The sequence below is a fragment of the Hypanus sabinus genome, chromosome 5 (assembly GCF_030144855.1).
Source record: "Hypanus sabinus isolate sHypSab1 chromosome 5, sHypSab1.hap1, whole genome shotgun sequence".
In the NCBI taxonomy this organism is placed as follows: domain Eukaryota; kingdom Metazoa; phylum Chordata; class Chondrichthyes; order Myliobatiformes; family Dasyatidae; genus Hypanus; species Hypanus sabinus.
The window spans coordinates 160,330,643-160,474,821 of NC_082710.1; the positions used below are offsets into that span (position 1 = coordinate 160,330,643).

General features: G+C 41.0%; 1 protein-coding gene across 5 annotated transcripts; it reads left to right on the forward strand.

Annotated features, from left to right (window-relative positions):
- Nucleotides 1-1,342: 1,342 nt before the first annotated feature.
- LOC132394509 (hemicentin-1-like) lies at nt 1,343-114,126 on the forward strand. Of its 5 annotated transcripts, XM_059970766.1 has the most exons (11): nt 63,227-63,340; nt 67,118-67,206; nt 71,071-71,181; nt 83,210-83,314; nt 86,009-86,122; nt 87,860-87,949; nt 88,916-89,023; nt 91,845-91,937; nt 105,356-105,454; nt 112,603-112,649; nt 113,413-114,126. In XM_059970766.1, exons 2-11 carry the CDS (start codon nt 67,173-67,175, stop codon nt 113,473-113,475), a joined length of 864 nt encoding a protein of 287 aa, XP_059826749.1. In that variant the 5' UTR covers nt 63,227-63,340; nt 67,118-67,172; the 3' UTR covers nt 113,476-114,126. The 5 variants fall into 5 exon arrangements, with proteins under 5 accessions (XP_059826746.1, XP_059826747.1, XP_059826748.1 ...); XM_059970763.1 differs by lacking the exons at nt 83,210-83,314; nt 86,009-86,122; nt 87,860-87,949; ... (3 more) ...; nt 112,603-112,649; nt 113,413-114,126 and adding exons at nt 1,343-1,540; nt 23,718-24,023; nt 26,748-27,038; ... (1 more) ...; nt 34,633-34,746; nt 52,525-52,626; XM_059970764.1 differs by lacking the exons at nt 83,210-83,314; nt 86,009-86,122; nt 87,860-87,949; ... (3 more) ...; nt 112,603-112,649; nt 113,413-114,126 and adding exons at nt 1,365-1,616; nt 23,718-24,023; nt 26,748-27,038; ... (1 more) ...; nt 34,678-34,746; nt 52,525-52,626.
- The last annotated feature ends 30,053 nt before the right edge of the window (nt 114,127-144,179 follow it).

Below are 144,179 nucleotides of genomic sequence, written 5' to 3' on the forward strand. Positions count from 1 at the left end.
TGGAGTATGTCTCTTTATGGCACATATAAAGTACAGAAATGCCCAACCTCGAAAGTATAAGCATCATCTTCAAAATATTACATATTGCAGAAAGGCTCCTGCAGATCGGATGGAAACAAACATGACCGATTTACGTGAGACAGAAGGTAAGGAAATCCTGACTTGTCAACTTGACATCAGCATTTGGGAAAATGTTAGGATATATCAAGTACGCAATATTATTCTGGTGGAAAATAAGCAGAACTGGAAAGGGTCATCAGGAAAGGGAAATCAGATGTTTCCAGCAGACAATGTACCATAAAGATGGCTGTTTGCCCATCTTTGTTTCTCATTGATTCTATTGTGTTTCTTTGTATCTGCTGTGAATACTGTCCAGGAAATGAATTTCAAGGTAGTACAATATGACATAGAACATAGAAATTTACAGGACATTACAGGCCCTTCGGCCCACAATGCTGTGCCAACCATGTAACCTACTCTGGAAACTACCTAGAATTTCCCTAGTGCATAGCCCTCTATTTTTCTAAGCACCATATACTTATCTAAGAGTCTCTTAAAAGACTGTTGTATCCGCTTCCACTACCGCCGCCGGCAGTGCATTCCACACACCCACCACTCTGTGTGAAAAACTGACCCCTGACATCCCCTCAGTACCTATTTCCAAATACCTTAAAACTAAGTCCCCTCATGTTAGCTATTTCAGGCCTGGGAAAAAGCCTCTGGTTATCCACATGATCAATGACCCTCATCATCTTATACACCTCTATCAAGTCACCTCTCATCCTCCGTCACTCCAAGGAGAAAAGGCCAAGTACACTCAAAATCTATTCTATTAATGCACACCCTCCAATCCAGGCAACATCCTTGTACGTATATGCACTTTGATAATATATTTACTTTCAACTTGGAAATTGAACTTACCATTGGATGTGGTGTTTAAAGTCTCAGACAGGCTTGTGAACAAGTTTACAGCTCATTGGAATTGTGGGGAACCTGATGAATGAGGATTCACAAATGATATTCAGAATCATCTTTGACTTCTGTTAACCAACTCTTAATCTACTCAAAATAAATCTAAAACAAAGGAAACCCCAGGGGATTGCAAATATTTGGAATTCGCTGTTTCTTACATTAAAAATTGTGAATTTTCTCGATACTAGAGGGAACCAAGCGATTTGTGGGCCACGGGTACAACAGGCATGGTCTAACGGAATGACAGAGAAGCATCGAAATATTGTTTATCGAGAATATACTGTATATTGTCCCAATTAGAGTGAAAGCAGTAACTTTCAGTTTCACATTTAACGTGAACCACACCCCGTGTTTGATATTCACCATTTCCTGTTGCTGTTAGTTCCTTCCTCCGGGGTCCAGTCCGCTCGGTGCTCGCCAGTCGGTGACCCGGTCCGGGCGGGTTGAGGATCCCGGCGAGTCCGAGGGGCCGGTCGGAGGAACCTGAGACTCCGGGACCATCCCTCAATACACTCGGACATGTTGTCACTCGTTCTCCAGTTCGTGCTTGCTGTGGCTCACTCGGAAGGTGATGGGCCGGGGTGGTTCACAGAGACCTGGGAAGCCGGGACTCGGCGGCGATTCCTTGGTACCCCACTCGGAAGGTGAGTGTGAGGGGCCGGGGTGGTTCACAGAGACCTGGGAAGCCGGGACTCGGCGGCGATTCCTTGGTACCCCACTCGGAAGGTGAGTGTGAGGGGCCGGGGTGGTTCACAGAGACCTGGGAAGCCGGGACTCGGCGGCGATTCCTTGGTACCCCACTCGGAAGGTGAGTGTGAGGGGCCGGGGTGGTTCACAGTGTAGACCTGGGAAGCCGGGACTCGGCGGCGATTCCTTGATCCCCCACTCGGAAGGTGAGTGTGAGGGGCCGGGGTGGTTCACAGTGTAGACCTGGGAAGCCGGGACTCGGCGGCGATTCCTTGGTACCCCACTCGGAAGGTGAGTGTGAGGGGCCGGGGTGGTTCACAGAGACCTGGGAAGCCGGGACTCGGCGGCGATTCCTTGATCCCCCACTCGGAAGGTGAGGGGCCGGGGTGGTTCACAGAGACCTGGGAAGCCGGGACTCGGCGGCGATTCCTTGGTACCGCGCTCCCCTCTCCCGCGGCAAATTTAAATCGGCAATCGCCGGCGCCGTGCGCATGCTCCAGGTCGCGCAGGTTGAATGCCGGGGCGGGGGTGGGTGGGGGTGGAATTGTCACGTGACCCCGGGAATGTTCTCGGCTTTCCCGGAGTCTCCGTCGTGGTGTCTGGACGCGCCCCCTGCTGACTGCCCCTGTGGCTCCTCCCGCTGACCCCGGTATAAAGGCGATTGAGGCCTGAGCCACAGGCCTGTCAGAGCAGTAAACGAGGCCTCTCTGCCCTTCATCAGGGTTTATTACTTTAGAGTGTGGGTGTCACTAGATTTATTGGGGTGCCCCTTTGGGACTGTGGAATTGACAGTATTGGCTGTTGCCTCTTAAAGTATAAGTTGTGAATGGAAGGCATGCCTGTGAGAAGTGCTCTTGTACCAGGAGGAGAACTGTACACACTTCACTCATCTACAGAAGCAGCCTCAAGCAGGTTGATGTCCAAATTTTACAGCTGGAGTCATGGCGAGAGAACTCTGATGTTTCAGTGAGGTCGGGGGAGCTGTGGCAGCAGTTTTGTGGAGGTTACCCAACTGTAGGCTGAGACTGAGCTCAAGCCCCTCCACTCCATCTGCCAAAAGCCAAATTTCCCAATGATCAAACATTTTAATTCTGATCATCATTCCCGATCTGACATGCTGGTCTTTGGCCTCCTCTTTTGCCAAAATAAGGCCATTCAGGGTGGAGGAATAAACCTCTTGTTCTGTCTGGATAGTCGCCTGCTTCTCCCCTTTCTCCCATGGTCCACTCTCCTTTCCTATCAGTTTCCTTCTTCTTCAGCACTTTACCTTTTTCACACACCTGGTTTCACCTGTCACCTTCTAGGTAGCCCTCCTTCCCCTCCCCCCTTATAATTCTGGTACGTTTCCCCTTCCTTTCCAGCCCTGAAGAAGAGTCTCAGCCTGAGACGGTGACTCTTTATTCATTTCCATGGCTGTGGCATTCCTCCAGCATTTCGTTTGTGTTGCTCTGGATTTCCAGTCTCTGCAGAATCTCGTGTGTATAGATTGAGAGTGTGTCTGCAGAGGAGGAATGGGTGGGAACTGAGTGTCTGGATGAAGATAAGAAACCACAAAAGCTGAAAACATTCACGAGGACATGAAAAGTAAAGGCAGTTGGAATTGGCCACTCAGCCCTTCAGACTTGCCCTGTTATTCAGTATACACAGGAAGTGCTGGAGGAACTCAGCATCTCAGCCCTCTATGGCAGGAATAGACAGCTGACATTTCAGGTCAAGATCCTTAATCAGGACTGGAAAGGAAGGGGAAAGAAGCCAGAATAAGAAGGTGGGGCGAGGGGAAAGAGTAGAAGCTGGCAGGTGATTTGTGAAGCCACGTGAACAGGAAGGGGAATGGAGGGTGGGTAAAGGGGGATCAAGTGAGGTGCTGGGAGGCGATAGGTGAAGCAGGTGAGCGGGGAAGATGAATGGATGTAGGGGGATGAAGTGAGAAGCTGGGAGGTGATAGGTGGAAGTGGTAAAGGACTGAAGAAGAAGGAATGTGAGAGGACAGTGGGCCATAGGAGAAAGAGAATGAGGAAGAGCACCAGAGGGAGGTAATGGGCAGGTGAGGAGCAGATAAGGGGTAAGAGGGAGCCAGAATGAGGAATGGAAAAATGGGGAAGGGGGCAAAACTACTGTAAGTTGGAGAAATTGATGTCCATCCTGTTGGGTTGGAGGCTACACAGGTGGAATGGCAGGTGCTGCTCCTACAACCTGACCTTGGTCTCATCATGGCAGTAGAGGAAGGTATTGACCATTCATTTCAATTCCATTTTCCATTCTCATTCCGACATGTCAGTCCATGGACTCTCCTGCTGCAATGAGGTCAAACTCAAGTTGGAAGATCAACACTTTATATTCTGTCTGGATAGCCTCCAACGTGATGGCATGAACGTTGATTTCTTGAACTACCAGTAATGCCCCCCCCCCCCACCATCTCCATTCCCATTTTCCTCTTTGACCTCATCTCCGCACCTGTCCTTCATCTCCCTCTGGTGTTCTTCTGCCCTCCCCTTCTTCAATGGCCTTCTGTCCTCTCCAATCAGATTTTGCCTTCTCCATCCACTCCTTTAAGCCTTTCATCGATTGACTTTACTTCACTAGCTCTTTACTTCACCCCTTCCCCCACCCCAGTGTCATCTCTCACCTACCACCTTGTAGTTCTTCCTCCCCTCACCCAACTTTATTACTCTGACTTCTCATCTCTTTTTCCAGTGCTGATGAAGGGTTTTGGGCTGAAATGATGACTGTTTACCCTTTTCCACAGATGTTGCCTGGCCTGCTGAGCTCCATAGCATTTTGTGTGTATTAAGTAAAAATTACTGACCTCCATCTGCTGTGAGTTATGGTCAGGAATGTGTTGTGTGAATGTTCTGTTTGATCTACACATGCCCTTAATATTAAGTTGGTAGAGTTGAAGAGCTGGACTGATTAATGATCTCAGAAGGGACCCTTGATTGGCATTTACAGTAGAGGTACACCATTTCTGGGTGTTCTTTCTTATGACTAGCTGAGAAGTTCTCAGTGAAACAGTACATGCAGGCAAACCAGGTGGGCCATGGCCGGCTCTCAATTGCCACATCTTTTTTAATGATGCATTAGCTCATACTGAACCTCCATCTTGTACAGTGTGATCCTTTTCAGTGCTTGAAAACGATTCTGAGCTGACTTAGCTGGTTTGAGGAGAAGCTTTGTTAAGAAATCACTCCAGGAAAATCCTGATAAATATAGGCAAAGAGATGTGAGTAAATTAAGGCTGAGGGTTGAAGACTGTTAAGTGCCTTGAGTATTCAATCAAGCTGACAGCCATTTTCTGAGAACTCAAATATAATCACTATAAAATATCCCTCTTCTGTACATTTTCTTTCTTACATTTATTTCTTAGCTATCAGCTCTCTTATCTCAGTCATTATACTTGTAATAGTATCTAGAATAAGGTTTAATGTCACCAGCATGTCGTGAAATTTGTTAATTTTGCGGCAGCAGTACAATGCAATACATGATAAGTATAGAAAGAATCTGTAAAGTACTGTAAGTATAAGTATGTCTATTAAAGTTAAAATAAGTAGTGCAAAAACCAAAATATAAAAGTAGTGAGGTGGTGTTCATTGGTTCAATGTCCATTGAGAAATTGGATCACAGAGGAGAAGAAGCTGTTCCTGAATTGTTGAGTGTGTGCCTTCATGGTTCTGTAGTTCTGTCCTGATGGTAACAATGAGAAGAGGGCATGTCCTGGGTGGCGGGGATCCTTAATGATGGACACCACCTTTTTGAGGCTCTGCTCCTTGACGATGTCTTGGGTACTACCGAGGCTCGACCCATGAAGGAGCTGAGTAATTTTACAATTTTCTGCAACTTACTGTGATCTCATGCAGTAGCACTCCCCCCCCCCCCCCCCCAACATACTAGATGGTGATGCAGCCTGTCAAAATGCTCTCCAGGATACATCTGCAGTAGTTGTTGAATGTTTTAGGTGACAAACCAAATGTCCTCAACCTCCTAATGAAATGCAGTCACTGTCTTGCCTTTTTTATAGCTGCATCAAAAAAACAGGTTAGGTCCTCACCCAGGAACTTGAAATTGCTCACTCTCTCCACTTCTGACCCTTCTATGAGGATTGATTTGTGTTTCCTCATTTTACCCTTCATGAAGTCCAAATCAGCTCTTTAGTCTTGCTAACATTGAGTGCAAGGTTGCTGCTATGACACCACTCAATCATCTGCTATGTCTCGCTACTGTACACCTTTTCTTGACCATCTGGGATTCTGCCAACAGTGGCTGTATCATCAGCAAATGTACAGATAGCACTTGAGCAATGCCGAGCCACACTGTCATGGGTGTAGAGAGAATAGAGCGGTGAGCTAAGCACACATCCCTAAGGTGTACCAGTGTTGATTGTCTGTGAGGTGGAGATGTTATTTCCAATCTGCCACAGATTGTGGTCTTCCAATTAGGAAGTGGAGGGTCCAATTTCAGAGGGACTAACAGAGGGGCCTAGGTTCTGTAGCTTTTCCATCCAGACTATAGGAATGATAGTGTTAAGCCCTGAGCTGTAATCAATAAACAACATCCAGACAAAGGTACTTTATTTGTCCAGGTGATCCAAGGCCACATGGAGAGCCATTGAGATCACGTCCCACCACAGACCTACTGTAGTGATAGGAAAATTGCAGTGTGTCTAGGTCCTTCCTGAGATAGGTATTGATTCTACCCGTGACCATCTTCTGAAATATTTAATCACTGTAGATGTGAGTGCTACTGGATGATCGTCATTAAGGCAGTTCATACTGTTCTTCTTTGGCCCTGGTATAATTGTTGCCCTTTTGAAGCAAGTGTGATCTTCCAACTGTAGCAATGAGGGATTAAGAATGTCTTTGAATACCCCCACCAGTTGGTTGGCACAGCTTTTCAGAACCTTACCAGGTACTTCATCGGGCCCTGCTGCCTTGCGAGAGGGTTCACCCTCTTGAAAGAGAGCCTGACGTCAGCCTCCGAGACAGAGATCACAGGGTCACCGGATGCTGCAGCGATCCTCATTGCTTTAGTTTTATTCTCTCTTTCAATGCAAGCATAAAAGCCATTGAGCTCATTTAGTAATCACGAAGCATCACGACCATTGGGTTTTTGCTTTGTAGAAGTTAATATCCAGCAAACCCTGCCAGAGTTGGTGTGCAGCCAATGTTGCCGCCATCTCTTTCAGAATTGTTTCTTAGCTCTTGAAAAAGCCCTCCGCAAGTCATACCTGCACAGACCTGGGTCACCAGATTTAAATGCCACTGATCTAGCCCTCAGGTGACTACGAAACTCTTGGTTCATCCACAGCTTTTGGTTTGGGAACATACAGTAAATTTTTGTAGGCCCACAATCATCAACACCCGTTTTAAAGAAGTTGGTGACAACCGTAGCATATTCATTGGGACTCGAAGATGACTCCCTGAATGCTGTTCAGACCACAGATTCAAAACAGTCCTGTAAGCGCTCCTCTGCCTGCCTACTTCATACTTTCTTGGTCTTCACTACTGGTGCTGAAGTCTTCAGTGGCTGCCAATACTCAGGGGGCAGAAGTACAGCCAGGTGATCTGACTTACCGAAGTGTGGGTGTGCAATATCACAGCAGGCATTCTTGATGGTGGTGTAATAGTGGTCTGGTGTTATTTCCTCAGGTCCAGCAAGTGAATTGTTGATAATAATTTTTTAGTGACTTTATCAAACTGGCCTTGTTAAAATCTCCCAAAATGATAGGGAAGATACCAGGATGTGCTGCTCATGCATGTTGATTACATCACTAAGTTCGTCAATGTCTGTTTGACATTGGCCTGAGGTGGAAACTATATCGCTACCAAAATGATCGCTGAAATCTCCGTGCATGTAAAATGGACGACACTTCATTGCAAAGTATTCCAGGTCTGGTGAACAGAATTAGGTCATCACTAACACATTTGTACACGACGGGGAGTTGATCATTCCTCCTCTGCTTCAGGCCTATCCTGATGGTGTATCGAGACCCGCTTAAACGAATCGCTGTGTCCAGTACGGAAGGAGTTAACCAAGATTATGTGAACCGAAAGACGAAAATTACCCTACTGACCCTCAAATACGGCACCCTAAGTCTGAGATCTTAAATTTTCTTTGCCAGCAGAATCATTGGTATCTGAAGCCGAAAACCTCATTTTTAAAAAAAGCACACTATTAAGACTGCGTGGCGATCCTGTTTCCGTCGGCATCTTAAAAGGACAGTCCACTGGCCACAGTTCGATCTAGTGCTGTCGGGTTTGAGCAGTGATAGATTGTTCAGTTGCATTAAAACATCTTTACTAACTGTACACATCTTGGATCAGTGTTGTTATTGCTTCCAGTCGTACTCTTTCAGCTGGGGTGTAAGGGCTCAGTAGATGGAAATAGAGGTGCTGCAAAGGCAAGTTGTGATAGTGGGATTTTGGTCCTCGTACATGTTGAACCAGGAATATATTTGATTCTGTACTTTTTAAAATTGTGCCATGTGTACAATGTCTACAGTCAGAAACCAACCTCTTAATTTTTATTGAGGGGAAATGACACGATCCTGTCAAACTACATCACGCTCCAATATATCTATCATTCATATCCTGAAAAACCAGTGGGTTTTCTGCCTTTGAGACTGATGCACCATCAATAACTCACTTTGAGACGCAAAGGCGAGATATCGGCTTTTATTGACTGGAAGAAGGAACCAGCAGTGAGTGACAACCATACTACATCCTGGAGACTGAGAGGCCTGGCCCAGGCTAAGATCGCCTTTATACAGGGGTCTGTGGGAGGAGCCACAGGAGCAGTCAGCAGGGGGGCGTGTCCAGACAGGTATATGTAGTTCACCACAGAGACAGCCCGTTTTTCATCAGGGTTTCGGCCTGAAACTTTGACTGTTTCCTCTTTTCCATAGATACTGTCTGGCCTGCTGAGTTCCTCCAGCATTTTGTGTGTGTTACTTAGATAATTTTATTTAGTTTTGTTGGTCTATTCCTGCAAATTGTCAGAGTGTCCTTTTAAACCGCACATGAGAACTTTATTATCTGACCCGACATTCCAACACTTCGCTCCATAGCCATTGTTTATCTTTAAAAAAATGTTTGATTACTTTTCTTTTGCATCTTGACAATGGGTGAAATTATTGCGTATAGCTAGTATCAAAGTTCAAAATAAATTTATTAATAAAGTACACGTATGTCACCATATACCTGTTACAACCCTGAGACTCAATTCCCTGTGAGCATATCCAGTAAATCCAAGAACCATAATAGAATCAATGCAAGACCATACCCAACAGGACAGCCAAGTAACCAATGTGTGAAAAAAATGCCTATAAAAATTATTCACCCCACTTAGAAAAATTCATGTTTTATTGTTTTTTTCAATCTTAGGGATAAATACAAATCAGAGGAGAAGTTATCTCAAATACATATTTCAATAATAGTACAAACAAAGAAAGGAATATATATATAGTCAGAATCATATATAGTATTAAGCTAATATAAAGGAAAAAAAAGAACCACATCTCCTCTTAACAGTTCGAAAAGAAAAAAAACTCAAAATTTCTGTTATTGAGAAAGAAAACTGAACTAACCTAAAACAAAAAAAAAGGGGACTGGGCAGTCCATTTTGAGGATACAGTTAAATAAAGAGAAGATCCTTACGTTTAAATTGAAAACTTAGTAGAGAAGAAAAAAAATTAACTGAAAAAGTAAAAAGAATTAGATGATATGAAAATATTGAATAAAAGGTCGCCAAGTTTGCTCAAATTTAAAGGATGTATCAAACATATGACTCCTAATTTCCTCCAAACTTAAACATGACATAATGGAGGAGAGCCAAAAAAAAAACAGTAGGTGGATTGGAATCCTTCCAGTACAATAGAACAGCTCTCCTAGCCAATAAAGTTGAGAAAGCTATCATGCATTGAGCGGAAGCAGGAACATTTCCTGCTTATGTTGGAATAATCTCAAAGGTTGCTGTAAGTGAATTGGATTGTAGGTCCAAACCTATGACTGTTAATAACGTTCTAAAAACATCTCTCCAAAAATTATTTAACTTTATATGCAAGACCAAAACATATGAGTTAAGGTAGCCACTTCGGTGTTGTATCTATCACAGGTGGGATTTACATTAGAAAAAATATGCGCTAGTTTATCTTTTGACATATACGCCCTGTGCACTACGTTCAACTGAATCAAGGAGTGACGGGTGCAGATAGATGAGTTGTTAACTAAATGACAAATTTTATTCCATTGATTAAATCTGAAAGTGACACTTGAAGTTCCAATTCCCGAGCACGTTTAACCTTATCATTAGGCATCATTTGTAAATTCAATATCTGTTTATATATAATAGCTATCAATCCTTTTTGAAATGGTTTAAGCTGAAAGATAACATTTATCATATTTGGTAAATGGGTAATCCAATATCAAATTGCGTAAAGAATTCCTGACTTGTAAACATCTAAAAAATTGTGTATTAGATTAATCATATTTGTCCACTAGCTGTGAAAAAGACATTAAACAATCCTCTAAAAACAATTCTAGCAAAGTTTTTATTCCCTTAGTTTTCCATGTTATGTCTAGTCAAGTCATTTTTATTGTCTTTTCGACCATAACTGCTGGTACAGTGCATAGTAAAAATGAGACAATGTTTTTTTCAGGACCATGGTGTTATATGACACAGTACAAAATGAGACTAAACTAAACAACACAAAAAAAAAACACAGAAAAAAAGCCTACACTAGACTACAGACCTACCCAGGATGGCATAAAGTGCACAAAACAGTGCAGGCATTACAATAAATAATAAATAAGACAATAGGGCAGATAGGTGTCAATCCAAGTGCTGGATACTGAGGAGTCTGATAGCTTGGGGGAAAAAACTGTTACATAGTCTGGTTGTGAGAGCCTGAATGCTTCGGAGCCTTTTCCCAGATGGCAGGAGGGAGAAGATTTTGTATGAGGGGTGCATGGGGTCCTTCAAAATGCTGTTTGCTTTGCGGATGCAGCGTGTATTGTAAGTGTCCGTAATGGTGAGAAGACAAACCCTGATGATCTTCTCAGCTGACCTCATTATCCGCTGCAGGGTCTTGCGATCTGAGATGGTGCAATTCCCAAACCAGGAAGTGATGCAGCTGCTCAGGATGCTCTCAATACAACCCCTGTGGAATGTGATGAGGATGGGGGTGGAAGTTGGACTTTCCTCAGCCTTCGCAGAAAGTAGAGATGCTGCTGGGCTTTCTTTGCTATGGAGCTGGTGTTGAGAGACCAGCTGAGATTCTCCACCAGGTGAACACCAAGAAATTTGGTGCTCTTAGCGATCTCTAATGAGGAGCCATCGATGTTCAGCAGGGAGTGGTCGCTCTGTGCCCTCCTGAAGTCAACAACCATCTGTTTTGTTCACATTCAGAGACAGGTTGTTAGCTCTGCACCAGTCCGTTAGCTGCTGCACCTCCTCTCTGTAAGCTGATTCATTGTTCTTGCTGATGAGAGCCACTACGGTCGTGTCATCAAACTCGATGATGTAGTTTGAGCTGTGTGTTGCAGCACAGTCATGGGTCAGCAGAGTGAACAGCAGTGGACTGAGCACACAGACCTGGGGGCCCCCGTGCTCAGTGTGATGGTGTTGGAGATGCTGCCTCTGATCCGGACTGACTGAGGTCTCCCAGTCAGGAAGTCTAGGATCCAGTTGCAGAGAGAGGTGTTCAGCCCCAGTAGGCTCAGCTTTCCAATCAATTTCTGAGGGATGATTGTGTTGAATGCTGAACTGAAGTCTATGAACAGCATTCGAACGTATGTGTCCTTTTTGTCCAGGTGGGTTAGGGCCAGGTGGAGGGTAGTGGCAATGGCATCACCTGTTGAGCAGTGGGGATGGTACGCAAACTGCAGGGGGTCCAGTGAGGGGGGGCAGCAGTGTCTTAATATGCTTCATGACGAGCCTCTCGAAACACTTCATGATGATGGATGTAAGTGCAACGGGACGGTAGTCCTTGAGGCAGGTCACTGAAGACTTCTTCGGCATGGGGACGATGGTGGTGGGCTTGAAGCATGTAGGAATGGTGGTGCTTCTCAGGGAGATGTTGAAGATGTCAGTGAGAACATCTGCTAGCTGGTCTGCACATCCTCTGAGCACTCTACTAGGGATGTCGTCTGGTCCAGCAGCCTTCCGTGGGTTGATGGTGCACAGGGTTCTTCTCACATTGGCTATGGTGAGACACAGCACTTTTGTAGGAGGGGTGGACTTCCTCGCTGCCACATCATTTTCCACCTCAAAAAGGGTGTAGAAGTCATCTGGGAGGGAGGCATCACCTGCACAGTCAGGTGATGTTGTCCTGTAAAAAGGCCTTATCTAAAATTGATGGTTTAAAAATAGTTCCGATGGATATTACAAGAATGAGCAAAGTTATTTAAGTCAAAAAACTGTGAAACTGAAACCAAATTTTTAATGAATGTCTAACAATGGAACTAAAATCTTGTCTACCAATCCTAGAAAACAAAAAGGGAAGAGGAACCTCCAGTAAAGAAGCCAAAGAGAACCCCTTTACCGAGTTCTCCTCCAAGTCCAACCATGAAGGACTGTCCTGGTTATCTATACAGTGAATCCGAAAAGTAATATAATGAATAGTATTTGCACAGTAATAGAATCTAAAGTTTGGTAAAGCTAAGCCTCTATCTTTTAAAAATTTTTGCAGTAAAGGTTACTCACTCTTGAACTCTTATTATTCCAGATATATGACAAGATCATAGAATCTATTCTATCAAAAAATGTTTTTGGGACAAAGGATGGAACAGATTGAAACGTGTATAAAAATTTTGGTAAAATTCTCATTTTTATAACATTTATTCGACTAATTAACGACATTGTCATAGGCGACCATTTGGAAAGCGTTATGTATATTCAATTAAAGGAAGAAAGTTATATTTATATAAATCTTTAAAATTTTTAGTAATTTTAATACCAAGATAGGTAAAATAATTTTTAGCAGTATTAAAAGCTATCTGATCATACTGATCAGAATAATTATTAATGGGAAATACTTCACTTTTATGTAATTTTAACATATCCAGAGAATGTACTAAATTCAGTAAATATGGATAACATAGAAGGAATAGATTTCCTAGGGTCTGAAATGTAAACTAATAAATCATCTGCATATGTACTCTATCCCCTCTCTTAATACCCTGAACAGAGTTGGAATCCCTATGAACGATAGCAAGTGGTTCTAAAACCAATTTAAGTAATAAAGGACTAAGAGGACAACCCTGACGGGTTCCTCTATATAGTCTAAAATAAGGAGATTTTTGATTGTTAGTTATAACGGCAGCCATCGGGGTTTGATAGATCAGTTTGATCCAGGAAATAAATCCCTGACCAAAATTAAATCTCTCCAAAACCTGAAATAAATAAGGCCATTCCACCCTATCAAAAGTTTTCTCTGCATCGAGAAATACAATACATTCAGATTCTTTAACTGAGGGAGAATAAATAATATTTAACAATCTTCGAATATTAAAATGTGAATATATATTTTTAATAAATCCAGTTTGATCATTTGAAATAACAGTAGGCCAAATATTCTCAAGACTCTTAGAGAGAATTTTAAAGTCCACGTTCAATAAGGAAATTGGTCTATAGAAGGCACGTACGGGTAGATCCTTTCCTTTTATAGGAATCAATGAAATTGAAGCCTCATAAAAAGTTTTCGGAAGATTCCCAGAGGTTGCAGAATCAGTGAAAGTTTGACAAAGATGTGATGTAAGCATTTCAGTATAAGTCTTATAAAATTCCATTGTATGTCCATCTGGTCCTGGAACTTTCCCTAGTTGCATAGAGGATATAGCCCTAGCTATTTCCTCTTGTTTAATAGGTGCATATACTGTATTAATAACTTGAATGGAAATTTTAGGTATATTTAATTTTTGCAAAAATCTATTCATGAAGATAGTATTATCAGAAAATTCAGATTTATAAAGGTTAGAATAGAAATCCATAAATATCTTATTAATTTCATGAGGATCTAATGTTTCAGTTCTATCTGGTCTATGTATTTTCAAAATCTGTCTTCTGACCATATTTGCCTTCAACTAACCAGCCGGCAATTTATCTGATTTATCACCATGTCTATAAAATTGACTTTTGGACTTGAAAAGTTGCTGCTCAATGGGGAAGGTCAAAAGGAGATCATGCTGTGTTTGGAGTTCAACCCTTTCCTTGTATAGATCTTCACTAGCTCATACTGAATACGCTTTATCTATCTCTTTAATTTTATTAGTAATCACTAAAAGTTCCACTTTGGTTTTCCTTCTTAAGCTTGCTAAATATGAAATTATCTGTCCCCTAAGAAAGGACTTCATTGTATCCCTTATAACCAAATGTGACATACCTTCAGTTGTATTAAGTTCAAAAAATAAAGAAATTTGCTCCTTGATAAAACTAGCAAAAGTTGGATTTTGTAACAATATGGGATTCAATCTCCACATTTTCAAAATATTATCAGAGACCCTCAAAGTTAATTTCACAGTTGTGTGATCCGACAACACAATGACATCATATGCACAATCGGCGACAGAATACAAGTCCTGATGAAGACTTTGACACACTGTTAAATGTAAGACTTTATTCTTGTTCTTCAAGCAGCATAAACATGTGGACTTCTTTTTAACCCAAGAGTCACACTCTGTGATTGAAGACATTAAACTATGGAAATCCCAGTGAGGGAATGATGTTTGGTTTTCACGTGGTTCTGAACATTCTGCAGGTGTTCTTATTCTGATGTTTAACTTTAAAGGAGATGTTTTGCACTCTCAGGCAGATATGAATGGACATTTTGTGGTTCTTATTGTTCAATATTGTTGTAAAATGTTTCTTATTGCTAATATTATTATATTAGAAATGATAATAATAGATTACTTGAGATTTTGGAAAAACATTTTTGACTATTGACTCTTTCTAAATTTCCTGATGTATTTATTGTTATGGGAGGAGAATTTAATATGGTATTAGATGAAAATGTTGATTGATGGCCACCAAAGCAACACTCTACTTATAATAACATTACTAGCTTTATTCAGAAGTTTAATATCATAGATATTTGGAGAGAGCACTTTCCTGGAGTTAGAAATTATACTTGGACTAATAAATCTATTACATGCATGTCTAGATTAGATTACTGGTTACTATCCAATACCTTAAGAAATAATAATGTCACTTTTAATTTTTTCCCTCAACTTTAACAGATCATAAAGCTATCCATATGCAAATTGAGTTATCTTCAGCTGAATCCAATTTTAAATCTTACTGGAAATTAAATAATTCCATTTTGGGGCATGAAGTTGTTTCTTTGCACATTAAAAAGCTGGCAACCTACTTTTTACATAAAGTGATGGTAGAGAATAATTTCTCTACAAATTGGGAACTTTTAAAATTTGAATCTGCCAAATTCTTCAGAGATACAGTAGTGATTTAGTAAAGAAAAGAAAATTGGAAGAACGATCATTGATCTCAGAGATTGCAAATTTATGTGAATTGTTTCCAGATAACCTTCCAGGGAAAGATAAAGAGGAGCTGGCTTTGTTAAAGGATAAGTTAAACTATCTTTATCTTATAAAGGCATACGTGAGATCTAGAAAAAAATGGTTGGAAGAGGGTGAATAGAGTACAGCTTATTTAGAAAAGCAGCTTGCCCAATTCAATTCCATTCATCAGCTTAATATTGATGGTGTGATTACAGAGGACTCCAAAAAATAGCAAAATATTGTTCTGCTTTTTAAAGTAAACTGTATATCTCAAAATATTGTGAAGCATCTACACTGCATTTCATGAATGACATTAATATTCTTAGCAACCTGTCCAATGATCAGAAAGACCTGTGTGATGCTCTTATTACCTTGGGAGAGGTTAACGCTGCCATTTCGAATTTTAAAAATAATACATCGCCAGGTGTGGATGGTCGGACTGCAGAATTTTATAAGAAATTTTTGGACACCCTAGCTCCCTTTTTACTAAAATTGTTTTTAGAATGGATTGATAAAGAATTTCTTCCCACTTCTTTAACACAGGGCCTTATTACATTATTTCCTAAACCAAGAAAAGATAAATTATTTATCGATAATTGGTGTCCTATTTGCCTTCTCAATCGTGATTATAAAATTCTGGCCCAAATCTTTGCTAACAGAATGAAAGTAGTTTTACCATTTATTAATGATGAAACACAGTCAGGTTTCATGAAGGGTCGTTATATCTCTAATAATGTCAGATTAGTTTTAGATCTTATTGATTATTCTCATCTTGTTCAAAATGATAGATTTATACTGTTTTTAGGTTTCTACAAAGCTTTGGATACTATTGAGCATCAGTTTGTCTTCTCTGCTCTTGATAAATTTGGATTTAGTCCATTATTTTGTAAGGCTGTTAAGGCTTTGTACACAAACACTCATAGTTCTATAAAATTGAAGTTGGGGACTTCACCAAGGTTTGATGTGAATAGGGGGGTGAGACAAGGTTGTCCTATCTCACCTTATTTATTCCTTTTATGTGCTCAGCTGCTCACCTATTCCATCAAGTCTAGTCATTTCCTGTGCAAATTCCAATTTTCTGATTAGTCAGGTTGCAGATGATAGGACTTTTCTTAAATGATGTTTTGGAAATCTCATTTGCTTTTAACTGTAGTTCTGTTTTTTCCAAATCCTCAGGCCTCTGTTTAAATATTCACAAATGTGAATTGTTTCCTCTTAAAGGTTGCACTCAATCTATAATTAATAATATTCCAGTAAAAGACAAAGTTGCATAGTTGGTGATAACTATTGTTAAAAATGAATACTTAAGGTGTGGATAATTTTCAACATCTGATAGACAAAACCAAAAAAAAGATTAAACCAGTGGCTTCAAAGGGACATATCTTTGCAAGGCCAGGTTTTGTTTTGTAAAGCAGAAGGTCTTTCCAGGATTATATATATAGCTCTCCCCTTCTACATCTTTTTTTAAAAAAATCTGTAAATTGATAAACACCATGTTGTTTAACTTTTTATGGAAAAGCAAAGATCATTATATAAAAAAAATCTGCTGTCATGAATAGTTAGGACAAGGGGGTCTAAATTTTCTTGATTTTGACAGTCTTAATAATACTTTTAAAATTAATTGGATTAAACAATTTTTACATAATCCTACTTCTATATGGAACTGTATTCCTTCTTTTGTCTTTTCCCAGGTTGCTGGATTGAATTTTTTTCTTTTTTGTAATTACAAAATAGACAATGTTCCTCTCCATTTATCTCAGTTTCATAAACAGATGCTTTTATCTTGGTATTTGATTTACAAACACAATTTTTCTGCACGTAGTTACTTTATCTGGAATAACCACAACATAACTTATAAGAATGAATCTCTGTTTTATAAAGATTGGTTTGATAATAATATTTTGCTAGCTAAACAGTTATTTAATTCAAGAGGTACTTTATTGAGTTATACTGAGTTTTTATCCACTTTTGAATTTCCTGTGACTCCAAAAGAATTTACTGTTGTTATGGATGCAGTTCCCCCTGGTGTAATTATGTTGTTCAGAAATACGTCATATTTGATAGTTAAATTACCCAACTTGGATCCATCCAGTACAGCTGTGGGAAAGATTTGCTTTCCTCCATCTTTTAGAAAAAATAATAGAGGTATTAGAAGTTTGTTTCAAAAAGACGTTACTTCTATTCCTAAGGCTCTTAGTTTTTGGAATAGTCGCTTGGGGAATCTGAGGTGGAGGAGTATTTGGGGCTTATTTAATGATTTTTTATTGAGGAATAAAATTAAAGAAATTTCATTTAAAATTAGACATAGATATTATCCAACCAATGTTTATTTGACAAGGTTTAATTCTGATATTGAAACTAACTTTTTTTTGTGGTTTATATCCAGAGGATCTATTTCAGCTGTTTTGAGATTGTGAATATGTTAAAGCAGATTTTACTTTTTGTTTTGAAAATGTCTTATTTGTGTTTACTAATAATACCAAATCTCATAGGGATCATTTCTTTATCATAAATCTTTTGTTAATTTACAGCAAATTTTATATCCATAAATGCAAATACAGAAATATGAAACCTTCATTTATATTCTTTACGTCTGACTTCAAACTATACGTTAATACTCTGAAAACTTCCCATAACCAGAAAGCTGTAAAGACTGTACAAATCTGTCAACGTTTCGGGTTATCTCTGTAAATGTTTCTGTTTTGTGACTCAGTTTAGATATAGTTCCTTCTGTCCAATAGTATTTAGAGTGGATTTTCTTGTTTATCTCTATATTTAAAGTTAATAGTTATATATTTGTTGCTGCTTATGTGTGATTTCCTGGTTTTGTTAGCATATGTTTAGTGTTTCTGTTTTTGTTTGTGTTCAATAAAAATAAAGGTAAGTGAAAAACAGCAAGTCCTGACGTAGGGTCTCGGCCCGAACATCGACAGTGCCTCCTCCTATAGATGCTGCCTGGCCTGTTGCATTCCACTGGTATTTTGTGTGTGTTGACGGAATATAACAATCGTGTATCTACAAACGTAGAAAAAGATAATCAATTCTTGAATATTTATCATGTACGTGTGGAAAAAAAAGAAAAGTCTTTGTCATTAGTGTGCTTATATCTCCAGATATTGACAAAGCCATATTCTAATAGGAAAGAATTAATACAAGTCACTGCTTTATTAGGAAGCAACGGATTGGTTGATGACCTGTCAATCGACGGGTTACGAGAACAGTTAAAGGCACCACCCATAATCAACTTATAGATTCAGGAGCGCAAAAAATAGCTTCTTAAAAAAATTCAGGACTGTCTAAATTAACTGCATAAACACACACCAAAGCTACCTTTTGACCACATAACAAACCAGAGACAATTAAATATCTTCCAATTAAATCAGTAACAGTATTAAAATGTACAAAAGGGATTTTAGAGTTAACAAAAATAGATACCCCTCTAACTTTATTTCTTGATAAGGAATAATATAAAGGTTTCTTCCACAATTTTAAAAAGCCAGCTTCATCCTGTCTCCATATATGAGTTTCTTGCACAAAAATAATATTGGCATGAAGTTTTTTTAATTTCTTAAAAATATTTTTATGCTTAATAGAATAATTTGTGTCATTCAAATTCCAAGAAATTATATTAATTTTATTAGCATCCATGTTTAAGATTTAATTTAAATTTTTATAAATAAAGCTGTTGTGCAAGCACAAACTAGATCCAAAGGGAAAAAAAGACCACTGACTTGACCAGAAGTGACGACATGATTGATAGAAAATATATCCTCTCAGAACTGCCGTCCAGAAATACAACTATTCTAATAGCGAGCCAATAGAAAGATCGCATGCTAACCTATGACCCTAACCCCAATCTCAATTTTGCAGCTGTATTAACAAAGTTTTACACTTACCCCACCAATTTTAGACATTATAAAAGAAATGAACACATTTCAAATATTGTAATGTTATGTCTAACAATAGTTAAAAAGTAACTGACGACGGCCATCTTAAATTCATCTAAAGTATATTAATCATGTATTCAGAAAAGGATAAATCCAAGCAAATCATATATTATGACTGAAGTTTTTTTTAAAAAACTTACAAATCATACAAAAATAAGTGTGTGTGTATATATATCAAACCCAAAGCTATATTAATATTAAGGCAAGCGAGAAGAAAAAATTATCAACCAGGTCCTGTGTGGACATCCATAAAATGTGGAACAGATTTTCTTCAAAGCAACTGTAAATATACACTAATTATTAAAAAATATTTTATTGTTTTACAACATTGAATCACAGTGATTTTAATTTAGCTTTTTTGACACTGATCAACAGAAAAAGACTCTTTCATGTCAAAGTGATCTAAACTAATTACAATATAAAATACAAAATAATTGATTGCATAAGTATTCATCCCCTTTAATATGACACACCAAATCATCACTGGTGCAGCCAATTAGTTTTAGAAGTCACATAAATAGTTAAATGGTGATCTGTTTTTGGAGACCTGTGTGCAGTCAAGGTGTTTCAATTGATTGTAGTAAAAATACTCCTGTATCTGGAAGGTCCATCTGCTGGTGAGTCAGTATCCTGGCAAAGCATACACCATGAAGACAAAAAAAAAACACTCCTAGCAACTCTGTGAAAAGGTTATTGAAAAGCATGTGACAGGAGATGGATAGTAGAAACTTTCCAAGTCACTGAATCTCAGAATGGCGGTGCAGACTTGTGGGGCCGAATGGTCTACTTCTGCACCTATTGTCTATTTCACTGAGTATTCCTTGGAGTAAAGTTTGTCCATTGTCAACGATGAAGACTTCGACACCATTAGTACTTTCTACGAGGTTGAGTTGCTAGTTTGACCCTCAACCCAGCACGGATGAAGAGCATACAAGGGAGCTGGTTCGATTCGGACTTAGGACTACTCACTGTCACCCCATACACCCCTCCTTGGAGTACAGTTTAATCAATCATCAAGAAATGGAAAGAATAGGGATCAGCTGTAAATCTGCCTGGAGCAGGATATCCTCAAAAACTGAGTGGCTGTGCAAGAAAGGGGACTAGTGAGGGAGGTCACCAAGAGACCTATGACAACTTTGGGAAGTTACAATCTTCAGTGGCTGAGATGGGAGAATCTGTGCATACAACAACCATTGCCCTGGTTCTTCGGGTTTCCTGCTTTGTGGCTGCCTATAAGCAAACAAATCTCAAAGTATATAATTTATGCAATGGTTTATATTAAAATTACTCGAATCTTGAGTTACTTGTCATTACTGATTGTTTTATTTATCATGTCCACAATTTGGGTAATTTTCATTACACTCTCAATCTTTCTGATTAAAAACCACCTCTTATTGTGGTTATTATTGATTCCACATACTGATCTCACTTTTAGCATCTATGAGTGTGTATTGCTATTAACACAGTCTTGTGGTAACATTATTCACTTGGGTACATCCCAGTGAATCAAACTTCAAATTTGCAGGATCTCATTTAGCTTTGGATCACAATCACAGTGATTCTTCAACATATCCAACAATTCATTATTTTATTACAGAGTTTCTCCAGCCTCAGTGATCTCTCATTAATATATAATGGAAGAATTTCAACTACGACCGAATTAAGATCTCTGTTTGTTTTCATCATTGAAGTTGTTCATAGCAAAGAAATGCAACAGTTCATCTCAATATTCCTGCTCTGTATGAAACGAGATTTGAAGGTTGCATTTGGGTCTGTTGTTGTGTCTGTTTTCCTTTCCCACTTACTTAATGCAGAAAATTGTTAGGTTTTCTTTTTCTCCCTTGTTTTCTTCTTGGAAAAAAGCTTTGTCTTTAGTCCTGTCTAATTTTGGGCACAGTTTGTCTTTTGATAGCATATTATATCTTAAAACACTGAGTGGATACTGAGTTAGGAGATTTTATTTTCACACAGAGAACAGGTAATATCAGAAATGAGCTGCCAGACAAGGTGGTGGAGGCAGAAGCAGTAATAATTTCTAAGGCACCTTGACAGGTACTCATATGAGCAAGGGGTATGAAATTAATACAGCAAAGTCAAATTAAATATAATAGTATCAATAGGTCTGATATTTGACAAAGATTCAGTAGGCTCAAAGGCCTGTTTCTATTGTCATGGACCCCTGACTGGGTTACCAAACCAGCAGAAATGGAAAACATGTTGGAGTCTGGTATTACTGTAACTAATAGTGTTTATTAGTAAACTAAGCAATACAGTACTTTAAAGTGCAAATATATGAAACAGGTTAGCAATGATATATACAGAAATGTGGAAATAGGAACCAAAACCAGGCTCTTTCAGAGCTAGGAGTAAATGGATACAGTCTTACGATAAGATGCAGAGTTCAGTTCAGTTCAGGTCGAGATAGTTGTTTAAGTATCGTTGGAGAGAGTGAGAGAGGTGATGCCGTTGCTGTCGATCTTCCCGTTGTCTTTCTGTTGTGGTCACCGACTATGCCCATACCACGTAAGACTGTTCTTCAGTGGTGAACCTGTCCCCCAGGCAAGGGTGGACACACAAACAGTTGCCTACTGGTCACACCTTTACACACTGTGAGCCACTGATTGATTCCCTGAATCGATCCTTCAAAACCCCCACCTTCATGTGGGTGCACAAAGCTCGTTCAGTGTCCCGTGGTGTGTCTCCCTGTGTCTTAGCAGACCTGCTTTTTATCTCCACATGCTGGACACTGGCTGTCCATCAATTAGCTCCTCCCTGCTGTTCTGCCGGAATCTTAACAAGCAGGCAAGTGTCCTTGGAGCAAAGGTAAATAACCAGCTGAGGAGTCATAATATTAAATCTTGTCTCTCTCTCTCATCTGCACTGGACGCTTCCAACCCCCCTCTCTCTCATTAGCAGCTTAGTTCATGGGGGGGGGGAGTCAATTCTGGACCCCATCTCAAGCTTGGTTTGCTCATCACACTATGCTTTCACAACCCTGACTCTAAATGTTGCAGTTTCAGAAATAATATGCATTTGGAGGTCTAGTGGTAGAAAGGTGGTAAAATGGGCTAACAAACCTATTTTTGGATGTTTGGAAGATCCTGGGTTTTATATATAAAATACAAAACCAATGAAGTTATGTTAAGCCAAAGTAAAATTTCAGGCCAGCTGGAGTATTATGTCCAATTGTGAGTTCAATTGAAAGGATGTGAAGGCTTTGGAGAGGGATACAGAGGAGATTTATCAGAATAGTTCCACGGATGAGGATTACTAATCCACATTCAGAGAGAAGAAAATGAGCTTTGTAATTTGGCACAGAGATGTTCACCTAAATTACTGTTGGAGGTTGTTAGGGAATTGTCAGCCATAGAATATTTTTTTGGATTTACTGAGTAGGATTGGTGGGGAATAATACAGACATGAACCAACCAGTCTAACCAAACAAAACACATTTGAATGTAAATTAAAAGCAGTAATCAGCTTTGAGTTAAGAGATTTCTGCAAAGCTTGAGCTGCTGTCCCATAGCAGGGAGCTGGCTATTCAAGATTGATTCTATTATGGTTATTATTCTGTTATGGATTTATTGAGTATATCCTCTAGAAAATTCATCTCAGGGTTGTACTTTGCTAATAAATTTACTTTAATCTTTTAATTTTGAAGATATAGTTTGTAAAGTGATGTGGCTATGAGACAATCTTGTCTGCAACAGCCAAGCATAAGATAATTGGTCTTTGTCAAGCAAGGCAGCTATGGCTTGTTATTTTCCACCCTTCTTGTAGGATCAAGGAGGACTACCAGATCAGACTAAATTTTATCACTGAGCTTATAACCATGGTCATATGGTTATTTCCATCAGCAATAATGAGGATATTTGTGCACCGAGAGCCAGTCCTCAAAACACTAATCTTGGGCATCTGGTTCTCTGTCCACAGAAGCTTTGAGGCAATTTTGTGAATTAGTTTGAATTTTCAGAGGTGTCTTATCAATATGTATTCCACTGCCAAAGGGAACCATTTATCAGAAACAAAATAATGAAGTAAACAATGCTATTGTAACAATTTGGAAATTTTATTAAATCATCCGCTGTTACCTTTGATCTTAAGGGTAGAAGAATGTGATATACTTTGAGTTTGGGAGACTCCACCTAGAGGCTTTCCAAGAGAACGCCCATTTGTCATCATCAGTAATGACTTTTATATCCAACAGCTTCATCTGGTTTAGCCACAGTCACAACAGAGGTGTTTACTTTTAGCAGAAACTGATTGGGGAAAACAGAATCTTGATCCATGTGTAGCGTGAATGAAAGCAGGAAGAAGGGTAGTTCTTGCTGTTACTCATTTGTATTTAAACTCCCCTGTCCTTTTTGCACTTGCCCACATAATTTTCTGAATGAAATGGATAGGATCAATTACTGAGCAAGTAGTTGGTCTTACCCATTTCATTTAGAGAAAACATGTTGTAGCCATGTGCCTGAGTTCCAGTAAGTAATCCCATAATATGTAATGGACAGCATGCTTATGTCCTGTAATTGTCTCATTTCTTGCTCTGGTTTTGTGTTTTTCTACCTCTATAGTTTAAATGATTGCTTTCTTTTTTTCTAATCAGCTGAAAGAGAAGAAGTGGTTGGTGTCCTTGGCTCATCAGTTTTACTGGATCCTGAAATCACCATTGAGTCCAGCAAGAATGAAATCCTTTGGACTTTCAAAGCCAGCAACAAAAGCCCTGATAATATTTTGGATCACATCCCAGGTGTCACCACATTTGAACCAAGTGAACAGTTCAAGGACCGTTTACAATTCAATGCAACTAATGGTGCGCTGATGATAAATCGATTGGAAGCCAGTGATGAAGGAAATTACACTTATTTTGTGGATGGCAAAGAGTTGAAAATAATACAACTGCTTGTCATTGGTAAGAAACTTTGCTTATTTATGATGAAGCATGTGAAATGCTTCAGAATGTGCCAGAATCTGTATTTGTTGTTTCCACTGAAGGTTAAGTGGAAACCTCAGCTGGTAAAATGAACTCTGCAATATTAGGTATTGAATGCAGCATCTCATCAATCTCCATGGTACTCATCTTTCTACCATCTTATGGAGGAATCCACAGGATTTGACTGAACGCCCATAGCTACACATGTGAGATAGAGATTGTTGAAGAGATAGTGGAGAGGGAGGGGTTGGACAGAGGGAATTTCTGAAAGAGTAAGGCCAGAGTTGCCTTTGTGATAAAATGCTGATGATGCCATTTGATGAAAGGTTCAAGAGGGTAGTTGAGAGAGAGAAACAAGCAAAGGAATAGAAAATCTGTGAAATACTTGGGAAAGAAAGTTTCCAGTGTGTTAGGCCATGTTGGTATATAAAGAATTATTGAGCCTATATTTTGGATAGAAATTCTACAGTGGATGTAGCTCACCTACATTTGAACTGTCATAGTTAGCTTGTATACTTCCTTCACTGAGTGCAAAAGTTAATCAGAGAAATAGTTATGGAACTCCAGTACTTTCTTTGCCACCATTCCTGGTATTACCTGAAAAGATTTATTTGTCGTGTGTAATGAAAATCTACAGAGAATTGAGTCATTTGTGTCAAAACAAATCAGCAAGTATTGTACTGGCGGCCAACAAATGTCAGCATACTTCTGGCACTAATATACTTGCCCACAACTCACTGTCCTTTGTCATATATCTTCAGAATATGAGAAGAAACACATGCAGTCACAGGGAGATTGTACAAACTCCTTATGGACAGCATGGGAATTGAACCCCATTCTTGCAGCGTAGACTGTGTTACGCTAACCACTATGCTACTGCGCCACACTGCACAAAGAGTCCCAAGTCCCTCTACACCTCAGATTCCTGTACTTTCTCCCCATTTAGAAAATAGTCCGCACATTTCTACTACCAAAGTGCATCACCATGCATTTCCAACATTGTATTTCATTTGCCATTTTCTTGCCTATTCTCCTAACATTAGAATACGCTGACTTAATTAGAATACGCTAATATAATTATTGTATTACCTGTATATGTTTTCTCAAATTATGTTTATTTTTAGAAAAAATAACTCAGAGTTCTCAGCAAACATTCTGAAGTTGAGTTATCAGAGAGTGATCAAAAGATTTTTGGGAGGGACAGCAGAGTTCAGATATGGGATTTTAAAGGCCAAGAGCACAGAGAAAAACTGGAAAGGAAATAAAGTTTAGGAATGCCTAGGAAGCCAGAATGGAAGAAATTGGAGTTCATGGGTTTCTGAGTGCAGAAAAAGGGAGAAATGAAAATGAGATGATGAATTGAATTTTTTGAAGCCAATACGCATCCAAACTAGGAACCAATGTAGTGTAATAAGCATTGAGACCTGGCCAGTTCATGTATAACATTAGAGTCTTGGGTCAGCTTAAGTTGATGAAGGGTTTGAGGTAGAGGTTAAGGAGCAATGCATTTTAACAGAAACAGAAGCAGGGAAGTTGCATAAATCCAATAAGTCCTCAACTGGAGTATTGTCCAGTACTAGGCATTGTACTCTGAGAGCAACACACACAAAATGCTGGAGGATCTCAGCAAGTCAGGCAGCATCTATGGAAATGAATAGATGGTCTGTTTCGGGCTAAGACCCTTCTATAGGTGTTCCTGCTGAGTTACTCCAGCATTCTGTGTGTGTTGCTTTGAATTTCCAGCATCTGCAGAATTTCTTGTGTTTATATGTTGTACTCTGGAAGCTGTGTTCATGCCTTTGAGAAGGTCCAATGGATTTACCAGAATTTGGTCCAGTTTTGTCTGAATTTAGCAGAGAACATGAAAAGGATAATTAATAGAGAGTTTCTGAATTTATGTGATATTCATTACTTAAGGGAAAACTGCTTCCACAGGTAGGGAATTTAACTTTCAGTAAGCTTGGAGACTTTTCTTGGACGTTCCTTGTGTTTTAAGTGTTACCTCAGTGGGCTGCGTAAGGAATAGGAGACATGGTGGCTCAAAAGAGTAAGGTTATGAGATGAGTTCACAGAAGAAAGAGTTGCTTGCTATGGAATCTGTCGTTGTTTCCGTTAACGACGAGATGAGAAGGCACGCCTTGTCTACTAAGTGCTGCAACATTCAATGTTGAATGCAGTCATTCAGTCAGTTGGTAAGACTATGATGCATATATCATCTCATAGAGGAGTTCATTAGGATTGTGATGAAAGATTTTGTGAGATGGAAGAAGTTACAAAGAGAGTTGGGAGGGAGGAATAGAACAGACACAAAACCTTTAGTATGGTGAGATCAGTTCATGATGTGGTCAGTTTCATGGCTTAGTGAGGGAATTTATAGAGGGAGCACAAAGGAACATGAAAGTAGAACTGTAGGAATTTCCAGCACATCAGCACGTGCTTAGAAGAAAAATAAAGTCTGAACCAGTGAGTAGCTTTGGCTGGACCTCAACTAGATTTCCTTAAGCCTTTGTGCTTTTTCTGGCAATTTCACTTGTACTGAGTTGATTATACAAATCTAGTTATGTGGAGTTCAGTCCTAAATGGTTTCACAATATCTATCATGCAGAATATGTTCATTCATGTAGTTTTCACATGGTACTCCATTTCAGTGTTCAGCTGCCACCATGGGCTAAATGAGTGCACTTTTTTTTATTTGGTTAACAGAAAAAATGAAAGAAGTGATTGGTATCCTTAACTCATCAGTTTTACTGGATCCCGAGCTCAAAGTTGATCCCAGCAAGAATGAAATTGTTTGGACTTTCATCGGCAACAGCATTTTACATCATGTCCCACATCAGAAGACAACAGAATATACTGAACAGTTTGAATCCCGTTTAAAATTTAATACTTCCAATGGGGTTTTGACTGTAAATGGATTAACACCTGGTGATCAAGGAAATTACAGCTTTATTGTGAATGAACAAGAGATGAAAATATTACAACTGCTGATCTTTGGTAGGTAATCATTACATTGTGTGATATGATTGGTGAAACAGTGAGCATCAAATCTGCCATAGTATTGTTGGTGGTCATTTCTTTTGAAGGTTAAGTAGAGCACACGATGTGATAATTAGTAAAATTCTTGACATTCAATTACAAGAGTTCAGTTAACACCCATCCCATGGAGATGGGTGGGAGAATTCAGTGTCTGTCAAACCCAAGAGTTGGAATTTCCTGTTGTGGAGGGTGGTGTGGTGGGAACCATCAGCAGCAGTCTCTGAAGTTAGCCAATAATCAAAAACGCGGACTGTTCTTGGCCCTCTCATTTCCCTTTACATCTGCAGGCTACTCTTTTTCTATTCTGCATGATCTTGGCCTTATCACAATTAATGTGAAAGTTGATTATAAGATCATAAGACATACATTAGGAGCAGAATTAGGCAATTCAGCCCATCAGGTTTGCTTTGTCATTCCATCATGCCTCATTTATTATCCCTGTCAAATTAATTTTCCTTCCTTCACACTCCCTGATTAATCAAGAACCTTTTAACCTCTGATTTAAATATACTCAATGACTTGGCCTCCAAAGCCACCTGTGATAATGGATTCCTTAAATTCACTACCCACTGGCTATAGAAATTCCTCCTCTTCTCTGTTCTAAATGGACATCTGTCTATTCTGAGGCTGTGCTTTTTGGTCCTAGAAAACATCTTCCTCACATCCACTCTTCAATATTCAGTATTCAATAGTCTTCAATGAGATCCCCCCTCATTCTTCCAAACTCCATTGAGAACAGGCCCAGAGCCATCAAACACAACTCTATACCCCTTCATTCCTGGAATAAAAGTTCAATGTAAATTTATTATCAAAGCACATTCATGTACAAACTTGAGATTCATTTTCTTGTGGGCATATGTAGCAATCCAAGAACCATAATAGAATCAATGAAAGACTGCACCCAACAGGACGGTCTAACAACCAATGATGAAAAAACAACTAACTGTGCAAAAAGAAAAGAAAAAATATATAATAATAATAATAATAAATAAATAAGCAATAAACATGATATGTAGAGTCCTTGAAAGTTAGTCCATAGGTTGTAGAAAAAGGTCAGTGATGGGGCAAGTGATGCTAGGTGAAATTGTTCCTAATGACTCAAGTAGATGCTACCTGGCCTGCTGCATTCACCAGCATTTTTAGTGTGTGTTGCTTGAATTTCCAGCATCTGCAGATTTCTTTGTCTTTGCTGATTCAAGAGCCTAATGGTTGAGGTTTAGTAATGGTTCCTGAATTTGGTGGTGAGAGTCCTCAGGCTCCTGTACCACCTTTTTGATGGCACAGCAGCAATAGGAGAGCATGACGTGGGGTCCTTGATGTTGGATGCTGCTTCCCTTGGACTGTACTCTATGTAGATGTCCTCAATGGTAAGGAGGTCTTTACCTGTGATAGCTGGGTCATATCCACTACTTTTGGCAGACTTTCTGTTCAAGGGCATTGGTGTTTCCATATCAGGCTGCGATGCAACCGGTCAATATACTCCCCATCTCAGAAGGATTGTTGTAGATGGTTGGTATTCTGCATGGAGGACAGTGACCATTGGTGTTCCATAAGCATCTGTTCTGGGGCCCCTCCTCTTTGTGATTTTTGTAAATGACCTCGATGAGGAAATAGAAGGGTGAGTTAGTAAGTTTGATGATGACACAAAGGTTAGGGGTGTTGTGGTGGATAGTCTGGAGGGTTGTTAGAGGTTACAGCGGGACATTGATAGGATGCAGAACCGGGCTGAGAAGTGGCGGATGGGGTTCAACCCAGATCAGTGTGAAGTGGTTCATTTCAGTAGGTCAAATTTGAAGACAGAATATAATATTAAAGGTAAGACTCTTGACAGTGTGAAGGATCAGCAAGGTCTTGGGGTTTACATCCATAGGACACTCAAAGATGCTGTGCAGGTGAAGGTGTATGATGTGATGGCTTTCATCAACCGTGGGATTGAGTTCAAGTGCTATGAAGTAATGTTAAAGCTACATAAGACCTTTCTTGGAGTACTGTGTTCATTTCTGGTCACCTCATTACAGGAAGGATGTGAATATTATAGAGAGGGTGCAGAGGAGACTTACAAGGATGTTGGAGATCATTCCTTATGAGAATAGGTGAAGCCATTAGTGTAAAGCGAGTAGCATAGGGGTCTAAATGCACATCATGAGATGCAGCTGTGCTGACAGAGATTGTGTAGGAGATGTTGTTGTCAATCCAAACTGACTGGGGTCTGTAAATGAGGAAATTGAGAATCCTATTCCACAAGGAACTATTGATGCCATGATCTTGAAGCTTATTGATTAGTTTTGAAGGGATTAAATGCTGAACCGTAGTGGATAATGAGTATCCTGATGTATGCATCATTGTAGTGTAGATGTTCCCAGTTGAGTGATGAGCCAACTACTCAGTGCTCCAGGTGCAATCTGAACAATGCCTTATGAAGCCTCAGCTTTGCATCCTTGTTCTTATATTCGGATCTCTCAAAATGAATGCCAACATTGCAGTTGTCTTCCTTACCACTGACTCAACCTGAGGGTTAATCTTTAGCGAATCATGCACAAGGACTCCCAAGCTCCTTTGCATCTCTGGTTTCTGAATTTCCTTTCCCATTTAGAAAGCAGTCTACACCTTTATTCCTTCTATCAAAGTACATGAACATACACTTCCCTGCACTATATTTCATTTGCCACTTTACTCATTCTCCCTTTCTGTGTAAGTCCTTCCACAGACTCCCTGCTGCCACAACGCTACTTGCCTCTCCCCCTGTCTTCGTATCATCTGCAGTCTTCACCACAGAGCCATCAATTCCATCTCCAAATCATTCACGTATAAAGTAAAAAGAAGCAGTCTTAAAACTGATCCCTGTGGAACACTTCTAGTCACTGGCAGGCAACCAGAAAAGGCCTCTTTACTTCCTGCCTGTCAGTGAAGTATCCGTGCTCCATGATCTTCTATCCATGCTCGTATCTTTCCTGCAATACCATGGGCTCTTGTCTTGTTAAGCAGCCTCATGTGTGGCACCTTGTTACAGGCCTTCTGGAAATCCAAGTAAATAATGTCCACTGACTCTCCATTGTCTATCATGCATGTTATTACCTCAAAAAAATTCCAACAAATTTTCAGGTAAGATTTTTCTTTAAGGAAGCTATGCTGACTTTGACCTATTTTATCACGTGTCTTAAAATACCCCAAAGCTTCATTTGTAATAATGGACTCCAACATAGATCCAACCATAGAAATCAGGATATCTGGAGTATAATTGTCTTTCTTCTGCCTCCCTCCCTTCATAAAGGGTAAAGTGACATTTACAAATTTCTAGTCCTCCAGAATCACTCTAGGATCTAGTGATTCTTGAACAATCATTACTAATGCCTCCACAATCTCTTCAGCTATCTCTTTCAGAACCCTGAGGTGTAGTCCATCTGTTCCAGCCGATTTATCTACCTTCAGACCTTTAATAGCAGCAAGACAGACGTCTGCCCCATGACATTCCTGAATTCCTGGCATACTGCTTGTGTTTTCCACAGTGAAGACTGACATAAAATACTGATTTAGTTCCTCTGCCATTTCTTTGTCCTCCATTACTACCTCTCCAGCATTATTTTTCAGTGGTCAGACAACCACTATCAGCCCTCTTTTACTCTTTATATATTTTTGAAAACTTATGGTATCCTCTTTTATACATATTATTGGCAAGCTTACCTTCACATTTAATCTTTTCTCACTTTATGGCTTTTTAGTTACCTTCTTTTGGTCTTCAAAAGCTTCCCAATCATCTATTTTTCCACTAATTTTTGTTATATTGAAAAACTTTGCCCTCTCTTTTACTTTTATCCTGACTTTGACTTCCTATGTCAGCTGCATTTGCTTCATTCTCCCCTTAGAATACTTCCTCTTCTTTGGGATGAACCTAACCTGCGGCTTCTGAATTGCTTCCAAAACATCCAGCCATTGCTGCTCTGTCATTATTCCTACAAAAGTCCTCTTGCAATCAACTTTAGCTATCTTCTCTCTCATGCCTCTATAATTCCTTTTACTCAACAGTAAAACTGCTACGTCAGTCTTTCTCTTACCCCTCTCAAATTCTAACATATTATGATCACTGCTTCCTAAGTGTTCCTTTTCCTTAAGATCCTTAATCAAATTTTGTTTGTTATACAAAACCCAATCCAGCATTGCCTTTCCCCTCATGAGCTCAACCACAAGCTACTCTAAAGAGCCATCTGTAGACTGTCTACAATTTCCTTCTCTTAGGATTCAGCACCAACCTGATTTTCCCAATCTACTTGCATTTGGAAATCCCCCAGTGCTATTGTAACATTGTCCTTTTCACATGCCTTTTCATTTTTCTGTTGAAATTTGGCTACTATTTGGAAGTCTGTATATAACTCCCATCAGGGTCTTTTAACCCTTGCAATTTCTGAACTCAACCCATAAGGATTCTCCATCTTCCGATCCTATGTCAGCTCTTTTCTAAAGATTTAATTTCTTTTTTTTAACGAGCACAGTCACCCCACTGCTACTGCCTGCCTGCCTGTCCCTTTGATACAATGTGTATCCTTGGATGTTAAGCTGCATATTATGTTCTTCTCTCAGCCATGACGCAGTGATTCCGACAATGTTGTACCTGCTCATCTCTAATCGCCGTACAACATCATCTATCTTATTCCATATACCACGTGTATTCAAATATAACATTTTCAGTCCTGTATTCATAACCCTTTTTGTTTTTGCATCCATGTTACAATATAATTTAAGAATATGGTCAAACGTTCGGATTGTTGGCTTCCTAAGTCATCTTAAGAGTTATATGAGTAAGGTTGTTCAGGGAGTAAATTCCAGAGCTTGTAAGTGGAACTAACAATATTAGATCCAATAATTGGAAATATGCAAGATGCCAGAATGGAGGAAGCTGAAGTTTTGAGTGTTGTGTGTCCTGAGTACAATGCAGCAAAAGGGAGAAATAAAGCCTTGTGGTAGTTTAAGAAAAAAATGTAGAATTGAGAACTGTTAAGGCAGTGCTGGAGCCATTGTTGGTGACTGGAACCCAACCTGTTTGGATATTCAATTAGATCTGCTCAAATTGATGCAAGGTGTGAGGTGGGAGGAGAGCAAGGAAAAAAACTTTAATAGCAAACAGAAGCAAGTGTTCCAGAAAACTATTAGTTGCAATACACCTTATGCTGGAGAACTTATTTGAGGCAAAAAATAAATTTCTTAACATATGCCGGTGATTTTAAAACTGATTCTAACTCTGACATTGCAATCTTAGGAAGTTTTTGAAGCTTTTAGGAGGGTGCAGAAGGGGTTGGCCAGAATTAGAACAATTATTCAGGGCTTGTCATGCCACCTGGGTCTCTAGTTGTGTGGCCTCACTCACAGTGCTGTTTAAAAATGAGAATTAATTATTCATATCATAATTTTTAAAGCTGGAAGCAGATTGGATTCTAATAATCAACAAGGAACTGGAGAAAAATGTCTAATTGATGGTTAGGGAAATAAGAAGGGTGTGTTAGAGCCTTAATGGCAGGTTGAACTGAATGACTTTTGCTCGTGATGTGTGATTCCTTTATCAGTTGTCTTGTCATCTTCAGACTTAGATATTTATCTCCTCAGCTGGACTCTCACTTCTTCCCACATGCTGTCCATCTTTCATGATTATTAGCTCCATGAGTTTCTTTAAGTCCCTATCAGTGAATCTTGAAGTTCACTCATCTCCCTTTTCTGGAATGGCTGCAGCCATATTGACCCTATTAAAGTTGTGGAAGGTTCTAGAATGAGGGGTCACCATTTAAAAATAAATACCCATTTAGGATAGACATAGAAACATAGAAAACCTACAGCACAATACAGGCCCTTCAGCCCACAAAGCTGTGCTGAGCATGTCCTTACCTTAGAACTACCTGGGCTTACCCATAGCCCTCTATTTTTCTAAGCTCCATGTACCCATCCAAGAGTCTCTTAAAAGACCCTATTGTTTCCACCTCCACCACCGCTGCTGACAGCCCATTGTGGCAAACGTTTTTCTTAGGTGGTTTTCATTGCCTTTTTGAAGGAAATTTGGAGTAATTGAATATTCTTAAGGTAATGAATAAGCAAGGGGGCAAAGAGCTACCTGGGGGTCAATATGTATGTGGAGATTGGGCTCCAGTAAACCATAATCTTGTCAAATGGGCAAGGAGGGTTGAGTGGTTTGGTTTTGCTCTTAATTCCTAAGTTTGTCTGTAGCTTTGGTTTGTATGAACTTACTGTATAATGCAAGTCCTTTCAAACACATTTGATTCAATATCATGCAGCAGGATTTCATTGAGTATTGTTCTAGTCCAGTAACAATGTTTTCCCCTTTAGAAAAGCTGTCAAACGCCTCGATATTCATAGACTCATACAGATCCCTGGGATTCACTGTCCAGCTAACCTGTGATGTTGATGGAGATGCTAATGAATTTCAATGGCAAAAAGATGGAGGGGAAATCTCCCAGCGACACCGACTAATAGATGGGAACATGACACTTGTTATTCAATACGCTTTAGTTAGTGACTGTGGAAGCTATACCTGTGTCGCCAAAAATCCCATCAGCTCCATCAGGGGAAATCGCAGCATAATTCTCATTGGTAAGCTTTGTTTCTGAATATTTTGAGGGTAGTCTTTGGGAACAAATGCAATTGGTGGGCTTTTGAATGTAAACTATGTAAATCAGCACCACAACAGAGATGGGAAAAGCTGAATTCATAAAGTTCATTTAATTTAGCACAGAATTCATTCAGCTCATCAGGAATGTACTATTCAATATAAAAAGCAATTCATCTAGTTTCACTCTTTATCCTCTCCCCACAATACTGCTTTTTTTTTTCAGGTTCTTGTCCTGCCATCTATCAACATTACATTTTAATCTACTTTCATTACCTCCATCGGTGAATTCTAAATCAGATCCACAAGCTGTGTACAGTATATTTTAAAAATGGCCTCATGTTCCTTTTATTGTTCTTTGCTGGTCATCTTCATTGCTGACCCCTCTACCAATGGAATAATTCTCTGTCTATCGAATGTATATGTATCCTTTGTTATTTTAAATATCTCTGTCAGGCTTTCTGATAACTTCTTCTGGAAAAGAACTCCAGGTTTATCCATTTCTGGCCAGCACAACAATTCAGTGGCTTTTTACAAGGGCAAGTTGAGCCATTTGGTGCTGCTCTGAAGTCACAGATTGGCAAAACTGGCCATGGGTTAGTACATTCCTTTTCCTGCAGCAACAAAGCATTTGCTGGAGGAACTCAATGGGTTGAGGATGTATGTTTGGGCAGAGAGGAGAACGGTAAATGGTAGGGAAGATATTGTTGACATTTGTGTTGAAATGCTGTACCTGTTTCAACCTGAAACATCAGCAGTTCCTTTCTCCACATAGATGCTGTCTAACTTGCTGAGTTCCTCCAGCAGATTCTAGCATTGCCAGTCTCTTGTGTCTACCTTTCCTGTAGTAGCTGACCAGGACAGTTTAGCTGCTGCAACACCTGGCAATTTTTATGGTCTTGTATTGTTACATTTTTATTTATTTGAATTTATTTTTAATTACAGGCCTTTCCAATAATGATGCAATAGTTGTATTTGTGTTGACTGCAGGACTGGTGATATGTTCAGCATCCCTTCATCCAGCCATGTTGCTGGACGACTGGAAATTGAAAACACAAGGTATTTGCTATTATACCATTGATTAAATTAGTAATATGGTTTATTATTGCCACATACATCAATATACATTGAAAATCTTGGTTTTTCATGCCATCTGTACAGATCATTTCATCACATATGTACCTCAAAGTAGTTAGTCCAAAGGAAAATAAATAACAGAGTGCATAATACTGTGTTACAGTTACTGAAAAGTGCAGGCAGGCAGTCAATGCAAGGCCATGATGAGGTAGATAATGAGGTAGATTGTGAGGTGGGTTGAGGTCAAGATCCATTTTATCCAACAAGAAATCTGTTCAATATTCTCAGAGCAGTGGAATTGAAGCTGTCCTTCAGAATGGTGGTATGTGTTTTCAGGCTTTTGAAAGAAGAGAGAAAGGAGAAGAGAAAATGTCCAGGGTGGGAGGGGTCTTTGATTATGTTGGCTGTTTTGTTGACGCAACAAAAAGTGAAAATAGAGTCTATGAAAGGGAGGTTTGTTTCTGTGATATGCTGAGCAAAGCAGCTGACATACCAAGCCTTAATAAACCCAGATAAGATGTTTCCAATGATGCATTGATAAAAATTGTTGAGAGTCAAAGAGAATGCCAAATTTCTTTGGACTCTTGAGGAAGTAAAGGTATTGATGAGGTTTCTTGGCCTTGATGTCAATGTGGTCTGATCAGGGCAAGCAAGAGATGATGTCTACACCTGGGAGCTTGGAGTTCTTAACCCTCTCGATGCTAACACTATTGATGTACATACCCCCTCCACCCTCATTCCTGAAGTAAATGACCATCTCTTTTGTTTGCTGATGGTGAAGGAAAGATTGTTGTCATGACAGCATGCCACTTAGCTATCTCCTTCTTGTACTCCAGCTCACTTGAGATTTATCCCACTACAGTTGTATCATCTCAAGTTTGTGAGAGCAAAGCCTGGCCATGCAATCTCGTGTATAATTTTCTCCTCTGAGTGAAGTTTTGAATTCTAACATTGAATTTTGAATTCTTGAGAAAAAGGAGGTGATGGGTGCTACGGGGAAGCAGGTCCAGCTAAGCTGCAGGAGGTAGGTAGCTGGGTGACTGTCAGGAGAAGGAAGGAAAATAGCCAGATAGTGTAGAGTACCCTTGTGGCCCGATAGACAGTGAATATGGCAGAAACATAGTCCATTGGATGGATTGAAATGTGTTTAATTTAATACAAGAAGTATCAGGAACAAGGGCAATGAACTGACAGCATTGGTCACTGTATGAAACTACAACATTGTAGCCATTACAGAGACTTGGTTGTCACAAGGAAAGGTATGTCTGCTGGATGTTCCAGGTTTAGATATTTCAAACGAGACAAGGAAGAAGGTAAAAGAAGTGGGATTGTGCTAATCAAGGATATTATTACAGCTGCAGAAAAAGTCATAGGAAGATCTTCTATTAATGCAGTGTGGGTGGAAGTTAGAAAAAGGAAGGTAACAATCATTCTAGTGGGAGTATTCTGCAGACCCTCCAATAGCATTAAGGGCACAGAGGAGTTGATTTTGGAAAGATACAAAAATAACAGGGTTGTTTCATGGAAGACTTCATTTTCTTTATATTGATTGGCATGTTCTTAGTGCAGGGAAACTAGATGGGCTAGAACTTGTTAGGTGAGTCCAGGAAGGATTCCTGACACAATACACTCAGTGGCCACTTTATTAGGTACACCTGTACACCTCCTTGTTAATGCAAATATCTAATTAGCCAATCATGCAATAGCAACTCAATGCATAAAAGCAGGCAAATATGGTCAAGAGGTTCAGTAGCAGTTCAGACAAAACATGAGAACGAGGAAGAAATATGATCTAAGTAAATTTGACTGATTGTTGGTGCCAGCTACGATGGTCTGATTATGTCAGAAACCGCTGAACTCTTGGGATTTTCATGCACGATAGGCTCTAGAATTTATAGATAGATAGATAGATACTTTATTCATCCCCAAGGGGAAATTCAACATTTTTCCAGTGTCACATGCACTTATTGTAGCAAACCTAATTACATACAGTATTTAACTCAGTATAAATATGATATGCATCTAAAATCACCCTCCCAAAAAGCATTAATAAATAGCTTTTAAAAAGTTCTTAAATAGTTTACTAAAGTGCATTGAGTGGTAACTTAAGCTCAGTTCTAACCCCAGCACTTTAACATGTCTTGCCCCTGGTGGTTGAATTGTAGAGCCGAATGGTGTTGGGGAGTAATGATCTCTTCATCCTGTCTGAGGAGCATTGCATTGACAGCAACCTGCCACTGAAGCTGCTTCTCTGTCTCTGGATGGTGCTGTGCAGAGGATGTTCAGGGTTTTCCATGATTGACCGTAGCCTACTCAGCGCCCTCCGCTCTGCCACCGATGTCTCCAGTTCTGTGCCCACGGCAGAGCCCGCCCTCCTGACCAGCTTATTAAGACGTGAGGCGTCCCTCTTCTTAATGCTGCCTCCCCAGCACGCCACCACAAGGAAGAGGGCGCTCTCCACAACTGACCAATAGAACATCTTCAGAATCTCACTACAAACATTGAATGACGCCAGCCTTCTGAGGAAGTACAGTCGACTCTGTGCTTTTCTGCACAGGGCATCTGTGTTGGCAGTCCAGTCTAGCTTCTTGTCTAACTGCACTCCCAGATACTTGTAGGTCTTAACCTGCTCCACACATTCTCCATTAATGATGACTGGCTCCATATGAGGCCTAGATCTCCTAAAGTCCACCACCATCTCCTTGGTCTTGGTGATATTGAGACGCAGGTAGTTTGATTTGCACCGTATCACAAAGTCCTGTATCAGTTTCCTATACTCTTCCTCCTGACCATTCCTGACACAGCCCACTATGGCCGTGTCATCAGCAAACTTCTGCACATGGCAGGACTCCGAGTTATATTGGAAGTCTGATGTGTACAGGGTGAACAGGACCAGAGAGAGCACGGTCCTCTGCGGCGCTCCTGTGCTGCTGACCACCGTGTCAGACCTACAGTCTCCCAACCGCACATACTGAGGTCTGTCTGTCAAGTAGTCCGTTATCCAAGCCACCATGTGAGAGTCTACTCCCATCTCCGTTAGTTTGTGCCTTAAGATCCTGGGCTGGATGGTGTTAAAGGCACTAGAGAAGTCCAGGAATGTAATCCTCACAGCACCACTGACCCTGTCCAGGTGAGAGAGGGATTTGTGCAGCAAGTACGTGATAGCATCCTCCACTCCCACCTTCTCCTGATACGCAAACTGAAGAGGATCCCGGGCGTGCCTGGTTTGTGGCCTCAGATTCTGTATTATCAGCCGCTCCATGGTCTTCATCACGTGCGACGTCAAAGCAACAGGTCTGAAGTCATTCATCTCCCTTGATTGTGGTTTCTTTGGTACCGGGACAATACAGGATGTTTTCCACTGTCTGGGTACCCTTCTCTGCTCCAGGCTCAAGTTGAAGATGTGCTGAAGGGGTTCTCCCAGCTCAGATGCACAGGCCCTCAGTAATCGTGGGGATACTCCATCCGGTCCAGCCGCCTTGCTGGTACAGATCTTCCTCAGTTGACCTTTCACCTGTGCAGCCGTAATCTTGGGCATGGGTAAGGTCTCCTGTGAGTGGCTATTTTCCTGTGAGGGAAGTGAGAGGGAGGACAAGTAGAGAGACAAGCCTGGTGTGGAGTTCTGCGGTGAGGATGAGATCGTGCTATCGAACCTATTGAAGAAGTTATTCAGCTGGTTCGCTTTCTCCACATCTCCACTTATATTTGCCCCCTGCTTTGCACCGCATCCAGTGATGATCTTCATCCCATCCCACACCTCCTTCATGCTTTTGTTCTAGCTTCCTCCTATACTGCTCCTTTGCCCCCCTGATCTGTACTCTGAGTTCCTTCTGAACTCTTTTAAGCTCCAACTGATCGCCATCTTTAAAGGCCCTCTCTTCTGGTTTAGGAGGCCTTTGATGTGGGGCTTATTATTGGGATAGCAGCGAACAGTTCTAACAGGAACAACGGCGTCCACGCAAAAGTTAATATAGTCCGTTGTGCAGTCAGTGACCTCCTCAACGCCCCCACAGAGCCCCCCATGCAGTATATCCCAGTTGGTAGTACCGAAGCAGTCTCTCAGGGCCTGTTCAGCTTCAGGAGTCCACTTTCTAAAAGAGCATGTGGTAGTGGGATGCCTCATCACAATTTATTTATATCTGGGCTGTAACAAAACCAGGTTGAGATCTGCTTTCCCCAGAGCAGGCAGCGGCGAGGCACTGTATGCGTCCTCTACGTTTGCATACAGTAGGTCAATAGTCCTATTTCCCCTGGTGTAACAGTCCACATACTGGGAGAAAGCAGGTAGTGTCGTGTCCAAAGCCACATGATTGAAGTCCCCTATGATTAACACCAGTGCCTCAGGGTGCTGTGTCTGAAGCCTAGCAACAGTGGAGTTGATGACGTCACACGCTACCGTTGCGTCAGCACGCGGCGGGACGTACACGTTCACCACAATGACGTTTGCGAATTCTCGCGGCAGATAATATGGCCTCATACTCATGGCGATCAGCTCAATATCTCTTTCACAAACGAATATCTTTGTACTCACATGCCTGGGGTTACACCATCTTGCGTTAATGTAGACAGCGAGTCCCCCTCCTTTCTTCTTCATAGATAGAGAATGTTCTTCATTTATAGAGAATGGTGAAAAAAAACATTGAAAATACATCCAGTGAGTGGGGCAGCTTTGTGGCCTAAAATGACTTGTTGAAGTGAGAGGTTAGAAGAGAATGTCCAGACTGGTTCAGACTGACAGCAAGGCCACAGAGTTTCAATAACCACAGTTGTGTGTAGAAGAGTGCACAACAATTCAAACCTTGAAGTGGGTGGTCTACAGCAGCAGAAGACTATGGGCATACCCTCTGTGGCCACTTTGTTAGGTACAGGAGGCACTTAATAAAGTGGCCATTAAGTGTATGTGCAGAAACCAACCATACTGGATCTGGTAATCGACAGTGAACCTGGTGAGCTGACAGATCCTTTGGTGGAGATAGTGACCACAACTTTGTGGCTTTTAACATAGACTTGCAAAAGGATAGAAGCAGATGGTGTGGGAGTGTATTAAATCAGGGATGGGCTATTTATGATGAGCTAGGAGCTTAAGAATGTAAATTGGGAAGAGATGTTGTCAGGGAAATGTACAACAGAAATATGGAGGTTATTTAGTGAAAACTTGCATGTATTTCTAGGTAGGTTTGTCCCATTGAGGCAGGGAAAGGATGGTAGGGAGAAGGAAGCACGACTGAAAAGACAGGTAGAACATTTGGTCAAAAGGATCATACTTAAGGTTTACGAAGGCGAGATCCATCAGGGGACTTGAGAGTTATAACGTAGCCTGGAAAGAACTGAACAATGGTCTTACAAGAGCTAGAAGAGGACACAAGAAGGCCTTTACGAGTAGGGCTAAGGAAACCCCAAGGCATTCTACATGTACATGAAGAACAGGAAGATGACTAGAGGGCAGGACCAATCATGGATAAAAGAGGAAATATGTACCTGGAGTTGGAGGAGGTAGGGGAAAAGTATTTATTGTCAGTATTCACCAGTGAGAGGGACCTTGATGAAAGTGCAGTCAGCATAGAATAGGCTAATATGCTGGAACACGTCGATGTTAAGAAAGAGTTTTCGAACAAACATTAGGATAGATGAAACCCAGTAGCCAGACAGGATCTATCCCAGTTTAGTACAAGAAGTGAGGGAAAAGTTTGCTGCACCTTTGTGATGATCTTTGCATCCTCACTGACTTTTGGAGTGGTATCAGAAATTGGAGGATGGCAAATGTTATTTCCTTGTTCAAGAAAAGTAATAGGGATACATAGACCAGCGAATCTTACTTCAGTGGCAGGCAAACTATCGGAGAGGATTTTTAGAGACGGGCTTTGTGAGGGGCAGATCATGCCTCACATTTTTGAGGAAATAACAAACGAATTGATGAAGATAGAGCACTGGATGAGAGTATGGACTTTTCTAAGGTGTTCCCAATGCTGGTCTTCCGTAGAAAACCAGGAGGCATGGGAGTCAGGGAAATTCATCTGCATGGATTTGGAGGTGGCTTGCCCACAGAAAGCAGAAAGAGAGATGGCAGATGGAGTTCAATCTGGAAATGTGAACTCTTTGTAAGGTTGAACTTGAAGGCAGAATACAGGTTATTGGCAAGATTCTTAGCAATATAGAAGAACAGGGATACAGTATCTTGCATGACAGTCAGAAAGGGAAAAGGGGTTAAACAGCTTTGGAGAGTACCCCTGTGGTCATCTCCCTCAACAACAGGTATACTGTTGGATACTGTTCAGGAGAGATGACCTAGCAGAAGAAAGTTGCAACGGTCAGGTCTCTGGCACTGTTTGGCTCTGTGACTCAGAATAAATGGGAGGAGAAGAGGTGAGTTGTGATGATGTGGGGTTTGCTAGTTTGTTAGGAGGTTCTGTGGAGGAGATTCTTAGATGCTATGTTGCTTCCCAAGTGCCAGGGTCTTGGACATCTCGGATCGAGTCCTTGGTGTTCTTAAGTGGGTGGGTGAGCAGCCAGAGGTTGTGATCCATGTAAGAACCAATGACAGACTGAAGATAGGAAGACTGACGAGATTCTGCAAAGTGAGTTCAGGGATTTAGGTTAAGTTAAAGCACAGGACCTCCAGTGCTGATCACAGGATTACTACCTGTGCCATGCGCTAAGGTCAAAAACTGGAAGAATATATAATTTAACACAAGGCTAAGGAGAAAGGGTATCAGATTTTAGGTTCTTTGGGCTCTCTTCCAGGGAGGGTGGGACCTGTACAGAAGAGATAATTTGCACCTGAATTGGAAGGGGATTAATATCCCAGCGGGAAGATTTGCCTGTGCTGCATAAGGGGTGTGAAGGAGGGTTGGTGGGTTTAGAGTTGCAGGGAAATGGGAATCACAGTGCCAAAACAGATATAGGGGAGAATGTGGAGACAGTTGTTAAGACCTCAGACAATGTCAGGAATCAAAAGACTGAGTATGTTGTGACTTGTGTCTTGAACTGTGTATATTTCAATGCAATAAGTATCGTAGAAAAGCCAGATGAGCTCAGGGCATAGATCAACAAATGGGTTATGATATTGTAGCCATTAGTGAGATTTAGTTGCATTTAGCACAGAGCATCTCTGTGGCCATTCCCCTCAGTAATAAATATATTGTTTTGGATATTGTTGCGGCGGATGACTTTCAGGGGAATACCACAGAGACTGTAGAAGGGAAAGAGGGAGAATTGAATTGACTTCATTTCTTACATCCTTTACATACATGAGGAGTAAAAATCTTTACATTACGTCTCCATCTAAATGTGCAATGTGCAATCATAGTAATTTATAATAAATAGAACAGTCAATGTAATATAATTGTAATATAATGAAGCGGCATGAGTTGATCAGTCTGATGGCCTGGTGGAAGAAGCTGTCCTGGGGCCTGTTAGTCCTGGCTTTTGTACTGCGGTACTGCTTCCTGGATGGTAGCAGCTGGATTAGATTGTGTTTGGGATGGCTTGGGTCCCCAATGATCCTACGGGCCCTTTTTACACACCTTTTTACATTTCCCTTGTAAATGTCCTGAATCATGGGAAGTTCACAACTACAGATGCGCTGGGCTGTCCGCACCACACTCTGCAGTGTCCTGCAATTAAGGGAGGGAGGTACAGTTCCCATACCAGACAGTAATGCAGCCAGTCAGGCTGCTCTCAATTGAGCCCTTGTAGAAAGTTCTTAGGATTTTGGGGGCTTATAGCAAACTTCATCAACTGTCTAAGGTGAAAGAGGCATTGTTGTTCCTTTTTCATCAGACACCTGGTGTATACACACCACATGAGGTCCTCGGTGATGTGGATGCTGAGGATCTTAAATTTGTTTATCCTCTCAATCCCTGATCCATTGATGTCGATAGGGGTGAGCCCATCTCCATTCCTCCTGTAATCCACAACCAGTTCCTTTGTTTTTGTGACATTGAGGAAGAGGTTGTTTTCTTGACACCATTGTGTCATAGAGATGACTTCTTCCCTGTAGGCCACCTCTTTATTGTTTGAGAAAAAGCCAATCAATGTAGTGTCGTCAGCAAATTTAATTAGCAGATTGGAGCTCTGGGTGGTGATACAGTCATGGTAAATAAGGAATAAATGAGGGGACTCAGTACACAGCCCTGAGGGTCTCCTGTATTGAGAGTCAGAGGGTTGGAGGTGGCAGAGACCACTCTTATAACCTGCTGGCGATCTGACAGGAAGTCCAGGATCCCGCTGCACAAGGCAGGGTCAGGGCTGAGGTCTCTGAGCTTCTTGTCGAACCCGGATGGAACTGTGGTGTTGAATACTGAACTGCAGTCCAAGAACAGCGTTCTCACATCAGCATCCCTCTTCTCCAGATGTGTAAGGACAGTATGTAGAGCAGTGGCTATTGTGTCATCGATCAATTGGTTGTGTTGTTAGGTGAATTGTAGGGGGTCCAGTTTGCATGGTAGCAAGCTGCAGATGTAATCCTAGACCAGCCTCTCAAAGCATATGCTTATTCTTGAGGTGAGTGCGACAGGACGCCAGTCATTCAGCCATGTTACCTTGGTCTTTTTTGGTACAGGGACAATGGTGGATAATTTGAAGCAGGAGGGCACTCTACTCTGGGAGAGGGAGAGATTAAAAATATCAGTAAACACCTGCCAGTTGTGCTGTGCACATCCTGAGTACTTGCCCTGGAATGCCATCTGGTCCTACAGCTTTGCAACTATCCACTCATTGGAAATATCTGCATACCACAGCCTCAGAGATGACCAGGTTGCAGGTTGTAGCGATGGCTTTCCTCAGAGGCTCAGAGTTAGCAACATCGAACCGAGCGTAAAAGCGATTGAGCTCAACTGGGAGAGAGGCCGCGATGTTGACGGCAGCACAACGTTTGGCTTTGACGTCTGCGATGGTATGCAGCCCTCCCCAAAAGCCATGTGTGTTATTCGTTGTGAATCTTGACTCAGTCTTCTCCCTATATCATTGTTTTGCAGCCTTGATAGCTTTCCACTGATCGTAACTGCTTTTCTTGAGCTCTAGTTGATTGTCAACGGTGTACGCTCGATGTAGCGCTGTAAGTGCTGCTCTCGCAGAACTATTGATCGAGGGTTTTTGGTTCAGGAAGACGTTGACTGTCTTCTGGGGGACAACATTGTTGATGCAGGGGAGTGGTAGTGATAGGGGACTCCATATTCAGAAGAACAGATTCAGCGGATGTGAATGGAACACCCGCCTGGTATGTTGCCCTCTGGGTGCCAGGGTCAGATGTCTTAGATCGTGTCCACAGTATTTTGGAGAGGAGGGAGAGCAGCCAAGATATCTTGGTTCAGATCGATACCAATGATATTGGAAAGAAAAGCTTGACCTGAAGAGAGAATTTAGAGAGCTAGGCAGAACGTTGAGAAGCAGGGTAGTAATTTCTAGATTGCTACCTGTGCCATGTGCCGGTGAGGGTAGAAAGAAGATAATTTAGTAGATGAACACATGGCTGAAGGAGCAGGGCTTCAGTTTCTTGGATCATTGGGATCTCTTCTGCAGGAGGTATGGCCGATACAAAAGGGATGAACCCAAGGGGGACCAATACACATGTGGGCAGGTTTGTTAGAGCTGTTGGGGAGGTTTTAAACTCATTTAGCAGGATGATGGGAGCTGTAGTGAAGGGACTCAGGTCAGGACAGTTGGTAGAAAATCAAAGATAGCATGCAGTCAGATTCTCAGGAAAGGGAGGCAGATGACAGGACAAAATTGCAGCCAGCAAAATGAGAATCAGTGCATTAGGGATTCATAACCAAACTGAGTAGCAAACACAGTTCTGAAAGTGTAATATCTTAATACATGGGACAGAAGAAATAAGGTGGTTGATCTTGACACATTATTACAGATTATCGGCCATGATGTTGTGGCCATCACTGAATTGTGGCTGCAGGGTGGTTGTAGTTAAGAGCTGAATGTCTAAGGGTACATATTGTATCAGAGGGACAGGAAGGTAGGCAGAAAGGTTGGCGTGGCTCTGCTTGTGAAGAATGGTATTAAATCAGCAGAAAGATGTGACATAGGATCAAAGATGTTGAATCCTTGTGGGTTGAGTTAAGAAACTGCAAGGGTAAAAGGACCCTGATAGCAGGCCTCCCAACAGTAGCTGGGATGTGGACCACAGATTACAATGGGAAATAGAAAAAGCGTGTTAAAAGGGCAATGTTATGATAGTCATGGGAGATTTTTATCATGCAGGTCAATTGGGAAAATCAGGTTGGTAATGGATCTCAAGAGAGGGAATTTGTTGAATACCTACAAAATGGCTTTTTAGAGCAGCTTGTCATTGAGCCTACTGGGGATCATCTATACAGTACTGGATTGGTTGTAATGTAATGAACTGGAGGTGATTAGGGAACTTAAGGTAAAGGAACCCTTTGGAGACAGTGATCACAATATGATTGAGTTCAACTTAAAATTTGTTCGGGAGAAAGTAAAGTCTGACATAGAAGTATTTCAGTGGAGTAAAGGGAATTGCAGTAGTATGAGAGAGGAGCTGGCCAACGTAAATTGGAAGGAGATGCTGGCAGGGATGAGAGTAGAACAGCAATGGCTTGGATGTCTGGGAAAAATGAGGAAGGTGCAGGATAGTTGTATTCCAAAAACAAAAATGCTCAAATGGCAGAACAGTAAAACTCTGGCTGACAAGGGAAGTCAAAGCTCATGTAAAAGCAAAAGAGAGTGCATACAACAAAGCAAAAATTAGCTGGAAGATGAAGTATTGTGAAGCTTTTATAAACCTACAGAAAGCAACTAAAAAAATCATTATGAGGGAAAAGATGAAATTGGAAAGCAAGCTAAAAAACAAGACGTACAACAAAGCTGGATGAACTCAGCAGGTTGGGCAGCATCCACTGAAAGGAGCAGTCAACGTTTCGGGGCGAGACCCTTTGTCAGGACTCAGCAAGAAAACAAGATCAAAGTGGATAGTAAAAGCTTTTTCAAGTATATGAAAAATAAAAGAGAGATGAGAATGGATATATGAACACTAGAAAATTAGGCCGGAGAAATAACAAGGGACAAGGAGATGGCAGATGAACTAAATGAGTATTTTGCATCAGTCTTCACTCTGGAAGACACTAGCTGTGTGCTAGATGTTGTAGTGGGTGTGAAGGAAGAGAAGTGGGTGCAGTTCCTATTACAAGAGGGAAGGTGCTCAAAATGCTGAAACATGTAAAGGTAAAAAAATCACCCGGACCATATGAACTGCACCCTAGAGTTCTGAATGAGGTTGCGGAAGAGATTGTGGAGGCATTAGTAATGATCATTCAAATATTAATGGACTCTGGCATTTTTCCAGAGGACTGGAAAATTGTAAATGTCGCTCCACTCTTTAAGAAAGGAGGGAGGCAGCAAAAAGGAAACGATAGACCAGTTAGCCTGATCTCAGTGGTTGGGAAGATGTTGGAGTCAGTTGTTCAGGATGAGGTTTTGGAGGGCTCGATGACACAGGCCAAGATAGGACAAAGTCAGTATGGTTTCCTTCAGGGAAAATCTTGCCTGATGAACGTGTTAGAATCCTTCAAAATTCTGTTGGAATTCAATTGGAATTACAAGTAGGATAGATAAAGGGGATGCCATGGATGTTGTATATTTGGATTTTCTGAAGGCCTTTGACCAGGTACCAGACATGAGGCTGCTTACCAAGTTAAGAGCCCATGGTATTACAGGGAAGTTATTAATATGGTTAGAGCATTGGCTGATTCATAGGAGCAACGAGTAGGAATAAAGTGATCCCTTTCTGGTTGGCTGCCAGTGACTAGTGGTGTTCCACAGGGTCAGTGTTGGGACTGCTTTTTATGCTGCATATCAATGAGTTAGATGCTGAAATAGATGGCTTTGTTGCCAAGTTTACAGATGATACCAAGATAGATGGAGGGGCTGGTGGAGGGGCAGGTGGTGTTGAGGAAACAGGATGCTGCCGAAAGACATCAACAGGTTAGGAGAAAGGGCAATAAAGTGACAAATGAAAAACAATGAAGAAATAAATGATCAGATTATTTTTAAACGGAGAGAAAATCCAAAAATCTGATATGCAAAGGGACTTGAGAATCTGTGTGCAGAACGCCCTAAAGGTTAACTTGCAGTCTGAGTCAGTGGTGAGGATTGGAAATGCAATGTTAGGATTCATTTCAAGAGGTCCAGAATACACAAACGGAGATGTGATGCTGAGCCTTTACAAGGCACTGGTGAGGCCACACCCTGAGTATTGTGAACAGTTTTGGGCTCCTCATCTCAGAGAAGATGTGTTGGTGTTGAAGAGGGTTCAGAGGAAGTTCACAAGGATGATTCTGGGAATGAAAGGGTTATCAAATGAGTAACATTTGATAGCTCTGGGCCTGTGCTCGCTGGAAGGATGAGGGAGGATCTCATAGAAACCTTTCAATGTTGAAATGTTGAGAGACCTAGACAGTATAGATGTGGAAGGGTGAATCCCATGGTGGGGGAGTTTAGGACAAGAGGGCACATTCTCGGGATAGAGGGGTGTCCATTTAAAACATAGATGTGGAGAATTTTCTTTAGCCAAAGGGTGGTGAATTTGTGGAATTTATTACCATAGGCAGCCATGATCCCAGCTCTCTTCTAATGTCGGACACATACTTCAGATAAGTCTTCGGTGATAAGTCACCCTGGTCAGTCCCAAAACAAAGGTCAATGGGCAACCTTGCCACGCATGCAAACATAAGGTAATATGGCGAGTACACAGTAGCTTAATTCTGAGTACAGTTGTAACTGTGAACCAGGTGTCCAATATGTTGACTCCACTTGCTCTTCTTGATGACCTCCAGGGTCCCAACATGTCTAGCAAGGTCCAATTAAACCTCTTGGGCTGGGGATCACCCTGTGGATGATAGGGCATGGTCCTCGACTCTCAACTCCAAGCATGCCCAGTAACTCAAGGGTGAGTCTGCTCGTGAACTCCTGTCCCTGGTCAGTATTTATCCACCTGGGGGGCTGTAATAAATGAAATACTTCTCCCATAACACTTTGGCCACTGTGGACACCCTCTGGTACTTGGTAGGAAAAGCCTACACGTATATGGTGTCGCGGTCTTTGATGATTAAGGCATTTGCCAAGTTGCTGGCATCGGGTTCTATTGACAGGAAATCCATACACACCAAGTCCAGGGGCCCCACATTCTGCAAGTGGGACAAGGGAGTGCCAGTGTAGGCAGCGTCTCTGGGTTTGGTATCATTACACAGGCTGTCTGTGTCCTTTAGGAACAATTTTAAAATACTCTTATTTGAATGTAAGGTTCTGTATAATCTAGCTTCTCCAAAATTTTAGAGAGCCTATCCCCTTACATCCCTAATCATAATCTTAGATCTGTGAATATTGGTGTGCTTAGTGTTCCAAGAGCCAAGCACACAGCATAAGAACAGGTGATACGGCCTTTTGCTCTTATGCACCAAAAATCTGAATACTCTACTGACTGAAATGCACCAGGCTAGTGGAACATTTCAAAATAACTGTAGAAACCTACTTTCTGAATTTGGCCCACTTATGGGATTTCTTAATGCTGATGTTGATGTTGATCATATTTATATAATAAGGTATATTTGATTACAACTTGTACTATATAATGTTTGTCTTTACTAATGATTTTTAATTCTGTCTCATATTTGTATAACTATATTGATTTATCTTTACATATTGAGCCTGCATCTTAATGTATAAAAGGTGCGATATAAATAAAGTTAATATTATTATATTAGTAATTTCTCCAGATAGAAACATGCCAACTTCTGATAGGAACCTGCCTTTTCAAATAAACATAAATCCTCTCCCTCAGAATCTTCTCACTTTTCACTCCCACTGACGTAAGGCTCACCATCCTGTTGTTTCCAGGCTATCTGTACTGCCCTTTTCGAACAGGGCCTCAATGTCAGCTATCGTCTAAACTTCTGGTACTTCACACATGGTTAGTGAAGATGCAAAAATCTTTATTAGAACCCAAGAATCTCCTCCTTTGTTTTCTTTTGTATGCAGGGATAGATCCCATCCAGCCCTGGGGACTTACTCAATTTGATGTGCTCCAATAGTCTTTGCACTTCCTATTTCTTGATACAGATATACTCCAGAATAGCTGAAAACCTCTTCCTGAACTGTCCAGTCTCCCTGTCCTTCTCCCTGGTGAACACAAATGAGAAATATTCTATTAGTATTACATTCATAAACCCTCACTCCACATATATGTATATTACTTCTCTGGTCCCTGAGCTGACATAGCCATTCCTTAATTATGTTAGTGTCTAACATAACAAAAGGTTATAGGTTTCTCCTTGACCCTAGTTGCTAAGGTCAATTCATCTCTCCTTTTTGCCCTCCCAATTTCTTAAAGTTTTACCCTGCACACCCTATAAACTGGTGAATTCTAATAACAGTTTCCAATATGTTTCTTCTTTTCACCGATCAAACCATCAATATCCTTCATTAAACAAAGTTTGGTGAACTTACCATTTTTTGTTTCTTACCCTCATGGATGTGCTAACTCTAAATTCTGACTGTTGTGCTTTTAAATGCATTGCAAGCAGCTGCTGTCAATCTTCCTCTAACAGTCCTATCACAGTAGGCATCTGACTTCTCCAGGTGAGGGATTTTTTTTTATTGGAGGTGGAATGGGGATACGAAGCTGCTAACTCACAGAGGATCAGAGGTGGAGAGGGTTGGTAACTTTAAATTCCTGGGTGTCGCTATGTGAGAGCCTGTTTTGGGACCATCAAATGAGCACAATTGAAAAGGAAAAGCAGTAGGGCCTCTGCTTCCTCAGGATTCTGCAGAGATTTGGAACGTCGTCAAAAACCTTGGCAAACTTCAATAGATGTATGGCAGAAAGTGTACTGACTGGCTGCATTATGGCCTGGTATGTGAGCACCAATGCCTTTGAGTTGAAAATCCTACAAGAGGCCCAGTGTGTCATGGATAAAACCTTCCCAATCACTGAGCACATCTACATGAAACGTTGTGGTAGAAAAGGAGCATCCATCATCAAAGATCCTCACCATCCAGGCCATGCTCTTTGCTTGCTGCTGCCATCAGGTTGAAGGTACAAGAGCCTCAGGACTTGCACCACCAGGTTCAAGAACAGTTACTACGATTCAACTATCAGACTCTTGAACAAAAAGGGATAACTACACTCATTCTATTTCTGGTGTTCCCACAACTGAAGGTCTCACTTTAAGGAATCTTTATCTTGTTATTTCATGCTCATTATTTATTGTTATTTATTTATATTTGTGTTTGTACAGTTTGTTGTTCATTGATCCTGTTTACTAAGTATGTCCACAGGAGAAAGAATCTCAGAGTTGTAAGTGGTGACATGTATGTACTCTGACAATAAATTTTACTTTGACTTTACTTACACTCTGAGGAATAAAGTCTTAGCCTGTTCAACTTCTCCATGTAACTGAACCCTCAAGATCTGGCATCATACATGCTTTCCAGTTCAATAAAATCTTTCCTCTGGTAGTGCAACCAAAACTGAATGTAATACCCTAAGTGTGGTTTCACTTGCATTCTGTACATCTGCACTATGACCTTACAACATTTATATTTAGGCCAACATGCCAGATCCTCTTCACAACTTACTCTGTACTGTGGTAGGATTGGAAACCAAGAGATTCAAGCATCAAATTGAGGTCAAGTTGGTGCCAGCCATCTACGGCGACATCCTGCAGACAGCTCAAAAAATTACTTCTTCTTTTGAGCATGCATCCTCTCCCGAACTGCATGTGATTTCAGCCTGTAATTTCCATAATTGATTATGCGTTTTGGGACAATTGAGTGATCTGGCTCTTTTGCTGTATCCAGAGGAGTTCAGTGAGATTGAGAGCGGAGTGGCAGAACGTGAACCCATGGCCAGCCCCATTACTCCTTGGTGATTAAAGCGTTGAGCAAGATTGAAATTAACGAAGGCAAGAGCAAATGGCGAGCAGGTTTTCAGTATCATCTGCCCGTGTTTGACCAATCTCCCTCTCCCTCTTGGTGTTGCTCAAGGAAGCTGCAGGATTCTTGGGTCCAGCGTTGCAAGGTTTGATCAACACAGCTCATGACTGTGGGTCTCTTTCAGGGGTTACCACAGTTTGATGTTCAGTATCAGCAACTGCAGACTTGTTTTTGCAGGACTCTGCTGTTCCAGTTACATGTTTTGCTAGCCTCTGGTTACTCCTTTTTTGCTGTTTGGTTGAATTGTCCAGGGCGCTCCGGTGTGGACTGGCTCTGTGGCCTGCAGTCAGTGACTCAGTGCTGAACTGAACTGAGCTGAACTGATCTAAACTGAACACTCCTAAACTGTTTTGAAGGTGCTGCAGTTTGATGTTTAATATTCTGTGAGTTAATCACCAAACTTTTTTATTGTTTACATGATTTGTTATTTTATTCACACATTGAGAGTTTGATGTTTTCTTTGAACAGGCTCCAAGGTTTCTTTGTTTCGTGGCCTCCTGAATCTCAGGGTTGTATACTGTATACATACTTTGATAATAAATGTACTTGGAATCTTAAATCTTTGAAGATTGGCTGATGATTTAGGAGATGCGTTGTGCTTAAGGATTTTGGACAGGAACGAGAGACTGAGCAGGCAGTGCTTTGCAAGGAGAGTGATATTTTGTTATTTTATGTGTGCAGATGTGATCATGAGAGATTTGAAAACAGGATGAACAATGGCAGAGGAGGGGTTAATATTAACATTATGTTTTAGAAGTGTGCGATGGACACACAGTTGATAATAAATGGGATCACAGGTGGGGTGGAGATAGAGAATAAGTTTTGTGAATAATTTGAACAGAGACAAGTTGGGATACACAGAGAGAAGCAGTTTAAACTCCAGGGCAGCAATTGTAGGGGATGTTGGTCCACTGGTCAGAAGGAAGCCAGATGGACAGCCACATCAAGCTGTGTTTCCTGGGCATTTTATAAGGTTGATTTAGAGAGCCAGCAGGGAATTAAGGGTTATCTCGGCATTCCTGGACAATCTTTGGAGTAGGACTGATGATGATAAATGGGTACAACTGTATTTTTAACCCAGGATATTCCTCACCAAGGATGTTTCCTTCACTTTACATGGTTAAATATTTAACAACTGTAGGGGTTTAGAAGGAGGGTCAGCCATTGGGAGCAATTGGGATGAGAGAGTAAGTTATAATAGGAGAAGGCATTCAGTAATATTGAAGAGGGTGCGACTACACTTCAGAATTTGAGTTCTCTGAACGTCCTTCAGTCCAATACTCTGGAGTCCAGTCCTTTTCGAACTGTTTTGGTTGCCTCATGTTTAGGACATAATATCGCCGGCACCCTAACTTTAGTTCTATTTCCATTATCTTGGTTAAGAAATGCATTTGATAAATGTGTTAAATCATTTGTAGCTGTTGTAATGAATGCCACAAAGTAGTATGGTAGTACAGCAGATGGTACTTCTGCTAACCCCTCCAACAGTCTGGGTTTAACCTTACCCTTTGGTCCTGTCTGTGTGAAGTTTACACATTTCCTTGTGACCCTGTGGGTTTTCCCTAGGTGTGCCAGTTTCCTTTATCATACCAAAGATATTCAACAAACTTAACTAGCTTGCATTCAGTTACTGTAAATGTTGAGAAGTGGCAAAAACAATCTAAAAAGAGAGGGAATAAACCATAGGATAAATAGGGAGCTTGTGGGGCCATGGAATTGCTTTCTGATGAGCAGAACAATCTCCTGGTTATAATAAATTTCAATGAACTTTGAATAGCTTTTCTGTTCTTCTCTCCACAGGGGTTCTCGGAATTGCATTTTATTTTCTGAGCATTGCTGTCTGTCACACTGTGGCTGATGTGGCTTTCTTAGCTGTTGTATTATACTGGTCAAATGCTCAAGGTAAGTGCATATGTTTTCCTGCCCATTGTGAAGATGATCACTGTGGCATTCTTCAGTGTGGTTATATTGGAATGAGTATCTAAGTCAGTACATTGTAAACTGCTTTGCCCTATTGTCCTGTTTATTATTTATTGTAATGCCTGCACTGTTTTGTGCACTTTATGCAGTCCTGGGTAGGTCTGAAGTTTAGTGTGGTTTTTTTCCTGTGTTTTTTTTTAATGTAGTTTAGTCTAGTTTTTGTACTGTGTCGTGTAACATCGTGGTCCTGAGAAAACGTCTCATTTTTACTATGTACTGTACCAGCAGTTTTGGTTGAAATGACAATAAAAGTGACTTGACTTGCTAATATCTTCAATGGCTTCAATTACTTTAATGGCTGAATGTCAGGAATTCGGTTCCTGTCACATTCAGCACTTTTCAAACCAGAATAGAAAGATTAGGGACAACTTCATAATTGTGCATGGACTCCAGAAGGCATTTAATAAAGTTGTTCATCATTTGCAACTTTCAGAATTGAAAGCGTAAAAGTGGTGTGGAACTACTCCTGAAATTGCCTTTTGTGAGAGCTCTGCATAGAACCTAAAATGTAAAGCAGTAAACAATAGACTCTTGAGCCAACAAGATATATGCCAATCTAATCTAATGCCATCTGTATGTAGATGGTCTCTGTAGCTCCATTCCCTGCTTGTTCATGTGTTTGTCTAAGTATCTCTTAAATGAGTGTCTTGCTTGCACTACTTCCCTTGGATATGCATTCCAGGTATCTGCCACTCAGTGTAAATCAAAAACTTACCTCATTAATATCCTTTGAACTTTCCCCTTCTCACCTTCAATCTATGCTCTCTAGTATTTGACATTTCCACCCTGGGGAGAAATGGCCTGACTGTATATCCTATGTATTTCTCTGATTTCAATCAGCCTCCCACACTTCAGAGAAAACAATCCCACTTTGTCCAATAACTTCTTATGGCCAGTGTTATCTAATTTTGGCAACCTCCTGTCAGTCTCTTCTGCACACTTTCCGAAACTTCCACATCTTTCCTAAAATGCAGTGACCACAATACTCCAAATGATGCCTAACTAAAGTTTTATACAGCTGCAAGGTGTCTTCCTGACTTTAGAGAACAACACTGCAATTGATGAAGACAAGTGTGCTGTATGCCTTTGTTACCACCCTGATACTTGTATTGTCCCTTTTGGGAGCTGTGGATTTGCACCTCCAAGATGCTTCATGGCGACTCCTGGCTTGGCCTCCTTTACTGCCATGATGAGGCAACTCTCAGGTTGTACAAACAACACCTTATTTTCTTTCTGGGTAGCCTCCAATCTGATGGCAAGAACATCCATTTTTCCAACCTGGTTACTTTCTCCCTCCCCCTTCTCTCTTTTTCAATCCCCCATTTTGGTCCCTCCCTTACCTCTCCTCTTCGCAGCTGCTCATCACATGCCCCCAGTGGCCCTCCTCCTTCTCTTTCTTCCATGGTACACTCTCATCTCCTATCAAATTCCTTCTCCTCCAATCCTTATTCATTTGTCACCTATTATCTCCCAGCTTCTTACTTCATTGCCTCCCTCACCCACCTGTCTTCATCAATCACATTCTATCTTGTACTTCCTGATGAAGGGTCTCGGCCCGAAACGTCGACAGTGCTTCTCCTTATAGATGCTGCCTGGCCTGCTGTGTTCCACCAGCATTTTGTGTGTGTTGTTTGAATTTCTAGCATCTTCAGATTTCCTCGTGTTTACTCCTTCCCCTCCCTGGATTTCCAGCATCTGCAAAATCTCTTGGGTCTATACATCAGTGCTCCATTTGCTGCTTACTTTCCTCATACATTACATTTGATCTCCCAAATGAAATACCTCACATTTGCCTGGTGATTAAATGTCATTCTGCCATATTTCCAACTAGTCTATATCTTGCCAGATCCTTTGAGAATTTTCCTCACTTTCCACAAATCCACCAACTTTTGTGTCATCTGCAAACTTGCTAATGAGCCTGCATGTATTTTGTCTAAATTATTTGCATATACCAAAAACACTGATTCCTGTGGAACACCTCTGGTCACAGACTTCCAGAGTAACACCCATCTACCACTAACCCTTGGCTTCTATTTTTAATTCAGTCTACCAAATTATTGTGATAGAGTAATACAGCATGGAAGTGAGTCTTTTGGTCCCACTTGTCCATGCCAACCCTGGTACCCGCCAACCTAGTCTCATTTGCCTGTAGATAGCCTATATTCTTCTAAAGCCCTCCTATCCATGTACTTATCACAATCTATTTTAAAAGTTGATATTTTATCTGCCTCAGGCACTTTCTATGGTGACACATTCTGTATACTCACCACCTCTGCATGAAGATATTTGCTCCTCTGGTCTAGAAACATAGAAAATCTCCAGCACAACACAGGCCCTTTGGCCCACAAAGTTGTGCCAAACATCTCCCTACCTAGGCTTTACCCATAGTCCTCTATTTTTGTGCTCCATGTAGCCATCCAGGAGTCTCTTAAAAGACCCAATCATTTCTGCTTCCACCACCATCACTAGCAGTCCATTCCACGCACTTACAACTCTCTGCGTAAAAAACGTTCTCCTGACATCTCCTCTGTACTTACTTCCAAGCACGTTAAAACTATGTCCTCTCGTGCTAGCCATTTCAATCCTGAGGAAAAGCCTCTGACTTTCCACATGCTCAATGCCTCTCATTATCTTCTACACCTCTATCAGGTCATCTCCTATCCTCCGTCACTTCAAGGAGAAAGGGCTGATTTCACTCAACCTATTCTCATAAGGCATGCTCCCCAATCCAGGCAACATCCTTGTAAATCTCCTCTGCACCCTTTCTATTGTTTCCACATCCTTCCTGTAGTGAGGTGACCAGAATTGAGCACAGTACTCCAAGTTTGGTCTGACCAGGGTCCTATATAGCTGCAACATTACTTCTCGGCTTTTAAACTCAATTCCACGATTGATGAAGGCCAATGCACCATATGCCTGGGTTGATCTCCATCTGCCACTTCTCAGCCCAGTTTTGCATCATATCAATGACCCGTGTAGCCTCTGACAGTCCTCCACACTATCCACAACACCCCAACCTTAGTGTCATCAGCAGATTTACTAACCCACTTCCTCATCCAGGTCATTTATAAAAATCACAAAGAGTAGGTATCCCAGCACAGATCCCTGAGTCACACCACTGCTCACCATCCTCCACACAGAATCTGACCCGTCTACAACCACTTCTGTGGGCAAGCCAGTTCTGGATCCACAAATCAATGTCCCCTTGGATCCCATGCCTCCTTATTTTCTCAGTAAGCCTTTCATGGGGTACCTTGTCAAATTCCTTGCTGAAATCCAAGAACATTATATCTACTGCTCTTCCTTCATCAATATGTTTAGTCACACCCTCAAAAAATTCAATCAGGCTTGTAAGGCAGGACCTGCTTTGACAAAGCCATGCTGACTATTCGTATTCATATTATACCTCTCCAAATGTTCATAAATCCTGCCTCTCAGGATTTTCTCCATTAACTTGCCAACCACTGAAGTAAGACTCACTGGCCTATAATTTCCTGGGCTATTACTACTCCCTTTCATGAATAAGGGAACAACACCTGCAACCCTCCAATCTTCTGGAACCTTGCCCGTCCTCATTGATGATGCAAATATCATTGCCAGATGCTCAGCAATCTCCTCCCTCGCTTCCCACAGTAGCCTGGGGTACATCCTGTCTAGTCCCGGTGACTTATCCAACTTGATGTTTTCCAAAAGCTCCAGCACATCCTCTTCCTTAATATCTACATGATCAAGCTTGGATCTTTTTTAAATCTTTCATCTCCCATTTTAAACATGTTTTAAACCCTTAAATCTTTATTCTGCTCTAACTCCATATATATTATTTTGCAGACGTGACCACTGTAATGGGCTGTATCTCAAATAACAAAGAGCCAGTGTACAGGAACATTTGCAATATGGTGTCAGAAAGCAACTTTGCCCTCAATGTCAGCAAAGCAAAAGATCTGTTCATTTTCTGCAGGAAGGGTAGTGTTGCACATGTTCCTATCTACATCAACTGTGTTGAGGTTGAGAGAACTGAGAGTTTCAAATTTCTAGAACAGAACATCACCAGTCTGTCCTGGTCCAGCCACATGGACACGATGGCTAAGAAATCTTACCAACCCCAAATTCCTCAGGACGCTAATGAACTTTTGCATCTCCCCATTGAATTTAATAACCATAGAAAACATCCTATCTGGATAGATCACAGCTTGGTATGGCAGCTATTCTGATTGCAAGAGACTGCAGAGTTGTGGACACAGCTCGGCACATCACAGAAATCAGCTTCCCCTCCATAGAGTCTCTACACTTATCACTGCCTCGGTAAGGCAGTTCACATAAAATAAAAAACCCACCCAGCTTCCCTCCACACAGGCTTAATAGTGCAACATGCTGCATGTATAATAATAGTCATGGTGCCAGCTCACATACATAACAGAATGAAGTTCAGGTGCTCACCAGAAGGGAAGTCAGCCTTCCCATTCAGACACAACTATCTCCTCTGCAGCATATCACTGACTCATGGAATTCAGCCAACGCTACCCTCTGCCATAAAAATGGGGAAGATTAGGTGACAAAGTAATTAAATTGAGCCAACAAGGAATTAACAATAGACAATAGACAATAGGTGCAGAAGTAGACCATTTGGCCCTTCAAGCCTCTGAGATCATGGCTGATCATCTACTATCAATACCCGGTTCCTGCCTTGTACCCATATCCCCTGATTCCCCTATCTATGCAAAGAGATCTTTAATTCAAAATAGACTTATTCCTTTCACAATGGACAACCAGCTTTTATATAATTGGATTCAAAATGGGATTAGATATATAGGGAATTGTTTTGAAGGAGGTATATTAATGTCATTTGAACAATTAAAGAATAAGATACCTACCTAGCTCCTTCTTGAAAACATCCAGAGAATTGGCCTTCACTGCCTTCCGGGGCAGTACATTCCAGACCCCCACAACTCTCTGGGAGTAGAAGTTTTTCCTTAACTCTGTCCTAAATGACCTACCCCTTATTTTCAAACCATGCCCTCTGGTACTGGACTCTCCCAGCATCTGGAACATATTTCCTGCCTCTATCTTGTACAATCCCTTAATAATCTTGTTGCAATCATATCCCCTCCCAATCTCCTTAATTCCAACGTGTACAAGCCCAGTCTCTCTAACCTCTCTGCGTAAGACAGTCTGGACATCCCAGGAATTAACCTTGTGAATCTACGCTGCACTTCCTCTACAGCCAGGATGTGCTTCCTTAACCTTGGAGACCAAAACTGTACACAATACTCCAGGTGTGGTCTCACCAGGGCCCTGTACAAATGCAAAAGGATTTCCTTGCTCTTGTACTCAATTCCCTTAGTAATAAAGGCCAACATTCCATTAGCCTTCTTCACTGCCTGCTGCATTTACTCATTCACCTTCAGTGACTGATGAACAAGGACTCCTAGATCTCTTTGTATTTCTCCCTTACCTAACTCTACAGCGTTCAGATAATAATCTGCCTTCCTGTTCTTACTCCCAAAGTGGATAACCTCACACTTATTCACATTAAACGTCATCTGCCAAGTACCTGCCCACTCACTCAGCCTGTCCAAGTCACCCTGAATTCTCCTAACATCCTCATCACATGTCACACTGCCACCCAGCTTAGTATCATCAACAAACTTGCTGATGTTACTCTCAATGCCTTCAACTAAATCGTTGATGTAAATCGTAAACAGCTGTGGCCCCAATACCAAGCCCTGTGGCACCCCACTAGTCACCACCTGCCATTCCGAGAAACACCCATTCGCTGTTACTCTTTGCTTTCTATCTGCCAACCAGTTTTCTATCCATGTCAATATCTTCCCCCCAATGCCATGAGCTCTGATTTTACCCACCAATCTCCAATGTGGGACCTTATCAAATGCCTTCTGAAAATCGAGGTACACCACATCCACTGGATCTCCCTTGTCTAACTTCCTGGTTACATCCTCGAAAAACTCCAATAGATTAGTCAAGCATGATTTGCCCTTGGTAAATCCATGTTGGCTTGGCCCAATCGTATCACTGCTATCTAGGTATGCCACAATTTCACCTTTAATAATGGACTCTAGCATTTTCCCCACTACCGATGTGAGGCTGGCAGGACGATAGTTCTGTTTTCTCCCTCCCTCCTTTCTTAAAAAGTGGGATAACATTAGTGAAGACAACCCCAGTGAAGAGCTGACAGCTAGCTCCAGTTATGAATAACAGACATGATAGAGCCTGATGAGATTGAGGGTGTGAGATTCAACAACTTTCTTGTGAAGTTTGAAGGGTTTCTCTGAAAATGATGGTGTGGATGTTGGGAAAAGCAACCTGTGGATCAACTTCTGTATCATTGGCAGCTGTGTAATGCATTCCCCAAGATCTGGCTTTTTCCATTTCAGAAGAAGCAACCAGTGCAGAATATAATTTGTGGATGATATAGAAACATAGAAAACCTACAGCACAATACAGGCCCTTTGGCCCACAAGGTTGTGATGAACCTGTCCCTACCTTAGAAATTACCAGGTCTACACACAGCTCTCTATTTTTCAAAGCTCCGTGTACCGATCCAAAAGTGTCTTCAATGATCGTATCCGCCTCCACCATCATTGCTGGCAGCCCATTCCACGCGCTCAACACTCTCTGTAAAAAAACTTACCCTGACATCTCCTCTGTACCTACTCCCAAGTATCTTAGATCTGTGCCCTCTTGTGGCAGCCATCTCTGCCCTGGGAAAAAGCCTCTGACTATCCACACAATCAATGCCTCCCATCATCTTATACACTTCTATCAGGTCATCTCTCATCCTCCATCACTCCAAGGAGAAAAAGCCGAGTTCACTCAACCTGTTTTCATAAGGCATTCTCCCCAATCCAGGCAACATCCTTGTAAATCTCCTCTGCACCCTTTCTATGGTTTCCACATCCTTCCTGTAGTGAGGCGACCAGAACTGAGCACAATACTCCAAGTGGGGTCTGACCAGGGTCCTGCAACATTCCCTCTTGGCTCCTAAATTCAATTCCACGATTGGTGAAGGCCAATACACCATATGTCTTCTTAACCACAGCATCAACCTGTGCAGCTGCTTTTAGTTTCCTTTGGACTCGGAACCCAAGATCCCTCTGACCCTCCACACTGCCAAGAGTCTTACCATTAATACTATATTCTGCCATCATATTTGACCAACCAAAATGAACCACTTCACACTTATCTGGGTTGAACTCCATCTGCTATTTCTCAACCCAGTTTTGCATCCTATCAATGTCCTGCTGTAATCTCTGACAGTCCTCCACACTATCCACAACACCTCCAACCTTTGTGCCATCAGCAAACTTACTAACCCATCCCTCCACTTCCTCATCCAGGTCATTTATAAAAATCACAAACAGTAAGGGTCCCTGAGGCACACCACTGGTCACCGACCTCCATGCAGAATATGTCCATCTACTACCACTCTTTGCCTTCTGTGGGCAAACCAGTTCTGGATCCACAAATCAATGCCCCCTTGGATCCCATGCCTCCTTACTTTCTCAACAAGCCTTGTGTGGGGTACCTTATCAAATTCCTTGCTGAAATCCAAAAACGCTACATCTACTGCTCTTCCTTCATCTACGTGTTTAGTCACATCCTCAAAAATTTAAATCAGGCTCGTAAGGCATGACCTGCCATTGACAAAGCCATGCTGACTATTCCTAATCATATTATAGCTCATCAAATGTTCTTAAATCCTGCTCCCAGGATCTTCTCCATCAAATTAACCAACCACTGAAGTAAGGCTTGCTGGTCTATAATTTCCTGGGCTGTCTCTACTCCCTTTCTTGAATAGGAATTCGCAACCCTCCAATCTTCCGGAACCTCTCCGGTCCTCATCGATGATGCAAAGATCATTGTCAGAGGCTCAGCAATCTGTTCCCACGCCTCCTGCAGTAGCCTGGGGTACATCTCATTCGGTCCTGACGACTGATCCAACTTGATGCTTTTCAAAAGCTCCAGCACATCCTCTTTCTTAATATCTACATGTTCAAGCTTTTCAATCCGCTGCAAGTCATTACTACAATCACGAGATCCTTTTCCATAGTGAATACTGAAGTGAAGTATTCATTAAGTACCTGTGCTATTTTCTCCGGTTCCATACACACTTTCCCATTGTCACACTTGATATGTCCTATTCTTTCACATTTTATCCTCTTGCTCTTCACATACTTGTAGGAAAACCTTGGGGTTTTCCTTAATCCTGCCCTCCAAGGCCTTCTCATGGCCCCTTCCAGCTCTCCTAATTTCCTTCTTACATTCCTTCTTGTTAGCTTTATAATCCTCTAGATCTCTAACATTACCTAGCTCTTTGAACCTTTTGCAAGCTTTTCTTTTCTTCTTGACTAGGTTTACTACAGCCTTTGTACTCCACGGTTCCTGTACCCTATCATAACTTCCCTGTCTCATTGGAATGTACCTATGCAGAACTCCTCACAAAAATGTTCCACCCTGAACATTTGCCACATTTCCTCCATACCTTTCCCTGAGATCACCTGTTCCCAATTTAAGCTTCCAAATTCCTGCCTGATACCCTCATAATTCCCCTTACTCCAATTAATTGCTTTTCTAACTTATCTGTTCCTATCTCTCTCTAATGCTATTGTAAAGGAGATAGAATTATGATCACTATCTCCAAAATGCTCTGCCACTGAGAGATCTGACACCTGAATAGGTTCATTTCTGAATACCAAATCAAGTACAGTCTCTCCTCTTGTAGGCTTACCTACATATTGTGTCAAGAAACCTTTGTGAACACACCTAACAAACTCCACCCCATCTAAACCCCTTGCTCTAGGGAGATGCCAATCGGTATTTGGGAAATTAAAGTCTCCCACCATGACAACTCTGTTATTATTACATCTTCCTAGAATCTGTTACCCTATCTGCTCCTCGATATCCCTATTACTATCGGGCAGCCTATAAAAAACACCCAGTAGTGTTATTGACCCATTCCTGTTCCTAACTTCCACCCACAGAGACTCTGTAACCAATCCCTCCATGATGTCCACCTCTTCTGTAGCTGTGACACTATCTTTGATCAACAGTGCCACGCCACCACTTCTTTTGTCTCCCTCCCTGTCCTTTCTGAAACATCTAAAACCTGGCACTTGAAGTAAACATTCCTGTCCCTGAACCATCCAAGTCTCTGTAATGACCACCACATCATATCTCCAGGTACTGATCCACGCTCTAAGCTCATCCGTTTTGATCCCAATACTCCTTGCATTAAAATAGACACATCTCAAACCGTCGGTCTGTGCACGTACCTTCTCTATCACCTGCCTATCCTCCTTCACACACTGTCTCCAAGCTTTCTCTTCTCCAGTCTCTTCATTTTGGTTCCCACCTCCCAACAATTCTAGTATAAACTCTCCCCAGTAGCCTTAGCAAACTTCCTGCCAGGATATTGGTCCCCCTGGGATTCAAGTGCAACCCGTCCTTTTTGTACAGGTCACACCTACCCCCAAAGAGGTCCCAATGATCCAGGAATCTGAATCCCTGCCCCCTGCTCCAATCCCTCAGCCATGCATTTATCCTCCACCTGATCCTATTCCTATTCTCACTTTCACGTGGCACAGGCAGTAATTCCGAAATTACTACCTTTGTGGTAGGAACTTCCTTCCTAGCTCTCTGTAGTCTGTTTTCAGGACCTCTTCCCTTTTCCTACCTGTTTTTGGTACCAATACCTCTACCTCTGGCTCTTCTTCCTCCCACCGCAGGATATCGTGGACGCGACCTGTCACCTGTCAGCTATCACCTACCATTCGAGTTTCTTTCCTGCATCCACAGAATCGCCTGTCTGACCCCCTCACTATATAGTCCCCTATCACTACTGCCTTTCTCTTCCTTTAACTTCCCTTCTGAGCAACAGGGCCGGACTCTGTGCCAGAGGCACGGCCACTTTTGCTTCCCTTAGGTTGGCTGTCCCCCCCCAACAATACCCAAACAGGAGTACTTATTGTTAAGGGGGACAGCCACAAGGGTACTCTCTAGTACCTGACTCTTCGCCTTCCCTCTCCTGACTGTGACCCACTTGTCTGTCTCCCGTGGCCCCGGTGTGACCACCTGCCTGTAACTCCTCTCTATCACCTCCTCGCTCTCTCTGACCAGACGAAGGTCGTCAAACTGCAACTCCTGTTCCCTAACATGGTCCCTTAGGAGCTGCAGCTCAACACTCTGGGTGCAGACGTGGCCGTCTGGGATGCCGGGAGACTCCAGGACTTCCCACATCTGACAGCAAGCACAGAACACTGGCACCGCCGATATGGTAAGATTGGATTTGGGATCTGTGGTGAAGATGGAATAGAACCCATGAATCTATTCTTGGGCAGCATATCAATTCAGTGCTCTGTTAACCCACCTCAAAAGGCATGTAGTTGATGCAGGAATGATGTGATAGGTTGCCACGTTCCCCTCCCTGCAGGAGATAAGTGGAGCTCTTTTCTTGCAACAATTATAGTTTCCATGATTAGTTCTCTGGATTTATTTCTTGTTGCAGGCCTTTCACCACTGGTTGTTGTCACGAGCAGTACATTAATCACAGGACTGCTGCTCTCTTCACTGAACATTAATACATTTGTTTATCTGCCCTGGACCAGGACATCAAACCAAGGTATCTGTTATTGATTATTTTACACGGTATAAAATCAGTATATTTGTGACTACTTCCTATATGGACAGATAAACTATTTGAATTATCAGCCCCACACCTACCATCTCAGTTCTGGCTCCCCCAGTCCTTGTGACCTGGTGGGTGCTCTCGTCCTACAGTATTGTCCAATAGTGAAGTGGTGCTTTGTATCAACACAAAACATATGGAGTGATTTTGCAGTTGACTCAGACCTGACTTCAAAGGAATCTTTGGGAAAAGAGACCTTGCGAATGACTGTCTCAGTTCATATGTGTTTGACATGTTGTGTTGAGCTTCACAGTATTACCAAATCAGTTCAGAACTGAGGACCGAGGGGAAGCTTCCCCTTGATCCTGATGTCAGCAAGATGGGCGAGGGTTAGTTGGTTTCCTTCGTGCCTGATTGGGATGGTTGCAGTTTCCATTGGATATTTGCAATAGCTTTATTTCTGTTGTAGCAACTTTAAATCCCATAGCTTTTACCACTCCCATTCCCATTCTGATATGTTTATCCATGCCTCCTCTACTGTCAAGATGAAGCCACACTCAGATTGGAGGAACAACACCTTATATACCGGCTGGGTAGCCTCCAACCTGATGGCATGAACATTGACTTCTCTAACTTCCGTTAATGCCCCTCCTCCCCTTCTTACCCTATCCCTGATATATTTAGTTTTCCCCCCCTCCTTTTTTTTCTCTCTCTTTCTGCCCATCACTCTGCCTGTTCTCCATCTCCCTCTGGTGCTGCCTTCCCTCTTTCTTTCTCTGTAGGCCTCCCGTCCCATGATCCTTTCCCTTCTCCAGCTCTGGATTACTTTTGCCAATCACCTTTCCAGCTCTCAGCTTCACCCCACCCCCTCCGGTCTTCTCCTATCATTTCACATTTTCCCCTCCCCCTCCTACTTTCAAATCTCTTACCATTTTTCCTTTCGGTTAGTCCTGACGAAGGGTCTCAGCCCAAAATGTTGACAGTGCTTCTCCTTATAGATGCTGCCTGGCCTACTATGTTCCACCAGCATTTTGTGTGTTGCTTGAATTTTCAACATCTGCAGATTTCCTCATGTTAGCTTTTACCACACCTAAGTTCCTTCCTATATTATAAACCATTCTCAATTTGAAATATTGTTATTTCCTTATATCCTACTTCAGAGACTACTGATTAAGTCCGCTTTGAGAATAACTTCACCACACAGCTCTGGGGCATTTGAGTTTAGAGTTCAATCCCAGCTCCTTCTGTAAGGAGTCATACGTACTACCAATGAAATGCATGGGTTTTCTCTGGATGCACCAGTTTCCTCCCACAGATCAAAGATGTACCGTTTAGTAAGTTAATTGGTCATTGTAAATTGTCCCGTGATTGGGTTAGGGTTAAATCGAGGGTTGTCAGGGTTTGCTGAGCGGTGTAGCTCGAAGGGCTGGAAGGGCCTACTTCTGCTCTGTCTCTCTAAATTAATTAAAACAATAAACATTGGCCTCACAGAAGAATGCCTGGTAGCCAAGAAAAAGACAGGAGGCATAAATGTGTCTTTTTTCAGTTTGGTAAGCTATAACAAGTAAAACAGAAAATGCTGGAAATATTCAGAGGTTGGGCTGTATCTATGGTAAGAGAAACAGAGTACAAGGCTCTGTAAGAGGTATCTGAAGTGTTTGTGGAGGCAATAATAGTGACCTATTAAGAATCATTTGATTCTGGGGTGGTTTTTGAGAACCTGAAAATTGCAAATGCCACTCTGCTTTTTGGAAGGAAATAAGGCAGAAGAAAGGAAGTTATAGGCCAGTTAGCTTGACGAGTGGTCAGGAAGATGTTGCAGTCTATTATTGAGGTTTTGGGCAACTTGGAGGCACCTGAAAGTCAGTTGACATCTTGCCTGACAAGTCTGTTGGAATGCTGTGAGGAAATAGAAGGCAGGATAGACAGAGGACGTCAGTGGATTTACTTGGATTTTCAGAAGGCCTTTGACAAGGTGCCACACATGAATGGTATTAAAGGAAAATTTCTGGCATAGATAGAAGATTGGCTGACTGGCAGGAGGCAACGAGTAGGAATAAAGGGAGCTTTTCTGGTTGGCTTCTGGTGACTAATGGTGTTCCAGAGGGGTTCATGTACTGACTACTTCTTTTCAGATTATATGTCAATTGATTTTGATAGCGGAATTGATGGATTTGTGGCCAACACGACGAAATCTGCAGATGCTGGAAATTCAAGCAACACGCACAAAATGCTGGTGGAAAGCAGCAGGCAAGGCAATGTCTACAAGGAGAAGCATTGTTGACATTTCAGGCTGAGACCCTTCGTCAGGACTAACTGAAAGGAAAGATAGTAAGAGATTTGAAAGTAGGAGGGGGAGGGAAAAATGCGAAAAAACGCATTTGAGGCCAGGTAGTTTTGAGGAATAAGTGAATCTGCATAAAGATTTAGATTGAATATGAGAATGGGCAAAGATGTGGCAGATGGAATATAGTGTATGGTCGTGCACTTTGGTAGAAGGAATGAAGGTGTAGACTACTTGCAAAACAGGAAGAAAATTTAAAAATCTGAGGTGCAAAGTGACTTGGGAGTTCTTATGCTGGACTCTGTAAAGGTTATCATACAGGTTGAGTCTGCGGTAAGGCAGGCAAATGCAATGTTAGCATTCATTTTGAGAGGACTAGAATATAAATGCTGAGGCTTTATAAGGCATTGGTCAGATTGCACTTGGAAATTTTTGAGTATTTTTGGCCTCCTTATCCAAGAAAAGATGTGCTGGGATTGGAGTGGGTCCAGATAATGTTCACGAGAATTATTCCAGGAATGAAAGTTTTAATATTTATTAGCTCTGAGCCTGTGCTGACTGGAGTTTAGAAGAATGAGGGGGCATCGTATTGAAACCTATCAAATATTGGAAGGCCTTGAAAGTGTGGATGTGGAGAAGATGTTTTCTACGGTTAGGAAGTCCAGGACTAGAGGGCACAACTCAGAAAAGAGGGATGGCCATTTGGTTCAGAGATGAGGAGGTGGGGAATTCATTCCTACAGATGACTGTGAAGGCCAAGTCATTGGGTATATTTAAAGCAGACATTGATAGGTTCTTGATTAGTTATGGCATCAAAAGGTACAGGGAGTAGACAAGAGAATTTGATTGAGAGAGTTTATACTAAATCAGCCGTGGTGGAATGGCAGAGAAGATTCAATGGGCTGAATGGCCTAATTCTGCTCCTTTATCTTATGGTTACAGTCAGAACACTGCCTGATGCCTGTAAGCTTCTGGGTGCAATGATATTCCAATCCTTAGAGTGGGCTTATCAATCAGACAGCTTAATGTGAATGCTGGAATTGGTTACTGCAGCACTAACAAGGTAATATCAATTGAGGCCTTCTTTAGGATAGTCCACAGAGCTAATTTTCAGTGGGCATCACCTTATCAACTGGATGTAAGCACGTGGAAGCTGCTGTGTACCTGCCTTTTTCACACCAACAGCCAGCAGATAAAGTATTAACCAAGTTACAAAACAGTGACTTTTGTCTGTCTTTCGGCACAGACAATTATGGCTGTATGTGAACTAGTTCTTTGAAGCCCTTTCAGTCCAATATTCTGTCATCTGGTTCATTTCTGAGCTGGTTGGATTGCCCATCTTTAGGACCCTCAGTATCACTGTGAACATGACAGATCCTGAGCCGAGCTCTGTTACGGGGAACATTTTTCAGTTAATGCAAATGTTAAATGATTTCTATGCATCTATTAATATGCATTTCAAATAATGTTCACTTTTTGTTTACAAGAAATATTCCGGAGAATCAAAATCTGGTTCAATTGGCTGTCCTTGTAGTTTGCAGCATGATGGTTGGAGTTCTCTACAGTATAGTTACAGGTATGTGCTCAAATAATGTTCTGAACTTCAGAAATTATCAACTCAGTACACCACAGAGTGATTAGAAGGAATGAGCATCTCAGTCAGTGCGTTGTAAGTTGCTTTACCCAAACTGCCAGTCCTTAGGCCCAGGGCAGAACAAGGATACCTGATGAAGGTTTTGGTTTTAATGGCTGAATTTAAGGGGAATGGTTCAGAACTGCCAGTCATACGCAGCTCGATTTAGCTCAATGTATATGCTGGTAATGGAAGACCAGATTATGTCCCTGAACTTCTCGAAGGCATTTGATAATTCACTCATAGGCTGATGCTTAACCTATTATTTTGCTTTGGGTACAGTCTAGGAAGAACTTGCAGTGATTTATTTGGCAGAATGGTGCCTTGCAACAATCTGATTTAGGACTGCAAGTTTTCACTAGGTTCACTCAGTTGATGCAATTAAGGTCGCATAACAAGTTTCTTAATGATACAAAGTTAAATAACATTTCAAGTGGCATGGCTCTCAACAAACAAAAGGTCATAGAAAAATAATAAAGGATGTAAATAAAATAAAAGTTCTTATATTTAGATTTCAGTGCAGGCCAACAAGAAGGCACTTGGATTTAAAAAGGACAGAATAGTTGGTGAATAATAGTTGGAGAGATTCTCTGTGTTCATTGAAAAATTTAGTGTCATAAGTGTACAGAAATTTTAAGCAGTTAATGAAATATTGACCTTTCAATCCAGAAATGATGTGCAAATATCTGACAAGAAACAGTATTCTCGCCTCTAACATGCCATTGACCACATCACAAATGTCAGCCAGAACTGCCATCTAGCAAAAGAATGAAAGAAATTAGTAGACAATTAGATGAAAATGAGTCAGAAAGAAATTGTCCCAAATTAACCTTCTGGCTTTATTATAAATGATAACTGTGGTGGATCCTGATTGATTGAGAGTGGAAGATTTATGGGCTTCTCATTGAATTGTGAGAACCTCTCCATAACTGACTGCTGTGAATGTTGTGAGAAGCATACTGTGGATTATCTCTTGGATGCCTTGCAGCACCTTAGGGAATTCCTCAAAATCTGGCTATCTAGAAAAAGCAACTAACTACATCTTAGAGATGTAGTTCTGTGGATCTTCTTCTATCTTAGATATGCTATATATAATTATCTGGATAGATAGGGTCTGATTAGGAACAGTCAACATGGATTTGTGCATGGAAGGTCATGTTTGACAAATCTTATTGAATTTTTTGAAGAGGTTACCAGGAAAGTTGACGAGGGTTAAGCAGTGGATGTTGTCTATATGGACTTCAGTAAGGCCTTTGGCAAGGTTCCACACGGAAGGTTAGTTAGGAAGGTTCAATTGTTAGGTATTAATAATGAAGAATTAAAATGGATTCAACAGTGGCTGGATGGGAGATGCCAGAGAGTAGTGGTAGATAACTGTTTGTCAGGTTGGAGGCTGGTGACTAGTGGTGTGCCTCAGGGATCTGTACTGGGTCCAATGTTGTTTGTCATATGCATTAATGATCTGGATGATGGGGTGGTAAATTGGATTAGTACGTATGCGGATGATACTAAGGTAGGTGGCGATGTGGATAATGAAGTAGGCTTTCAAAGTTTGCAGAGAGATTTAGGCCAGTTGGAAGAGTGGGCTGAGTGATGGCAGATGGAGTTTAATGCTGACAAGTGTGAGGTGCTACATTTTGGTAGGAATAATCCAAATAGAGCATACATGGTAAATGGCAGGGCATTGAAGAATGCAGTAGAACAGAGTGATCTAGGGATAATGGTGCATAGTTCCCTGAAGGTAGAATCTCATGTGGATAGGGTGGTGAAGAAAGTTTTTGGTATGTTGGCCTTTATAAATCAGAGCATTAAGTATAGGAGTTTGGATGTAATGTTAAAATTGTACAAGGCATTGTTAAGGCCAAATTTGGAGTATTGTGTACAGTTCTGGTCACTGAATTATAGGAAAGATGTCAACAAAATAGAGAGGATACAGAGAAAATTTACTAGAATGTTACCTGGGTTTCAGCACCTAAGTTACAGGGAAAGATTGAACAAGTTAGGTCTTTATTCTTTGGAGCATAGAAGGTTGAGGGGGGACTGCAGGGAAGAAGTCATCTCTCTGACAAAGGAGCTGGTTGTGGATTACAGGAAGAATGGAGACAGGACAACCCCTATTGACATCAATGGGTCTGGGGTTGAGAGGGTAAACAGCTTTAAGTTCCTTGGCATCCACATCACCAAGGACCTCACGTGATCTGTACACACCAGATGTGTGGTGAAAAAGGCACAACAGCACTCCTTTTACCTCAAGGAAGTTCGGTATGGGCCCCCAAATCAAAGCCTAGTATTGGAACTATACCTCCCTTAATCGCAGGACTCTGCAGAGAGTAGTGCGGACAGCTCAACACATCTGTAGTTGTGAACTTCCCGTGATTCAGGACATTTACAAGGACAGGTGTGTTAAAAAGGCCCGTAGGATCATTGGGGACCTGAATCACTCCAACCACAATCTACTCCAGTTGCTACCATTTGGAAAATCATACTGCAACATAAAAGCCAGGACCAACAGGCTCCAGGACAGCTTCTTCCACCAGGCCATCATACTGATGAACTCACACTGTTTGCAGTGTACTCTATATCATACTGACTGTTCTATTTATTATAAATTACTATGATTGCATATTGCACATTTAGTCAGAGATGTAACGTAAAGATGTTTAATCCGCATCTATGTGAAGGATGTAAAATATAAGGTCAAGTCAAGTCAGCGGATCAGGTAGCATCTGTGGAGGCAAAGGGACAGTCAATGTTTCAAGCCCAGACCTTGTATCAGGACTGAGAGTGTAAAGGGTAGATAACCAGTATAAATAGGAGGGATTGAGATGAGTGATAGGTGGATACAGTTGAGGAGGGCTTGAAGTGCAGATACAGTCAGTTTGGGTAGGGTTAATACCTTTCAAGCATTAGGCTTTTGAGCAAGATGCGATAACTATATTCATCCTACTTCTGGTGTTCCCACACTGATGGTCTCACTATTTATTGCTATCTATTTATATTTGCATTTGCATAGTTTGTTGTCCATTGATCCTGTTTACAGTTACTGTTCTGTAGATGTGCTAAGTATGCCTGCAGAAGAAATCTCAGGGTTGTATGTGGTGACATATATTTACTCTGATAATACATTTTACTTTGAACGTTTAGGGAAGGGTGGACACAGGGTCATGGGTCCTTTCTCACATACCCTTCCTTACAACCTCCCTCTCCACTAGCTCCCTGTTACCTGGTTTGTTTTTCCTTCCCCATATGGCTTCATCCATTTTTTTATCCACATATTCAACTAATCAGGCTCCTTGATCTGATTTGTTCATTATCCACTCCTAATATGGTTCTACTTAATTCCTTTCTATTTTGTCAGATTACATAATCCACAGCCTTTCGTTGTTTTCACCTACCACATTCCAGCCTTTGTCACTATCCCCACTGTTCCCTCCCACACCTGGACTCACTTATCATGTTCCAGCTCCTGCTTCACCTTTCCTTTCACTTCTTTATACTGGCTATCTTCCTGTTGCACTCTCAGTCCTGATGCAGGGTCTCATTCCAAAATAATGTCTATTCCTTTGCCCCAAAGGATGCGCCCTGTCCCATGGAGAGTTTCTCCAGTATCTTGTTTTGTTCCAGACTCCAGCATCTGCAATCTCTTTTGTGTCCCCAAAAGTTAGGAAGACTGGGCAGGGATTGGCACTGCCTGTTCCCTGCAGGAGATAGTTGAAAAGTTTGATTGTTGCAACATTCAGCAGCCTGCACGGCATTTCTCTGGTGTGTGTTACATGTTTGCTTATTTAAATTTATCTTACATTGCAGGCTTTTCTAAGAAGGACGATGCAGCTGCTGCTGTGGGGATTGTAGCACTGCTGGGAATAGTATTTACCAGTTTGTGCATCTTCATTTGCTGGAAGAATAACACAGACCAAGGTATCTGTCATTGTCTAAATTATTTGGGTATAAATTGCATGTGCCTCCAAATAAACCGTGACTTAATTTAACAAAAACATGATGGAAAGTAAAAATGTGAATGATCATCACAATTGTATCACTGAGGGATGCAATTCTCCTGTGTTTTTACCCATTTATGAAGTGCTGCTTTGCAGAATCAGGTTTAATATGACTGGCATATATTGTGGAAATTGACATTTTGTAGCAGCAATGCATAATTTAAGAAATGATAAATTACAGTGAGAAATAAAAAAAAAGTAAGTAGTACAAAAGGAGAGCAAAAAACAGGTACTATCCATGTGTTCGGTGACCGTTCAGAAATCTGATGGTGGAGGGGAAGAAGCTGTTCCTGAAATGCTGACTGTATGTCTTTAGGCTCCTGTACCTCCTTGATGGCAGCAATGAGAAGAGCACTGGGTGATGGGGTTCCTTAATGACGGATGCTGCCTTCTGCAGTCATTGCCTTTTGAAAGTGTCTTTGACGCATTGCACATGATGGAGCTGGCTCACTTTACAAATTAATGCAGCTTTTTCTGATCCTGTTCAGTGGCTCCTCTGTACCAGTGGTTCCTGATGCAACCAGTTAGCATGCTATCCACGGTCCACCTGTGGAAATTTGTGAGCATCTTTGATGATATACCAAGTCTCCTCAACTCTGAATAAAATACTGCATTCTTTGTAATTGCATCCAAGATGTTGGACCCAGGATAGATAGATCTTCAGAGATGTTGACACACAGGAACCTGAAACTGCTTACCTTTTCCACTAATGATCCCTTGATGGGAACTGGAGTATGTTGCCCCAGCTTCTCTTTCCTGAAGACCACAATAATTCCTTGGTGTTACTGATGTGACTGCAAGGATTTTACTGTAACACCACACTTTGACCTCCTCCCAACCCCGCAGGATCCCAAACCACTCTGCCGGCCAGCCTCCTGCATCTCTTTGTGCGTGTCTCCTCTCTTCATCCCCATCACGCCTTCTGGCCAAAGCCCGTGCAAACCAACAGCTCTCAGATACACAGGAAAGAATAACATCTCTCCCAATGGTTACCAACTGAATTCCAAAGTCCCATTATCTGTAGTTATAATCTAAAACGTGCTGCTACAAAGAACCCATTACCTCAGCAATTAATGTTATAGAGAAGCCGTTTTGTTAGCCTTAGCATTTAACATGAAAAATAAACCCTTACACTTGCTTTCATGTTTCATCTTTTCCCTTCTAATGATTTTTAGTTGCTCCCTGTAGGTTTTAAAAACTTCCCAATCCTCTTTTTTTCCCACTAATTTTTGCTTTGTTATATGGCCCTTTTTTTGCTTTTACAATGGCTTTGACTTCCCTTGTCAGCTATGGTGTACAATTTTACCATTTGACTATTTCTTCATTTTTTGGAATACATGCATCCTGCACCTTCCTCATTTTTCCCAGAAACATACGCTTCCAATTTACTTTGATCTCACATGGTCTGTACACACTGGCTGGGTGGTGAAAAAGGCACAACAGCGCCTCTTTCACCTCATACAGTTGAGGAATTTTGGTATGGGCCCCCAAATCCCAAGAACTTTCTACAGGGACACAACTGAGAGCATCCTGACTGGCTGCATCACTGCTTGGTATTGGAACTGTGCCTCCCTCAATCACAGGACTCTGCAGAGAGTGGTGTGGACAGCCCAGCGCATCTGTAGGTGTGAACTTCCCATGATTCAGGATATTTACAAGGACAGGTGTGTAAAAACAGCCGATAGTGTCATTGGGGATCCAAGTCACCCCAACCACAATCTGTTCCAGCTGCTACCATCTGGGAAGCAGTACCGCTGCATAAAAGCCAGGAACAACAGGCTCTGGGACAGCTTCTTCCGCCAGGCCATCAGACTGATGAATTCACAGTGACTTCAGAGCACTGTATATTACATTGACTGTTCTATTTATTATAAATTACCATGATTACACATTGCACATTTAGTCAGAGATGTAACATAAAGATTTTTACTCCTCATGTATGTGAAGGATGTAAGAAATGAAGTTAATTCAATTCAATTCATACCACTGTAATTTCCTTTACTTCACTGAAATACTGCTACATCAGACTTTACTTCCTCCCTATCAAATTTCAAGTTGATCTCAATCATATTGTGATCACTGGTTTTGAAGGTTTTTTTTTACCTTAAGCTCTGTAATTGCATCAGGTTCATTACTTAACACACAATCCAGCATTGCTGATCTCCCAATAGGCGCAAGACAAGCTGCTCTAAAAAGCCATCTCTTATCATTCAACAGTCACACTCTTGAGATCCATTACCAACCTGATTTTCCCCGTTCGACTTGCATTTTAAAATCTCTCCTGACTATAATAACATTGCCCTTTAGACATACCTTTTCTATTTCCTGTTGTAATCTGTGATCCACCTCCTAGCCACTGTTGGGAGGCCTGTATATAACTGCCATCAACGTCCTTTTACCTTTGCAGTTTCTTAACTCAACCCACAAGGATTCAACATCTTCTGATCTTCTGTTACATCTTTCTACTGATTTGATGCCATTCTTTACCAGTAGAGCCACACCACCCCCTCTGCCTACCTTCCTCTTCCTCCAATATAAAGTGTAACCTTGGATATTCAGCTCCCATCTACAACCATCCTTCAGCCATGATTCAGTGATGGCCACAACATCATACCTGACAATCTGTAATAGTGCAACAAGATCATGCACCTTATTTCTTATACTACGTGCATTTAGATACAGCACCTTGAGTATCGCATTTGCTATCCTTTCTAATTCTGCATCCGTAATGATTTGATACTCAGACTGTTGGCTGTAACTAAATCCCATCACCTACCTGCCCTTCCAGACAGTCTGACTGCATGCTATCTTTTTTACCATCTGTCCTATCCTGAGTCCCTTCACTCCAGTGCACACCCCTTGCCAAATTAGCTTAAATCCTCCCCAACAGCTCTAACAAACCTGCACGCGAGATTATTGGTCCCCCCTATGTTCAGGTGCAACCCATCACCTTTGAACAAGTCATACCTTCCCCAGAAGAGAGCCCAATGATCCAAGAACCTGAAGCCCTGCTCCCTGCATCAGCTTCTCAGCCACGCATTTAACTGCCAAATCATCCTGTTTCTGCCCTCACTGGCATGTGGCACAGGCAGCAAACCAGAAATTACTACCCAGGAGGTCCTGCTTCTTAGCTTTCTACCTAGCTCTCTAAATTCTCTTTTCAGGACTTCATCGCTTTTCCTTCCTATGTCATTGGTACCAATATATGCCAAGATATGCAGCTGCTCCCCCTCTGTCTCCAGAATTTTATGGACGTGATGCATGACATCCCTGACCCTGTCACCTGAGAGGCAACATACCTTCCAGGTGTCCCGTTCACATTCACGGAATCTCCTGTATGTTCCTCTCACTGTTGAGTTCCCTATCACTACTGCTCCCTTCTTCTCTCTTTTTCCTTCTGTATTGTGGATCCATGCTCAGTGCCTATAACCCAGTCGCCATGGCATTCTCTCAGGAGGTCATTACTCACAAAAGTATCCAAAGTGGTATACTTGTTGTTGAGGGGAATGGCCACAGGGGTGCTCTCCTCTAACTGCCTATTTCCATTTCTCCTGACAGTCACCCAGCTACTCATCTCCTGCAACTTCGGGGTGACTACTTCCCTGTAACTTTGATCAATTCTCTCCTCACTCTACCATACAAGCTGAAGGTCATCCAGTTACTGCTCCAGATCTATAATGTGGTCTCCAAGGAGCTGCAGCTGGATGCACTTCATGCAGATGTAGTTCCCTGGGAGACTCTGGGTCTCCCCGTTCTCCAATATCCCGCACGAAGAGCACACCACAGCTATTTAAATGGTACAGTAAGAGAGAGAAAAAAAAACAAAAAGGAAACATTAACAGATGCTTTACACAGAGCCAATGACTGTTCCAAGCCGAAGCCGCTTTTGAGCCAAAGCCTGTTGCTTCTACTCTTGCAGCTGGCCTATTCCCGACAATGGCTGCTCCGCTTATCTCTTCTGGAGTTTTATTTAGTATTGCCAGGTGTTCGAGAAATCGATGTTCATACTCTCAGGTTGGTGGCTACCCAAATGGAACACAACCTGCGTTTTTCCTCCCACCTGAGTGTGGTCTCATCGCAACAGTAGAAGAGGCCATGGATTGACATCGGAATGGGACTAGGACATGGAATTAAAATGGGTGGTTACTGGGAGATCCCACTTCTTGTGCCAGACTGAGTGTAGGTACTTGGTGAGGCAGTCTCCCAATCTATGTTGGGTCTCTCCAATACACTGAAGGCCACACCAGGAGCACCATGCGTTGCCTCACCTGGGGGTCTGAATGGTAGTGGGGGAGGAGGTGAAGGGGCAGGTGTCACACTTGATGTGCTTGCATGGTTAAGTGTCGGGAGGGAGATCAGTGGAGAGGGACGAATGGACAAAGTTGCATAGGGAGCAATCCCTGTGGAAAGAAGAAGGTGGGGAGGGGAGGGGAGGGGAAGTCATGCTTGGTGGTGGCTTCCCTTCCTCCTCCATCAATACTGCCATCTACTGAATCTCTTCCATTACACGCACATCTGCTCTCTCCCCATCCTCCTGCCACCCTACCAGGGATATGGTTCCACTTGTCCTCACCTACCACCTCAGCAGCCTCTACGTTCAACACACAATGCTTCACAACTTCCACCATCTCCAACAGGATCCCAGCATCAAGCTTGTGTTTATGATTACATGAACATCGATTTCTCGAATTTCCGGTAGTGCCCAACTCTCCTTCACCATTCCCCATTCCCTTTTCCCTTTTTCACCGTATCTCCTTACCTGTCAATTTCCTCCCTCTGGTACTTCACCCACTTTTCTTTCTTCCATGGCCATCAGTCCTCTCCTAAGATACTCCCCCTTCTCCAGCCCTGTATCTCTTTCAACCATCAACTTCCCATCTCTTTACTTCATCCCTACCGCTCCTGGTTTCACCTATCACCATGTTTCTTTCTCTCTCTCTCTCTCTCTCCTGCTCCCCTACCTTTTAAATCTACTCCTCATCCTTTTTTCTCCAGTCTTACCGAAGAGTCTCATCCTGAAATATGGACTGGCCTGCTGAGTTTCTCCAACATTTTGTATGTGCTGTTTTTCCTCTTTTAAAACCATTCTGTTATTGATTTACTTCTGTCTTTTGGATCATTGTCTTGTTGCATTATCCAACTTCTATTAAGCTTCAGGTGACAGACTGCTACCATGACATTCTAGTGTAAAATGACTTGATACAATTTTCAATTCATTGTTCCTTCAATGATTGCAAGCTGCCAGTCCCTGAGGCAGCAAAGCAACTCCAAACCATGATGCTCCTTCCACCATGCTTCGCAGTTGCGATGAGGTTCTGGTGTTGTGTGCAGTGACATTTTTCCTCCAAACATAGCAATGTGCATTTCTGCCAATAAGTTCAGCTGTTGTTTCATCTGTGCATGGAACATTGTCCCAGAAGCATTGTAGAATATCTAAGTGGTCTTTTGTAAACTTGAGATGTGCATTAATTTTTTTTTTTTTGGAGAGCAGTAGTTTCCTCCATGGTGTCCTTCCATGAATGTCATTCAGTGTTTTTCTTATCACCATCATCAGCAATCACTCACAGTAGAGTATGATTCTTCTCCTGGTGGTTGACCTGGTCACTTGTGGTTCTTGAGGTGACTGAAGAGGCCAATCCAAAACCCACAAGTCCTATTGCCGTGTTCGCAGATGCAGGTTATTGAGGTGGTAGTGGATATTACTGGGTGTGCCTTTCCCAGTCTCTCCTTACATTGAAGCCACTTAGTCTCAGTGGCACGGTGGAGGTATTCTTAGAGCTGTGCAGTCCTTCTTATAGACAGTCCTTCTCCACCTTTTCCTATCCTGTGCTGATTTCTCCCATTCATTCATGTTGATGTGGCACTTCCTCAGATACATCTTGATATTCTCCTTGAACCATTTTTTTGTGCCCTCCAAGAGTGCACTTTGCATCCTTGAATTGACTGAACAGGAATTGTTTAGGGATGCGAGAGCCAGGCATGTGGATGATGTGGCCAACCCATCGCAATTGGTGTTGAGTCATGATTGCGGCTATGGAGTTAATGTTAGCTTCCTTCTGGATACTGGAGTTCGTACACTTGTTCCCCAGCTAACTCTTAGAATCTTTCTGAGGCATCTTTGATGGAAAGTTTCTAAGGATTTTATGAGCCTGCTGCATGTTGTCCATGATTCCACTCATATAGCAAGGAGGGGAGGACTGTAGCTTTACAGACCAGAAGCTTAGTGTTGGTCTTAATATCCTGATCTTCAAATCCCCATTTCTCAGCCTGGCAAAAGTTCCACTCACACAGCCTGTTCTGCAATTTATTTCGAGATGAATGTTGACTCGAAGAAAGAAGGTTGCCAAGATCTGGGAAATGATCAGTGCTCTCCAGAGGGATGTCGTCAACTTGGGCGGTTGGAGGTTTAGGAGTTTGATCTGGAACAGGTTGGTGGAAGACTTGGGTTTTCTTGATGTTTAGATCAAGTCATAGGAGCATGCATGCTCTGGCAAAAGCATCCATTATGCACTGCAAGTCCACCTCAGAGTGAGCTACAAAGGCATTGTCATCTGCATATTGACGCACTATGATGGAAGTAGTAGACACCTTGCTCTTTGCCTTGAACCTGTTAAGGTTAAAGAGCCCCCCCCCCCATCTGTCTATAGAGGATCTGGACCCCTTCTGGGAGGTTTTGGCTTATGAGGTGAAGAATAGTTGCAATTAAAACAACAAACAGTTGCGCCCCATTTGATCCCAGATTCAACTTTAAAAGGTGCTGTCCCAGAGTTCTGATGACTGTTACACCCATATCATTGGCTAAGAGCTGTGGATCTTGAGATATTTCTCCAGGCACTTGATTTTGGATAGTACTTGCCAAAGGGCAGGACGATCGACAGAGTCAAATGCATTTGTAAGGTTTATGAAACCCATATAAAGTGGGAGATTTTGTTCCCGGGTTTCTCCTGCAATTGACATGCTGTGAAAAACATTCTCTGGCTGGACGGAAGCCACTGAGACTCAGGTAGGAGATCCAAGCATCAAGGATGATGGTCCTCAGAATGGTCCAGTGTGCTTCAATGTCCTCTAGATACTGCTTTGGGAGCCTGGAAATGTTGTACCTTCACTCTGTCTTTTAGGCTCTTAATGTTGAATCTGGGACGGCTCAGCTTCTTTTGCACTCTGCTCTTCCACATGATGTTGATGGTCATTTTTGAGCGAATAAGCTGATGGTCTTTCTAGCAATCATCAGCACTGATCATGGCTCTTGTATTCTCTACGTCTCTGTGATCCCTTCTCTGAAAAATGGCATAATCTACAAGATGCCAAGTCTTTGAATGGGGATGTATCCACAAAGTTTTACCTTGTATCTCTGACGGAACAGGGTGTTGACGATGGTCAGGTCATGTTCAGCACACTTGGAGAAGAAGAGCAATCCACTGGAGATGATGTTGCCAACACTTTTCTTCCCAGTTGTGCCTTCTTAGGAGTTGCTGCCCCTGTCTACTCTAGCATTGAAGTCTCCAAGGAGAATGATCTTATCTTCCTTGGGAATATCTGATAGTACGTGGTCTAGGTCAGTGCAGGTCTTCTTACCATCGTCTGCTGAATCTAGGGTTGGAGCGTAGACACTCACAGCTCTACCTATTTGGTTGTTAGCAAGCTTAAGGTGAATAGTCATGAGGCATTTATTGATGCCAACTGGCAATTTGGAGAGTTGACTGATGATGCTGTTCTTCATGGTGAATTCAGCTCCATAAATTCTGGATTCATCTGCTGATTTCCCCTTCCAGAAAAGGTGTATCCATCCTTCTCCTCTGTCAATTGTCCTTCCTTGGCCAATCGTGTTTCAAATAGGGCAGCAAAGTCAATTTGGAATCTTCTCAGCTCTCTTGAGATGATCGCACTATGTCTTTCAGGATGATGGCTTGTTTCACTGTGCATAAGAGAACGCACATTCCAGGCTCCGAAATTAATTTGCTTTTGTTTCAGACCGCAGTTTGGTGATCCCACTGGATGTGGTAACCCGGTCAGGAGAGAGGAGGCAGGCTTTTTTTCTTGCAGGTTGAGGGTGGGGTGGGCTGATTGGGTCCTGAATAGTACTGCTCAGTCATGGGTGCAGTTGCCGAAAAGCTCTACCTGCCTCAGTACAAGAGCAAGACGACTTTATCTAACACCCACTGCCTGTGTGTCAGCTTGTGGCTAAGAGCTCCCAGACTTCACTGTCCTGTGCCTGTCAATACTTCCTGATCACCACAGAGCTTTGTCTAAGTTGGTCAATCAGATTACCAAACCAGGAGAAATGCCTGTGCAAGAGGTCTTTTAAGATGGGGAGACTGGGTAGGCCTCATTGGTCCATGATTCCAAAGATGAATTTACCATCATCTTCTGTCTGCTCTACCGCTGAGGTCTTGGTTGGACCATGCTTCATTGGATCCTCCCCCTTGACCTTACTGCCATGGATGACCCTACCAGGAGCTAAGCTCCAGACGGCACTGCTCTCAGGATCACACAAGCCTCTCCAGCATAACAAGGTGGTGGTACCCTGGCAAAATATTTTTAGTGGACACATGATCAGAAGCTTTAGTAAGTTCCAGAAATTTCTGGAGGTCTTTCGCTGCTACTCTGTTGTACTTTTTCACCTCCTTCCGCATTGTACATTGTGCTCTTTGAGTGATTATTGCAGGATGCCCATTCCTTGTAGAGTAGCACAGTACTGTACTGAATTTCCTCCACTTGTAGACGATCTCACTTACTGTGGACTGATGAATACTCAGGACTTTAGCAATTCTTCTTCTAAGGTCCTCTGAAAGTTGTTTTGATCGATAATTGGTGCATGCAAACAGATCTTTCTTGAAAAGAGCAGGCTCTGTTGGTAATCTGACTTTGTGTGACTTTTTTATAGGGCAGAACAGCTGTACAACCTACACCTCCAATCTAATTCTATTGATTGGATCAGCTGGCTCCAAATAGCTTTTGTAGAAGGCATTACCCCTGAGGTTTACGTACTTCTTCCAACAAATACATGTAATATTGGATCTTTTCTCAATAAATAAATGAACAAGTATAATGTTTTTGTGCTATTTATTTAATTGGGTTACCAGTTTTTGGACCTACGTGAAGATCTGATCACACTTTAGGTCATATCTAGGTAGAAATACAGAAAATTGTACAGAGTTCACAAACTTTCTAGCACCACTGGAGGTGTTTTTCAGTCAGCAAACCTCAGCAAATAGTGTGCTACATCAACCGTCTCTGTGGCCTCATTTTTGTGATATATTATCCATCTTGTTGAGCAATCTATGTTGATGTTGTTGGGATTCCTTAATTTCATCAGACAGAATTCACCCAGACTGTTAAGGTGTTAAGGGTTGAGTTTGCTGTCTATGTTACATTGTACATTATTACATTTTGGGAGGTGTTTTTTTTCTTATATACAAACACACACACACACACCCACACACACACACACTTGCCATTTGTTGGTTTTTGGAATAAAGTAATAAAGTGTGCCTTAGAATTAATTACACTCATGTCAATTTTTGTCAACATGCCTACAATGTATGATGTTTGGCTTACGCTGAACATAGCATTTAGTCTGATTGCCAAAACGCTCAGTTTTGGTTTCATCAGATCATAGAACCTTCTTCCAGCTGATTTCAAAGTCTTCCACATGCCTTCTAGCCAAGATTTCATATGAGGTTTTTTTTCAACAGTGGCTTTCTCTTTAACACTGTCTCATAAAGCTGCGGCTGGTGCAGCACCCAGGCAGCAGTTGTATACGCGGTCTCTCCCATCTCAGCTACTGAAGCTTGTAACTCCACCAGTTGTTGGTCTCTCGGTGGCCTCCCTCACTAGACCCCTTTTTCCACAGTCACTCAGTTTTTGAGGATTGCCCACTCTAGTCAGTTTTACAGCTGTGCCATATTCTTTCCATTTCTTAATGATTGATTTAACTGTATTCAGTGACTTGGAGATTCTCTCGTATCCTTCTCCTGACTTGTGCTTTTCAATATCCTTTTCATGGAGTTACTTGGAGTGTTCTTTTGTCGACATGGTGTAGTTTTTGCCAGGACACTAACTCACCAACAGTTGAACCTTCCAGATATAGGTGTATTACAGGTGTATTTTACTACAATCAATTGTAACACCTTCATTGCACACAGGTGATCTCCATGTAACTAATTATGTGACTTCCAAAACCAATGGGCTGCATCAGTGACTTTGCAGAGATCTGTTTTCACTTTGAAATTGAAGTCTTTTTTCTGTTGATCAATGTCAAAAAAGGCAAATTAAATCCACTGTGATTCAATGTTGTAAAATGATGAAAGAGGAATTTTTTTTCTGGGGGGGGGAGGGTAAATACTTTTTATAGGTACTGTATATGTACTTTGATAATAAAGTTACTTTGATCAAGGTAGATCAATTGAATGTTGGGAAGGGTGTGAAAAGACAGACTGTCAATTGCAACCATTCATGGCTTTCTGAAAAATTATTCAGAAATGTCATGGATCAATATCTTTAATTGGATTCTGCATAATATTTGAATATACAGGTTGCTGAGAATAGCGCATAATATGATTAGTAGGAAGCAGCCGGATCTGATGTTCATTTATTAAAACACTATTTCCATGCTAAGGCCTCTTAAACTTGAATGAATGGAAATAGAAAATCTTCCATGGGAGGGGAGAATTTGGGTGAGAGAGCAACACTGGTAATGGGGTCAAATGCTATGGAAGAGGGTTTGAAAATTCTGTGATTATATGAAGAGAGGATCTGTTCCAAGGCTGGAATTGGAGAGGGTGAAATAATGAGTGGGGAAAATGAGTAGACCTCCAGTTTCTTAAGAGCAATTCAACAGTAAATGCAGTAAGAGAGGTGACCTCAGACTGGATGATGGTGGATTCTTTCATCTGGTTCAATGGGTTTACTAGGCAATCTCCAATTTTTACGAAATTGAACAGCACAGCGTTCAGATAGGGCTACTCTAAATTGGACAGCCCAGCATTTGCACAGGTCAGTCTGCACCTTTGCACAGTTAGGATTTCATCTGGGACTAGAATACTGTCTGAACATCTAAACACAATGATGTTCCAATCCTTTGCATCAGGACAGGCTTTACTAGGAGTTGAACAGAATAACTTAATTAATAGAGCATAGAGAAGTAAATCATAGAAATATTATGCCAAACCAGATATACTGGTAATCAACTGGTCAAGTAATTTAACCGCTCTGTCTATACAATGCCCACGTCCTTCCATTTTCCTCATATTCATGTGTCTATCTAAATGTCTCTGATGCATCTGCCTCTGCCATCAGCCCAGGCAGCACATTTCAGGCAGTCACCACTTTCTGTGTAAAACAACAAAATTGCCCTTCACTTCTCCTTTGAAATTGCCCCGTTAACTTAAATGATGCCTTCTGGTTTTAGACACTTCAACCGTGAAAAAAAAGACTCTGGGATTGCTTATTGTTACCACCGGGAATATCATTTCAGTTGCTGCCCTCATGGTATTCAGGATAGTGCAGAGCTGTATTACTATGGATTCATACCTTGTCCCTTAGACAAGTAAACAGTCAGAGTAACATCGAAGGGTGAAGGATTTCTACTGTGCTGTACGATTCTATGTTCTACTAACTGCAGTATGTCTGCCATTTTCATATTTGTGACCTGTAGACAGAAATTTTACAAGTTACCAAATGAAATATGCTTGCAAGAATAACCACAAAGTGCTTTATGTTTCTCCCTGGTCTCTGCATCTGCAGCGATTAGGAGGTAGCTCTCCAAACCTCCTTCAGTTCAGTGCTCAAATGCCAGGTTAATCTCTAACTTGCATTGCCTGATGTTTTGCTGAATATTGCCATTAACTTGACCAACTTCAGTTGCATTTTGTCTTTTGATGCAAGTATTTAATCATTTATGTAGATCTGTTATCCGGGGCTTCAGATGTTTTATTTTAATTTCTAAGGAACTAATTGGATACCCAAAAGGATCTTGATGTTGCGGCCCATCTGTATCACTTGCATAAACTTTATAGTCTTCATTATCATCACTGGTAATGTTTTGTCTTCAGGTATGTATTTGAATTTTATTCTGGAATGAAATAAATAGCTCAGTTGGAACATTGATTGAGATAGATCACCAGCATCTGTAGTCCTCAATACTACAGCCCACTTCCAGGAGCAGGTAAACCTAATAGAGATGTAAACTTTAATGGCTGAATGTCAGTTACACTGTTAGTATGTCTCCCATCCTCAGCACAGTTCATAGGACATAGAACATTACAGCACAGTATAGGTCCTTCTGTCCACGATGTTGTGCTGACCTCTTATCCTACTGTAAGATCAATCTAACCTTTCCCTCCCATGGAGCTTCCACTTTTCTATCATTCATGTGCCTATCTAAAAGTATCTTAAATGTTGCTAACGTATCTGCTTCTACCTCCACCCTTTGAAGCACATTCCATGCACCCACCACTCTGTGTAAACTTAGCTCTGATACCGCCATCCCCTATAATTTCCTCCAATCACCTTAAGATTATGCACCTTGTATTATTCTTTCCCACCCTGGAAATAAGTATCTGGCTGTCAATTGATCCATGCCTCTTATTATCTTGTACTCCTCTATCAAGTAACCTCTCATCCTCCTTCGGTCCAAAGAGAAAAGCCCAAGCTCTCTCATACTTTCCTCATAAGATATGCTCTCCAATTCACTCTGCACCCTCTCTAAAGCTTCCACATCCTTCCTATAAGGAGGTGACCAAAACTCATTAGTGTGGTCCAATCAGGGTTTAATGAACAACACACTATCTGTTCTCTCAACAACCCTATCACTTGCACTGCAACTTTGAGGGATCTATGGATGTTGACCTCAAGATCCCTCTGTCCCTCCAGACTGCTAAGAATTCTGCAATCAATCCTGTATTCTGCCTTCAGATTTGACTTTCCAAAGTGAATCATTTCACACTTCCTGTGGTTGAACTCCATCTGCCATTTCTCTGCCCAGATCTGCATCTTGTCAATGTCTTTCAAGGCTCAAGGAATGGATCCTTACTGTAGTGCAATGTGGGAAAATCTGTAGTCTGTCAGGTTGCTAAGATTTGCTTGAGGGTGTCCTGTGAGGATTTGAAATTGGGGTTGAACTTTCCACCATATTGACTTAAGTGATGTGATTTTTAAAAGTCACATACACCAGAATTCACAGCAACTCAAAGATTGTTGGCTATTAAGCATTGTGGATGGCAGAATTAAGTCACAAATATAAAGTAGTGAAGTAAGAAATTTGCTGATAAACAGATTTCAAATGTGTGTTCATTCACCTTGGACCTAAAAAGGACAGGTCATCCATCTTTCTCACTTCAGCTCTCATCCTCTTTGTCCTGGACAGAGCAAGAACAAACTTCCCTAGTTCTTATCTTCTGTCCACCGACTTCCACATTTGTCGGATCATCTGTTGCAGAGTGCAACAGCTCCAACAAGATCCAACCACCTAACATACAGTATGTACCCCTCTCTTCCTATCAGCATTTTGAAGGGATAACTCGACTACTTCCTTTGTGACTCCCTGGTCAGCTCTTCCTATCCACATCAACCACTGTCCAGAGACTCAAATAATCTTCCCAAGTGAAGATATAGTTGGCTTGTACTTCTTCCAATCTGATGTTCAGACCGTGGTCTCTTTTAAACTGAAGAAACCAATCAGAGATAATCCTTTTGTTCTACCAATCTACCTCCTTCCCTGTTACTTGTTTCTGTCTTTACAGTTCTGACAAGTGTCTTAGTTCTGAAGTGCTAACTTAGCTTCTCTGTCCACAGATGCTGCCAGGTCAGCTAGGAATCTCTAGCTTTTCTCTTTCTATTAACAGCACACAGTAGTTTATAAATGGTAACTAGCTAGAAGCAGCAGAGGTCCAGCACCTGTCAATGGTTGTGGGAAGGGTTCTAGCTTCATCAATCAATTATAAAGTAATGGATTGGTGATCATCAAAATAGATGAGGGGGCATGTTGGAATAATTATACTTGTACTCTGTAAATTATACAGATGGATTGATTGTGGGCAAAAATGGTGTCTATTATGGAAACATATGAAGCCCTATAAGAGGAATCAAAAGGCAAATTACTATCTAAATGGAGATGGATTTTAAATGAATGAAGTACAGAGGAATATAGGTGATCTTATGCATGAATCACAAAAAGTTAGCAGGTGCATGTAGCAAGTAGCATTTTGGTCTTTATTGCAAAGGGGTTTCAGGTTAGAAACAGGGAAATATTGTGAGAATTGTTGTTGGTGAGGCCACAGCAGGAATATTGTGCATAGATTACTTATTTAAGAAAGAGCATACTAACATTAGAGACAGTCCAAAAGAGATTCACTGAGCAAAATACTAGGATGAGAGGGTGGTTTTATAATGAGTGGTTAAAGAAGTTGGATTTGTATTTTTTGAAGTTTAGAAAAATGAGTGGTGATCTTATTGAAATATTTAAGAACCTGCGATTGCATGATATGTTAAACATTTGAGATGTTTCCACTAGTGGGAGGGTCTTTAATGAGAATACATGTTACACTATAACAGTGTGTGTATTTAAAAGTAGCATGAGAATTTTTCCATGCAGAGGGTAGAAAATCTCTGGAATTCTTTTTAGCGTACAGAGTTGTGGATGGTATATCACTGAAATTATTTATGGAAGTGGTAGATAAATTGAGGGCTATGTTGACATGGCAGAAAAGTGGAGTTGCTTGCTTAACTGAATGTATTTTTGATTACAGCTCTTTCATTGGATGGCAATGCAGCTGTTGCTGTGTTAATCACAGGGTTGATGTTGCCATTAATGTTTCTTATTCCATTGATGTATCTGCTTCTGAAGCCAAATTTAAACAAAGGTAAGTCTCATTTAATTCCAAGCTCCTCTCCAAGTAAATTTGTTACTTTTTTCCTCCTTGTTTATGTGAAAATGAAGAATGGAATAATCATAGCCTTACTGCCCACTCGTCCATGTCCCTGTGACCAGTGCCCTGCATTTCTGACCAGTTGGAGTGGTGCTCACAATGAAACTGACCATCAGGAACTATTCTGGAGGTACCTGTAACTTGACTCCAGAGGGGTCGTTAGGAGAAGTCGTCTTGGGTGAAGATGATCTCTGTTTTTCCTTGATTGACATATTGTGCAGTCATTCATGTTGTGACAATGACATACTGTAGAGATAGATAACCCTAGAGCTTTCCTTCATTCTGGTTTGAAGCAGGTCTGGACAAACACTCGTTATGACCTGGTAGCCATTCCTCTCTAATATTTGGCACAGTATTTTCAGTCCATGACTTTTCCTAAGGGCAGTTTAGCACAAGGAAATACCAGTACATCACCATAAATTGACCTTTTGAAGGAATTTGTCTGTTTAACCTGCACCCTGAATCTACTTTCATGTGGGGCCCAGTCACGCTCTTAATTATATCTCAGATTGGGAAAGCACACAAAGAAAATCTCTTCTTTTCTGAACAAGTTGGTTTATTCAGGCCTGTTACAGTTTACAGTGGAGAGCATGTTGAGTGAGAGGTGAACAATGTTCGACTGATCCAAAAAAACTTCCAACAACTTATAGTATACATGTTGCAGCAGATGCATACAGATTTTACAATTTCTTTGTAGTACTTGACCTTTATTTAACTGCCTGACAAATAGGACTTTGCCTTCCTTTATCACACAGTCATTTTCTTCATTCTCCCTGAAACTGAGTGCTCTAATTTATGGTTTTGTCCTTCTGTCACGTCTCAGTTTATTTTCTGATTAGCTCTCCTGCTCCTAAGCTCTATTCCACCCTCTATTTGTTTATAACTGCTCTAGTTAGCTATGCCTTGTAATCTAAACACTTCCTTGATTTAAGTAGTAGCCTGTTTCTTCTAAGTGACCATTCAGCCACCTCCATTGACCTATTAAAACAAAAAGACACCTGCTGAAAGAGAGTTGTCCCATGAATTTTGTGGTGAGGATTTCCTTGGACCTGGCTCACTGTTTACCAGTGGAGTTTCTGGACAGCCTCTGTTCTTACCTGCATTGAATATTGCAACATTTGGACTGCACTGTCTGCACCCACATTTGGTTAAGCTTACTTCCTGATCCAAAAGACTGACTGATATCCATGAGTATTTGGGCATAGTGACATTTCAATCCTTGATCATAGAATTGACTTCACAGTCAGTTATTGTCACCTTAGGCAAGGCAATGGGAGTTGCAGTATTTGATCATTAGGATAATACAGCTGAGCTAATATTTGATCGTACGTACAAGGGGAACTACAATATATTTGATGTTTCCAGCATGCATTGTCACTGGATAAGAAATTAATAAATTTCTCATTGTAAATAGTTTCTCTGTGATGTTTTTGTCTCCCCTTGGCTTTCCAGCAGCTGCCAATGTAAATGAGCTCCCCAAACTTGGTCTGGCATCTTGTCTTTTCTGAGCTGATTGGGAGTTTAATATCTCCAGCAGCTTGAGCAACCCTGATCCCTTCTCTGTTGCACCATGAACATTGATACATTAAATTGCTTCTGTAGATCTGTTACTATGGATTTCAACTTTTGCTTTCATTGTTTTGTTTTCCTTTTCTCATTTTTCAATTGCAGCTTTGAGAGTCAGAAGATGGTTGTCTATCTATAACCCTATTTTCCTTTTTGTCGTCTTCATTACTATGATTTCCTGGATGGTGATTACAGGTATGAGCTCAAATGTTATTGTATATTTGCATGAAAAAGATGAACTTAGAGATATTTAAAGCATCTTTAGCCACAGGTGAAGTGCCAGGGAATTGGATGATAGCTAATCTTGTTCCGTTGTTCAAGAAAGGCTTTAAGAATAAGCCAGGAAATTATAGGCTGGTGAGCCTGACATCAGTAGTGGACAACAAATTGGAGGGTATTCTAACGAACCAGATATATAAGTAAGTGATAGGTAGGGACTGATGAGGGGTAGTCATCATGGCTTTGTACATGGTGGGTCATGTCTCACCAATCTTATAGGGTTCTTTTAGCAGGTTACCAGGAATGTTGATAATGACAAGACTGTGGATGTTTACATGAACCTTATCAAAGACCTTGACAAGGACCCGTATGGGAGGTTGGTCAAGAAGGTTCAGTTGATTGGCATTCAGGTTGATGTAGTAAATTGGATTAGTCATTGGATAAGCCAGAGAATGGTAGTACTGTAGATGGTTGCTGCTCTGACTGCAGGCCTGTGACTAGCTTACATAGGTTTGGACTTTATTCCCTGGAGCTCGAAGAATGCAAGGAGATTGAAGGAGATCTGCCACTAGAAGTAAGTGGTGGATGAAGGTTCAATTTCAAAATTTAAGAGATATTTCAATAGGTACATGGATGGGAGAGGTAAGAAGAACTGTGATCCAGATGCAAGTCGATAGGACTAGGCAGATTAATTGTTTGGCATGGGTAGATGGGTTGAAGGATCTATTCTGTTTTCAGACTCTGCAACAGTAAGGTGGTGAAAGTGAATGTGGAATTCTTTTCTTACTGGTGAAATTCACTGCTGTCCTATTCCAAGGAATTGACAGGTTTTGCAAACATCATTTTTAGTGACCATCACCTGCTGATGGAGGTGCAGCTTTTATTCTCTCATCATCTTGATTTATCACAGATTTTGTGATTCATATTTATTTTTTCTTGCAGGCTTTGCACAAGAAGACATTGTAATTGTTACGTCGTCGGTTATGGGATTGGTACTTTCTGCAGCAAATGCTATTACATTTCTCTTTTGGACATGGAAAGAATTCCCAGGTACCTGTTATTGTAATCTGCACCTTAGCATAAATGCACATATATCTCCAAAGTCACCAACATTAACAGAACCAAATAAGAGAATGAAACACGACCAATCCACACCACCCCCACACTCCTGTCCCAACAACTCCTCCCAACACAGCTGTTTGAACAACACCCCCACTGCTGTCCCAACAACACCCCCACTGCTGTCCCAACAACACCCCCCCACTGCTGACCCAACACCACCCCTCATTCATCCATTAATCCTCCCTCCATCTCATTAACAGCCCCTGCAGTGGGATATAATTCATCTACATCTTGCCTAATTGTGAATTTGTGCTTTGCAATTACACAATCACCTGTATTGAGTTTAGTTGATTACAGAGTGGTATTTTTACAAACAGGGAAACATAGAAAAACCCACAGAACAATACAGGCCCTTCAGCCCACAATACTGTATCGAACATGTACTTACCTTAGAAATTACCTAGGGTTACCCATAGCCCTCTATTTTTCTAAGCTCCATGTACCTATCCAGGAGTGTCTTAAAAGACCCTATCATATCTGCCTCCACCACCATTGCTGGCAGCCCATTCCATGCACTCACCACTCTTTGGAAATATAGGGAAGACAGGAAATAGCAATAGGCTCCGCCTCATTGTTAGGTTTTCTAGTTTGTCTATATTTTCACAGTTTCTGGAAGGATCAGCAGAATCCTTAAAAAATATTGGATTGATACCATTCACAAACCTGCAAGGAAATTCAAGTCACAGCTCATGCAGGTCAAAGATGACTTTGGACTCGGGTTAGCTGGCACTTACAGGATTCCCTGTGAATGCAGGGCAGCATATATCGGCTAGATGGGATGCATGTTGGAAACACGTATCGAGGAACAAAGGAGGTGTATCTGTTCGGGTTACCCAGAGAAATCGACGGTAGCAGAACATTCATTTGCAATGGCAATAGGATTGACTATGACTGCACAAAACTACTGTGCCACACCAATGACTTTTGAGACTGTCAGAAGAAGGAAGCAATTGAAATAAAACGAGAGGAAAAAATTTTTAACAAAGATGAAAGTCACGCTGTACATAAGAACTAGAATTTGATTGTAATCATAGTGGCAGAGCAGGAACCTAATTGGATGAGGACTAACCAGTCAGGAGGGATGGAATGCAGGGGTATAAATACCACCTGACTAGACATGCCCAGGCATTATCCCTGAAGAAGTTGGCAGAGTTTGTCATCGAAACATTGGTTATAATCGATACCTGTACCTGGATTGAAGCCCGAGAAGAGTTTATTTGTCATATACGCTGGAAAAGCACTAGATCCTTCCTAATAGGCAGCAGATCAGCAGATTAGCAGATCCTAATGAGCAAATTAATAGAAGCTTACCAGGAGAACATTCAAATGATAAAGCATGGTGTTAATGAATGATTGAGGGCTGCAATAATGCATACGCAGATCAGGGTAAACAGATAAATCTTGTAGTGGTGGAATTTGGTTTAGTGACAGAGTGAGTATGTGAATACACACTCTGCTCTGGGTTTAAGCACAATCCCCCATTGGTCTAACTCAGTTTTGGACTATTTCCTGATGTATAACTGAGCTTGAAGAGGAAATAGGACAGAAGTGTACAGAACAGTAAGGAGCACGTGAGGGTTAATTGCAAAGAAAACAGAATGATCTCAGTCACAACCATTCATGGGTTTGCTGCACTCATAGAAGTCTTCGGGAGGATAGATTAGTGAGGCATTGGTGAACTGGGCAATCTTTATACCTGAACAGTCTTTGAACAAACATTTTTGACAATGAAGAGCAAGATCTGTGGTGTAACTGGATCTCACAATGGTTAATTGATTTTCCACTCGGAACACATGCTTATCTAATCTCTGAGATGTGTGGGAGTAGAGACAATGGACTCAGTGATATTGGAGGGGGCACAACTTCTGAGGCGTGAATTGCATAGCTTGTAATTTGAAAATATAGTGAGAGGGTATGTGAAATCAAATACATTCCACAAGTGGGACTTGGATGGGGTGCAAAGAAAAATGGAGCAGCAGCACCACTTTCTGGAAAGTAATGGATGACAAGCAAAACCTTACTGGATCCGCAGCAACGTCTGAATGAATAATGACAGATGCTTGGTAAGGGAGAGATGTCTCTTTCATCTGGAGGTGATCAATTCTTTGGATCTAGTTCACCAGTTACCAATGGATTTACTGGGAATTGTCTGTCTTTATATACTTTTAAATGCCAAATCATTTTTACATTTCAGCCTGCTCCTTGTATAGTTAAGCTTCACTTTGTCTCATGCTGGTGAGCATTTCAGTGCAGTGATGTTCCAATATTCAACTTCTGAACAATATTGAAAGCCAAACAGTATAGTTACACTCCAAAGGCAGGGATTGATTATTGTCAAGACTGGCAAGACCATATCAATTGGTCATTGACAATAGGTTCTTATTTAATTTGCTGGATATGTACATAGAGAAGCATCGGTGAAGTGGCATGCCCATCTGAAGGGACTGCAGATAATGGAAAACCTAGATAATCAAATATGTTTCCAGAGGCAAACCAGCATCTTCACACCTGCCCGTGTCATTGAACTCTCCATACCTTCGGCATTCCCGTGGCCTGACATCTGGCCCATCTGTGAGATGGTTGTGTAGCATCATATTGAGGAGGTTCGACACCAACCTGACCAGCTGAGGCCCATTTCCACAACATGCAACACTTCATTTATTAATCCTGTATTGAATCATTTGTGTCAACCTGTTATTTCAGTTTTCATATAGCTTTAATGTTTTTTATTTCTCCACATGGAATCTAGGAGAAAAATGCTGGAGGTGGTCCCTGAATATTTGTAACATTGTGTCTCTTGTCAGCATCCTCATTGCCTTCATTTGCTGGATTGTATTCAAAGGTAAGGGCAAAGATATTCCTTATTAACATGAAAATGGAAAATTTGGTATGATGTACAATGTTGGACTGAATGAGCATCACAGTCAGTACATTGTAGGCTGTTTTTCTCTGGGACAACCACACCTACAGTGTAGTAGTTTATGAAAGATCAGATTGTGTGTCAGGACTTATAGAAGCCATTTGATGAAATCCAGCATGTTCAATTTCACAAAATGGAAGGCATTGATAATTGGGTCAATGAATGAACAAATAAGTCACTTGCAGGAGGTGGAGAATAAGGATAACTTGCAAGGACACGAGTTGGCAGGATGTGAGTAATGGTGTCCTGCAAGAATTTCTGGGTCTGTAGCTTTTCACATTCTGGCTCAGGTGATTAGATAGAGTCATATAAGCAAGTTTTCCAAAGGTGAAAAGATGGATGATATTCAACAGGGTGGATGGCAACATTACATCAGAGAGATTGAAAGGTGACATAGGATCAGAAATTGTAGAATCCTTGGGTGGAGTTAAGAAACCCCAAGGGCAAAATAGTAGATAAATATCAGCCTCTGAACAGCAGCCAGGATGTAGGGTACAAATTACAAAGGAATCTCGAAAAGGCATGTAATGAAGTTCATTAGCATGGGCATGGGGGATTTCAATATGCAGGTAGACAGGGAAAAGCAAATTGGTGCTGGACCCAAGAGAAGGAATTTGTAGAATGCCTGTGAGATTTAAGTTCAATTGTATTTCAACCATACATGAGTACCCATGAATACAATCAAACAAAGCAACATTACTTTGGGGCCAATATGCAAAACAGTACCAACAGTCATACACATCACAAGCCAAATATAGCATATTTAAGACAAGACCAAACTACAGTCACACAAAAAATGTATATAGAAGTCCCTAGGTCCATAAACGTCACAGCAGTCTGCAGTTGAAGACAATACAGCTCGTCTTCCACTGGACACCAGCAAGGACACTGCACCACCGCCTTCAGCACCAACTCCGATGCCTCTCTCCTGGATGTCTTAAGGCCTGGTTCTCACTACAACTGTGGTCACACAGCTCCGCCAGCATCAGTTCCACCAATAAACCAGTGAACCGGACTTGCAGCATTCCAGATTACCAATGCGCAATGGGGTCTTGCAATCACAAGAAAAGTGACTAAGACAATCACTTGCTGTTAGACTGCGCACCGCCTTCACACACCAACTCCAACTTCTCTCTGTTGTAGGCCGGAACATGGTTTGCACCAAGTCCAGCTCCTTTGGTTTCTCTGCCAACGAGCAACTCATTGATGGCATAGACTTGTGTGTTTTCAAAACATGAGAAAATTTCCAGATGCTTGAAATCTAAAGCAACACATACATGCTGGAGGAACTCAGCAGGCCAGGCAGCATCTGTGGAAAAGATATTTGGAGCAGAGACCCTTCATCAGGACTGAGAAATTTGAAAATTTCCAGTCCTCTGGAACCAATCCAGAATCTAGTGATTATTGAAGGTCACTACTAATGCCCCCACAATCTGTTTAGCTACCTCCTTCAGAACCATGGGGTATAGTCTATTCTGTCCAGGTGATTTAGATATCTTCAGACTTCCATAACCATATATAACCATATAACAATCACAGCACGGATACAGGCCATCTTGGCCCTCCTAGTCCATGCCGAACCCTTAATCTCACCTAGTCCCACCTACCCGCACTCAGCCCATAACCCTCCACTCCTTTCCTGTCCATATACCTATCCAATTTTACCCTTAAAGACACAACCGAACTGGCCTCTACTACTTCTACAGGAAGCTCATTCCACACAGCTATCACTCTTTGAGTAAAGAAATACCCCCTCGTGTTTCCCTTAAACTTCTGCCCCCTAACTCTCAAATCATGTCCTCTAGTTTGAATCTCCCCTACTCTCAATGGAAACAGCCTGTTCACATCAACTCTATCTATCCCTCTCAACATTTTAAATACCTCAATCAAATCCCCCCTCAACCTTCTACGCTCCAATGAATAGAGACCTAACTTGTTCAACCTTTCTCTGTAACTTAATTGCTGAAACCCAGGTAACATCCTAGTAAATCGTCTCTGCACTCTCTCTAATTTATTGATATCTTTCCTATAATTCGGTGACCAGAACTGCACACAATATTCCAAATTTGGCCTTACCAATGCCTTGTACAACTTTAACATTACATCCCAACTTCTGTACTCAATGCTTTGATTTATAAAGGCCAGCATTCCAAAAGCCCTCTTCACCACCCTATCTACATGAGACTCCACTTTCAGGGAACTATGCACTGTTATTCCTAGATCTCTCTGTTCCTCTGCATTCCTCAATGCCCTACCATTTACTCTGTATGTTCTATTTGGATTATTCCTGCCAAAATGTAGAACCTCACACTTCTCAGCATTAAACTCCATCTGCCAACGTTCAGCCCATTCTTCTAACCGGCATAAATCTCCCTGCAAGCTTTGAAAATCCACCTCATTATCCACAACACCTCCTACCTTAGTATCATCAGCATACTTACTAATCCAATTTACCACCCCATCATCCAGATCATTTATGTATATTACAAACAACGTTGGGCCCAAAACAGATCCCTGAGGCACCCCGCTAGTCACCGGCCTCCATCCCGATAAACAATTATCCACCACTACTCTCTGGCATCTCCCATCTAGCCACTGTTGAATCCATTTTATTACTCCAGCATTAATACCTAACGACTGAACCTTCTTAACTAATCTTCCATGTGGAACTTTGTCAAAGGCTTTGCTGAAGTCCATATAGACTACATCCACTGCCTTACCCTCATCAACATTCCTCGTAACTTCTTCAAAAAATTCAATAAGGTTTGTCAAACATGACCTTCCACGCACAAATCCATGCTGGCTACTTCTAATCAGATCCTGTCTATCCAGATAATTATAAATACTATCTCTAAGAATACTTTCCACTAATTTACCCACCACTGATGTCAAACCGACAGGTCTATAATTGCTAGGCTTCCTTCTAGAACCCTTTTTAAACAATGGAACCACATGAGCAATACGCCAATCCTCCGGCACAATCCCCGTTTCTAATGACATATTAAAGATCTCCGTCAGAGCTCCTGCTATTTCTACACAAACTTCCCTCAAGGTCCTGGGGAATATCCTGTCAGGACCCGGAGATTTATCCACTTTTTAAATTTCTTAAAAGCGCCAGTACCTCCACCTCTTTAATTGTCATAGGTTCCATAACTTACTTACTTGTTTCCCACACCTTAGACAATCTCGAACACTCTCGAATTTCTGGCATACTGCTGGTGTGTCCCACAGGGAAGAGTGAGACAAAATACAAGTCCTGATGAAGGGTCTCAGCCTTAAACGTTGACTCTCTTCCATAGATGCTGCCTGGCTTGCTGAGTTCCTCCAGCATTTTGTGTGTTGCAGAGTTTAAAGTTCTTAATGTCCATTCGGGTCTTACAATCATAAAATATATACATTTAAAAAAGACAGTAACACCTTTTGTTATAGTTAAGATGCTTTCTAGAGCAGCTTATGGTTGAGTGCACTGGGGTAAAGGCAATTCTGGATTGGGTGTGGTGTACTTGATTAGTAAACTTAAGGTAAAGAAGCCCTTTGGAGGTGATGATCATAACATGTTAGAATTCACCCTGCAATTTTAGAGGGAGCAGCTAAAGTCAGATGTATTTGTTCACAGTGGAGTAAAGGATATGAGGCCTCCAAGATGAGCTGACCAAAGTTAATTGGAAGGGGACAGTAGCAGGGATGATTGCAGAACAGCAATGGCTGGAGTTTATAGCAGCAATTCAGAAGACGCAGGATAGATATAATGCAAATAAGAGAAATCATTCTAAAGAGGGAATGAGGCAACCTTGGCTAACAAGAGAAGTGAAAGACAGCATAAAAGCCAAAGGTATAGCAAAAAATAATGGGAGCTAGAAAATTGGGAAGCTATTAAAATCCAATTTAGGGCAAATAAAAACAATAAGAGACAAAAGATGAAATAAGAAGATAGCTAGCCAGTAATATAAAAGATGATAAAAACATTTTTTCAGAGGTATAAAGTAAAAGAGAGGAAAGAGTCATGAAAAATGACAGTGGAGTGGGGATAAAAAATGGTGGATGAACTAAATATGTATTTTGCCTCACTGCACTGTGGAAGACACTAGCAGTATGCCAGAAATTTGTGAGTGTCATGCAAGTCTGAAGACACCTAAGTCACCTGGACCAGATAGACGACACCTCATGGTTCTGAAAGAGGTAGCTAAGCAGATTGTGGTGGCGTTAGTAATGGTCTTCAATATTCACTGGATTCTGGAATGGTTCTGGAAATTTTCAAATGTCTTGCCAGTCTGTAAGAAGGGAGGGATACAGAAGAAAGGAGATCATAGACCAGTTAGCCTGACTTTAGTGGAGAGGCAGATTTTAGAGTCCATTATTAAGGATGAGAATTCAGGGTACTTGGAGACACATGATAGATAAGGCCAAAATCAGCAGGGTTTCCTTCAAGGGAAATCTCGCCTGTTGGGGTTATTTGAGGAAATAACAGGCAGGTTTGACAAAGGAAAGTCAGTGGATATTGTTTACTTGAATTTTCAGAATGCCTTTAAGAAAGTTCCCCATACGAGGCTGCTAAACAAGTTAAAGCTCATGGTAGTACAGGAAAGATACTAGCATGGATAGAAGATTGGCTGACTGGCAGGAAGCAAAGCAGTGTGAATGAAGGGGCCTTTTCTGATTGGCTGCTGGTGTCTTTTGAACTTTTGCAGGACTTGGTGTTGGGTCCGCTACTTTTCACATTATACATTAATGATCTGGTTGACAGAAGTGATGGCTTTGTACCCAAGTTTGTGGACAATACAAAGATAGTTAGAGGGGCAGGCAGTATTGAGGAAGCAAGGAGTTTACAGAAGGACTTGGACAGAAGAGGAGAATGGGCAAAGAAATGGCAGGTGGAATACAGTGTAGGCAAGAGTTTAGTCATGCACTTTAGTAGAAGGAATAAAAGCGTAGATTATTATCTAAAAGGGGAGCAAATTAAGAAATCAGAGATACAAAAAGACTTTAGTGTCCATGTGTAGGATTCCCAAAAGGTTAACTTGTAGGTTGTGCCACTAGTAAGGAAGGCAAATGTAATGTTATTCATTTTGAAATGACTAGAATATAAAAGCAAGGATGTACTGCAATGCCGAGGCTCTATAAGGCACTGGTGTAATCACATGTGGAGTATTGTAAGCAGTTATGGACTCCTCACCTAAGAAAAGAAGTGCTGGCGTTGGAGTGGCTCCAGGGAGGTTCATTAGAATGATCCCAGGAATACAAGGGTTACTTTATGAGGACTGTTTGATGGCTCTGAGCCACTCCTCACTGGAATTTAGAAAAATGAGTGGGAAATCTCATTGAAACCTATCGAATATTGAAAGGCCTATATAGAGTGGGTGTGGAGAGCATGCTTCCTATAGTTGGGGAGTCTAGAACCAGAGGGCGCAGCTTTGAAATACAAGGATGTCCCTTTAGAACAGAAATAAGGAGGAATTTTTTAGCTAGAGGGTAGTGTATCTGTGGGATTCATTGCCACAGACTGATATGAAGTTATTAGATGTGTCTGAAGCAGATGTTGATACATTCTTGATTAGTAAGGGTGTCAAATGGTATGGGGAAAAGGCAGGATAATAAATTGTCTACAATAAAATGGCAGGACTTGGGGGATTCTGTTGCCATTTCTATAGCTCTGGGTTTTTATGGGATGGGGTTGCTAGTCCTATACCCAAATTTCATCCTTTTGCAGAAGTGCTTGACCAGGAAATTTGGGACAGAGAATTGACCATTCCAGGACACAATATGAATTGAAAAGATGAAGAGAAAATTAGTAGAGTAGAGGTAGAAACATAGAAACGGAGAACGCCTACAGCACAATACAGGCCCTTCAGCCTACAATGCTGTATCAAACATGTACTTGATTTAGAAATTACGAAGGATTACTCAGAGCCCTCTATTTTACTAAGCTCCATGTAGCTTTCCAGGAGTCTCTTAAAAGACCCTATCATTTCCGCCTCCACCATTGTTGCCAGCAGTCCATTCCACACACTCACCACTCTCTGGGTTAAAAACTCACCCTGAACATCTCCTCTGTACCTACTTCCAGGCACCTTAAAACTGTGCCCTCTTGTGTTAGCCATTTCAGACCAGGAAAAAATCCTCTGACAATTCACACGTTCAATGCCTCTCACCATCTTACACATCTCTCAGGTCACCTCTAATCCACTGTTGATCCAAGGAGAAAAGGCCGAGTTCTTTCAACCTATTCTCATAAGGCATGCTCCCCAATCCAGGCAACATCCTTGTAAATATCTTCTGCACCCTTTCTATGGTTTCTACATCCTTCCTGGAGTGAGGCGACCAGAACTGAGCGCAGTACTCCAAGTGGGATCTCACCAGGGTCCTATATAGTTGTAAGATTACCTCTTGGCTCCTAAAATTAATCCCACAGTTAATGAAGGCCAATGTACCGTATGCCTTCCTAACCACAGTGTCAACATGCACAGCAGATTTGAGTGTCCTGTGGACTCAGACCATAAGATCACTCTGAACCTTCACACTGCCAAGAGTCTTACCATTAGTACTATCATATTTGACCTACCAAAATGAATCACTTCACACTTATCTGGGTTGAACTCCATCTGCCACTTCTCAGCCCAGTTTTGCATCTTATCAATGTCCTGCTGTAACCTCTGACAGCCCTCCACACTATCCACTACACCCCAACCTTTGTGTCATCAATAAATTTACTAACCCATCCCTGCACTTCCTCATCCAGGTCACGTATAAAAATCACGAAGAGAGGGATCCTAGAACAGATCCCTGAGGCACACCATCTGTCACCGAACTCTATTCAGAATATAACCCATCTGAAACCACTCTTTGCCTTCTGTGGGCAAGCCAGTTCTGGATCCACAAAGCAATGTCCCCTTGGATCCCATGCCTCCTTACTTTCTCAATAACCCTTGCATGGGGTGCCTTATCAAATGCTTTGCTGAATCCATTTACACTACTTCTACTGCTGTACCTTCATCAATGTGTTTAGTCACATCCTCAAAAAATTCAATCAGGCTTGTAAGGCACCACTTGCCTTTGACAACGCCATGCTGACTATTCCAAATCATATTATGCCTCCCCAAATGTTCATAAATCCTGACTCACAGGATCTTTTCCATCAACTTACCAACTACTGAAGTAAGACTCAGTGGTCTATAAGTTCCTGGGCTCTCTCTACTCCCTTTCCTGAATAAGGGAACAACATCTGCAGCCCTCCAATCCCCAGGAACCTCTCTCATCCACATTGATGATGCAAAGATCATTGCCAGATGCTCAGCAATATCCTCCTTCACCTCCAACAGTCGACTGGGCTACATCTCATCTGTTCCCAGTGACATTTCCAACTTGATGCTTTCCAAAAGCTCCAGCACATCCTCTTTCTTAATATCCACATAAAAAATAAAAGCAGAAGTAGGCCATCTGACCCACCGAGCCTGCCCCACCATTCAATAAGATCATGGCAAACCTATCCGTAAGCTCTGCTTCATCTACCTGCCTTTTCTTCATAGCCCGTAATTCACTTACTATGTAAAAACCTATCTAACTGTTTTTTTGATATATTTAGTGAAAAAGCCTCAACTGCTTCCCTGGGCAGAGAATTCCACAGATTCACCACTCCCTGGGAAAAACAGTTTCTCCTTATCTCCATCCTCAATCTTCTCCCCTGAATGTTGAACCAATGTTCCCTAGTTCTAGTCTCACCGAACAATGGAAACAACTTTCCTTCTTCTATCTTATCTATCCCTTTAAAGATTTTATATAAGATCCCCCCTCATTCTTATGAACTCCGGAGAGTATAGTCCCAGGCAACTCAATTGCTCCTCATAGGTTAACCCCTTCATCCCTGGAATCAACCTGGTGAACCTCCTCTGCACTGCCTCCAAAGCCAGTATATCCTTCCTCAAGTATAGAGACCAGAACTGCGCACAGAACTCCAGGCGCAGCCTCACCAGTACCCTGTATAGCTGCAGCATGACCTCCCTGCTCTTGAATTCAATCCCTCTAACAATGAAGGCCAACATTCCATTTGCCTTCTTAATAACCTGTTTTACCTGCAAGCCAACTTTTTGCGATTCATGCACAAGCACTCCCAAATTCCTCTGCACAACAGCATGCTGCAATCTTTCACCATTTAAATAGTAATCTGCTTTTCTATTATTCCTTCCAAATTGGATGATCTGACATTTACCTTGGCCCACTCACTTAACCTATCTATATCCCTCTGCAGAATCTCCACATCCTCTGCACAATTTGCTTTTCCACTTAGTTTAGTGCATTCAGCAAATTTTGCTACACTACACTCAGTCCCCTCTTCCAAATCATCAATGTAAATGGTAAACAGTTGCAGGCCCAGCATCAACCCCTGCAGCACCCCACTCACCACTGACTGCCAACTGGAGAAACAACCATTTATACAACTCTCTGCCTTCTATTGGTTAACCAATTCACTATCCATGCCAATACACTTCCTCCAACTCCATGCATCCATATCTTATAAATAAGTCTATTGTGCAGCAACTTATCAAACGCCTTCTGGAAATCCAAGTATATGACATCCACCTGTTCCCCTCTATCCACTGCACTCATTATGTCCTCAAAGAACTCCAGTAAGTTTGGCAAACAGAGCCTGCCCTTTATGAATCCATGCTATGTCTGTCTAATGGAACCTCTCCTTTCTAAATGTTTTGCAATTTCGACCATAAGACAAAGGAGCAGAAGTCAGCCATTCAACCCATCGAGTCTGCTCTGCCATTTTATCATGAGCTGATCCAATCTCCCCTTTAGTCACATTCCCCCGCCTTCTCACCATAACCGTTGATGCCCTGACTACTCAGATACCTATCAATCTCTGCCTTAAGTACACCCAATGACTTGGCCTCCACTGCCGGCCGTGGCAACAAATTCCATAGTTTTACCACACTCTGGCTAAAAAAAATTTTTTGCATCTCTGTTCTGAATGGGCACCCTGTAATCTTCAAGTCATACCCTCTTGTACTAGACTCCCCCACCATGGGAAACAACTTTGTCACATCCACTCTGTCCATGCCTTTCAACATTCGAAATATTTCTATGAGATCCCCCCTCATTCTTTTAAATTCCAATGAGTACAGTCCAAGAGCAGTCAAACGTTCCTCATACGTTAACCCTCTCATTTCTGGAATCATTCTAGTGAATCTTCTCTGAACCCTCTCCAATGTCAGCACATCCTTTCTTAAATAAGGAGCCCAAAACTGCACATAGTATTCCAAGTGAGGTCTTACCAGTGCCTTATAGAGCCTCAACATTTCTTCTTTAATGACAGCTACAAGCAGTTTCCTGACTACAGATGTTAAGCTAATGGGCCTATAGTTGCTCGCCTTCTGCCTACATCCTTTTTTAAAAAGTGGCATGACATTTGCTGTCTTCCAATCTGCCAGGACCTGCCCAGAGTCTACAGAGTTTTGATAAATGATTGTCAATGCTCCTACTTTTACCTCTGCCAATTCCTTCAGTACACTGGGGTGCATCCCATCAGGTCTAAGGGACTTATCTACCTTCAGGCCCGCTAGTTTGCTCATCACTATCTCTTTAGTGACAGTGATTTTATTGAGGTCCTCACCTCCCATTTCGTCCATAACATCCTTATTTGGCATATTGGACATGTCCTTCACCGTGAAGACCAACACAAAATAGTCGTTCAGTGCCTCAGCCATTTCCTTATCATCCAATATCAATTTCCCCTTCTCATCTTCCAAGGGACCTACATTGACTTTAGCCACCCTCTTCTGCTTTACATATTTATAAAAACTTTTGCTGCTTTTATATTTTGTGCTAATTTACTTTCATACTCAATCTTCCCTGTCCTTATTTCTTGTTTAGTTGTTCTCTGTTGCTTTTTAAAATTTTCCCAATCCTCCAGTCTCCCATTACTCTTTGTGACTTTGTACACATGAGCTTTTAATTTGATACTTTTATTTCCTTAGTTATCCAAGGCTGGCTCTCCCCACACTTACTGTCCTTACTTTTGACTGGAATATACTTTTGTTGAGCATTGTGAAAAGTCTCTTTGAAAGTATTCCACCGTTCCTCAACTGTCCAACCAAATAGCCTGTGGTCCCAATCCACATTAGCCAACTCCTCCCTCATCCCATTGTAGTCTCCCTTGTTTAAGCATAATACACATATTTTAGATCTAATTACTTCATCCTCCATCTGAATGTAAAATTCAGTCATATTATGATCACTCTTTCCAACAGGATCTCTGACTACAAGATTGTTAATCTAACCTGTCTCATTGCACAGGACTAGATCTAAGATAGTATTTTCCCTTGTAGGTTCACTAACATGCTGCTGAAAAAAGTCATCACTGATGCATTCTATGACGTCCACCTCAAGACTTCCTTGACCAACCTGATTTACCCAATCAATGTGGAAGATAAAATCCCCCATGACAACTGCTGTTCCATTCTTACCAGCCTCAGTTATTTCTTGGTTAATTGCCTCTGCCACTGCAATGTTTTTATTAGGTGGCCTACAGGCAGCACCCACCAGATTTTTTCCCTGTACTATTCTTAATCTCTACCCAGATGGACTCCACATTCTGCTCTATAGCTCTTATATCATCTCTCACAGTTGCCCTGATCTCATCCCTAATCAAGTACGCCACTGTACCCCCTCTGCCTTCCTGCCTTTCTTTCTGTATTACCTGATACCCTTGGATATTTACATCCCACTCATCTCCACCTTGAACCAGGTTTCTGTAATGTCCACTAAATCATATGCCTTGGTACTGATCAAGTTCACTAACCTTGTTTCTAATACTACAGCCATTTAGATCAAGAGCCTTTATACTCATTGTCCTTTTAGAATCTAGTGATCTGTGCGATTTTTGCTTTTTACTTTCTTGCACTCTACTCTTTATTTTTTCTTCACCTACTCTAGCTTTGCTCTCTGCATCACTTCCCTCTTCTTCGCTGTGTGGGTTCCCATCTATATGCTCAAGCTTTTCAGTCCTCTGTAAGTTATCCATACAATCGCCAAGACCCTTTTCCGTAGTGAATACTGAAGCAAAGTATTCATTAAGTACCTCTGCTACCTCTTATGGTTCCATACACACTTTTCCACTGTCGCACTTGATTGGTCTTATTTACTCACATCTTATCCTCTTGTTCTTCACATACTTGGGGTTTTCCTTAATTCTGTCCACCAAGGCCTTCTCATGGCCCCTTCTGGCTCTCCTAATTTTATTCTTAAGCTCCTTCCTGCTAGCTTTATATCATTACCTAGCTTTTTGAACCTTTGGTTAGCTTTTCTTTTCTTCTTGACTAGATTTTCAACAGCCTTTGTACACCACAATTCCTGTACCTGACCATCCATTCCTTGTTTCATTGGAACGTATTCATACAGAACTCCACGGAAACATCCTCTGAACATTTGCCACATTTCTGCCGTACATTTCCCTGAGGACATCTCTTCCCAATTTATGCTTCCAAGTTCCTGTCTGATAGCCTCATATTTGCCCTTACCCCAAATAAATGCTTTCCTAACTTGTCTGTTCCTGTCCCTCTCCAATGCTATGGTAAAGGAGATAGAATTATGATCACTATCGCCAAAGTGCTCTCCCACTGAGAGATCCGACACCGGACCAGGTTCATTTTCCAATACCAGATCAAGTCCAGCCTCTCCTCTTGTAGGCTTATCTACATACTGTATCAAGAAATCTTCCTGAACAGACCTGACAAACTCCACCCCATCTGAACCCCTTGCTCTAGGGAGGTGTCAATCAACATTTGGGAAATTGAAATCTCCCACCACCACCACCCTGTTATTATTACACCCTTCCAGAATCTGTCTCCCTTTCAGCTTCTGGATGTCCCTGTTACTATTGGGTGGTCTATAAAAAACACCCAGTAGAGCTATTGACCCCTTCCTGTTCCTAACTTTCACCCACAGAGACTCAGTAGACAATCCCTCTATGGCTTACTCTGTTTCTGTAGCTGTGACACTATCTCTGAGCAGCAGTGCCACACACCCACCTCTTTTGCCTCCCTCCCTGTCCTTTCTGAAATATCTAAAGCCTGGCACTGTAAGTAAGCATTCCTGCCCCAGAGCCATCCAAGTCTCTGAATTGGCCATAACATCATAGCTCCAAGTATTGATCCAAGCTCTATGCTCATCCGCTTTGTTGATACAGTAATGTTTATCAGCCATATAATAAAGGCAAAAAGAAAGAGATGCAGCTTTGTGTAAAGTAAAACTAGAATTCATGTAATGTCATAATTTGGGGAGGGAGACAGGAAGGCTCTGCTTCATCTTCTGCAGTGCTGGACGTTGACTGGTGCTGCCCCTTTATCACTGCAGGACAATGATGGAGGGAGAGAGTATCTCCAAGGTCTGACTGTCTTAGAACTTTGGTATTGTTGTGCTATGCCAAAACTGGCTGAGCAAAGCTATTGTAGAACTAATGGATATATAAACTTTGGTTTAATGTATTTAAAAAAAAACTATATTACGTCATTGAATTTTTACACGGATAGATGGTGATTAGAGTCATGGAATTAGACAGCATGGAAACAGGCTCTTGACTCAATTTTTTTCATGCCAGTCAAGGTGCCTCCCTAAGTTAAGTCCATAACCTCGAAACCATGAACCTGTTCCAGAGTCACTTAGGGGTTGATAAATTTTAGACTTCCCTGCCCTGATAAAGACTGTGACCATCCACCTTTTCTATGTTAATAATGATTCTTATAAACTTCTACAAGCCTCTATTACACCAGGGAAAAGTAAAAAGGGTGGTGATTTTCAGAGGATAAGAATTAGCTTTATTTGTCACATGCAGATTGAAACATCAAACCATGTGAAATGTGTCATTTGCATCATTGCTGCAGTGTGCTAGGGGCAGTCTGCAAGTGTCACCATGCTTCTAGCACCAAGACACTGTGCCCACAACTCACAACCCCTGAATGTATGTCTTCTGAATGTGGGAAGAAACCCATGTGGTCAGAAGGAGAATGTGCAAACTTCCTACAGACAGAAGTGGGAATTGAACACCAATCGGTGATTGTTGTTGCTGTAAAGTGATTATGCTAACCACTGTGCTGTCATTCTATCCTGCTATCCTCTCTGAAGGAAATTGTAGAGGTGAATACAATGACAACTTTAAAAACTCACTTGGACAGGTCCACGGATAGGACTGGTTTGGAAGGATAAGTTGACGACGTGACTTATTTTATCTTATGTAAAATATTGTTTAACAATCCAGTTTTTGCGTTTTATATTGTATTAAATTCCCTTAAGCGCGATGGGTGCAGGAATTTACTCAGTGAATTGTCCATTGTATATTATAGGTGAACGTTGTGACAGCAACATTCCAACCTGGATCCTTCTCATCGCCTCAATGCCCGGATGTGTAATAACATTATTCAGGACATTTCTAATTTGGCACTGTAAGTATCAAAATCATCAAAGCAGTTAGTAAGAGATCCAGTTTCAGTAAAAACCTGACCCTTAGTTTAGCCATTACTATAGCTTCCGAAAGGGAGCAATTTCAAGGAAATCTTCAGAGTACAAGAGCAAGGCGCTCATACTAAAACTAAGCTATCCATTTAAGCGTGAACTTGAGAGCTTTGTGCAATTTTGGCCACGAGGCTGAATGAAGGATGGAATTTCACGAGAGCAGGTGCAGAAGAGCATCTCTGGGGAGATGCTGATTATGCTGGCTTTGTGTTTTTTTTAAAGAGTGGTGAAGACTGAGGATACAAAATCAAAGGGCCATAGATAGGGAAAATGGTAAATTCCTCTTAGCTGAGGTGCCTATAACCAGAGGGTATAGCATTAATATAAGGAATAGGAAATTTAGATGGGATTTGAATGGAAGTCACTCACCTGGAGAGAGCTTAAATTCTGGAACACACTGTTGGAGGTGATGCTTGAGGCAGGTCATCTCACAGCATTTAAGTCATACTTAATGGAACTTTGAACAACAAGGTATTGGAGGATTTGGACTAAGTACTTGAAAAGAGAATTTAATTCGAATAAGTTTCATATCATCATATTTACTGAAGTACAGTGAAAAACTTGGTATTGTATCATCCATACAGATCATTTCATTTCATCAGTGCATTGAGATAGTACAAGGGAAGACAGACAGACAGACAGACATACCTTATTGATCCCGAGGGAAATTGGGTTTCATTACAGCTGCACCAAGAATAGTGAAGAAATATAGCAATGTAAAACCATAAATAATTAAATAATAATATGTTAGTCATGCCAAGTGGAAATGTCCAGGACCAGCCTATTGGCTCAGGGTGTCTGACACGCCGAGTACATTATGGAGTGGATGGGAGACATTGTCCAAGATGGCATGCAACTTGGACAGCATCCTCTTTCCAGACACCACCATCAGAGAGTCCCACCACATCACTGGCCTTACGAATGAGTTTGTTCAGGCTACCCTCAGCCTGCTGTCCCAGCACACAACAGCAAACATGATAGCATTGGCCACCACAGACTTGTAGAACATCCTCAGCATCGTCCGGCAGATGTTAAAGGACCTCAGTCTCCTCAGGAAATAGAGACGGCTCTGCCCCTTCTTATAGACAGTCTCAGTGTTCTTTGACTAGTCCAGTTTATTGTCCACTTGCATCCCCAGGTATTTGTAATTCTCCACCATGTCCACGCTGACCCCTTGGATGGAAACAGGGGTCACTGGTGCCTTAGCCCTCCTCAGGTCCACCACCAGCTCCTTAGTTTTTTTCACATTAAGCTGCAGATGATTCTGCTCGCACCATGTGACAAAGTTTCCCACCGTAGCCCTGTACTCAGTCTCATCTCCCTTGCTAATGTAGAATCTATTCAGAAAACTTCTGAAGAATGGCAAGACATTGACAGAATGCAGAATGAGGTGTCACAGTTACAGAGAAAATGCAATGCAGGCAGACAATAAAATGCAAGGCCACAATGAGGTAAATTGTGAGGTCAAGAGTCCATCTAATTGTAATAGGGGACCATTGAGAGTCATGTAACAACAGGGTAGAAGCTGTCTTTGAGCCGGACGGTGCATGTTTTCAAGCTTTAGTATCTTCTGCCTCTCAACCTCGCACTCATCTCTGGAGCATCTAGATGCTAAGGATTCCCATGTTAGAATACTGTTAATTGACTACCAATCTGCCTTCAATACTATTCATCCAAATAAACTCATCTCCAAACTCCTAGCCCTAGGATTCAACACCTCTCTTTTCAACTGGATCCTTGACTTCTTGACCAACTAACACAATTAGTATAGCAACATCTCTGCCACAATTATCCTGAACACTGGTACCCCTCAGAGTTGTGTCCTCAACCCCTATACACTCACAACTGTCTGGCCACTGTAACTCCATCTGCAATTTTGCAGATGACACCACCATAATAAATCGAATCTTAAATAATGATGATTAGGAACGCAAGGAGATAGAGGGCCTAGTGGCTTGGTGTCAAGACAATAACATTTCCCTCATTATCAGCCAAAGAGAAGAGGTGGTCAGTGACTTCAGAAAGTGGGGTAGAGCACACATTCCTGTTTCCGCCAGCTGTTTGGTATGGGCCTAATTCTGTGTTACCCCAAACCCATTGTCCTTTCTGACCCTGAACTGGCTGCTGTCACAAAGGAAGATTATTGTAATCCACTGGATTCCACATGGAGCTGCCAACATCTCCTGCATGTGTTCCAGTGGATACTGAAACACCTACTGGAATGCAGATGGCCTGAATTTCCTGGCCGATCTTCAGTGATTCCCAATCCACCTGCACCTGAATCCACACAGAACACAACGATCAAGCACAGACATAGTGAGATTCCCTGGTTCAGAAATCTGCGCTTGGATCCTGTGCCAGGACCACCCTGATACAGGATCCCTCAGCCCATGCATTGGAAAAATGAATGCATAGCTGTAGGAGGTATGAGGGGGCTGTAGCTTAAAGGCTTATATTAAGTTTTTAGTAAAAGTTCATTTTAAAATAATTTAAATTTTGATAGTTAAAATGTCTGATTCATTATTGGTTTTGCTCTCTGAAGATTACAGTGGGTTTTGTTATGCTACACCACTTTCCAATTTCTGTCTTTGGTCGTACAGTATACTCCTACACCCCAGCACCAGCACAAATCTGCCCATGTTTCTCACCTCCAGCTCTGATCATATATCTGCTCTTTTTTCCAATCCATGGCTCTATTGAATGTGTCACCTGTGTCCCAAATGCCCAGAGGCCCACCCCTTTGAGTGCCAAGAACAGAGACAGAGAGGCAGTCAATGGCTGATGGAAGGAACACTTTGAAGACCTCTTCAACCGCAGTTACGTTCTGCCCTGGACACCATCATGTAGAAACCTCTCCAACCAAAATTTGCTGCAATAACTAATTGGCGAAAAGATCAGGACTCAAAATTATGAGCCTTATGAGCAGATGACACAGCCAGTAAAATTCTGAAATGCATTGGTGAAGAGCTTCAGTCATAAATCCTCATTGTCATTGTTCATACCTGGGGAGATGAAGGTATGTCAGGAGATATTGAGATACTGTGTTTATGTCATCCTCAGGAAAGGAAACGAGTCTGATTGTGGTAACTGCAGAGGGATTTCCAAGCTGTCTGGCAGTAGACCATCAGACATAGGAGCATAATTAGGCCATTTGGCCCATCGAGCCTGCTCTGCCATTCCCTGACAACAGATTCATTATCCCTCTCAACCCCATTCTCCTTCCTTCTCCCTGCAACGTTTGACATTCTTACTAATCAAGAACTTATCAACCTCAGCTTTACATATACTCAATGACCTAGCCTCCACAGCCATATGTGACAATGAATTCCACAGATTCACCAGCCAATAACTAAATAAATTCCCCCTCATCTCTGTTTAAAGGAATGTCCTTCTGTTCTGAGTTCATGCTCTCTGGTCCTCGACTCCACCACAATAGGAATCATCCCTCTCCACATCTATTCTATCTAGGCCGTTCAAAGTACGATAGGTTTAAATGAGATTCACCCCTACCCCTCAGTACATGGCCAGAGACATCAAATGCTTTCCATGCATTAACACTCATCTCTGGAGCATCAAGACAGTAAAGACTATTGCTTATTGACTTTCACTCTGTCTTCAATGCTATCATTCCAAGTAAACTCATCTCCAAACTCCTGGACCTAGGACCTCCCTTTTCAAATGGATTGTTTACTTCCTGACCAATAGATCACCGTCGGTAAGGATAGGCAGCAATACCTTTGTTGGGATTATCTTTAACCACAAAGCTACAGCTTTAGCTCCCTACCATACTTTCTGTACACTCACGATTGCATGGCAGATACTGCTCATTTGCAGATGACACCATCGTAAAATAACAAATCTCAAATAATGATAATCTGCAGTACAGAAAGGAGATAGAGAGCCTGGTGCCATGAGGTCATGACAATGATCTTTCCCTCAATGTCAGTAAAACACAAGAGCCTCAGGAAGGAGGGTGGTGCACATGCTCCTGTTTACGTCAACCGTACTGAGATCAAGAGGGTTCAGAACTTCAAATTCCTAGCAGTGAATATCACCAATAGCATTTCCTGTTCCAACCACATAGAAACACCAGCCATGAAAGCTCACCAACATCTGTATTTCATCAAGAGGCTAAAGAAATTTGGTATATCCCCTTTGACTCTCACCAATTTTTATTGAAGCACCATAGAAAACAGCCTATCCAGATGCATCAAGCTTGGTATGGCAATGGCTCTGCACAAGACTGCAAGAAACTGCCTATAGTTATGGACCCAACTCAACACATAACAGAAATCAACTTCCCCTCCATGGACCCTGTCTATATTTTTACTGCCTTGGTAAAGCTGCCAAGGTAATCAAAGACTCCAGCCACCCCTGCCATTCTCTCTTCTCTCATTGTGCAGAAAATATAGAGGTCTGAACACACATACCACCAGGTTCAAGGACAGCTTCTATCCCATTAATGTAAGACTTGTATGATAAGATGAACTCTTGAACTCTTGAACCAATCTATCTCGTTATAGCTCTGCTCATTATTGTCTGCCTGCACTGCACTTTCTCAGAAACACTATTCTGTGTTCTATTGTTACTTTCCCCTTGTACTACCTCAACACAATGACCTGATCAAATGATCTTCATGATGTCATGCAAATCAAGTTTGACACTGTGCCTCAGTACATATTATCGTAATAAGCCATTTAAAATAACTTCCCATGGGAGTGAAGCTGGTCTTCAGAAATAATAGGAAACTTCAAACTCCAGCAATTACACAAAACCATGGTCACCTAAATGCCAGTAGCCAAGCTTCAGTGACATTTGCTTGCACTTGAAGACTAAGATCCAAAACATATGAGATGAGCCTCACAATGAGCACACGTAAGAGTAAGGCCCTCGACCAACCTATCCTCACCGCACCACACATTCCACTCACAATAATTGCACAGAGGAAAACCAGAAAGCCTGAATCACCATCTTGGGAGCCACTTAAAGTGAAGGCAGACATCAACGATGAAATACAGACAGACAGACAGACATAGCTTTATTAATCCCGAGGGAAATTGGGTTTCATTACAGCCGCACCAACCAAGAATAGTGCTGAAATATAGCAATATAAAACCATAAATAATTAAATAATAATAAGTTAATCATGCCAAGTGGAAATTAGCCCAGGACCAGCCTATTGGCTCAGGGTGTCTGACACTCCAAGAGAGGAGTTGTAAAGTTTGATGGTCACAGGCAGGAATGACTTCCTATGATGCTCAGTGTTACATCTCGGTGGAATGAGTCTCTGGCTGAATGTACTCCTGTGCCTGACCAGTACTTTATGGAGTGGATGGGAGCCATTGTCCAAGATGGCATGCAACTTGGACAGCATCCTCTTTTCAGACACCACCGACAGAGATTCCAGTTCCACCCCAACAACATCACTGGCCTTACGAATGAGTTTGTTGACTCTGTTGGAGTTTGCTACCCTCAGCCTTCAAATTCACCACTGCCTTCAATTTCTCAGCACAGCCTTTGATCCATTTGGAAATAGGATAGATAAATTTAACAACATGGACCCTGTAGTCTATTGGACAGAGCTATTGTTTTTTTTATATATGTTTCTGTGAGCTTCCTGCAGCAGGAATCGCAAAGCACTGACAAAGGGACCACTAATACTAGATTTGCAAAATCCCCCAAATTCAACCAGCATGATTATCCTCCCCCAAGTCATTATCCCTATCATTGAGGTTTGAATTAGATTTGCTACAACATTCAGATGCTTGACTCTAAATTCCTGAAACAATATACTGAGCTCAATTATTTGAGAAGATAAGCAGGTGGTCACAGACAAAGATTCAAGGATGTAGTCAAAGCTGTTTTGAAGAGCAGATTTCACCTGATTCATGGAAATCTGGCCCAAGACTATTCAAAGAAGGAGTATTCAGGATGGTAAAAAGAACATCTTAGCCATTAACTGGAAGCTGACAGTAGTATGCCTTATAGGAAAAAATAAGCTCCTAATTACCTCCCTATTAGTCCATCAGCTATTTCTTCCACCTCAGGCCTCTATTCCAATGTTGACCTCATCAGACACCTCACAACCCCAAAAAGCAGAACAGAGGGAAGTCCTCTTCCACGCCAAGTGTCTGCCTTCAAGGATATGTTGTTCACCCTCAGGCTCAGGGACTATGGCAGTTTCTGAGCAATGAATTGACTTTCTAAATCTGGAGAAAATACAGGCAGAGAAAGTGTGAGTGTAGGCTAAACAACCCATGAGAAAAATCATGTCTCTGCCATTACTGGATCATCAGAATCCAAAGGTACTGAAGGTGAAGTTGCTGGTTACTTTGTCATTTCATATCCAGGAATTCCAGCATTCCCACAGGCAGAGATCCTGTAGCAGCAGTCCATCAAAGGGCAGGGTCTGGGTCAGGAAAAGAAAATTCTGGGGCAATATCAGGATGTTTTTCACCAAAAGATTGGACAATCATTGGAAGCCTTACCAGGTTTGAAAGGGTAGTTGACGCCCAGTCCCACGTCCATGGAAGGTACTGCTGGATAATCCAGTGATGGAGCAGGGATAGCAAGGAAGAAGGGTTCTCGGATTCACCTCACCCAATGGGAGAAGATGTGGGCAACTTAGAAATCATTTGCTGCTATATTGCGTGTCCATTTATTTTAAATGTTTGAAAAAATTATGGAATGTTGTGTGGAATGTTTGATTGATGAGGTTCCAACTGGGAACATGGATTCGAGAAACAGTTGCCACCCAGTGACAGTCTCAGGCCAAGGGAGCAGAATTTCCTGATTTCTTCTGTGTGAAACACCTTGCTGGTTACTGTGGGACTCTATGGATTAAGTAGCATTAAGTCAATAGATGGTTTAACTCTTTCCTATTGTCTGATCCTGGACCTTCCCCTACAAGTTAACCAGAGATAACGTCAGTGCTTAGTGTTCAGACAAACTATGAGGAAATATTGTACCGAAATAGGTGAAAATCATTGCATTTTAGAGGCTGGATTTGAAGCATAATCTCTGACAAGAATGTTTACTAATTGTCTAAGTTCATAAAGAATTATTTTATTCATTATAGGCAAAAGCAAAGAAACTAACACAGACAGCAACGCTGAAGGAGAACAGGTATTTTGTTCCTGCCATGTTTTTGGTTTCTAGAGGCTAAGTTAATAAGCTTATAAATCCATTGCTATCTCACCCTCTCCACTGCTGTCAGACATACAGACTCATTGGGAACTTCCTGGTGTGTTTCTAATGACACTGTCAGTCAGGTGTTGACACATGTGGTCCAGAGGGTATCTTGTTCTCTGTAATGTGCATGATATATGGTCAGGTTTAACCTAGTGTACAGTTTCTCTTACTGTTTAGTTACTTCCATATCTGTATTTTCATTATCACTACAGGTCTCTGTATCTGGTCCTGCACTTTGTCCATCTGCATTGCACCTTCTCTGCATCTCCAATATTATATACTGCATTCTGTTTCCCTTTTTACTATCCCGATGTACTGTGTAGGAAATAACTGTCAGCGTGCAAATCGAAACTTTTTGCTGTATTTTGGTACAGGTAACAATAATAAATCAACATCAGTGCATTGGTCTTTTTGATTTCCATCGGGTCTTTAAGATGCAATAGGGTTTTTTAAGGACTCTTAGATAGGTATGTGGAGCTTAGAAAAATAGAGCGGTATGTGGTAGGGAAATTCTAGGCAGTATCTAGAGTAGGTTACATGGTCAGCAGAAGATTGTGGGCTGAAGGGCCTGTAATGTGCTATAGATTTCTATGTCCTATGTCCTATGTTCTATGTTCTCTCTCCTGCCAATGTATTTGAATGTGAAGATTTGTCATCACATATAACAAATGCACTGTGTTTATTTTGTCCATTTCAGGATAACAGAGAAATGAATGAATTACAAAATATGAACACACGTCTTGAAGCTGAACCTCAATAAGAAGGAACACAACACCCATCAGTTTCACTGTGAGGGCAGGTTCTGTGTCCCTGCTGCAGACTGGAGCCTGGAAAATCCTTCCCTCCAACAGTGGGGAACATGGTGCTCTGCAGCTGTAACTTGTCTCACCCTCAGTGAGAAAAACACTGCACTCATTTCAGCTTTTGGCTCCTGGTGAGAAATTGGATTCTTTGTGTTCCAACAAAATTGTCATCAGCATTGGAATCATTGTTACACATCAGTGATAGCCATTTTCTTCTCTAATTTGCAAATATATGCCATTCCTTCTTGACTGACCTGAGAGGGGTTATAGGGTCATACAACACAGAATGGGCCCTTCAGCCTGCTAGGTCCATTCCAAGCTTTATGTCTGTCTGTACTAATCCAATTTGTGTCATTCTGGGGTCAATGTCAAATTTGACCTCTCTTTCTCTGGTTTGAATTGTTTGCTGTACATCAAAATGAAGATTGCATAGTTTCTACCCTAGGCTTGTGTTGACTACCAGACTAGCCAAACGCCCTCCAACACTGAGTGTTCTGTGAAGAATCCTGTCTTTGGCCAAGTTTCAGCTGTGTATTGGAAAGTGCACATTTTGAAATCAGACTCAAAAAAGCAGAATTTGAGCCCAGTAAAAACTTTCCCTGTTAAAATTTAATACGGCACTGACTGACACATCAGTGGTATCTTCAGAAATCCTGTGTGAAGCCTCATGGAACCATATTGTTCAGTTTTCTGTGTTACAATGCACTGTCAGTATTTTTTCCCCAATACCAGCTCCAGATACTTGCTGCAGTGAGCAGCTTCCACTGAAAAAAGCCCTGTATATGTCCTTAAAATATTGTATTCAAAGACTTTTGTGGGATATTTTAATCCTATATGTATATTTGTCTTTTAATCAAATTGCCTGATGTAAATAAACCACCCCTGTTTTGCTGTTGGTGATAATTCCTTAATGCGGTCAGCTGCTCGTCGAGCCTGGTGATATCACAGCTGGTGCATGGCCTGAAAGCTGTGCCTGTGGCCTGAGGGTAGAACACTCGTGTCTGAATCAAAAGGTTGTGAGTTCATGTCCCCCTTTGGTCTATTGCCACACAGAGGACCAGAAAGAAGTTGGGTCTGAGCCACCGAGTGAGAACCAGCCCTCTGTCCCCATGAGGCAGGAGACAAATGCAGCAGTGGTGAAGGAGGGATAAAGTAAACCAGCACAGGAAGATCGGTTTCACCCTCCTCCTGAGATCCCAGAATCAGAACCGAGTCTTTAGCCAGTTCCACTCCTTCTCTGGGATGTCAGGAGTGCAATGGATACAGTGAAATCCTCTGAGGGCATTGGGTAACTTGTACTAAAGCTCTTGAAGTGCACAACCGTCAGTGTCTGCAGCTAAGCTGTCTCAGTATAGGCACTGTCTATCCATCAGCCAGTGTAAATGGGATTTCCCAATCCTCTAAGACATAGAAAGCATCTGATTGGGATTCATCATGCTATGGCAACTGTAAGAAACTGCAGAGAGTTGTGGACCCAGGTCGGATCATCAATAAAACCATCTTCCACTCCATGAACTCTGACTACACTTCGTGCTGCCTCAGAAAAGCAGCCAAAATAATCAACTACTCTATCCACATGCTCTGCTCTCCATTCTCCTATTAGGATGCTATGGGTAGGACTGTGGCTTGAGATTGGAAAGGCACATCAAACTCCCAGTGCTGACAGACACACTGAAGCTCAATGCAGCTGACAGGTTCCTGTGGGTAGACACCTCAGTTCACAGCATCTCCCGGCCTTCTCACCACCAGTCACCAAGTTATTCCAGTGTAACAAACTGTGAAACCCATCACTTAGTGACTGGAATTCAGAAACTGATGGGATATTGGTATACTGTGAATATTGTGGTGTTACATACTCGTGACATGACAGTGGTACCCTTGTCACGTGACTGGGGTTGAAGCTGTACTGGACTTGAGGTAATGGTCTTGCGAGGGTGGAGTGATGTCATTTTCCCGCCAGTAGAGATCATGTGACAGGTTTTTTTTACAGGTTATAAAAGGAAGACCCCACCCTATGAGGAGGGGCAGTTCGTGGCTGGATTTGCGATGTTGACTTCATGCCACTGCGTGACTTAATGTGATGATGCAGTTTAGTTGAAAGATGAAGTTTTATCTAATGCCTAAAGTTTAAAAGGTCATTGCCAGCAGGTTCTTTACAATACTGCTAATTTGAGAATCAGTGGAGAGTGAAGATCGGAGTTCGGGAGTTAAAGACCGAGGAGAATCGATTTTCGATGGTGAAACGGGTTCTACCTTATTAAATCCTTATTCGGAAGGAATTCGTTGTCTTCTCGTGTTAATCTCTGCAGAATAGCAGAAGATTGAGGACACTGTGATAAAGGAAAGGTCAGTGCCTTTAAGCCGTTTCATTTCATTACGTTTCATAAATTCTTCGTGGGAAGTTCAACGTCTGGGATCAAAGCAAAATGACGTGAAAGAGAATTTAAATCATCTTATAAAGTCTCTCCTTTTAAATGGACTGTGAGCATTTTTGAACTTTTGGCAATACTACTTTAAAGAACTGTTTTTGCAACATCGCTTTAAGAACTGTTTGAGCTACATCGCTTTAAGAACTGTTTAAGCTGCTTGCTGCACAACAGCTGATTTCCGGTTACGTTAGTGTTTGTTTACTTTTGGGGGGGTTTGTTTTCAGTGTTTAATAAAAGTGTTGTTTGTTATAAAATCCCTTGCCGAACTCATATATTTATTGTTGCCTGAATACGTAACAGTGGGAAAATGCAATCATGTTTAATGTAGAGAATAAAGGCAAATCAATTTGTTACTGTATAAATATAATTGTGTATATTGCATTTAACATGCATAAAATTATAATTAATACAGTATTATGGAATGTATAGTAGACAATAGAAGCATATGTAATAGGTAGAGATAAAAATAACTGAGCCCTCCCCACCTCCACCTCCCTACTCCCCCATATTCATTTTCACATTGAATCTAACCCATTATCTGTTCTGTTCTGTGTTGAGACCAACTTCATGTTGCATGTTCAGTGCTACTCACTATCTATTCCCTGCCTTAGTGATAAGTGGGAGGATTTTAAAACTCTGTCTTAAATCTGACTGGTTCAGGTTGATTAAACACATGCAAATTGGATATGCTCTGCCACTGGGAGACTAATGGAGAATTTTCAAGGTAGTTTTATCCAGAAAGCAATCACAATCAAGAAGAGATGACTAGTTTGGAAATCAAGAGAGTTACGACAAGGATGTCTTTCAGACATTGGTTCTGTCAACTGCTAATGTCCACTCACTACCAGTAGAGACACAAGAATTGACTGCAATCACTGGTGTTCAAAAGGCTGAAGAAACATTTGGGGAAGGGTGTAGGAAAAGCAGCAGTGGCAAGAGCAGGGTAGGAATGTGGTAGTGCAGGAAATTTCATGATAGATGGTGTCCTCCATAGGCAAGAACAAGAACCCCTCAAAAATTGCCTGCAAAGTGCCAGAGAAAAGAAAGTTTCTGATGGTGGAAGTGGTTGGAAGATTAAATGAGGTAGAAGTACACTATTTTGGAACAAATGATATGAGTGGGAAAAAAGGAGGTTCAGCTGAAAGAGCTGAAATTTAAATTGAAAAGAAGGGCCTTCAGAGAATCAATCAGTATTAGAGGTTGGTATGGAAATGGCACAAGGAGAATTTATGCCCTAAGGGACAGGTGGAGGAATTGGAGCTATTTTAATTCACTCAATGTAACTACTAATGGGTTTCTTAACAATCTTCATAAAGGCTAATAAAAAGATGCAAAGTGTAAGAATGGCCATTGTGTGAGTGGTCAGGCTTCAGTTCAACAGGCTTGGGCAAGCACAAGTGGTGATTCTAAGTAAATTTCTTACTTAGGTTCTAACTAAACTTACTCTTTATTTGTCTATTAGTACATAGTTAGTGCACTGAGAATGGGTCTAGAGATAGTGGTATGTTCTTTGTGTGAGATGTGGGAACTCTGGGAGACCTCAGTCTCCCTGATAATTAAACCTGAATGATGAGCATCAAGCTGCAGCTAATCAGAGCCTTTGTTAAGGAACTGGAGCTGCAGTTTGATAACCTTCAGCTCAGAATGAGGAGGTGTTAGATGGGAACTAGAGGGAGATAGCCACGCCTAATTTGCAGGAGTCAAGTAATTAGGTGAGTATCAGGATAGGGAAAGGAAAGAGGCAGCCAGTGCAGAGTACCCCATGGCCATTTCCCTCAATAAGTTTTCCATTTTGGATGCTGTTGTGGAGGTTGACAACCTCTCGTGGAACCAGGTCTCTGCAACTGAGTTTGGCCATGTGGCTCAGAAGGGAATGGTGTGCGGGAAGAAAAGGACTGCACTAGTTATAGGGATTCCATGATTACAGGATAGGATATATGATTATGTGGACATGAAAGAGACATCCAGATGGTATGTTGCCTCATTAGAAACAAGGTCAGGGATGTCTTGGATTGGGTCCACAGCATTCTGAAGGGGGGGCGGGTGAATAGCTAGAAGTCATGGTGCATATTGGTACCAATGATATGAGTAGAAAAAGAGAGGAGGTTCAGAAGAGAGCATATAGGGAGTTGGGCAGAAAATTGAAAATCAGGAATTCCAGGGCAGTAATCTCTGGATTGCTGCTGTGCCACAGGCCAGTGAGAATAAGAATAGGATGATTTGGCAGCTGAATGCTAGGCTGAGGAATTAGTGCAGGTAGCAGAGTTTCAGAATTCTAGATCATTGGGATCTCTTCTGGGGAATGTATGAACTGTTCAAAAAGGATGGGTTACACCTGAACCACGTAGACTATTTTCTAAATGGGGAGAAAATTCAGAAATCAGAGGTGCAAAGAGGCTTAGGAGTCCTTGTGTTGGATTCCCCAATGATTAATTTGCTGGTTCAGTTGGTAGTAAGGAAGACAAATACATTGATGGCATATATTTTGAGAAGACTAGAATATGTGAGCAAGGATTTAATCTGTGGCTTTATAAGACATTGGTTGAACCACATGGAGTATTGTGTGCAGTTCTGGGCATTTATCAAAGAAAAGATGTGCTGCCGTTGGAGTGGGTGCAGAGGATGATGATGAGAATTATTCTGGAATGAAAGGGCTAACAAATAAGGAGTGTATGATGGCTCTGGGCCTGTTTAGAAGAATAAGGTGGGATTTCATAGAAACCTATCAAATATTGAAAGAGAACACTGGCAGGGATGATGGCAGAGCAGCAAAGGATGGAATTTCTGGAAGCATTTCGGAAGGCACAAGATATATACAAACGTTTGTACATCCCTAAGAGGAGGAAGTATTCTACAGGAAAGATGACATAACCCTGGCTAACAAGAGAAATCAAAGCAAACATAAAAGCCAAAGAGAAGGCATATAATATAGCAAAAATTAGTGAGAAGTTAAGAGGATTGAGAGCTTTTAAAAACCATCAGAAAGCAACTAAAAAACTAAAAAGTCTTTGAGAAGGTAAAGATGGAATACAAAAGTAAGCCAGCCAATGATATTAAAGAAGATACCAAAGTTTCTTAAGCTACTTCAAGTGTAAAAGAGAGAGGCAAGAGTGGATATTGGATAGCTGGAAAACAATGCTGGAGAAGTAGTAATGGGGGGGGGGGGAACAACAAGGAAATATTGGATGGACTGAATAAGTGGCATCAATCTTCACTGTGGAAGACAGTAGCAGTATGGTGGAAGTTCCATGTGTCAGGGCTCATGAAGTGTGTAATGTTATCATAACTAGAGGGAGGGTTCTTGGGAGATTGAAGGTAGAGGAGTCACCTGAACGCATGGTGTATACCCCAGAGTTTTGAACAAGGTGAATGAAATGTTCATGGAGGCATTGGCGATTATCTTTCATGAATCACGAGATTCTGTAATGGTTCCAGAAGACTGGAAAAATGCAAATGTCATTCCAGTCTTTGAGAAGGAAGAGAGACAGAATAAAGGAAATGACAGAGCAATTAGTCTGATCTCAGTGGTTGGCAGGACATTGGAATTGATTATTAAGGATGAGTTCTTAGGGTACTTGGCGGTACATGATAAAATAGACCATAGTCAGCATGGTTTCCTCATGGGAAAATCTTGCCTGACAAATCTGTTGGAATTCTATGAAGAAATAAAAAGCAGAGTAGACAAGGGAAAGTTGGTTGATGTTGTGTACTTGGATTTTCAGAAGGCCTTTGACAAGGTGCCACACATGAGACTGCTTAACAAGTTGTGAGCCCATGGTACTACAGGAAAAGTTTTGGCATGGATAAAGCAGTGGCTGACAGACAAGAGGCAAGGAATGTGAATAAAGGGTTGACTGCTGGTGATGAGGGGTCTGTGTTGGAACCAATTCTTTTTATGTTATATATCAATGATTTGGTTGAACATGTTGAGGGCTTTGTTCCAAAGTTTGCAGATGATATGAAGATAAGTGGAGTGGCAGTTTGTTTTGAGGAAGTAGAGATGCTACAGAAAGATGTAGACAAGTTAGGACAGGGGTTCCCAACCTTTTTTGCACTGCGGACTGGTTTAATATTGACAATATTCTTTTGGACTGGCTGATGGGGGGGGGGCAGCAGTGTGTTAATAACGACCGGAATATAAGTGGTAACTCAACTATAAGTAACTTACAAGCCGCTAATACACTCAATTTTGTTTCTAAAAGGGTTTATCTAACAAATTTAATATTAAACATACAGTGTGTATTTTCCTCGCATGAATATAGTGATAAGTCAATTATACATCACTTATAAGTCAATAGCATCATAACATTTTAAGTAACATTTTGATATTAAACACACAGTGCATATTTTCCTCGTATGAACATATAAAATCATTGCAATGCACCAATATCGCTGAATCAGTGGGAGCCCTGAGCAAGATGGTCCCATCAAGGGGTGAAGGGAGACAGCGATACTCGAAGGGGGTTCCTTATGTTCAGTCTATTCAGCAATTTAGTTTTCATTGCAGAAAACCCTGCTTCACAGAGATATGATGTTGGAAATGGAAGCAATGTTTTCAGTGCTTTCATGGCTACTTCAGGATATTCAGCTTTGACTTTGATCCAGAATGCCTGCAGAGATGTTATTTCAAACATACTTTTCAGCCCACCGTCATTTGCGAGCTTGAGGAGTTGATCTTCTTCCTGCGCTGACATGGATGATACACCGGGGACATTCACAAATGGGTCACGGACCCATTCCTTTGCACGTCTTGGGTCATTTGCGGTTGGGAAGTAACGCTTGAATTCTGTCGACAGCGAAGACAGGTGATCACGCACCAGCTGTGAGAAGGACGGTGCAGCCTCAGTCTCTCCCAAAATCCCAGCTAATGTTGGGAACATGTCAAATATGCCCCTGTCCACTCGCTGTCCCCGCAGTTCCAGTTTGACTTTGAAAGCAGACACTTTATCTGCCAATTTGAAGACAGTTGTCATTCTCCGCTGAAGAGACAAATTTAGTTCACTGAGCAGGTTGAAGATGTCACACAAATAATCGAATTTTGCTATCCACTCTTCGTCAAGTGGTGATTCATTAAGCTGTTCCGACAGCTGTGCTTCAATGTCCTCTGCTATGTCATCGATTCTCCTTGAAACTATGGTAGCTGGAAGAGAAACCTGTGCCATCTTGTTAGCTGCAGATTCTCCCAAAAGTTCACGGCACATGTCCTTGACAGCAGGCAGAATCAATTCTTCACCAACAGTGAAAGGCTTCTTAGCCTTAGCAATACAGCTAGTCACTAAGTACGACACCGTTAGAGCAGTAGCATTTGTGAAGGTGGTGGCTCTCAGTACTTGCTTCTGTCCCACTTGCTCATGTTTTTTCCGCTCAAAAAACTCAATGAGTTTGTCTTTAAGTACAGGGTGCTTGGACTCAAGGTGCCGAAGCAGTTTTGAGGGCTTTATTCCCTCATTAGACAGCTTGTCTCCACATATCACACACAGGGGGCTTGGAGCGTGCGAGTCACTGGTCGCATTAAAGCCATATTTTATATATGACTCGTATTTTCTGTTGAAGGAAGCTTTCTTATTTTTTGCGATCTCGGCCTCAGCTGTCTCTGCGTTATCATCATCGTTAGGCCCTTTATGTCCCTACCACCTCTCCCAAAGAAACTCGTGACATTTGTTTTTTACTCATTGAGTAGTTGTAGGTTAATGACTGACTGATGACCTCATGTGCATTCAAGTTCAACAGTGGGCATGTGAGCGAATGAGGAAAGGTGCAGCTGACTTGTATCATTTCATATAACCAAATCATATCATTCCCTTGCGGCCCGGTAGCACATGCTTTGCAACCCAGTACCGATCCGTGGCCCAGTGGTTGGGGTCCACTGGGTTAGGAGAATGGGCAAAAAGTGGCAGATGGAACACAGTGTCAGGAAGTGTATGGTCATGTACTTTGGTAGAAGAAATGAAAGATTTAACTATTTTCTAAATGGAGAAAAAACACAGAAAAACTAAGGTGCAAAGAATTGGGACTTGGGAATCCTTGTGCAAGATTCCTTAAAGGTTAATTTGCAGGTTGGGTCTGTGGTGAGGAAGGCAAATGCAATGCTACTATTCATTTTAAGAGGACTAGAATATAAAAGCAATGTAATGTAGAGACTTTACAAAGCACAGGCAAGGTCTCACTTAGATTTTTGTCAGCAGTTTTGGGCACCCTATCATAGAAAGAATGTGCTGAGACTGGAGGGAGTTCAAAGGAGGTTCACAAAAATAATTCCAGGATTGAAAGGCTTGTTCAATGAAGAGCATTTGATGGTTGAGGGCCTATATTCAATAGACTTGAGAAGAATGAGTGATGTCTTCATTGAAACCTATCAAATGGTCAAAGGCCTTGATATAGTGGATGTGGAGATGATGTTTCCTGTGGTAGGAGAGTCTAAGACCAGAGGACACTGCCACAGAAAAGAGGGGGATGCTTTTGGAATGGAGATGAGGAGGAATTTCTTTAGCCAGAGAGTGGTGAATCTGTAGAATTCTTAGCCACAGGCAATTGTGGCAGCCAAGTGTCTGTATATTTAAGGCAGAGGTTGATAGATTCTTGATTGGTCAGGGCATGAAAGGATATGAGGAGAAGGCCGGAGATTGAGGCTGAGAGAAAAATTGGGTCTGCCATGAATAATTGCTGGAGCAGACTCGATGTGCAAAATGGCCTAATTCTGCTCCTATATCTAATGGCCTTCTTTTACCCCTCCTGATTTCCTTCTTCAGTGTTCTTTTGCATTGCTTATACTCCTCAAGTACTTCATTTGTTCCTCCTGCTATGCACCTCCTTCTTTTTCTTAACCAATGTCTCAATGTTCCTTGATATTACCAATGTTCCCAAACCTGGTATCCTTACCTTTTATTCTTCCAGGAACATTCAAACATTGGACTCTCAAAGTTTCACTTTTGAACGTCTCCCACTTACCAAGTACACCTTTGCTAGAAAGCAATCTGCCCCTGTCCATATTTGCCACATACTTTCTAATACCATCAAAATTGGCCTTTCTCAAACTTAGAATCTTAACCCAAGGATCAAACCTATCCTTTTCCATAATTACCTTGAAACTAATCATATTATGATCACTAGATGTAAGGTGTTCCCCTACACAAGCTTCTGTCACCGGCCTTGTCTCAATCTATAATAGTAGATCTAGTGCCACACTCTCTCCAGTTGGCACATCTATAGATTCATTCAGGAAACTTCCCGGAACACATTTGATAAACACTTTCCCATCTAGTCTTTTTACAGTATGGAAATTCCAGTCAATACGTGGCAAGTTAAAATCACAACCTTATATTTCTTGCAAGTCTGCCAATTCTCTACAAATTTCCTCCTGTAAATCCTGCAAACTGTTGGTGGTCTATAATATAATCCCATTATTGTGGCCATACCTTTTCTTCCTCAGTTCTACCCATAGGGCCTCACTGGACAAGGTCGCCAGTCTATACTGTTGTGACATATTCCCTCACTAGTAAAGCCACCCCCTCCCACTTTACTCTCTCTCCTGCTCTATCAATTCTAAAACAATGGAACCCGGAACAATGAGTTTTTCCCTCCTGCAACCAAGTCTCAGTAATGTCTACAAAGTCATAATTCCACATGCTGATCAGCGTTTCTTACAATATTCCTTGAATTTAAATATAAGCAGCTCAGAACATTCGTCCCACCCTGCTCAACCTTTTGATTCTTGATAAGCATATGTAGGCTTAACAACATCTTTCTCCACAATCACTCCATGATCTGTTCTAGTGCTGCGGTTCCCATTTCCCCCCCCCCCCACAACTCTAGTTTAACCCCTCCTGTGCAGCCCTATCAAACCTTCCTGCGAGGATATTAATCCCCCTCTAGTGCAGGGGAAAACCGTTCCTCCTGTACAGGTCCAACCTTCACCAGAAAAGAGCCCAATTTCCCAAAAGGTCAGCACGAAATTGATATAGAGAAAATAAAGTGAGTGTAAATCAGCATGAGGCACAACAGACTGTCTCGCTATTTGTTAAGGAAAAGAGTCGAGGACAAAAACACACACACACACCTTTTACTTTGATGTAGCCACTTTATTAAGTACAGGAGCAGAACCTCGGTGGGGTCTTCTGCCGCTATAGCCCATCCACTTTATGTTACGGCATGTTGTGCATTCAGAGGCGCTCTTCTGCACAGTACTGTTGTAACGTGAGGTTATTTGTGTTACTGTCGCCTTCCTGTCAGCTTGAACCAGTCTGGCCATTCTCCTCTGACTTCTCTCATTAACAAGACATTTCAACCAGAACTTCTGCTAGATGTTTGATTTTTCTTCCCACCATTCTCAGTAAACTTTAGAAACTTTGTGAGTGAAAATCCCAGGAGATCTACTGTTTCTGAGATATTCGAACCACCCTGCCTGGCACCAACAATCATTCCATTGTGGAAGTTACTTTGATCACATTTCCTCCCCATTCTGATGTTTAGTCTGAACAACAACTGAACCTCTTGACCATGTCTGCATGTTTTTATATGTTGAGCAGCTGCCACAGGATTGGCTGAGTAGATATTTGCATTAAAGATCAGGTGTACAGGTGTATCTAATGCAGTGGCCACATGAGGAAGCAGAAAATGCACAAAGATTCAATCAAAGGCTTTGTATCCATCTACATGAAAGAGAAGAATCCTTGAAATAGCAAACTGATGGAGAAATAGATACAAATATTCAAGAAGATAATGAGACAAAAACTTGTCAAAACCCAGTAAGTCCATGACCTATAACCAAAAGTGTTAAAGAGCTGGATGACTGAGACAATGGGTCCTCTGGGTATCTTCTTAAAAAAAAGACATTCTAATATGTCCTCGCAGATGGTAGTAAGTAAATATGGCCCATTTAGGAAAGGAACAATACAGAAATCCTGCATGAGGACTCCCAAGTTCCTTTGCACCTCAGTTTTTTGTATTTTCTCTCCATTTGGAAAATAGTCAAACCTTTAGTAAACACAAAGTACACTGCAGATGCTGTGGTCAAATCAACACGTAGAAACAAGCTGGATGAACTCAGCAGGTCAGGCAGCATCTGTTGAAAGGAGCAGTCAATGCTTTGGGCTGATACCCTTCGTCAGGACTGAAGAAGGAGAGGGCAGGGGCCCTATAAAGAAGCTGGTGGGAGGGGGAAGGTGCAGGTGAAAAACTAATCAGAGGAAAAATCAAAGGGTGGGGGAGGGGAAGCAGGGAGGGTATAGGCAGGAAAGGTAAAGAAAGACTGTAAGGGGAAAGCAGAAGAAGGCAGAATCATGAGAGAGGTGATAGGCAGCTAGAAGAAGAGGCAGAGTGAAAGTGGAATAAGGGAAGGGAGAGGGAGGGAATTACCGGAAGTTGGAGAATTCAATGTTCATACCAAGGGGCTGGAGACTACCCAGATGGTATATGAGGTGTTACTCCTCCAACCTGAGTTTGGCTTCATCGTGTCAGTAGAGAAGGCCATGTATGGACATATCCAAATGGGAATGTGAAGGAGAGTTGAAGTGGATGGCAACCGGGAGATCCTGTCTGTTGTGGCAGACGGAGCAGTCCCCCAATCTGCGTCGGGTCTCGCTGATGTAGAGGAGGCCGCACCTTGAGCACCGGATGCAATAGATTAAACCTTTCATTTCTTCTACCAAAGTGCATGACCATACACTTTCCAACTCTGTATTCCATCTTCCGTTTCTTTGCCCATTCTCCTAATTTGTCTGTCCTTTAGCCTCTCTACTTCAGGCCCCTCCATCTATCTACATACCAGCTGCAAACTTTGCAACAAAGCCCTCAATACCATCAACCAAATCATTGACATATAACATAAAAATAATCGGTCCCAACACAGACCCCTTGTTATCTGCAGACAACCCTTTATTCACATTCCTTGCCTCCTGCCAATCAGCCACTGCTTTATCCATACGAGAACTTTTCCAGGAGGACCATGGGCTCAGAGCTTGTTAAGCAGTCTCATGTGTGCCATCTTGTCAAATGTCTTCTGGAAATCCAAGTACACAACATCAACTGATCCTCCTTTCTCTATCCTGCTTGCTATTTCTTCAAAGAGTTGAAACAGATTTGTCAGGGAACATTTTCCCTTGAGGAACCCATGCTGACTACAGCCTCTTTTATCATTTGAATTTGAATTGGCTTTATTTCTTACATCCTTCACATACATGAGAGTAAAAATCTTTATGTTATGTCTCCATCTGAATGTGAAATTTATAGTAATTTCTAATAAGTAGTATGTATAACAGGACAGTCAATATCGCTTAGAAGTACAATTGTGTCTGCATGAATTAATCATTCTGATGGCCTGGTAGAAGAAGCTGTCCCGGAGGCTGTAGTTCCTGGCTTTCACGCTGTGGTATTGTTTCCCGGATGATAGCAGCTGAAACAGTTTATAGATGGGGTAACTTGGGATCGAGGGAAGTACAGTTCCCATACCCGGCAGTGATACAGCTAGTCTGGATCCTCTCAATTGTGCACCTGTAGTAAGTCCTTAGGATTTGGGGACTCATGCCAAATTTCTTCAACTGTCTGAGGTGAAAGAGGCACTGTTGTGATTTTTTTCACCACACAGCCGGTATTTACAAACCAAGTGAGGTCCTCAGTGATGTGTATACCAAGGAACTTGAAACTTCTCAACCACAGATCCACTGATGTCAATGGGGGTTAGCCTGTCATCGTTCCTCCTGTAGTCCTGTAGACCAGCCCCTTTGTTTTTATGACATTGAGGGAGTGATTGTTTTCTTGTCACCACTGTGTCAGGGTGATGACTTCTTCTCTGTAGGCTGCCTTATTATTATTTGAGATTAGGCCAATCAATGTAGTGACATCAGCAAATTTAATTAGCAGATTGTAGCTGCGGGAGGCAACAAAGTCATTGATATACAGAGAGTAAAGGAAGGGGCATAGGACACAGCCCTGAGGAGCACCTGTGTTGAGAGTCAGAGGGGCAGAGGTGAGGGAGCCCACTCTTACAACCTGCCTGCGATCTGACAGGAAATCCAGTATCCAGCTACACAAGGCAGGGTCTTATCAAGTCTGGATGGAATTATGGAGTTGAATGCTGAGCTTTAGTCCAAGAACAGCATTCTCACATAAGCATCCCTCTTCTCTAGGTGTGTAAGGACAGTGTTTTGAGCTATAAGAACATAAGATTTAGGAGCAGATTTACGCCATCTGGCCCATCGAATCTGCTCTGCTATTCAATCGTGGCTGATCTTTATTTTCTCCTCCTCAACACCAGTTCCCAGCCTTCTCCCTGTAACCTTTGATGCCACATCCAATCAAGAACCTATCAATCTCTGCCTTAAATACACCCAATGATTGAGGAGGAGCTTAGGAGGAGAGAATGGCGACTCCGTCACTTACATCTTTGGAAACAGCTCTATTTCTAGCTTTATTATCTTTATTTTCCTCTTTCAGGGTTCTTTTGAAGACCCTGACCTGGAGTTATACGCTGACTTTGGTTCTTTGTGGAAATGGGACCCACTCTCGGGGTTTCATGATCAGCTGTTATTCGATATGCCAAGGATATGGCCTAAGAGATTATCCTGCCTTCGGAGTACCAGGATCTCATGGCTCTGGAGCTGGGTGAAGCAAACGTTGGTGTCCCGCCAGGAAATCAGTGTGTTGTGGGAGACAGAAGATCTGTAGCTGTGTGCCCAGAGACCCGAAACCTTTGGGCACAGAGCTTGGGAAAAGCGATGTAATGGACTTTTAACATTGTAAATCAATGAGATGTTTGTCATGTCTCCCCTCTCGCTCTGAAATGGAGACATCTCTTTCTCCCTTATTAAGGAGGGGGAGGGCCTATGGTATGTCAAATACCAGGTGAACGAGTAGCCTTTGGGGTACTGCAAGTCTGTGTCTTTGCTGTTGCTTACGCATGGGAGGGGGAGCTGGAGGGGACTTCAGGGTTCTAACACATAACTGTCATCAATTCTTTGGGGGCATTCCTCCATTCTTATGGATGGTTGTGAAGAGAAAGCATTTCATGATGTGTGTTGTATACTTTTCTCTGATATTAAATGTACCTTTGAAACCTGGCCACCACAGCTGTATGTGGCAACAAATTCCACAAATTCACCACCATTTGGCTAAAGAAATTTCTCCGCTTCTCTGTTTTGAAAGGGCTCCCCTCTATCCTGAGGCTCTGCCCACTTGTCCTAGACTCTCCCACCATGGGAAACATCCTTTCCACATCTACTGTCTAGGCTATTCAACATTCAAATGTTTTCGATGAGATTTCCCCCTCATCCTTCTGAATTCCAGCAAGTACAGACCCAGAGCCAGCAAACGTTCCTCGTGTGATAACACTTTCATCCCAGGAATCATCTTTATGAACCTCCTCTGAACACTCCCCAATGCCAGCACAGCTTTTCTAAGATGAAGGGCCCAAAAGTAAGAGGCCTAACCACTCAGCATCACATTTTGCTCTTGTATTCTAGACCTCTTGAAATGAAAGCTAACATGGCATTTGCCTTCCTCACCCCAGACTTTATCTGAAAGTTTACCTTTATGGTGTCCTGCACAAAAACTCACAAGACCCTTTGCATCCCTTTTTGGATTTTCTCTCGGGGTACCAGGAGATGCTCATGGAGTGAGCACTGTTTTAGATCCGCTCCATAACCTTTACTTTTTTAACCTATGTTCACCCTTATTTAACTTATTTTTACCTACACCAGAAGATTCTTGTTACTTTCTTGGACTTATCGTGTACTGTGAACTTTGAAGAAATGAGTACAGAAATGGCTTTAAGATCTGAAAGGGCGAGACCCTGGGAAAGATTCTAATGGCAATGGAAAGAAGAAAAAGACTGATCCTAAGAGTACTGAATTGACTTACGATACATTATTGGAGCTCTTAAATGAAAAATTTGAAGAACAACGACAAACTTTCAAAGAAGATTTAAAGGCTTTCCAGGATTCTCTGGATAAGATTGATTATGAAGTTAAACAGCATCAAACTCTAATCGTGGGGCGGAGTTTCAAGATGGCGACGTAGACATCTGCCTTTTAGGCGCTCTTCATTTTTTAAACTATAATCACCCTTTAATCAAATCTTTTTGTACTTAATCACATGGGTTGATACTTGCGATTTACATTTTTTCTAAAACAATACTTGATCTAATCTTTTCAAACTTAAAATGGCTACAGCTAAGAAATCATCTAAAGAGCCTCTATCCCTCGAGGCAATTTCTCATCTTCTGGATACTAAACTTGCAAGTTTGGAAAGTAAAATGGAAAGTAAAAGGGCAAGTTTGGAAAGTAAGCTTACCGCGAAAATGTCTGAGCTTGAAGAAGTTGTTAGATCGCTTGATACCAAGCTTCAATCGCAGGCATCAGATATTCAACGGCATGAAGACAAGATCACGACTCCTGAAAAGTTAATTTGTGAAAAAATATGTACAATTGAAACATTGGAGAAAAAGGTACTGTCGACTGCTCAAACAGTAGAGCATTATAAGTTTAAAATCACCGATCTTGAAAACCGATCTCGCAGACAGAACTTGGGCTTCCCAAAAATGTTGAGTCTGGTGACTTAACTGAATTTTTCTCTAACTTACTGTGGGAAGTTTTTGGCGCTGAAGCTTTGCAAGTTAAACCTACTATTGATCGCACTCACAGAGTTTCGAGATTCTCGATCTCGAGCGACAAGCCACGGGTTGTGATTGTTCGCCTCCATTATCCTCGGGAGAAAGAGCTTTTAATCCGATTAGCTCGTCAGAAAGGTATGATTTTTCACAGAAACAATAAATTTCGTATTGTTAAAGATTATTCGTTTGAAGTGATGAGAGAATGAATCGCTTTTAAACCAGTGATGGCAGAGATTCATTTGATCGGACTTAAACAAGCTTTAAGATACCCAGCGAATCTCAGAGTTACTTTGGGTGACAACAGCCAGCGCTTCTATAAAACTCCGGCAGATGGGAAGAAATTCGTCGAAGAATATCGATCTTCTACCATAAGTTGAACTATGTGTTATGTTGAAGAATTTTTGGAGAGAAGATGCCATTTCGTTTTGGGCTTTAACTCATGAAGCCGCGTTATAGCTTTTTACTTTGGTCTGTAGACCTGGTTTTTTTTATTATCACGGTTATAGACGCTCTTTTAATTTTACTATAATGTCTTTTTTCTTAATTTTTTTCTCTGAATTGGGTATACACATCTATACTTTGTAATAAGATTTATTTTTTTTAAGATGTCGTTTCTTCTTCCCATAAGACTTTGCTTTCCGTGATCGTTTATTTGTTTGCTTGTACTTGAATATGGGACGAATGTTTTGGATTTTTAGACCTTTTTTTATATTGTAGTGATTATTGAATCCTTTTTCTATTCTATTTTGATGACTTTTTAAAAATTTTTTTAATAGATTGGTGAATTTACATTTATATTTTGTAATATGGTTTTTTCAAAATGTCGTTTCTTCTTCCCATAAGTTTTTGCCTTTGGAACATGTCATCTACTTGTATTTGAATATGGAATTTTCTTTTAAAGGCATATTACACTTTTTTTAAACTCTAATGTTTATCCTTTTTTATTAATGATCTTTTGTTTTATCATATTACTTTTTTTCCTCTTTTTGATTGATATATATTTTTTTCTTATCAACCCTTTATCTAAACCTGGGTGTTATATAGTCTCTTTTTACCTTTTCATGGAGTTGCCATCTTGAAATGGGGGTAATATTAGTATTAGTTTGTGCGCCTGCCGCTTGGCTTTTTTTCGAGGGTTTGGGGGAGGGGGTAGGGGTCTTTTTTCACGCTTTTGCTTTTTATTTTTTTGCTTTTAGTTTATGGGCCGACTTTAAATTATTAATATTGTTGAGGTGTCATGCTCTCCGGTTGCTCCTGAATCATTTTCCCTTCTTCCTGAATTATGGGTTATGTGTCTTTTTAACCTTTTATGATATATACAATTAATATTGGCATGATGGATAAGTCTATTAATTTTCTCTTGGAATACTAATGGTTTAAACCATCCGATTAAACGTAAAAAAATATTTAAAATATTCCATAGACTAAATGCTAATATTATCTTTGCACAGGAGACCCATATTAGGAGGGAGGATAATCAACGCTTTTTTCGGTTCTGGAAGGTTCAACAATTTCACTCGTATTTTACTGCCAAAATTAGGGGTGTGTCTATTTTTATAGACCCCTCAATTTCGTTTACACATCATGAAATTATTTCTGACCCACAGGGCAGATTTTTGTTGATTACTGGTTCACTTTTTAATCGAAAAGTGGCTCTAGTTAATATTTATGCTCCAAACTTTGACTGCCCTGAATTTTTTAAACGTTTATTTACTTCCCTTCCTAATTTAAATGAACATATGTTGATAATGGGTGGAGATTTCAATTGTTGTTTGAATCCTTTGATGGATAGATCTAAACCTGTTCGAATTCTTCCGAATAGATCAGCCTCACTTATTAATTCCTTTATGGTTGATTCGGGAATTACTGAAATATGGCGGTTTTTGAACCCTAAAGACAAAGAATTTTCGTTTTTTTTCACATGTATATCATAGTTATTCTAGAATTGATTATTTTCTTATTGATCACTGTTTATTAACAGATGTTATTGATTGTAAATACGATTCTATTGCCATTTCGGATCACGCTCCTTTGAAGTTGTCTATTAAGGTATCGGATTCCTCCATTAATACTAGATCTTGGAGACTCAGCGCTACTTTGCTTCAAGATCCAGAATTTATCACCTTCATAGAACAGCAAATTGACAAATTATATCAAAGAGGTTGACAGAGGAATACTCTGGGATTCTTTTAAGGCTTTTATCCATGGACAATTTATCTCATATTCCGCTGGTAAAAGAAAACAAAGGTATCTTGATATAGCTATGTTGGTGGATAAAATTAAATAAATTGATAAGATTTATTCCGTGACTCCTACCAAAGAACTTTATAAGAAGAGAGTTGAGCTTCAAATGGAACATAGCTTATTATTATCTTCTTCAATTGAGTATCAATTAATTAAGACCAGGGCTCAATTTTATATTCATAGTGATCGAACTGGTAAATTATTAGCTAACCAATTAAAAGCTATTTTGACTAAGCGACAAATTATTAAAATTCGTAAACAAGATGGTAATTTGACTACTGATCATAAAGAAATTAATAATACTTTCCAAGATTTTTATAAATCTTTATATCAATCAGAATCTGATAGCGATCTGTCCATGATGGATAATTTTTTTAATAATTTGAATATTCCCAAACTGACAGTTGAAGATCAGAGTTTGTTTGATGCTCCTATTTCTATGGCTGAAGTAGGAGAGGCTAATTCATCAATGAATTCAGGGAAAGCTCCTGGGCCTGATGGTTATATTATGGAATTTTTTAAAACTTTTTCTTCTTTGCTTTCCCCATGGTTATGTGAAATTTTCAATGATGCATTTACTAAGAAGAGATTACCCCAGTCTTTTTATGAAGCTACTATCTCTCTAATTCTTAAAAAAGATAAGGATCCTACCTTATGTGCATCCTATCGCCCTATATCGCTATTAAATGTAGACTCTAAGATTCTTACAAAAATTTTAGCTATTAGGTTAGAAAAGATACTATCACAGATTATTTCAGAAGATCAAACTGGTTTTATTAAGAACCGGTACTCCTTTTTCAATGTTAGAAAATTGATTAATATAATTTATACCTCTTCACCTAGAACCCCAGAATGTGTCATTTCATTAGATGCTGAAAAAGCTTTTGATAGAGTTGAATGGACATACTTATTTAATGCATTAAAAAATTTTAATTTTAGTTCTAATTTTATATCATGGATTAAACTAATATATTATAAACCTGTTGCTTCTGTTCTTACAAATAATCATAGATCCTCTTTTTTTCGATTATCTCGTGGTACGAGACAAGGTTGTCCTTTAAGTCCTTTATTATTTAATATTGCATTAGAACCTTTAGCCATTGCTATTCGTGAATCACCTAATATTTTTGGTATTACCCGTAATGAGAAGTTATATAAGTTATCACTATATGCTGATGACTTGTTGTTATATATTTCTGATCCTGATAGGTCTATTCCTGCTATTCTATCCTTGTTGGTTCAATTTGGTAGTTTTTCTGGTTATAAATTAAATTTGGATAAGAGTGAATTATTCCCTTTAAATGCGCAAACTTTATTGAATGACAGGGTACCATTTAAAGTTGTTACTGATAACTTTACTTATCTAGGTATAAAAATTACCAAGAAACATAAAGATTTATTCAGATTGAATTTTTTACCTTTGCTTCATCAAATTCATCAACGTACTACTAGATGGTCTCCCTTATCCTTATCATTGGTTGGTCGGATTAATGCTATTAAAATGATGGTTTTACCGAAATTTTTATATTTATTTCAAGCTTTACCAATTTTTATTCCTAAATCTTTTTTTGACAATATAGATTCAAAAATTTCCTCATTTGTGTGGCAAAATAAAAACCCCAGGTTAAGTAAAAAAAAAGTTACAGAAACCTAAAAAAGATGGTGGTTTAGCTTTACCTAACTTTAGATTTTAATATTGGCCGAATAATATTCGAAACTTAATATACTGGAAACAAGATTTGGATTCACCACTATGCCCACAGTGGGTAAATTTGGAATGTAATGATGCACAAGGATATTCTTTATTCTCCATTCTTGGTTCTTCTCTTCCCGTTGATTTAGTCAAATTCAATAAACAGATATCTAACCCTATTGTCAAACACACATTACAAATTTGGTTTCAATTTTGTAAGTTTTTTACCCTGAGAAATTTTGTTCTTGATAGCCCTATCTTATTTAACTTTTTTTTTAAACCCTCTTTAATAGATCAAGCCTTTAGCGTATGGAAAAGGAAAGGTATAATATGTTTTTGTGATCTTTTTTTTGAAGGTAGTTTGATGTCTTTTGACCAACTTTCTAACAAATTTAAGTTACCTAAATCTTATTTTTTTAGATATTTACAAATCAGAAACTTTTTATATAAAGTTTTACCATCCTTTCCCAATTCAACTCCGATAGATTTTTTAGATATGATCTTTAACTTGAATCCTTGTCAGAAGGGATTAGTGGCTCTTATTTATAATATGATTATGAAGATACAACCAGAAATGTCAGGCAGAATTAAATAAGAGTGGGAAAAAGAGCTTCAATATACTATATCAACAGAAAAATGGGAAAAAATTCTACAAATGGTTAATTCTTCTTCTATATGTGCTAAACATGCTTTAATACAATTTAAGGTAGTACATACAGCTCACATGTCTAAAGATAAGCTTGCTCGATTCTACTCCCATATTAACCCTCAATGTGACAGATGTCACTCAGAAGTTGCTTCATTGACCCACATGTTTTGGTCATGTCCCACCTTATATAACTATTGGAAGGACATATTTGCTATCATTTCCTCAGTTTGGAATATTGATTTACAACCCCATTTTATCACTGCAATTTTTGGTATACCAAATGAGGATGGTGGTCGACTTTCCCCTTCAATTAGACGAATGATCGCCTTTGCAACCCTAATGGCTAGAAGGTCTATATTACAAAATTGGAAAGAAGTAAACCCTCCTACCACGTTTCAGTGGTTCTGTCAAACTATTTCTTGTTTGAGCTTAGAAAAATTTAGAAGTACTATTTTTGATGCATCAATTAAATTTGAAGAAACTTGGGGACCGTTTATTCGACATTTTCATATGAGTTAATTTGACCTCTTCTGGACCTTTTCTCTTTTTATCCTTGTTCTGGTATGGAGTTCCGGAGTTCTTGACACTATCATGTACATATAAACTATTATTATTGTCCATGTTAGTCTAGGTTTATTTTTTTTCTAATATATATTTCTTCTTGTATTTTTTCTTTTTTTTTTCTTTTCTCTTTTTTAGTGATTATCCTTTTTCATGTATAATCAATATAGGTTTGACTGATTATTGTATGATGTTTTTTTTGCTGATATTTTAATAAGATATTGATATCTTATTACTAATTTAATTTCAAGCCTAGTGTATTTACAACCTATTCAATATTATGTTATATTATTTTTTTATATATGAAACTCAATAAAAAGACTGAAAAAGAAAGAAAGAAAGAAACTCTAATCGCAAGAGGACGCTCGGAAGCGAGACTTGAAAATCGAGAAACTGGAGCAGAAATTATCTTCAGCGAGTAAACAGGTGGGAATACTTAAAGCCAAGAGTGTCAATTTTGAAAATCGATCTAGAAGACAGAACTTACCCATACTTGGTCTTCCGGAACAAATCAAACAAATCGAACCCCTCAAAGTATTTCACTCAACTTTTAAAGGTTGCAATCCCTTCTGTATTCCCAGATAGTCCTCCGTTACTTGATCATACCCATGGAATTATGCACCGATCACCAAGATCTTCATCTAAACCACCTATTGTAATTGTTCGATTTCATTATGTGCATGTTAAAGAGCACCTTATTCATTTGGTTCGGCATTTAGGGATGGTTAAATTGAGAGAATTTCAATTCTGGCTTGTGGAGGACTTTAGCCCAGAAGTGATGAAGGTGCAGCTCGCTTTTAAACTTTGATGTCCGAATGTTATGAGAAAACCCTAAAACCAGCACGTTTATACCCTGCAAAACTTAGAATCTCGCCTCTAAATGCACTGCGATGCTCGAAGCTTTCTGGATGAGAATTATCCTACTGCTTCAGATTCTCATCTCTAATAAATGTATAGTTTTGATTGTTACAAGATAATTTTTGTTTCCAAAACCGGATTTGGTTTCTATCTATTGGTGTAGGTTTATTTTACATTTTATATTCCAATTAAAGTTTTTGTTTATCGACATACTAATCTTTTTAATTTACTTACTTTAACCATTGTATTTTATTTTTGGTCATTATTATTAATCCTTTGAAGGTGAATTTTTTTTAACGTTTTGATATATATCCTTTTTATTTTTTGTGTAACTGTGGTTTCTTTTCTAAAATATTTCTTGCTATTTTTATTTCACCATTTTATTGTCTTCTTCCTATAATGCCTTTCTTATCACATCCTAAATTTTATTTATTTGGGTTTTAACCCGATTTATAAGTTACCAGTGTTTATATTCTTTTTGTTTTCATTTTACTAGCAATTATATTAAGAAGTCTGTTTTAGCATAGTGTTAATTACATTTTTTGGATTTTGAGTGGACCTTTTTTCCCCCCTTTATATATTTGGAGTTGCCTTCTGGAGACATGGGGGTAGATTTAGTGTCATACTTTTTTCTGGCCTCCTTTAGGCTCAGGAGGGTCTCTTTTTCATGGGTGGAGGGCAGGCAGTTCCTTTCTAATTCTTTTGGTCTTTTTATTAGTTTTTCTAGTTTTTTCATTTGGGCTGATTTCAAACTACTAAAATGTCCACTGTGTCATCATTTCCGGGTCCTCCCCTTTTTTTTGTTCCTCCAGGTGCATGAGCTCAAACTTTGGTTAACTCTTTATATACCAAAGGGTTGATTTTAGAAATATGGCTCAGACCACTAAATTTGTCTCTTGGAATACTAATGGCTTAAACCATCTGATTAAATGGAAAAAGATTTTTGAAGTATTCCAAAGACTGAACACGCATATTGTTTTTGCACAAGAAACGCATGTGAGGAAAGAGGACAATCACCATATTTTTAGGTTTTGGAGGGTTCTACAGTACCATTTGAATTTGAATGCCAAAGTAAAAGGAGTTTCAATTTTTATTGACTCCTCTATTACATTTCTTCAGCACAATATTATTTCGGATCCGAGTGGTATATTTTTGTTAATTACTGGGTTACTTTTTAATAAGAAGGTTGCTATGGTTAATGTTTATGCTCCAAATGTGGATTATCCTGATTTATTTAAGTCTTTATTTACTTCTCTACCTAATCTAAATGAATATATGTTAATAATGGGTGGTGACTTCAACTGCTGTTTAAATCCTTTGCTGGATAGATCAATATCCATTCAGACTTTACCAAATAAGTCAGCCACTTACATCAATTCTTTTTTGACTGATAATAGAATTTTCAATATTTGGAGATTTCTGCATCCTAAGGACAAAGAGTTTTCATTTTTCTGACACGTTTATCATTCTTACTTGAGAATTGACTATTTTTTCATGGACTCTCATTTTATTCCACCTGTAATTGGTTGTAATTATGACATTATAGCCATCTCTGATCATACTCCAATGAAACTTTCTATTAAATTAATGGACACAGCTTCTAATACTAAGCAATCGCAATTTGATTTTACCTTACTGCAGGATCTGGATTTCATTAAATTTATGAAGGAACAGATTGATTTCTTCTTTTCAACTAATTCCACGGATAAAATTTCCTGCGGAACACTCTGAAACACTTTTAAAGCATATATACGTGAACAGATTATCTCCTATTCTGTTGGTTTGAGAAAACGTATTAAGAAGGAAACTCTTTTATTGGTTGATAAGATTAAAGAAATTGATGAGAAATATTCGATTGTTCCTAGTAAGGAGCTTTACAAACAAAGGGTTGAGCTTCAAATGGAACACAGTTTATTACTTACATCTTCGATTGAAAATCAATTAAAGAAAACCAGAAGTGATTTTTATATACATAGTGATAAATTGGGTTATCTGTTAGCTAACCAATTGAAGAATGCTTCGGTTAAACATCAAATTATTAAGATTCATCAACAAAAATAGTGAACTGACAGTTAACCATGATGAGATAAACAAATCTTTTCAAGATTTTTATACCTCCCTGTATCTTTCTGAATTTCCTCATGAACATAATAAAGTATTGAATTTTCCAAAATTATCATCAGAAGAACTTTTAATATTAGAATCCCCTATTACGGATGCAGAAATTAAAGTGTTATTTCCTTTATGAATTCTGGGAAAGCACCAGGTCCAGATGGGTATACAATGGAATGTTTAAAGTTTTTTTCCTCTACTCTTTCTCCTTGGTTATGCAGGGTTTCTGAAGAAGAAATTAGACTAGGTAAATTGCCACAATCTTTTTATAGAGTTTCCATTTCTTTAATATTGAAAAAAGATAAAGACCCTACTGACTGCATCCTATAGACCAGGGGTGGGCAAACTTTTTGACTTGTGGGCCACAAAGGGTTCTAAAATTTGACAGGGGGGCCAGACCAGGAGCAGATGGACGGAGTGTTTTGGTAATACACCTCATAAGAGAAAATAAAATATCATGAGATATGTAGAAAACATGTGCTTTAATTTCAATTGAAAATGAACAAATGCATTACAACAAAATATCTGTCTTTGAAGTCCCATGGTATTCAGCTATTTATTGAAATGACTTTTAAAACACTGAAAATTAAATGAATAAAATACAGCATTTTTAATAGTAACAGTTATTATTTTAAAGCACTGAAAATTCTGTTATCCTTCAAGATATTATCATCATCACTCTCCTCTTGCCTGTCTTTATTTCAAAAACGGTAGGAGATGCAGGTCTACTTGTCCTGCTCCTTCTTATTCAATTGTCCCCTGTGCCAAAACTCAACAACGACCAGCACAAGGACAGAACAGTGAAAGCGCGCCAGTATGCGGAGCGCGTTATTTGATCTGGAGCGCATTTTTTATTTTGAGAACGTACGTGCACCTGCGCACTACTCATGTCCATCACTTAACAGAAATGACATGTAACATGTAAGGCTTATTGAAAAAAATATTTTCAAATGCATTTTTTACATAACACAACGAAGAAACTTATTTTTAATTTCAGTGGGAACAGTGTTGTTGGTCTCCCTTTTTAGCCAGCGCATCAAAGTCTGGATTGAGTTTTGTTGTGGCGATTCTCAGGATGGATCTGATGTGTTGGTCAGTTAACTTGGATCTGTGGCTGGCTTTGTTGATGTTCATGACGCTGAACGCCTGTTCACATAAATAGGTGAGCCGAACAAAGAGTAAAGCGCAAATGTGGAGTAATACGCTGCACCTCAACAAAGGTCAATGTGTAGCGGTGTGCTACATGCAGCGCTAAAATTACGACACGGAGTTGGTAACTGCAGTCGAAGAAAAAAACTTTATTCAAAATCCCCAGCCTCACTTTTAAGCCTCCCTCAACCTGCCCCCCGTGGCGCAGAGGCTCCAAAGCTCTGTGCTCGCAAATCCCCGCAGGCTATCTCCCTTAGCCGGAATGCTGGCTAATTGTGAGCCAGTTCGGATGTGCCAGGAAATGGGTCGCCACAAATGTATATAGAGTGCGTCATCTATTGGGAAAACGCCAGAATTGCGGGGAAAAAACGTTAACAAGGTTTATTAATATAATTTCATCAAGTTCTGCGGGCCGGATTAAAAAGCTTAACGGGCCACATATGGACTGCGGGCCGTAGTTTGCCCATGCCTGCTATAGACCAATATCCTTATTGAACGTAGATTCCAAGATCTTTTCCAAGTTACTGGAAACCAGACTGGAGAAGGTATTACCTCAAATTATCTCAGAGGATCAAACTGGTTTTATTAAAAATCACTATTCTTTTTTCAATATTAGGAGATTATTGAATATTGTTTATACTCCTTCACACAGCACCTCTGAATGTGTCATTGCATTAGATGCGGAGAAAGCATTTGATAGAATTGAATGGCCATACTTATTTACTGTGCTTGAGAAGTTTAATTTTAGTCCGACATTTATATCCTGGATTAAATTGATATATCATGCTCCAGTAGCCTCGGTTTTTACTAACAATCAAAGATCTCCCTTTTATCGTTTATTTCGGGGTACCAGGCAAGGCTGTCCTCTTAGTCCATTATTATTTGATATTGCTTTGGAACCTTTGGCAATTGCTATTAGAGAGTCACCTAATATTTTTGGCATTACTCATGGGTTGGATATATATAAGTTATCATTATATGCAGATAACTTTTTATACATTTCTGATCCTGAGAAATCCATTCCTGCAGTTATATCATTGTTGGCTCAGTTTAGCAATTTTTCCAGGTATAAATTGAATCTTAGTAAGAATGAATTGTTCCCCTTAAATAGACAGGTTCCAATTTATGGAAATTTACATTTTAAATTAGTTAATGACTTTTTATAAACTTAGGGATTAAAATTACAAAAAATCATAAGGATTTATTCAAGGTTAATTTTTACCCTTAATTGATCAGATTAAATGCTTGTTCACTAAATGGTCACCATTGTCTTTATCTCTGATAGGTTGGATTAATGCTATTAAGATGATTATTTTACCCAAGTTCTTATATATATTTCAAGCAGTACCAATTTTTATTCTGAAATCCATTTTGACAATGTTGATTCAAAAATTTCCTCATATATATGGCAGAATAAAAATCCTAGATTAGATAAAAGATATTTACTGAAGTCAAAGAAGGAAGGTGGATTGGCATTGCCTAATTTTAGATTTTATTATTGGGCAATTAATATTCAATATTTGAAATGTTGGTTAAGGGATTGGGATTTATCTCCTAGCCCTCATTGGGTAAATCTGGAAATTAAATCTGTACAAGGATTTTCATTGGGTTCTATTTTAGGGACTTCTCTTCCCTTTGCTCTTTCTAAATTGCATAAACAAATTGACAATCCGATAGTCAAACACACTTTATGTATATGGTTTCAATTTCATAATTTTTTTGGTTGAATCAATTTGTTTTAACTATTCCTATTGTATCCAATTTCTTTTTTTCATCCCTCTATTATGGACCAAGCTTATTCTGCTTGCAAGACTAAAGGTATACTACGATTTTCTGATTTATTTTTGTATAATTGTTTTATGTCTTTTGAACAGTTATCTAATAACTATAATATGCCTAGATCTCATTTTTTTTAGATATTTACAGATTAGGAATTTCTTAAAAACTGTACTTCCTACCTTTCCAAATCTTGATTCTTTGGGTATTTTGGAGAAGTTGTTAGAGCTAAATCCTTTTCAAAAAGGTGTAATATCAAATGTCTACAATATAATTATGAAAATACATTCAAGGCCTTTTATAAGATTAAAAATGATTGGGAAAGAGAAATTAACTTTACTATCCCTATTGAGAATTGGGATAAAATTCTTCAATTAGGTAATTTATCCTCTATATGTGCTAAACATTGATTGATACAGTTTAAAGTTGTGCACGGGGCTCATATGTCCAAGGATAAATTGGCTTGTTTTTATTCCCATATAAATCCTATATGTGACAGATGTCATTCTGAGATAGCATCTTTAACTCATATGTTTTGGTCATGTCTGCTTTTGAAAAATTATTGGAAAGACATTTTCAATATTATTCCCACTCTATTGAACATTGATTTACAACCTCATCCTATCACTGCAATCTTTGGTCTACCAATGATGGAGTCAATCCACTTATCTTCTTCTACTTGTCGGATGATTGCATTTCTTACATTAATGGCTAGAAGATCTATTTTGTTGAATTGGAAAGAAATTAATCCCCCTACAATATTTCATCAGTTTTCTCAAACTATGTTATGTCTAAATTTGGAAAAAATTAGTAGTGTCGTATATGACCCTTCTATTAAATTTAAAAAGACTTGGAGGCCATTTATTCAATATTTTCACATGATGTAATTTGACCCTGTTCCAATCCTATTTGTTTTTCTGGTTTTGATTATATATATGTTGAGAGAATCGGAGTTGGGGACTGATGATTTTGTATCTTTTTATAGGTACTATAAACAGTCCATTTTTTTTCTTGTTTTTCCTTTTTTTTCTTTATTAGTTAGAGGTTAGTTTGTTAGATTAGTTTTTCTTAGGGTAATAATACTTTATTTTTATTTTTCTCTTTTCTGTTTTTTTTCAACATGATATACCTAGTTTTTTTTTGTTTCATTTATATGATATTTGTATCATTCATGATTTGGGAAGACTTAACTATATTGTACTTATTGCTTGTGTATCCTTTTATATTCATTTTAATTTTGTAAGTTTGTAATCCCATTATCTATGTATTAATCTTATCATGTTGATATTAATAAAAAGATTGAAAAAGAAAAGGATTTTCTCTCCATTTAGTAAATAGCCTGCACATTTATTTCTTCTACCAAAGTGTATGACCATGCATTTTCCAACATTGTATTTCATTTGTCTCTTTCTTGCCCATTCTCCTAATCTGTCCAAGTCCTTCTGCAGCCTACCTGTTTCATCAACACTACCTGCCCCTCCACCAGTCTTCATATCTTCTGCAAACTTGGCAACAAAGACATCTATTCCATCATCTAAGTCATTTATATACAGCATAAAAAGAAGTGGTCTCAACACTAACCCCTGCTGAACACCACTAGTCACTGGCAGCCAACCAGAAAAGGATCCTTTTATTCCCACTAACACACACAGAATACTGGTGGAACACAGCAGGCCAGGCAGCATCTATAGGGGGAAGCACTGTCGATGTTTCGGGCCGAGACCCTTCGTCAGGACTAACTGAAAGGTAAGATCATAAGAGATTTGAAAGCAGTGGGGGGAGGGGGAAATGCGAAATGATAGGAGAAGAACGGAGGGGGTGGGATGAAGCTGAGAGCTGGAAAGGTGATTGGCAACAGTGATACAGAACTGGAGAAGGGAAAGGATCATGGGACTGGAGGCCTCAGGAGAAAGAGGGGTGGGGGGGAGCACCAGAGGGAGATGGAGAACAGGCAAACAACTAAATATGTCAGGGATGGGGTAAGAAGGGGAGGAGGAGCATTAACGGAAGTTAGAGAAGTCAATGTTCATGCCATCAAGTTGGAGGCTACCCAGCTGGTATATAAGGTGTTGTTCCTCCAACCTGAGTTTGGACTCATTTTGACAATAGAGGAGGCCATGGATAGACATATCAGAATGGGAATGGGACGTGGAATTAAAATGCGTGGTCACTGGGAGATCCTGCTTTTTCTGGCGGACCGAGTGTAGGTATCCAGCGAAGCGGTCTCCCAGTCAGCGTCGGGTCTCACTAATATATAAAAGGCCACACTGGGAGCACCGGACGCAGTATACCACACCAGCCGACTCACAAGTGAAGTGTCGCCTCACCTGGAAGGACTGTCTGGGGCCCTGAATGGTGGTGAGGGAGGAAGTGTAAGGGCAGGTGTAGCAATTGTTCCGTTTAAAAGGATAAGTGCCAGGAGGGAGATCGGTGGGAAGGGATGGGGGTGACGAGTGGACAAGGGAGTCCAGCAGAGGGGGGGGGATGGGAAAAATGTGTTTGGTAGTGGGATCCCGTTGGAGGTGGCGGAAGTTACGGAAAATTATACGTTGGACCTGGAGGCTAGTGGGGTGGTAGGTAAGGACAAGGGGAACCCTATCCCTAGTGGGGTGCCGGGTGGATGGGGCGAGGGCAGATGTGCGGGAAATGGGAGAGATGCGTTTGAGAGCAGGGTTGATGGTGGACGAAGGGAAGCCCCTTAGTTTAAAAAAGGAAGACATCTCCTTTGTCCTGGAATGAAAAGCCTCATCCTAAGAGCAGATGTGGCGGAGACGGAGGAATTGTGAGGAGTGGGTAGCCATTTTGCAAGAGACAGGGTGGGAAGAGGAATAATCCAGGTAGCTGTGAGAGTCTGTAGGCTTATAGTAGATATTAGTAGATAGGCCGTCTCCAGAGATGGAGACAGAAAGATCAAGAAAGGGGAGGGAGGTGTCGGAAATGGACCAGGTAAATTTGAGGGCAGGGTGAAAGTTGGAGGCAAAGTTAATGAAGTCGACGAGCTCAGCATGCGTGCAAGAGGCAGAGCCAATGCAGTCGTCGATGTAGCGAAGGAAAAGAGGGGGATGGATACTGGTATAGACTTGGAACATGGACTGTTCCACAAAGCCAACAAAAAGGCAGGCATAACTGGAACCCATACGGGTCCCATTGCTACACCCCTGGTTTGGAGGAAGTGGGAGGAGCCAAAGGAGAAATTATTGAGAGTAAGAACTAATTCCGCTAGACGGAGGAGAGTGGTGGTAGAGGGGAATTGGTTAGGTCTGGAATCCAAAAAAAATCGAAGAGCTTTGAGACCATCTCAGTAGGGGATGGAGGTATATAGGGACTGGACATCCATAGTGAAAATAAGACGGTGGGGGCCAGGGAACCTAAAATAATTGAAAAAATTCAAAGCATGAGAAGTGTCACGAACATATGTGGGAAGAGATTGAACAAGGGGGGATAAGACAGTGTCAAGGTATGCAGAAATGAGTTCAGTGGGGCAGGAGCAAGCTGAGACAATGGGTCTACCTGGACAGGCAGGTTTGTGGATCTTGAGTGGGAGGTAGAAACAGCAAGTGCGGGGTATGGGAACTATGAGGTTGGTG

What these genes read in the sequence shown, in the direction of transcription:
- LOC132394509 (XM_059970762.1), top strand. Translation starts at nt 1,544, where the DNA reads ATGGGCCGGGGTGGTTCACAGAGACCTGGGAAGCCGGGACTCGGCGGC. An exon ending in AATACAACTGCTTGTCATTG is followed by an intron (nt 24,024 to 26,747) that starts GTAAGAAACTTT and finishes TTTGGTTAACAG; the next exon opens with AAAAAATGAAAGAAGTGATT. An exon ending in GACCAGGACATCAAACCAAG is followed by an intron (nt 63,341 to 67,117) that starts GTATCTGTTATT and finishes TTTGTTTACAAG; the next exon opens with AAATATTCCGGAGAATCAAA.